We start from the raw sequence: 140,505 nt of genomic DNA on the forward strand, positions 1-140,505 counted from the left end.
CATGGTCCTGATCCTTAACATGAATTACAGCTATTTCAGAGCCTGCTGCAGCGTTCTCGGGAATCGGATTTGTGAAGGACTTGACCGTAATTGCGGGTGAATTGTCATTTACGTCAGATATTTCTACAAGAACTTTGCAGTATCCCGCCTGCCCTCCACCATCCTCCGCCTGTATCTCCAGTTCACAAGAGGTGGCCTTTTCGTGGTCAAGTTCGCCAATTACAGTTATCTCCCCACTGTTTTGATTAATGTGGAATAAACCCTTATTGTTTTCAGACACATGATTGATGTAATACGTTACAAGGCCATTTGCACCCTCGTCTTTATCAGTTGCACTAACCTTAACTACAGGGGTGCCTGGAGGTGAATTTTCAGTCACGGTAATTTTATAAAGAGGTTGTGTGAAGACAGGTGCGTTATCGTTAACATCCATGACGACAACCTGAATGACTGCACTACCAGACCGCAGAGGATTACCCCCATCAACTGCTGTCAGTGTCAGAAAGTGCTCCCCTTCTTTCTCTCGGTCTAGGGCATTTTTCAAAACAAGTTCCACATACCTTTCTTTACTGCCTTTTGATTCCAACACAAAGTATTCATTCCGCCCAAGAACATAACTATGAACCGAATTCACTCCTACATCCAAGTCTCGAGCAGCGGTTATTGGAAATCGACTCTCACTTGGAGCGTTCTCACTTATTTCTAATTTGATTAAATCCTTGGGGAAAAAAGGCGAGTTGTCATTAATGTCCAGTATTTCCAGCACGATATTATGCAACTCTAAAGGGTTCTCCAGGATGAACTCAAAATGCAAGAGACAGGGTGCGGTAGTTCCACAAAGCATTTCCCTGTCGATTCTCTCCAGGACAATAAACTCTCCGCTATCCAGGTTTACTCCACAGTACCGTTTCTCTCCGTGGTAATCAACACGGGCCTTCCGAACTCTGAGTCTCTTAAAATCCAAAGCAAGGTCACTACTTAATTTCCCGATTACATGTTTTGTCTTTGTTTCCTCTGGCACGGAATATCGAATCTCCGCAAACAAGGCCTCTAGGATTGTAAGCAAAATAATAACACAATGCAAAAGCCATATCGAACCGCAGGATGTAAATATCCACATGTTCCCGTATAGAACTAATGATATAATAAATGAATTTGTATTTTATAAGGACAGTACCGACGGGAAGTCACAAAAGTAAATGTGTATGACAAACGAGGACTAAGCGTTAGCAGTGCACGAAATGGCTGATTGGATACATTCTGTCTATAGCTAACAACGTAATGGGAGTGTTCTATGACCCAGACCATGGAGTTGGTCAGGAGCGACGCCGTGAGGCTACAGGAAAGAACACAGGCAACACAGTGTAGGCAACACATGCCTGAATTCATAGGGGTATTAAAACCTGATCTGGTCAGCCTTTAAATAACAAATAAAAGTTCGAGTGGCCGTATTCTATAGCATGACGATTTAGTAAATAAACATGTATGACTCTCTTGTGAGACTCATGATTTTGCACTAGTTATAGCTGTTAACAGCAAACAATACATTAGTTAAGACCCCACCACATTGAGGCAATTGAAGGACAGTTTCAGCACCGTGGACAGCGGCCACTATAGCGCATGTAGTTATTTACCAAATAAATACAGGGTCAGTGACATTTGTAATCTACTGCTACGAGAACAAAATAAAATAACACAGAAAACATTAACGATTAACATTAACATCAGCTATAAGCACGACATGAAGCACGAAAGAGGAAAACCATTCCTCACTAAGGCACGCTGTTCACATTTTCCTAGCTATATATTTATACCTAATTTATACATAATGCATCTTTTATAAATGGGACTGCCTCAGCGACTTACGTGCGGACTAGAACGCGGCACAGACAGCCAGCATCACACATCTGGAATGTGCAAAATACATCGAAAGATCAACTGACAACCGGCAGAACTTATACAAAATAATACAATAGAGCGTATTATTGAAAAACGTGTGATATCTGTAGCCAATCCTAGGTCCAGCATAGCTTTGAATCAAATCGCTAAATACTACTGGCTACATAAACACCAAGATACGAAATTGTAATTAGTTCAAATTAATATATTTTAAACTAATCCTAGCTTCAGAGATTAAACTCAAAGCTTCAGAGATCAAATTCTGAGATACATCAATCAGAGTACCACTATTCACAGTAAAACTAATCTAGGTTCATAACTATGGAAAGTGAGTATTTACGCGTTGGATTAATTAACGTGGGTAATAGCTGGCTGTGGTCATGCTCCGTGGCATAAGTATTTGCCCGGTTCGTGTAGTCCAATTTGCTATTCATCTAAACAGTAAGTGTTTATTTGCTTGTAAAAAATAACAACATATACACCATTATAATCAATACAAATAAACATTAATACAATAAACGTTACAATAATTTCTCGTGATGTCCAGACAGTAATTTATATCTTGTGAAATGGCTAAATAAATAAGGTCACATTAAAGATGGAAAAAGTTCAGACACCATTTATCTTTGTCTCATTATTTTACATCACAAGAACCTGGCATTTTAACAGGGGTGTGTAGACTTTTTATATCCAGTGTATCTCCAAATCGCCCACCAATTCTATATATAGTGTGAATTTTATAAACACTCCTGAATCTGAATCCAGATTGGGCCACATGTTATGGTTTAAGTATAATGTCAAAACACATGCTCTAAGTATAATGTTAAAACACATGCTCTAAGTATAATGTCAAAACACATGCTGTAAGTATAATGTCAAAACACATGCTGTAAGTATGTCAAAATGCATGGTCTAAGTATAATGTGAATTGGCATTAAAACCTTAAGAGCTTTGATAGCTGTATTGTATCAATTTTGATTTAATGTTGTTACACAAAATGTGGAAAAGTCTAAAGGATGCTCTTGAGAGACATTGTATTAGGTCTGTATCTTTGGGTATTATCGTAGGCCAGTGCTTCATACAATGAAGTAAGTAATGAATAATAGTGTCTCCTATGAACCAGGCTGGCTCAGGACTTTGCTGCCACCATGGGGTGTCAGCCAGGATGCAGTGAGGAGCTGGAAAGGATAGTACAATTCCCTTCCTAATACACAGAGCAAAGAAGAGGCAGAGGGAAGAACGCCGAGGGGTTGGGGCTTGGCCTATTGGTGCGGTCAAAGGTGGTGTGATTTTGGGTTAGGAAAATAAGAGTTCACTAGGAAGAAGGATGTAGCTTGTATAGTGAACCGTGAACACTGAAAGGTGATGAGTAGTGGTTTGGAAAAAGAGGTGTGGAGGGAGAGCAGAAGGCCTGCTGTGTTTGGAAAAAGAGGTGTATAGGGAGAGCAGAAGGCCTGCTGTTATAGGCCATTTAGGAATGACGACTACTTGTGGTCAACATCAATTTCTTTTTTATCATCAGGATTGTTCAGAACCTAAGCTTAGATCTGGGCAACAGGGTCCCCAAACTCTTACTCACAACCAGACCTATCCAGACCTATCCAAAATGTAAAATATTTGGGCACAATGGCCTTAACAAGTCAATTATTATATTACTGCCCAAACATATTGCAAAGCCACTTGGGTCACATGATCATCAATCTGAAATCTCTTTCCAGCTGACAGTCCCACCTTGCAAACACATTTACTGGTTAAGAGACAAACTAAGAGACATCTGGAAACAGACAAAGCAGTTTGTTCTCTTCAGCCAATAACCTGTTTGGTGGTGGTGTGTGGAGTCAGGTGCAAGGCACCTTTTCAAAACTGTGTTTTTTGGAGGAGCTTTGCAATTTCAATGGGGTGATCACATGACTGAAGTGTCCCTCAAAGAGCAGGTTAATAAAAGCCTACCCTTTGTAGTACTGTAGGCTAACACTTCTGTGTACAACTCTAGCCCAAATTTCCCTTGATGAACTTGGGCAACAATAAAAACCCGATAATCCAAACTCCCTCGACGGAACTTGGACAAGAGTTCAATGACAGAAAAGTTTAACTGCTTATAGTCATAACTCCAAACATTAATAATCGTTAATGGTTTGAAATATTTCGTCTGGTACACGGTTCTCTCAGCTGCACTGAATCCCTTGAACAGTAGGGAAGGGTTTGATAGCTTTGTTATTTCACTTTTGAAGTGCTGTATCTCTTGACGTCCTTTTTCAAAATAATGGTGAAGTTCTACATTGGCAGTGGGAAAAGCTTCGGCAGTCAATTACAACGACTGAAAGGGCAGGCATAACCATTTCATCTCCCACGGGAAGTTAACGCTTAATTTTCTGCATATCAATTACTTGCCAATGCCATTTTAATGACAGCACGTTTATGTGAGCAGATTTCCACACATGTATCTGCTCTCAAAACATTCAGACAAGACATTCCCAGTCCCAGATATTCCTGCTTCGATTGTAGCGTGGCGCTGTTGACCGTGGCTTGAAGAAACGTTCCGCCTGACAATGCATTCACTAAGCAGTTATTTTCGTTACTTCACTCGAAGTCTCGGCTATGATAATAGTTATCGCGTGTTTGGCCAAAGTAGTTGCATGCTGTTTAACTGAAGGGGTGTCATTTTTTGGGTTAAAGCATATTCCACTACAGTAGTAGGACACAGACAAAAAAGTATCTCCTTTCTCTGTCTCGTGTATATTATGTGCGCGCCCACACGCACATACACGGCATAGGCAACAGATCTAAAAAGAAAATCAGTAGCTCTCACAATGAACATTTCCAATTAATTGATGATTGAAGTTGCATGTGATTTAAATGTAGCTTAGTAAGCATCTAATTTCAGCTAGTGCGCATTGCAGCAGGTGAATTGACTGGAAATCGCACCAAGTCAATGACAAACTGTTTAACAAATAGTCTGACACCTTCTCAGTCTCTGATTTCAGTGTTGATGTTCATCACCCCCGTGCGTTTGCTCAATGTGTTTAACAGTAACAGTATGACTTTATCCAGAGCACTAATGGAACAATTGACAAGTACGCTACTAGAGCGTTAGGTATGTATAATGCACCCGTTGCATTTCTCCACTGTTGGACTCATGCTTGGTGCTGGCATCGTGAACGATTTCCCCAGTTTAACATCTATGATGGAAGCAGCCAGTGAATGTGTTTAGTCCCAGACTCCCTGACGTCTGACTACTCAGCCAGGCATGCCCAGGGGGAAGAGGCAAAAATAGCTGCACTGCTTTAGCTCGTACAGGCCCCCGGTAAACCCTCTACGCCGGCAAAAACACACCTCCTGCCCCCTTGCTAGCCAGCCTCCTCGTCTTGGCCCTATGATGCCCGCCCTTCGAACCTCGCTGACCTCACCGCCTGTCGTCTTTTCCTTTGTGTTTAGTGATTAGGTTTGCATCACCAACCCTGGTGCCTCATCCTCTCTATCACGCCAAGCGTAGGGGAGGACGGGCATTCTCTGTGCCCCTCTGTCTCCGAGTGTCCCATCCCTGGAAGTCCTGCCAGCTCCAACCCGACGGCGGTGCAGCTCTACAGAGGGTAGGGGAGGCGGCAGAACAGAACACTGCTTCAAAGGGGCCAGCAGAGCCCCGGTATGTGCAGCCAATGGCCTTCGGAATGAACCGGAAGCACTAAAGCGGAATAATCAGGAACACAACTGCATTCATCATCACAGGAAGGGAGATGTTGGCAGAAGCTGAATGGAGCTTTCTGTGTGTTACGATGTCTCATTCCTTGTTTCAATCAGACGAAAGTAAGACAAGAGACATAGCTTTCCCATTTGTCTAAATGAAATGAGCCGGATGTGGAACTGAATGAAGCGCCCTCCGACTAGGGCAGCCACATCAGCCTGTTCAGCTGTATAATTTATCAGAGAGCAAAGCCATCTTTCCTTAATGTGATGATGGGTTATCTAACTCAGCTTAGAGTGCATTTTGGGCCTGGGATTCTCTCTTGGATTAATCTGCAGGCATGATAAGGATTTCCCCTATCAACACTTCTGTGTCCGTGCTTAGCAGTACGATGACACTTAAAAACATTTAGATAGACATGCAACGCAGAAACAAAATGCATCTCAGAAGTAGAGATTGATTTCACCCAGATTCCACTAACTAAGGAGTTGGTGATGAGTTGCTTATTGGAATCAGTTGTGTGGTACCGGGGCAAAAGCGTTTCTGGACGAGTTATTGTCGCCCTTGGATTACATGGCGTCTTATGTAGCGTGTGGGCCAACAACACTGACTCTTGTCCAACCGTGTGCCCATAGCCAGCAAACTAGTTTCACGCCAATTAAAGTATAGTTGCAATGAAGGCCACAGACAATGTTTCCGATATTTAAGAAAGAAAATGTTTATTTGTGATTTTTAAACAAAACACATTACCAGATCTATTAAATGATAGAAAAGGAAAATCACTATAATCACTGTTACATTGATGAGCATGTGTACTAAAAAGGTTATTAACAGGTTTTGCACTGTCACAGTCGATTGCTTCGTGCCATTCAGGCACAATATGACAGAGGAAACATTCACTACACACAAGCAGAGAGTACATACAGTTTTTCATATATTTATTTTTACTTTTTTTTTATTTTCTTTGATTTTTTTCCCGTTCTTTTTTGGGGGATTTTTATTTCCAAAAGAGGTTTGGGATAGATATTAAAGGTGAATAAATGATTCAGCATCACATTAGTGTTTGTTTGATCATCATTTCATTGCTTAACACAAAGTAAAGGACAGATTTTAGAAATCTTTTAAAATCATAAGGGCAAAAAACAAAAAGTGTTTCATAGCATAACATTACAGCATTACATATACGTATGTAGACAATTATTTAAATTGAACTTCACCAGGATAAAAAAAGTGATTCCTGTATGTATGTTTAGGACTATATAGCATGAGTGTATCAGTATGTAGGTGTGTATTTTTCAGAGTGAGCATGTATACATTTTTCAGCAGAAACAATACTCATGTATCTGAGTTTGGTAAATGGTTGAAGGTAATGAAAAACATATCTGTCTATATAGAGCTATATATATATAATCTGTTTCCTCTGCTTATAACATGCAAACGGCCACTTAGTGATCTGACAGCACAGATTCACACCTGAAGGGAGAGCATTTGTAGAAAACGGAGGTGGGGGATTCAGTCCAATGCCAGCCCATAGCAGCACCCCCTCTCTCCCCTCTGATTGGTCAGATACCAGCCAAGGAGAGGACAGAGTAGGCGATGTTGTGGAAATAGCTCCCCCTATATCTTGACATCCTCACAACAAAGATCCCCTAACTCACTGCTGCTGATAATCTGATTGTAAAGAGTTTAACACGGCAACAAAAGGAATGTCTGCGGTATTGAGTTCCATCACGACAAACCCACTGTTTCAGCCACCTGTCTTCTTCCTCCCATTTCTCAGAGGGAGTCCATGTTGCTGCTAAGCTCCCTGTCTCCCCCAATTACCCTGTGTGTAACCGACGGAAGAGATACAGCAACCGTCCCCAAAACCCAACCGCCATCTTGGACGAAAGCTAGTAACCAAGGTTCAGTTATAGCTAACAGAAATGTGTGTCATAAATGCCTCTGTGTGTCATACAGGATAACACCGTTGCTGCGTTTACAGAGGAAGAAGTGGTCAGAAGAATTTCTTTGAGAGGCCTTCTGAACGCGGTGATCAGGGGACGGAAGAGGGTTGACAGCAGAGCACCAGTGCGGGCCGAGGTGGGGGGGGACTGGCGTTAAAAACAATTGAACACAGACTACTGAACATTCAATGACAGAAGCAGGAGGGATCAGTCTTGAATGGAAATGAAGCGACAAGCGTTGGTTCGTTCCTGCAGTATATTACACACCCAGAGAGGTGACTGAAATAGACCTCAGGTGGGAGGCTTCAGGAAGCCAAAGAGGTGTTTCGGTCTGTCTGGAGTGTCCAGTGTGTGTGTGTGTTTTTTTTATGTTGGGTGTGTGTGTTGCACAGACTGTGGGTTCAAGGACCCACTGACCTAATTGCTGTTCCACAGGGGGAGGCGGGGCCGGGTGTTTAGCCGCAGCCTCGCGTTGCCAACGGTGCCCACAGCGACGGGCATGAAACAGCCCATCTGCAGCATGCACTGAAAACATGTTCAGACTAATCCGGCTTTCAATCCCAGCCATTACTAATCGCAACCCAGTCTAATGTCACGCAGTTCGGTCAGTGTATTGAACAGACACATGTGCGTCACGTCTCGTTTGGTCGTGGGGGGGGGGGGGGGGGGGGGGGTACAGCCCACAAGGCCTCCGTGTTATTGGGGAGGAAAGCCTCTGTATCACTCGTTGTCAAATGGAGCTCCTCCTCTCCTCCTCCAATCAGGAGAGCAGGGGAGGCGAGGGCAGAGTAAAGACAGATGCCAACGAGGAGCCAAAGGGGCAAGGGAAGATCATCCCTTTCTAGGCCAGGCTGGGAGGCAGGCTGGGACGCAGCCTGGAAGGACCTAAAACATAAACCACAGCACTCCTGTTAATACGAATGTGTGAGGTTTCTATCACACCAAGATCGGGGCAGCAATTTCTGAAACGTACATACATGGCGGCCCTTCAAATTCAATGATTTTTGGATCGATTTGGAATAGTATTTTCTTTAAGCAAATGTGTGGCTAATAAGAGCACCTGAAATATTGTAATATTCTGGCATACAGCCAGTAGAAATAAAGGTCCGAATGGCCAACCTGGATGAGGCTACTGCTGGCCATTGTCACATTCCATGGAGACAGGCCTCCGCTAACAGAGACTGGCTGGGCAGACTTAACTATAGAAACACGTTGTAGAGAGACTCTCCGGCTTCTAAAATATACATTTGGCTTTTTGTCTTGCATCTCTTATTTGGACATTAGTTGGTCGCTCTGTTATCACATCTCAGTTATCACATCTCCTCTTTCTCCCCTACTCGTCTGCATCCTCCTTCCCCTTGTCTTTCTTGTCTTTCTTCTCCTTCTTCTTCTTTTTCTTCTTCTTGGCCTCCTCCTTCTTGCCGAAGGTGATGAAGTCGCCCTTGTCGTCCTCTCCTCCCTGGCCCTGGCGGATGGAGATGATGGCGGGAGAGCCGGGGATGATGAAGGCTTCAGGGGGGATCTCTCCGGGCTTCAGGACCTGAGGGGGCCCGTAGCCCGGGCCGGGCCCGTAACGGAAATGCCAGCTGTTACTGTCGATGCCGGCTCCAACCGGAGGCGACAGCTCGCCCCCCTCACCATCTACCAGAAAGAGAGAGGAAGACCAATTGAAGAAGGGAGGAAGACTGACAGGGATGAGCAAGTTTTACTCTTATCACCTTTATCAACATTAATGTTCATTATTACACCCCACACACATTCTGCCTAGTTCAGCCTCCTACCTCCAGCTAAAGGAGAGTTTAATACAGCTTAAACAAGCAAAAAAATCTAAAACAAATCAAAGTTAGAGACAGCAGAGAAACACTAATAAACTGACAATCAGGAAAGGAGTAGCAGGAAACAGAACTTCAAAAGCAATTGGTTCTGCTAAGAACACAAAGCAGGACTAGAAAGGCATGAACGTTAAAGACTGGGATGTTTAAACAGCCATGTGACAGGAGTAAGTGTGTAAGGAGAAGAGGGGCTATAGAAATCCAGCCCTAATCACAGTGACACAAGGAATTCTCCAAAACTGTTGGAGAGAGAACTCGCATCACATTCAAGCATGAAGCAAGGAAGAAAAAGAGGAACAGCACAAGGGGAGACACTAAAAGAGGAAGACCAAGGAGCCTGGGGGGTTCTGAATGCAATGCTAAGAGAAATCGAGACCACATCGCCGTACTCTAGCATACAGAATGTCTAATGGTAGATCTGAGGGAGACGCCACCATAACCTGCAGGCAGGAGACACAGAGGCATATGGAGGGAAAGAGCTTTGGAGTTAAAGAACAATGCCTGACAACGGGGAGGGGACGAGGGGAGAATATTAGAAAGGGAATGTGATGTTGTCTGTGCTTGGCAGACACAGTGCTCTCAGGCCCACACCAGCTTCTCCGGCACTGACCTACTTCCTGCCTGTGTTTTATTTAGAGAAAACTCAAGCCCCGAAAGGAGTTTGTGTTTATTTGTAGGTTAAGCATGGAAGGGCCTAATTAATTCAATGCATGGTCTCATAGGGACATTATAGCCTACTATTCTGGTAGGTTCCTTAAAGTGAATGAGTATATGTGCGTGTGTGCGTGCGTGCGTGATGACTGTAGCATACATAATAGAAGAGCTCTGGATAGTAAAATTCACGGAAACAAACACATACTGTATAAAGACACTCTGACTTTGGGTCCTTAAGTACTTTGGGTTCCCTGGGGTTTGATGCACGCTGCCATAACATTTACTTCCCTAAAGCTCTGTCTGTGGTGAGACTGCGTGGGCACTGATCTGTTAAGGACACATTTACAACAGGTCAACATCAGAACTGCACCGAGAATGCATCCCTTGTCTGCATACCAGGTCAGCTGAACTTGCCACTGGTTTGGAGAGGGCTACCAGAAGCACAAGTGTGGGTTGGTGGAATAATCCAATTCGTTCATCTAATGTGCACCTATTGAAAATAATGACAATCTGCACCTGGATTATATTTCAGTTTTCCTCGCTCACTTTATACTTCCTCCAGTTCCCTCTGATCCACTCGCTCTCCCTCTCTGTATCCTACACTCTCTGCCTCTGATCCACTCGCTCTCCCTCTCTGTATCCTACACTCTCTGCCTCTGATCCACTCGCTCTCCCTCTCTGTATCCTACACTCTCTCCCTTTGATTCACTCGGTCTCCCTCTCTGTATCCTACACTCTCTCCCTCTGATCCACTCGCTCTCCCTCTCTGTATCCTACACTCTCTCCCTCTGATCCACTTGGCCTCCCTCTCTGTATCCTACACTCTCTCCCTCTGATCCACTTGGTCTCCCTCTCTGTATCCTACACTCTCTCCCTTTGATTCACTCGGTCTCCCTCTCTGTATCCTACACTCTCTCCCTCTGATCCACTCGCTCTCCCTCTCTGTATCCTACACTCTCTCCCTCTGATTCACTTGGTCTCCCTCTCTGTTTTTCTTCTTCTATCTCTCCCTTTCTGTCCCCCTTTCTCAATCTCTTCAGCACGTCTAAATGACAGCGAGAGAGTTTCCCCTGATAGAACGTTACCCTGTTGATGATGTCTTCCTTAGGTCGAATTCTCCACAGGCCTCTGAGGCTCTGACATGGCTTTTCAAACACACAGTACCAGTCAAAAGTTTTGACACACATACCCACTGGACACAGTTACCCCGTTGGTGTGTCCGAAATTATGACTGGTTCTGTACATCTCCAGCCATTGTGAGGCTTATGTGGAGTCCTGCTATACCCTGATGATAGCCCCGGTCCCCCTCTGTAGACATCATGTTCCAGGGGCTGCTGGTAAGCCAGTTCCTATAGCTTACTGTGAGAAGGTTACCATGGTACCCAGATGTCTGGGGTGGTTTCTAGCCTTATTCCAGCACCCAGTGTCCTACATTCTAAATGCATTATTCCTGTTCCAATCTGGGTTAACATCGCAACACAAACATGCAACCTCATTTAAATATAATGTCAGGCAAGTTTAAAGTGTTGTATATGAACATTTCTATTGTGTGTGGGGGTTATGTTTTTTTACACTATTCTATCATGCATGGGTGTGCGTGTGTCATAATTATGCTAGTCAATTCTACTGTGTGAGTGTGCATGAAACAATTATTCTACTTTATTCTGTTGTGTGCATTCGGTCATGGTATTCTTTATAAATAAATGTACGTCCTTGAAGGCTCACTGTAGACGTGTCTTACTTTCTACCTCATTTTCATTCCTCTCTATATCTGGCTGCCCTTCCTTTTCTGTCAACACCTAACCCTCAGTCCCTCTGTACCCTCCCTTTCTCCCTCCCTCGCTCTACTCCCTCTAAACTGTCAGTCCCTGTCTTTCTCTCTCTCTCTACTCTCTGTCGTCTCGCCCCCCCCCCCACCTCTCTGTTTCTCATCCTCTAAATCTTCAGTTCAGGGTATGAATGGTTGCTGTGGAAACTGACTTCACCCACTCGCTGCCGCAGCAACCTCCCCGTTAGAAATAGTCGCCTAGCAACAAGTAACATGCCGTTCCCTAGCAACAATGCTACTGCAGGGCCCTGTCAATCCTAAACCTCTCTCTTACTGAAAACCCCCACACCTGTCTTTCATTGTTCCATCCTTCTTATTGGTTGCTTGTCCTTTACTAAGCAGCATTCTAAACAATAAGGCCATGTTGCCGGACTTCATTGAACAGCCTCTCTGCATCCAACAGCACCCTATCATTGAGGAGGTATACACTCTATTTGAGGTATAATACACTCACCTAAAGGATTATTAGGAACACCATACTAATAATGTGTTTGACCCCCTTTCGCCTTCAGAACTGCCATAATTCAACATGGCATTGATTCAACAAGGTGCTGACAGCATTCTTTAGAAATGTTGGCCCATATTGATAGGATAGCATCTTGCAGTTGATGGAGATTTGTGGGATGCACATCCAGGGCACGAAGCTCCCGTTCCACCACATCCCAAAGATGCTCTATTGGGTTGAGATCTGGTGACTGTGGGGGCCGTTTCAGTACTGTGAACTCATTGTCATGTTTAAGAAACCAATTTGAAATTATTCGAGCTTTGTGACATGGTGCATTATCCTGCTGGAAGTAGCCATCAGAGGATGGTCATAAAGGGATGGACATGGTCAGAAACAATTCTCAGGTAGGCCGTGGCATTTAAACGATGCCCAATTGGCACTAAGGGGCCTAAAGTGTGCCAAGAAAACATCCCCCACACCATTACACCACCACCACCAGCCTGCACAGTGGTAACAAGGCATGATGGATCCATGTTCTCATTCTGTTTACGCCAAATTCTGACTCTACCATCTGAATGTCTCAACAGAAATCGAGACTCATCAGACCAGGCAACATTCTTCCAGTCTTCAACTGTCCAACTTTGGTGAGCTCGTGCAAACTGTAGCCTCTTTTTCCTATTTGTAGTGGAGATGAGTGGTACCCGGTGGGGTCTTCTGCTGTTGTAGCCCATCCACCTCAAGGTTGTGCGTGTTGTGGCTTCACAAATGCTTTGCTGCATACCTCGGTTGTAACGAGTGGTTATTTCAGTCAAAGTTGCTCTTCTATCAGCTAGAATTAGTTGGCCCATTCTCCTCTGACCTCTAGCATCAACAAGGCATTTTCGCCCACAGGACTGCTGCATACTGGATGTTTTTCCCTTTTCACACCATTCTTTGTAAACCCTAGAAATGGTTGTGTGTGAAAATCCCAGTAACTGAGCAGATTGTGAAATACTCAGACCAGCCCGTCTGGCACCAACAACCATGCCATGCTCAAAATTGCTAAAATCACCTTTCTTTCCCATTCTGACATTCAGTTTGGAGTTCAGGAGATTGTCTTGACCAAGACCACACCCCTAAATGCATTGAAGCAACTGCCATGTGATTGGTTGATTAGATAGATAATTGCATTCATGAGAGATTGAACAGGTGTTCCAAATAATCCTTTAGGTGAGTGTATATATATATATAAATACACACACACACACGTACATATAAACACACACACGTATATAAACACACACACACACACACACACGTATATATACACACACACATACGTATCTATACACACACACATACGTATCTATACACACACACATACGTATATATACACACACACACATACGTATATATACACACACACACACACACGTATATATACACACACACACACGTATATATACACACACACACACGTATATATACACACATATATACGTATATATACACACACACATACGTATATATACACACACACATACGTATATATACACACACACACAGTGGGGAGAACAAGTATTTGATACACGGCCGATTTTGCAGGTCTTCCTACTTACAAAGCATGTAGAGGTCTGTAATTTTTATCATAGGTACACTTCAACTGTGAGAGACGGAATCTAAAACAAAAATCCAGAACATTACATTGTATAATTTTTTTTATAATTAATTTGCATTTTATTGCATGACATAAGTATTTGATCACCTAACAAACAGTAAGAATTCCGCCTCTCACTGACCTGTTCTTTAAGAAGCCCTCCTGTTCTCCACTCATTACCTGTATTAACTGCACCTGTTTGAACTCGTTACCTGTATAAAAGACACCTGTCCACACACTCAAATCAAACAGACTCCAACCTCTCCAAAATGGCCAAGACCAGAGAGCTGTGTAAGGACATCAGGGATAAAATTGTAGAAGGCTTGTAGAAAGACAATAGGCAAGCAGCTTAGTGAGAAGGCAACAACTGTTGGCGCAATTATTAGAAATTGGAAGAAGTTCAAGATGACGGTCAGTCTCCCTCGGTCTGGGGCTCCATACAAGATCTCATCTCATGGGGCATCAATGATCAGGGAAGGTGAGGGATCAGCCCAGAATTACACGGCAGGACCTGGTCAATGACCTGAAGAGAGCTGGGACCACAGTCTCAAAGAAAACCATTAGTAACACACTACGCTGTCATGGATTAAAATCCTGCAGTGCACGCAAGTCCCCCTGCTCAAGCCAGCGGATGTCCAGGCCCGTCTGAAGTTTGCCAGTGACCATCTGGATGATCCAGAGGAGGAATGGGAGAAGGTCATTGGTCTGATGAGACAAAAATAGAGCTTTTTGGTCTAAACTCCACTCGCTGTGTTTGGAGGAAGAAGAACGATGAGTACAACCCCAAGAACACCATCCCAACCGTGAAGCATGGAGGTGGAAACATCATTTTTGGGGATGCTTTTCTGCAAAGGGGACAGGACGACTGCACCGTATTGAGGGGAGGATGGATGGGGTCATGTATCGCAAGATCTGGGCCAACAACCTCCTTCCCTCAGTAAGAGCATTGAAGATGGGTCGTGGCTGGGTCTTCCAGCATGACAACGACCCAAAACACACAGCCAGGGCAACTAAGGAGTGGCTCCGTGAGAAGCATCTCAAGGTCCTGGAGTGGCCTAACCAGTCTCCAGACCTGAACCCTATAGAAAATCTTTGGAAGGAGCTGAAAGTCCATATTACCCAGCGACAGCCCCAAAACCTGAAGGATTTGGAGAAGGTCTTTCTGGAGGAGTGGGCCAAAATCCCTGCTGCAGTGTGTGCAAACCTGGTCAAGAACTACAGGAAACGTATGATCTCTGTAATTGCAAACAAAAGGTTTGTGTACCAAATATTAAGTTCTGCTTTTCTGATGTATCAAAAACTTATGTCATGCAATAAAATGCAAATGAATTACTTAAAAATCATACAGTGTGATATTCTGGATTTTTGTTTTAGATTCCGTCACTTACAGTTGAAGAGTACCTATGATAAAAATCACAGACTTCTACATGCTTTGTAAGTGGGAAAACCTGCAAAATTGTCAGTACATCAAATACAAATTCTCCCCACTGTGTATATATATATATATATACACACACAAGTAAATACTGCAACATGGCATCCTACAAGCCTTAAGACTGCACTCACCACCACTAATATGACGGCTGTCTCATCCCTATAGGCTCACTGCTCTGAGCACCTCCTAACTCTACAGAAGACCCTGCTCTGAGCACCTCCTAACTCTACAGGAGACCCTGCTCTGAGCACCTCCTAACTCTACAGGAGACCCTGCTCTGAGCACCTCCTAACTCTACAGGAGACACTGCTCTGAGCACCTCCTAACTCTACAGGAGACACTGCTCTGAGCACCTCCTAACTCTACAGGAGACACTGCTCTGAGCACCTCCTAACTCTACAGGAGACTGCCTGTCCTCTGCCTCCACCAAACAGTATTGGATTCTTGGCCAGACCACAGGGTGGAGGTTTTTATCTGCTCCAAAAGACTGCAGTCAGTTAGACAAAAATCAATAGCTTAATATAATCTCTCCCCCTCTGAATCCCCGAGCAGCTCACCTGCCCCTCTCTCCCCCTTTGTCAAGTCCTTTACACAGATGCAGGCATCCGCATCCACACAGATACTCCGCAGTCCGGTCCCAGGGATGACACCTTAATCACCCACCCCAGGGTCCCATACCTGTACGTGACCCCAGTCACTAGACAGCAAATCAATGAGCGCTCAGCCTGGAAGCAGAGCAGGAAGACAGCTGACAAGAACATCTAACCACAGGCCAGGTATTCGTTAAAGCCGTTAGAAGATAACCCTGGGTGCCTACCACTGATCATCCCTCGGTCTCTCTCCTTCGCTTTCTCGCTTTTTCGTTCTTTCCTTTACTCTCGTCCTCCCTTTGTATCTCCCTACCGCTTTATCTTACTCCCCATCTATCTCCACTACCAGTCAGATTCTCAAAATAGTCTTCAAAGGCTATGTTTTGGGGTTGCATCATTTCAGATACTGTAAATAGATGCATGGCTGTTAAATCTTTTACAGAATGCAGTAATCAACGTTTTTTTTTTTTACGTCCATTTGCATCTGGCGGCAAAGGCATAACAGCACACCATCACAATCACCTCTTACTGCACATTTAATTCCGGCGAACTGTGTTGGGGGTTTGTCACGAGGCCACTGCTAAACCTTTCACCCTCCTGCCTGTAGAGTTTAAACGTAGCATTATCTAGCAGGGACACGAAAAGTTTACCTGCACATTTCCCAACTGCCTTATGTTTTCTTATCTGCTGTCATTTCACATTTCTGTGCTGAGATCCTTCTTAACAGGAGCTGGCAGAAGAGAAGCTGTGTGCTTTTGATCCCCATCCACTCAGCCCAGAACAGCCATCTCACCTGCAGCGCTGGACACTGTGGGCCAGTTCTGGACCAGCATCCCCTGGGCTCCCTGCATCACTGATGATTCCTCCATATGGACCGAGCTAGAATGCCAAACACACACATGCTCATTAGACAGGACAAAGGATAATATTGATCTATCAAAATAATACACACACTTTTCTGTGCTAAAAAGTGCAGCATCGGACAAAGCAATTGACCCGCCAGGTTTTATTTTTTCCAAAAACCTGATCATCTAAGTCAGTTCTTTGTAATGGACGTGGTGAAGAGTAAAATAGAATGCAGATATTGGGGATTGAAGGATGAGTTCATTAATCAAAACGTCAAAAACTCAGATTCAACAAAGTGTATATTGGTAAAATTTGTCATTGTTTATATAATTGGCCCATTATGTAGTGACTTCTATTTGATATATATATTGAGATGTTTTCACTTTATAACATTTAGGAGTGGTTTCGGGTATAGAATAGTTGACTACCAAATTGTACACCAACTACACCATAATGTACACCATAATATTATGACCACTGACAGGTGAAGTGAATAACACTGATACTCTCGTTATCATGGCACCGGTCAGTGGGTGGGACATATTTGGCAGCAGGTGAACATTCTGTCCTCAAAGTTGATGTGTTAGAAGCTGGAAAAATGGGCAAGCGTAAGGATCTGAGCAACTTTCACAAGGGCCAAAATGTGATGGCTAGACAACTGGGTCAGAGCATCTCCAAAACTGCAGCCCTTGTGGGGTGTTCCCAGTCTGCAGTGGTCAGTACCTATCAAAAGTGGTCCAAAGCGGTGAACTGGCGACAGGGTCATGGGCGGCCAAGGCTCATTATGCTTTTATCTGTGGGGTCCGATCCAACAGACGAGCTACTGTATCTCAAATTGCTGAAAAAGTGAATGCTGGTACTGATAGAAAGGTGTCAGAACACACAGTGCATCACAGTTTGTTGCGTATGGGGCTGCTTAGCTGCCGACCAGTCAGGGTGCCCATGCTGACCCCTGTCCACTGCCGAAAGTGCATACAATGGGCATGTGAGCATCAAAACTGGACCACGGAGCAATGGAAGAAGGTGGCCTGGTCTGATGAATCACGTTTCCTTTGACATCACATGGATGGCCAGGTGCGTGTACGTTGCTTACCTGGAGAACACATGGCACCAGGATGCACTATGGGAAGAATGCAAGCCAGCGGAGGCAGTGTGATGCTTTGGGCAATGTTCTGCTAGGAGACCTTGGTTCCTGCCATTCATGTGGATGTTACTTTGACAAGTACGACCTACCCAAGCATTGTTGCAGACCATGTGCACCATTTCATGGCAATGGTATTCCCTGATGGCATTGGCCTCTTTCAGCAGGATAATGCATCCTGCCACAAAGCAAAAATTATACAAGAATGGTTTGAGGAACCCAATAACGAGTTTTAGGTGTTTACTTGGCCTGCAAATTCCCCAGATCTCAATCTAATCGAGCATCTGTGGGATGTGCTGGACAAACAGGTCCGATCCATGGAGGCCCCGCCTCGCAACTTACAGGACTTAAAGGATCTGCTGCTAACGTCTTGGTGCCAGATACCACAGCACACCTTCAGAGGTCTAGTGCAGTCAATGCCTCGAACGGGCCAGGGCTGTTACGGCAGCAAAGGTGGGACCTGCACAATATTAGGCAGGTGGTCATAATGTTATGGCTGATCGGTGTATGTCCCATTTGTAGAAGCTATGATCATAGCTGTTGTGTTTAACTTTATTGCAGTGACATTAACATAATTAGGGTTGACATCCATACAAGCATTGTACTTGGATATTTACTGTCAGCATAGCGCGAAACACATACAAATAACATCAGAAATGAATGCACATTTTGCTGGGGGGCACTGAGTACAGTTGTCAATGGAAATATCATGGATAATTACAACAGCAAAAACAATGAATTTAAGTAAGGACATGGTTGGTCTGTTAGGATTAATAAATCTTAGCGGATTTCAGAACTATCCACTTTGTGTGATCAGTGTTTTGGACTGCGTACCAAAGACAGTGTTCGACCTCTATCCCCCAAAGTCTTCAATGACCTTGTTACCGCAAATATACTCTTCCTGCCTGATATCATAATTCCGGGATACATGTTAGCATTTAAAACATCACAAACGGCTATCAGGTACACTTGTGTTCAATTCATTTTCCTAAGTAATGTCTAACTGTAGTTAGAGTTCAGGTCCCAGTTAAACAACCATCCTCAGATTATTAATCAATAAAGGCTAACTTTTCACATTCCATTTTTATGAGGTTTGTATACAATATGTCAAAAAGGGACTCCCATAGTCCAGCCATTTACCCAATAATGCTCTCCACCGATCAAAAGGAAAAATGAAAGAGACAACATTGCTTGAATTTAAAAATAACTACGCAGTCAGACGTTGATTCCAACACATAGACACAGACTTCCTCTTCCTGATCTCTAATCGCTCCTTCACTGTTGACCCCATGCTTTTAATCAGTCTTTTTTAGGAAAGTCTGGCAGCATGCTCATTTGGTGGATGTTCCCAGTGTGTCTCTTAACTTGTAGTCTGATGTTTATCTGGGAATGTGTGTGTGTGTGTTTGCGTGTTACGGAGTGAGTTACGAAACATCTAATAAGCATGCAGGGAGCTGGAGGAGGAGGGGAACAGTCGTATGGTCTACATCACACTCCTCTCCGTTTCTGCATCAATCCGTGTCAACAAATCCCGGGGAATAAAGGATTCACGGTTTGTAACAACTCTCCGTGCTACTTCACAATTCACTATCATATCTAACACACAAACCTGAGGGCATTCATGACTCACAAATATCACCCAAAGTGAGTACACCCCTCACATTTATGTAAATATTTGAGTATATATTTTCATGTGACAACACTGAGGAAATGACACTTTGCTACAATGTAAAGTAGTGAGTGTACAGCTTGTATAACAGTGTACTTTGCTGTCCCCTCAAAATAATACAACACACAGCTAAACCGCTAGCAACAAAAGTGAGTACACCCCTAAGTGATAATGTCGAAATTGGGCCCAATTAGCCATTTTCCCTCCTCTGTGTCATGTGACTCGTTAGTGTTACAAGGTCTCAGGTGTGAATGGGGAGCAGGTGTGTTAAATTTGGTGTCTTCGCTCTCACACTCCCTCATACTGGTCACTGGACGTTCTACATGACACCTCATGCCAAACAACTCAAAAAGAGTTTTTGCTCTACACAAAGATGATCTAGGCTATAAGAAGATTGCCAAGACACTGAAACTGAGCTGCAGCACAGTGGCCAAGACCATAAAGGGTTTTAACAGGACAGGTTCCACTAAGAACAGGCCTCGCCATGGTCGACCAAAGATGTTGAGTGCACATGCTCAGCATCATATCCAGAGGTTGTCTTTGGAAAATAGATGTATGGGTGCTGCCAGCATTGCTGCAGAGGTTGAAGGGGTGGGGGATCAGCCTGTCAGTGCTCAGACCATACACCGCACACTGCATCAAATTGGTCTGCATGGCTGTCGTCCCAGAAGGAAGCCTCTTCTAAAGATTACGCACAAGAAAGCTGTGTGTCATGCCTACAATCAAGCATGGTGGTGGGAGTGTCATGGTCCGGGTCTGCATGAGTGCTGCCGGCACTGGGGAGCTACAGTTCATTGAGGGAATCATGAATTCCAACATGTACTGTGACATACTGAATTAGAGCATGATCCCCTCACTTCGGAGACTGGGCCGCAGGGCAGTATTTCAACATGATAACGACCCCAAACACACCTCCAAGACGACCACTGCCTTGCTAAAGAAGCTGAGGGTGAAGGTGATGGACTGGCTAAGCATGTCTCCAGACCTAAACCCTATTGAGCATCTGTGGGGCATCCTCAAACAGAAGGTGGATAAGCGCAAGGTCTCTAACATCCACCAGCTCCATGATGTCGTCATGGAGGAGTGGAAGAGGACTGTGAAGCTCTGGTGAACTCCATGCCCAAGAGAATTAAGGCAGTGCTGGAAAATAATGGTGGCCACACAAAATATTGACACTTTGAGCCCAATTTGGACATTTTCACTTAGGGGTGTACTCACTTTTGTTGCCAGCGGTTTAGACATTAATGGCTGTGTGAGTTATTTTGAGGGGACAGCAAATGTACACTGTTATACAAGCTATACACTCACTACTTTACATTGTAGCAAGGTGTCATTTCTTCAGTGTTGTCACATGAACAGATATAATCAAATGTTTAAAATAAAAATGAGGGGTATACTCACTTTTGTGAGATACTGTAGATCCATCAGGGAGAGATAGGGCTTTGAGAACAGCTCATATGCGTCCATCGTTTGGTGATGTCGGGGGTGACAGCGTGGTGCTTGTCGAGATATAAGAGCTGAGGGGACCTAACGGAGTGTGTCTGCGTGGGGGAGGGGTGTCAGAAAGGGGCATCTGGGGCATATGTGTGGGAGGGGAGATTGAAAGGGAGGTGGAAACTAGAATGTAGATTGGTTGCTTGCAGTAAGAGGGGCAGGTGAAGTGTTTCAAGACATTGTATCTGTACAGCCATTTTAAACTCAGCTGCAGCAATGCCAAAATGGTGGAGGTGAATTATTATAGAGTCGACAACAGAGAAATCAACACTGCTAAATGGTTTAAAACCAAACTGTAGAATCCTACTCCATTGACATACTTTGGAAAAGGACCTGCACTGCGCGGATGATTGTGTAAGTCCATTATAAAGGCTAAACTGTATGCAGGGCAGAAGCCTCGTCTCTGGAGGAGAGTATTTATCCATTGTCATGGAAGTGTTGTTATTAATCTAAAATGTCCTCTGCAGTCTCTGTTCACACCTTCTCTCCTTAGCCTCCACACGCACACGCACGCACGCACGCACGCACAGACACACAGTGACGGACCAAACCCCAGGGCCTACTGACTGACACATACATCTAATTGAAAAAACAGTTAGCACCACTGGGTGTGTATGTGTTGTTGTATGTTTGTGTACATATGTGTCTGGGGTTGATAAACCTCCCAGTCAGTGCATCCGCTCGCTTGTCCTTCACGGTGCCTGCTGAAGGACAGTGTATCTGGGGGGAGTGTCTTTCAGAATGTAGATGACCTATATTCAATATGTCAGAGCAAAGAAGCAGGGTTTCAGTTTCTGGCTGTTCCTTTCTATGTGCATGTATGCTCCATTATTGAGCATAGCCCAGCTCTGAGGGGGTCCATCACCATTACCCGGGGCCATAAAATATCATATGAACTGGTCAGAGAGCTGTCTGTGGTCATAACACGTCTGATCTTCTGGTCGAAGAGCTGTCTTTTGGCATGTTGTTTTGTCTGATCTGGTAACATACCATAATTTTAATATCTGACAGTGACAATATACTGTCAGGTAACAAGTAACGGGTAATCTGGTAAATCAGTGGGACGTAAAGGACCATACCGGATAAGGGATTTCCCAGATAAAAGAGAGGGAATATCCCTGACAACACTGAGGTGGGGTGGAGTTTGGCAATCATTTTAAGGGTAGAAATCCCATGAGGGCAAAATAGTCAAGTGCTTACCTCTGCATCCCTGCCCTCAATGAAGCAGAGTACCGCCAGTCTGCATTTGGGGCTTTTGGCTGAAAGAAGTAAAAAAAAAAAAGAGAGGAGGGGAGTCAAATAGAGAAAAGTTAGTTTGATATCATGCAAGCTAGATATGGTCTCTTTAATTAATCATGGTACACATCCCTGCATCCTGCTCTGCACTTCTGGAAGACAATATGTTAACGAATCCTTACTCTAAACATCAACCTAAACGTAATCCTAACCTCAACCTAATCTCAATAACCCAACATTTATGCTTAAACTGAACCTAGCCCTAAAGCCTAACTCTAAAACTAACAGGTAATGCCTAACCATAACCCAAATTCTAACCCCAATTAAAAAGCTGACAATTATGCCAAACAAAATATCCTTCTGAAATGGGGAAAGGAAAACCTTTTTCTGATAACAACTGGGATATATTACCCCCCACCCACCCCCGCCCACACACACTATAGAAATGGTATCATTAAGAGACACTTTGATCCATTAATAGAGACCCTGTATCTCTGTATGGGAGAGGCTTTTTTGAGTTTGGGTATGGGTGTGTTTATCATATTGTGTGTCTCTCAGTCTGGTGCAGATGAAGTTGAGTGCTCCAGGCAGCCTTGGTAAATTATTGCCTCATAAGTCACACTGCAGCTGGGCATTAAGCTAATCCAATCAGAAAGGGCCTCTCTGTCACCAGGGCAACCACATTCTCCATCCCTGCTCCTGTTGAACTGAGCTTAAGGGGCTGAGGGCAGCTCAACCAGGGCAATCACACATTCCTCAAGTTCATTGATGTTCTCCATATGCTGCTTCATATAGATGTGTGTTTTCAGCCAATTTCAATAATTAAAGTGTGCAATTTAGTTTTCTATCTACAAGGTTTAAAAATAGCATGCAGTTTCATAAAGGACCTTTGAGCCCTAGCCAAGTCCAAGCCAAGACATCAGACCTGTAGGTACTGTACTGACTTAAGACATCAGACCTGTAGGTACTGTAAAGTTTCAAGACACTAGAACAGACACTCACAACAAGCACCAGCACCAAGATAACATTAGATCATTATAGTATTTAATTAGTTTTTCAATTCTGAGGGGAGTATATCCTCATCTGAGACACAGCCTATCTCAGTTAATGTAATTTGAGGGGCTGAGAAACAGTGGCTAGAGGTTAATTTTATTTCTATTTTCACTCTCATCTGAGCCACACTAACTCTGCTTATTGTGCTTCTACACCACTGACAGACAGTCTTGAAGCAATCATCACCACAACCTCACCCCCAAAACATTCTCACCAACCCCATTTTACCTCTGCACTAGGTTCACCAACCCCATTTTACCTCTGCACTAGGTTCTGGCAACACTCTGAAAACATTTTGATCCTAAACCTATGCAACCCCCAGAGCATTGTGCTGAACAGAGAGCATCAGACAGTCCGCCAGCTAGCCCATTAGAGCACACAGCCCCCATCTCTACTCATTAGAGTAAACATGACTTCACGCCAATTAAACAGGGACAGACCTTTAACGGACGTGAAAACGTGGCTAATATAACCAGAGCATCCATAGATTCAACAAGACGTGGAAGCTTAACAGAGCCATTTCTCCACTCTCCAGGAAGGTGTATTGTATTATGACACCTAGTCAGGTACTCTGATTCAAATAAGGCTTGCCTATTGATAAGTCACACTGGGGAGAAACCAATGGCCCGGGGGAACTTAATTCACACATCAAACCAGAGGTTCCTCTCAGGACAACAAATGTATCATCAGTGCTTCTCCAGTACTTATCAGTCCTGCTCTGTTGCGGTACACACATGCAGGGCTGCCAATATGTAATTTCCCGTAGCGCTCAGCCTTGACTCCTAAGAAACACTTGACATGAATGCCGACACATTTCTACGGCAGCACAGCTCTGCAGGGAGGAGGCAGGAAATGCCCCGAGTCAAGAGCCAAAGAGGCAGACTGAAGAGGACGGATGAAGTGTATACACACTGGGAGGATCTTGAATATATTGCCTGGATGACATGATGGGGCCAAACAAGGACAAAACATAATATATACACACACACACACACGAACACAGGCAGATACTGTGCAGCCATATTTAAAACGGACAGAGTCAGGTATGATGAAGTCAAATAGCCTTGGACAGAGACAGAGCCGTTGGTAGAGTTAAAATGACCTGCACTCTTTTGAATATGTGATGACACCGCCAAAGTGAGGCACAAACGCCTGATTCATCAGAAATACAAGCAGGACACCAGAAAGTCTTCATATCTGACACTAATGCAATGTGAGTGCTGAGCTAGGTGGAGGAAGTAGCTACACTGTTCAACTGTGGAAAAGAACACAGAAACTCACAGACACACTCACTGGCCCGACCTTAAGAAACACAACGACTATGGCTTTATCTCAAGACGTACCGGCACAACAAACCCACAATATGAGAACGTAGTCAAAAATGATTTCACAAAGGACCTGGCATACGGAATCAGTGAGCCTCTACAGTCCTTGACAATATGACGGAACGCGTGCTGAAACGAGCAGCCCTGGCCTGAGGAAAACCACACACCTCCGGACAGACTTGCAGCGAAGCGTCGGGCATGCTCAGTCTCCGTACGAACCCGCTACCGCCTGTGAAGAAGCGCTCAGATCCCCAGGTGCCACTGATGGGCCGTCCCGTGTTGTAGAACATGAAGGTGTCGCTGCCGGATGTGGCCGTCAGACAGGTCTTGTAGCAGTAAGTCTTGGTCAGAGAGCCGTTCCCTCGCACCTCGATGTAATGAGGCTCCACCTTCAGGTCTCTCCGGAGCACCACGTTGTTACCTGGCTGTCCTCCGCCACCGCCGCCCCCCGAACCGACTACCGCGTTGCCGCCCCTGCCGTCAGGGGCCGCCTTCTGGGACACACAGCAGGGGGAGCAGGACCCAGGCTGAGTGCAGTAGGCGTGGCAGCGGACGATGGCCAGGACCACCACGGTCACCAGGAACACGAAGGTGGTGGCGCTCAGGGCCACGATAAGGTAGAGGGTCAGGTTGGAGAACAGCAGCGGGTTGTAGGGCCGGATGACCTTCTTGGGGTCGGGGGTCACCTTGGGCGGCACCTCCATGACGGCCACGTTCACCGTGGCCGTGGAGGACAGAGGAGGCTGGCCGTGGTCCCTCACCAGCACCGTCAGGCTGAAGGACGTGGAGTTGTCCTCCAGGACCCGACGCGTGGTGCGGATCTCTCCGGTGTGTTCGTGCACTTTGAACAGGTCCAGGTCTGTGGACTGATCCAGCACATAGATCAACCAGGCGTTGGGACCCGCGTCAGCGTCGTACGCCACCACCTTGGTGACCAGGGCGCCCGCCTCCGCGTTCTTCAGCACCGTCTCGGTGGAGCGCGTGCCGTTGCCCGGGGGATTGACGATCTCGGGCACGTGGTCGTTCTGGTCCATGATGTAGATGTAGACGGTGGCGACCCGGCTGAGGGGCGGGATGCCCCCGTCCTGAGCTTTGACCTGGAAGTGGAACTCCCTGAGTGACTCGTAGTCGAAGGCGCGCAGGGCGTAGGCCTCACCCGTGTCGGCCTTCACCGAGACGTAGGAGGTGACGGGGATCCCGTGGTTGTTGTCGTTCAGGACGGTGTAAGTGATGCGCGCGTTCTCGTTGACGTCCGCGTCCTGGGCCTTGACCGTGCACATGGACGCCCCGGGGGCGTTGTTCTCCGGCACGTACACCGTGTAGGAGGTCTGCTCGAATCGCGGCGGGTTGTCATTCACATCAGCCACGTCCACCTGGATGGTCTTCTGGGAGGAGAGGGGAGGGGCGCCGCCGTCAGTGGCACTGAGGGTGACGTTGTAGGCCGCAGTGGTCTCGCGGTCCAGGAAGGCGGAGGTGACCAGGGTGTAGTAGTTTCGGAAGGACTTGATCTTAAAGGGGAGGCCCGGGGGTATCTCCAGGCTCACCTGCTTGTTGTTCCCAGAGTCCCGGTCTGTGACGCTGACCAAGGCCACCACGGTGTCAGCCCGGGCGTCCTCCCTCACTGGGCTGGAGAGAGAGGACAGCACTATCTCTGGGACATTGTCATTCACATCAACCACCTCCACCACCACTTTACAGTGGGCCGCCACGGCACCGGGACCTCTATCCATGGCCTGAATATACATCTCGTAGGAGGTGGTTTCTTCATAGTCTACATTGCTTCTCACTCGGATCTCTCCTGTGTTGCTGTCCATGCTGAACATCTGTCTGACTCTCTCCGGAGTGTAGCTGCTGAAAGAATAGTAGACTTCCCCATTGGTACCCTCATCAAGGTCTGTGGCGTTTAATTTGATCACCAGCGTGTCTTTTGGTGAGTTTTCTAATAATTTGACTTTGTAAACTGAGCTGTCAAATAAAGGTATATTGTCATTAGTGTCCAGGACTCTAACATTTATTTGAGCTGAACCGGTTTTTGCTGGGGTTCCGCCGTCTGCAGCAGTTAGAATAAATTTGTGGTAAGGCGCCAGCTCACGGTCAAGGGGCTTCTTGAGCACGAGTTCAATATGCTTGCTGTTGAGGGAGGGTTTGTTGGAATCCAGCGCGAAGTGTTCGTTTGGGCTGAGACGATATAGACGAACGGAATTCGATCCCACGTCGGGATCCAGTGCATTCTCAATAGGGAAGCGAGACCCTGGTAAAACCGATTCTGTAATTTCCAGTTGATACTCGTCTCTAGGGAAATGCGGCGCGTTGTCATTTGTATCCCCAATCTCCACCTCGACATTGTGCACCTCGGATGGATTTTCAACAAGCACCTCTAAATTTATAAGACAGGTGCTGCTCAAGTCACACAGCGTCTCTCTGTCGATTCTTTCATTGACAAATAATTTCCCATTTTTGGGATTGACATCCACATAGCGTTTTCCAGTAGAGGAGGTTACCTTTATCTTTCGATTGGAGAGCATTCGGATATCCAATCCCAAGTCCTGCACAAGATCACCTATCTCCGCTCCATTTTCTAATTCCTCGGGAATAGAGTACCGTAATTGTCCAAGTGAAAGGCCACAAAATAATAAAAATACAACAAAAGAAAGAGGCACATTGTTTCCTATACAGTAACATATCCCTGTTACAGCCATTGCAAGCTCATGGGATCCGCAGACGGATTAAATACAGCTTTCCGTCTTTTTAACTTGCAGTACCTTGCCTCCCACCACCGCATTAAAATAGGCTAATTGGTTCCCCGTTAGATGCAGGAGAAGCGGCACATCCATTGCATTATTTCTTTAAATGGATACTTCTTCAATGCATTCATGTTTCCTTTGTCCGTGATGCCTTTTTTTCCTTTTCTCTGCGCGCGGCTGACGGGTGTGTTTCCCTGCCACTGGTACTGCGTAGGGGGAGGGGCCGTATGCTCAAAAACGTCTGGCTAGATTTTAGCAGCTTCTTTCCACATCATATGCAAACGGAACCGACGTGTCTTTTTCGTAATAAAATGGAGCAGCTATTACAACGTAACAACGGAGTACGCATAGCATCGATGCTGAAACATCGAATAAAGCGAGTGGGACAGCGAAAGGGAGAACAAGAGAGAGAGAAAGAGAGAGGAGGAGCACGAGAGAGAAAGACACCAAGTGTGATATAGTTAAGAGACTGAGCGCAAGAGTTGGGATCATGGGATATCAATTTCCAGACCTTATCTTTCTTCATTATTCAAGTTATGTTCTATTTGTATGATTTGCTTTTGAAACTTCACTGTATGAATATAATATTCTGTCAATTATGCTTATTTGAATTTGAGCCTGAATGACATTTAGCCAGACAGAAAAGTGGAGGACACAGAACCATGAGTGGGATCCAATTCAGTGGATAAAAGGCTGATGGCTCTACTCCCCTTCAGGTTGACACAACATCACGATGACCTTTGAACCCCAGACAGTGGTACATTCTCTTTAGAGTGTGACCTGACTGTCAAGGCTGACAAGACACCCAAGTTCAGACATACCCTCCATTCCCCTGAGAATCCTTGTTTCCTCTATGACCAGTGCACTTCTGAAAATGTGCTGGATTCCAGCTGAGGCACCCCCATTTGAGAGAGCAAACACAGACAAACACAAAAACTACACAGCAGAACAGCACCCTGAGCAAGGGAGAATGAGGACCCAGAATCTGCTACTGACACCACAGCAACAGAATTAAAAGAAACATCTCGTCTGAACTCCTCCCTGTCTCCCTGCCCTCACCCTCATCTCCCCTAATGTTCTCATAATTAATGGGAAATTACAGCCGACTGCAGCTGAAGAGTGTTAATGCAGAAACAGAATGACTAGATGTGACAGGGGTGAGCCCAGAAACAGAATGACTAGATGTGACAGGGGTGAGCCCAGAAACAGAATGACTAGATGTGACAGGGGTGAGCCCAGAAACAGAATGACTAGATGTGACAGGGGTGAGCCCAGAAACAGAATGACTAGATGTGACAGGGGTGAGCCCAGAAACAGAATGACTAGATGTGACAGGGGTGAGCCCGGAAACAGAATGACTAGATGTGACAGGGGTGAGCCCAGAAACAGAATGACTAGATGTGACAGGGGTGAGCCCGGAAACAGAATGACTAGATGTGACAGGGGTGAGCCCAGAAACAGAATGACTAGATATGACAGTGGGTGCCCTCTAGTGCCCATGACTCACTGCAGTATTGTAGAAGGTCTCAACCTTGCACAAATTGGATAGCGCCTGCTGATATCTGCCCAGTCCATCCCAACACCTCAAAAAGCCAACAGAGACTTTCAGATTCTAAATTTGTCTTATAACATATGTACATCAATGCAAGTGATTGATATTAGATTACAACATTAACAGTGTTCACCTATGGATTCAGATCAGTGTCTGGTCTCAGAACAATAACCTGAAAAGTATCCTGGTCATCTAAAATTAGTTGAAACATTCCCTGGCAGGCTCAGAAGATGTGGAAGCAGATTAATCTAGCTTTGAATTTCCCAAATCTGCATCCTGTGCATTATCTCAAAGCGTCATCCCGTGCATTATCACCAAGCACCATTCCGTGCATTATCACCAAACATCATCCCGTGCATTATCTCCAAGCATCATTCGTACATGAGGTGGCCACAAAAACTGCATGGCCTGAGTCTGGGACTGTGTACTAATGTAAGCGTGTCTGTACGTGTGTGTAGCTAATCCACAGTGTCATAGTTTACTCCATGCGAGTCACTGAGCCCCAGGCGAGGAATTTTAACCCTAAACTCCTCCATATGAACTCTGCCCCAGTACCAGAGCTCCGGCTGTGGCCTGATGACCTCACTTCCCTTCTCTGGGCACTCGGTTGTAATGAGAGGGCTCTGGGCGATGAGTGATGATTTCCAAGATCCTCCTCATCAGTTCCAGCCAGTGTATTCTCTGTCTGCTCTGATACACCGATCCGAATGGGTCGAGCATCGCCAGCCAGTCTTACAAGCTGACATTGTCACTGGGACTAATAATATGGCATTGAGCATGGGAAGGTGTAACAATCATGCGGGGTCAGCAATAAGAAACCCCTTCCCTACACACATATACAGCTCTGGGAAAAATTAGGCCTCTTAGTGCCAATTGGGCATCGTTTAAATGCCACGGCCTACCTGAGCATTGTTTCTGACCATGTCCATCCCTTTATGACCACCATGTACCCATCCTCTGATGGCTACTTCCAGCAGGATAATGCACCAAGTCACAAAGCTCGAATCATTTCAAATTGGTTTCCTGAACATGACAATGAGTTCACTGTACTGAAATGGCCCCCACAGTCACCAGATCTCAACCCAATAGAGCATCTTTGGGATGTGGTGGAACGGTAGCTTCGTGCCCTGGATGTGTATCCCACAAATCTCCATCAACTGCAAGATGCTATCCTATCAATATGGGCCAACATTTCTAAAGAATGCTTTCAGCACCTTGTTGAATCAATGCCACGTAGAATTAAGGCAGTTCTGAAGGCGAAAGGGGGTCAAACACAGTATTAGCATGGTGTTCCTAAAAATCCTTTAGGTGAGTATATATATATATACACACACACACATGCATACATCCATACAGTATCTCACAAAAGTGAGTACACCCCTCACATTTATGCAAATATTTGATTATATCTGTTCATGTGACAACACTGAGGAAATGACACTTTGCTACAATGTAAAGTAGTGAGTGAACAGCTTGTATAACAGTGTACATTTGCTGTCCCCTCAAAATAACACAACACACAGCTATTAATGTCTAAACCACTGGCAAGAAAAGTGAGTACACCCCTAAGTGAAAATGTCCAAATGGGGCCCAATTAGCCATTTTCCCTGTGACTCGTTAGTGTTACAAGGTCTCAGGTGTGAATGGGGAGCAGGTGTGTTAAATTTGGTGTTATCGCTCTCACACTCCCTCATACTGGTCACTGGAAGTTCATCTTGGCACTTCATGGCAAAGAACTCTCTGAGGATCTTAATTTTGTTTTTTTGCTCTACATAAAGATGGCCTAGGCTATAAGAAGATTGGAAGACCCTGAAACTGAGCAGCAGCATGGTGGCCAAGACCATACAGCGGTTTAACAGGACAGGTTCTACTCAGAACAGGCCTTGCCATGGTCGCCCAAAGAAGTTGAGTGCACATGCTCAGCGTCATATCCAGTGGTTTTCTTTGGGATGTAGACATATGAGTGCTGCCAGCATTGATGCAGAGGTTGAAGGGGTGGGGGGTCAGCCTGTCAGTGCTCAGACCATACGCCGCACACTGCATCACATTGGTCTACAGAGCAAAACCTTATTGAGCATCTGTGGGGCATCCTCAAACAGAGGGTGGAGGAGCGCAATGTCTCTAACATCCACCAGCTCCGTGATGTCCTCATGAGTGGAAGAGGATTTGAGTGGCAACCTGTGAAGCTCTGGTGAACTCCATGCTCAAGAGGGTTAAGGCAGTGCTGGAAAATAATGGTGCCCACAGAAAATATTGACACTTTGGGCCCAATTTGGACATTTTCACTTAGGGGTGTACTCAGTTTTGTTGCCAGCGGTTTAAACATAAATGGCTGTGTGTTGTGTTATTTTGAGGGGACAGCAAATTTACACTGTTATACAACTGTTCACTCATTACTTTACATTGTAGCAAAGTGTCATTTCTTCAATGTTGTCACATGAACAGATATAATCAAATGTTTACAAAAATGTGAGGTGTGTACTCACTTTTGTGAGATCCTGTATACTGCAGCATCTGTTGCCAACAGTTACAGTTACAGAATGTCTTGCTATCAGCAGTTACTGTTATGTCATGTTGTCAACAGTTACGTTTATGTCATATTCTTAACATTTAATGCCATGATTGATTGAATAATCTGATCTTGATTTTGTGAGTTAACAATCACTAAGGTAGCACAGTTCAAACTTAATCCAAACAGCAACTGCAGAATTAGTGATTCATGGAGTGAGAAAAAGCCAAGAACATGAACCATGTGAAGCACTGAAGATTTCTATTAGATACAGGTCCGGGCTACGAGTAGACAAATGTCAGCCTTTCATAGAAAGCCAAAAAAGTCCTATTCTTCTATGTTCAGTGATGCCCATTCACAGGCAGAGGGCGTCAGAGAACTACATTATCTAGCAGATTCAAACAGCTCAGCTTAGCTTGGTCTGCCACCTGCAGCCAGTACTTAACAAAAACATGCCAGCCAAATAACACAGACTGCCTGAAACATTACATTCTCAGAGCCTAGACCTCAAAGCTGTATGTCCATGCACATGAAAGAGCAGACTCCATTAAACACAAGTCGTATACTTCCTGATGATTCACTCATCACTTATTAATGACACACATCACATACTTCAGTGGTATATTACAGGTAAAGGGATCTTGCAGTGTGTCTTTGTACGTGTTCTCTCTCTCTCACCCTCTCTCTCTCTGGTTCCTCCTCTTCCTCCCTCCCTGTACAATATATCTCTTCTCGTCACATGCGTTCATGTCAGTGCTGATCTGTAATGATGGTTTGTTGTTGGCTCAGGCCCATGACCTTTGAATGTGAGCAGACCAAGTGATGTGTGTGGAAGAAGGACAGTCGTATTACAGTAGATGACCACAGACTACAGTATTATTATTACGGTAGATGACCACAGACTACAGTATTATTATTACGGTAGATGACCACAGACTACAGTATTATTATTACTGTAGATGACCACAGACTACAGTATTATTATTACGGTAGATGACCACAGACTACATTATTATTATTACGGTAGATGACCACAAGACTACCATCAGATGTGCCATGAAATTGACATTTAGAATGGGCATGCTGCATCTTCCTGCGCAAGCCAAATAGCATAAGATATTGTGGGAGCTATTTTGTACGATGAAGTAGAATGTAATAGTGAAGTGAAGACTGCAACTGTGTGTGTGTGCACGTATGTGTGTCACACTGACGAGGCCAGCAGCTGCTCCCCCTCCCGCTCCCCAGTCCCTGCCCAACAATACAGGATGAGAGGTATGACTGATAGACCAGACGACATTCGCGAATCATCTGTCCAACCAATAACCAGGGAACACAACACAAAGACACGCCGACCACAGAGAGGAGAGGGGAGGAATGAGGCAGGGAGGAGAAGGAGAAGCACACATTGAGATGTGTCTGTGTGTGTCAGGCCACACCTTTTCCCCCATCCACTGCCTTCGCTCTGGCTTCACTGGTGCAGTGGAGAAATACAGGGTGGAATAATACTGGCAGGAATCCTGCACAGCCCGCAGGACAACGTGTGTGTGTGTGTGTCTGTGTCTGAATGGGAGTGTGACTCTGCATATTAATTGACACACCCTCCTTATTGCTGTTCTCAGCGTAAACCAAACACAGATGCTCCTGAATATTTCAGTCTATTAATATCAATCTACAATTGTGCCTGCATTCCCCTGGGCGTTGGGAGCAGGTTTGCTGAAGGCAAAAACACAAGGAGAAGACCTCCCCTCCCAGCCCTCTTCTCTCCATCGTCTCTCTGCCTGATGCAGCACGACTTACTACAGTAAAATTAGTAACAATATCAGTCACACAGTAATACTGTGCAGAAGACCTAAACACAATGTATCTTGCAATCTCCATTTCACATACAATAGGACGGGATCAAATGTAGAAATTGACATCACTTCACATAGATCCCTCATTAAGAGATGCATCATCTCAGTGTGCAACACTTTATATGTAGGGTAAACCAGTAAAAACAGCCAAGAAATGCTCCCAATAGGTCTTAATAGTAATCCATAAACCCACCAACAAGAGGTGGGCTGGAAGTGAGTAATCTCATATTCTCAGGGAGGCCATGATTAACCATGAGAACAAAGAGACTGAATCTGCTCAACTGGTTCATCCTGACTCCTGACGCACTTACAAAGAGTTAGAGGAAATATGGAAATCGTATTAGGGATTAGTGTAGCTCTCTGTTCAGGATAGCAGGCTGTAATACAACAGGACACTGTGACATTTGTGAAAACCTCAAAGACAAAAGCCAGAACCAAGAAAAGTCTGTGTTATTAGGAGACCAGAGAGAGTGAGGGGGAGATATAAAGGGAATCGGGGGGAGAGGGGGAGATAGAGAAAAGGGGATAGAAGAAGAGAGACAAAGTGGGAGAGAGATGGGGAACCGAGAGAGAAAGGGGGAGAGAGAGGGGAACCGAGAGAGAAAGGGGGAGAGAAATATAGGGATCTGGGGAGAGAAGGAGGGGGCCAAAGGGGGAGAAATAGAGGGAGTCAGGAAGAGAGGGAGAGAATAGGGGATAGATAAAGGGAACTGAAGAGAGGGAGAGTGAGTGGGGGAGAGACAGAGCAAAGCACTGGCCCAGGCACATCTCTCTGGGGATTGAGCCTGCAGTATCGCCCTCAGTGCAGCAGGGACAGTGAATCCTAGTGCCTTTCACACATAATGCAGGTGGGATTGGTTCAGCGTACCCAGCTGCAGGCCCAGAAGCCTCTAATCCATGTATCTGCCTCGGCCAGATGGACCTGGCGGAACCAAGCCTGCCCCACTTACAGCTGGACTCATCCACGTCCTCTGTTAAGGACGCACGACTGACCCCCAGGGATGGCGTTTATGCAATTGTCACCTACTCTCAGCGACAACAATGAAACTAAGGCAGAGGAGCTGAGAGGGACAGTGACACAGTTTAGGCCAACTGCTCTTGCTAGCATACACTGGTGAAACTACGGGCCTGAAAACTGAACATCAGTGTGTGTGTGTGTGTGTGTGTGTGTGTGTGTGTGTGTGTGAATAAATAAGTTATAAATAAGTTGAGTAACACAGGTGTGGAATCTGAGCATTAACAATTACAATATGAATGTACGTTTCATTGGAAGTGAATGTGCCTGGATAATGAGAACAACAGAAACATCTCTGTTTAAGAGTTTTCTTAATTTCCACCCTAATGTTGAGTTGTTGTGTAGATAATAATAAGCACATTTTTACTAAATGCTAAAATATTAGATGGGTTGGACACTACATCGAAATCTTTGGTTAACAAAAGATGCTGGCTAAATTGATAGGATAGTCTGAGGACCATAAACATTTGTCCTTTTTAATGGCTCACCATAAATGGGTGGAGCACAGAGCTTCAGGATGGGCGGCAGATCCACTGGGATGGCCTCTAGCAACCTTTCCCATTACATCAGAGTAGCCTATTACTAAGGGTTATATTTGAGTGTTCAGACTGGTCTCTTCTGTGGTAATTTTACCAACACAAGCAAATTCAGTTTTGGGATAAACAAAGATTAAGTGAAAGCTGAATATATTTTCCTCTCATTAGCTTAAAGGTTGAAATTTATGATATTGAAACCAACTGAAGTGAGGGTAGAGACCTAAAGTCATCCCCCATTGTTGATGATAGAACAATTCCCTAACATTTTGGAGATTAATCAAGACACTGTTTGTGTTTGCCATGAGGTAGTTTGGCCGTTGCCTGTAAAAATGCTAAATTTGTATGCTGTAGCTATGCTAATACAATTGCCCTGGTAGTTGCAACAGGTAAACCACTGCACATGGGCTGGGGTTTTTCACTCCTACAATTTAGTTGTGCAGCTTATCCCCTAGGGAGCCAAACAATTTAGTTAGGCATGTGCCAGGAAACTACAGGATATTACAAAATGCATAATAGCCAATTTCACAGACCTGTGTGATGGTACTGTGGTAAAGTCAAATTTGAGAGCTGTTTAGCTATGTTGTAAAATTAGTTAATAGGTTATATGGTTTATAATTCCTTCACACAAGCGACCGTGTTGCACATTGATGTCTTTGATGGTGTTAGTGAATGGAACCATACCCAGTGGATGAAAGTCAGATGGACTGTTGAACCACACTAATCATTGTTTTGTAGTTATACTTTCAACAGATCAGGACATCACAACCCCTTTTCTGATGATACATCACGTCACTGACTGGACACAGACAACTGAGTGTGTGAGTACCAGCAAAATGTTCAAGAAGGATTTCTACAACTACACTGGGTGAATCTGTTCCAAATCTTCCTGACCACTCATATGGCAGAACGATGACAGGGTCAGAACACTTGGCTTCACACTCCATTTTTAGATGAATCATCGACAGTGAGATGAGAAGAGAATCCACCTGAGAGTCCTGAAGGACTACACATACTACAGGTCAGAGTACCATGGGCCAGTTGACTGGAAAGGTCACATGGTCCCAACACAGTGGAAGACACTGTTGTGGTGTTTATCTGAATTAGTGAAATGTTGGAGACTCACTACTCCACTACACACCTACACTGACTTGTTAGGACAACCAGGCAATTTGCTGGGTCCACATCACACTGACTGCAATAACTGGTATTGGAACTTTCATCACTGATGCAAGACAAAGAAAACTGAAGACAAGATCTAAAGGACACTTCTTTCCTTACAATCTAAGATTTTCCTAAATTAACTAATATGGTGATTTCATATGTATGAAGGTTTGTTTCTCGCAAGACAGGTGGGAAACACTGTACGATGACAATCCCAGTATTGGACTTTGGCGTATTTTGTGATGATGCTTAATGATCTACATTATGACAGCTATCAGGGTATGTTTGAATTGTGAATTGTTCCCTATTATTGGTGGCTCCTGTCAAAGGTAGATGTTTTCCCTATTTTAAAAGTAGAATCTGTCACAGGTACAACAGGATATGCATAAGTATTTTGGTATGATATTGTCGCATGGATCATGATACGGACAAGGGGGGGTTTGATTGTTCAATGGACTTAGGGGGACATGTTTTAATCATGATGTCATGTTGAGTCTGATTTTCTGCTGAACACCATTAACACTGATAATAACCTGTTGATGTCAATGTTTCTTGACCTTTATAATCTGAGGTGGGGACAGGATTGATGACTGTCAAACATTGAGTTATGTGTCGGAGTGTGGTGTGTCAATTGTCTTGTTTACAATCATTTTCATTTGAGGAAAAATAAGACCCGATTGGTCAGATACTCTTTTTGTTGCTTCATCTTAGTCATTTGTAACATAAGTGTGTGGGCCTTTTCTTTTCATTAGGAATTTAATTGTACTTGTAATGTTTTATTAAACATGTAATGTTTTTCTTTAAATGTTTGATAGGGGGGACTGTAGAATCTGAGCATTAACAATTATAATATCTATGTACGTTTCATTGTAAGTGGATGTGCCTAGATGATGAGAACAACAGAAACCTCTCTGTTTAGATTATCTCTCTCTGTAGGTTGTGCTCTAATGGCCATAGGAATGTTTACATTGACCATTTGGCATGGGGGTTACTGTCCTGGAAACCTGATCTTTGCAATGTAGAAACGTCCTTAATGTATAGGCTAGCTGGCAACTAACATTACAGTGAGAAGATAATGGAACATTCACTGAATGACATCCGAGCTGCAAACTTGGGCGAACCTCTCCCTCGATTCAATACATGTTCTACATTATTTGACCACTATACGAAACCGCCGATTTCTAACACAGGTATCAGTTGGTATCCTTCAACCCTACTCCACAGTTCACAGACTTATATGACTGACTGACTCGCTGACTTTTCAGTTAAACTCTACCAAAGGCACACCTGGTAGTAGCAATAAAACAAGTGAGAAGAATCACTAGCATTATGAGCATCAGTAGTCTACTGTCCTTAGATCATAATCAGCCTGTTAAAACACTGAGACACTGAAACACAACATAGCCTATTGGAGATGATTGGTAATGTGAGGTTTAGATTTTTTCCCAAATTAGCTGGAAGTGAATTAAAGTTCACCAAATTGAAGTTGTCCAACATGTTTTCTTCAATATTATCTTAAAGCCAATAAACATCTGAAAGTGAAAAGGCTGCTCTTTTAGTTGCTGGTTTGAGACAACAGTTGAAGAGGAGAGTGCAGAATACTGACGTGTTGAAATAGAACTACTCTAGTTGCATTGTTCACGTCAGTAAATATGTCGCTGTCCGACTCCGTGGTTCTGAAATAGACCTATTCTGCTCCAATAAATATATAACTATCCAATCGGTGTTTGTGGAATAGGCCTGTATTTCTGTACATTTGTTGCTGTCTACCTCGTTTGTAATATATATACCCCAGCCAGCAAATACGTCATTGCCGACAGGGTGTTGAAAAAAAGGTTAATGTAGTCAATAGGCTGCTGTCTACCCCAGACGTGTTGAAATTAGGCCTCATTTACACCAGTAAATATGTCGCTGTCCGCCTCAGGGGTGTTGAAATAGCCCTAATCTGCAGTAACCTACGTAAGCACATTGTCAATAGTAATCATCCACGCATTTTGATAAAACCCAAAGCAATGAGTGTACTAACACAAACGACTCTAACAGAAAAATAACTTTTTGTAAATTGTGAAAAAGCTCCTTACCTTCTCACTACTGGGAAGAGTCCGTGTCCTTTGAAAAGTATTTCCTCCATTAATACTGATCAGATCACCATCAGCAGGTGGATACGGCGTGGGGAACACTACTACGTCACTCTTCATTGTGTCAGAGCTAAAACACACGTCATACTGCTGAGTAGATTTGGAGTAAGACCAACTCCCGTCAGGATGAGTTGTGATCATTGGGGCGCTGTACCTGCTGAAACTGCCGTCTGTCTTGTGACATTTTACAACTATTAAAATGATGAGGCTCAGTAGAAATATCACTGCTACTGAAACAATGGCGATGAGAAGATACAGATTTAAATCTGAGAAACTCTCCTCCTTTACAGGCAGTTGTTTGAAAGTTGTCTGCATGTCTCCTGTACTTTCAACAACCACAACATCAATAGACACAGTGGCAGACAGGGAAGGTTCTCCATTATCAGACACCAGAATGACCAACGGGTGAGTTTTTAGGTCATTGTCACTCATGCGTCTCTTAGTCCTTAATTCTCCATTACTGGTTCCAATTTTGAACAGATGTGTCCCCTTTGGTTCAGAGATGTGATAAGAAAGCAGCGCATTATAACCAGAGTCGGCGTCTACAGCCCTGATCTTGGCCACAAAGTAGCCCGCTTCAGCAGAATAGGGAATGTTCTCAGAATGAACGGAGCCTGGGTCAGAATAGGGCGGCAGAATCACAGGACTGTTGTCATTCTCATCCAGGATAAAAACGTTGACAGTGACGTTGCTGCTTAGAGGAGGAACACCAGAGTCCGTGGCCTGAACATGTAACTCAAACGCTTTCAACTCCTCATAGTTAAAATACTTCAAGCTGTAAAGTTCACCTGTTAAAGACTTAATATTGACAAAACGAGAACCTGAAGCTCCTTTTGATTTGCTGTCCAAGACAGAATAGGACAACCGGGCGTTTTCGTTGGAGTCTGGATCATTTGCGGACACAGTGTATATGATCGTCCCAACGGGTTCATTTTCCTTTACATACACATTGAGGCTTCGGTCTGTGAAATTGGGCGAATTATCATTAACATCCGAAATATAAACCGTGGTAACGCTTGTGCTAGACAGGGGAGGCGTCCCTTCATCTGTAGCTATAATAGTAACAATGTATTTTGATGCAGTCTCTCTGTCTAAAGCCCCATTGAGAACAACAGAATAGTGGTTGCGATAAGAAATTTGGAGTTTAAAGGGTGATTCGCCCATTAACCTACAGTTCACTTTACCGTTGTTTCCGCTATCTTTATCTACGACAGAGACAAGAGCGATGGCAGTGCCAGTTTTAACGTCTTCACTCACGGTTGGTAACAATGACGTGACACTTACTTCTGGACTGTTGTCATTAACGTCAACTACTTCAACTAACACTTTACAATGAGCGCCCATTGGCGATTGTCCTTTGTCCTGGGCCTCAGCCCTTATCTCATAAAATGCCGTTTCTTCAAAATCTATAACTCCTGTAACAGTTATATCCCCGGAAACAGGATTAATCGAAAATGTATTTAGATTTTTTTCCTGACCATGTCGGCTAAGAAAATACAAAACCTCGCCATTCGGACCTTCGTCAAAGTCAGTCGCATTCAGAGTCAAAATCTTAGTTCCTGAAGCTGCGTTTTCATACACACGCACTTTGTAAAGTGGGCTGCTGAAAACCGGACTGTTATCATTGGTATCCAGTACATTAACCACAACCTCCAACGTCCCGGATCGAGCAGGTTTTCCGCCATCGATGGCAGTGACTACTAGTTTAACAGCAGCCTGTTTTTCTCGGTCTAAAGCTTTCTGTAGTACTAACTCAGCAGATACACTGTGTTCTCCCCCACCCAATATATCCAGAGTGAAGTATTCATTAGGACTCAGTTTATAGGTTTTCACTCCATTTGTTCCAACATCTGGATCCAAAGCACTCACCACCAAGAATCTTGCACCATGAGACACCGATTCAGATAAATTAAAGATTTGAGTTTTCACAGGGAAAGTAGGCGGATTATCATTGACGTCCATAACATTAATATCCACCCGGTGCAGGGTTAAAGGATGGTTAACAATGGCCTCTAGTTGTAAAGAGCACAACCGAGCAACCGGACAAAGCTCCTCTCGGTCGATTCTCTCGCTTACATATAATACACCCGTTTTTAGATTTACACTGAAGAAATTCTTCTTTGATGCAGAAACGAGCTGAAACATTCGCGTCTCCATATCTGGAACATTCATATTCAAATCCTTAGCCAAATTACCGACGAAAGTACCCTGATTTACCTCCTCTTGAATAGAATATACAAGCTGCTCTGAGGACGCTCCTGTGCTGAAACATATGAGTAGAAAGTAAAAATTACCACACGAGTAAAACGAAAATGGAAATGAAGCCATTGTCCCCTAAATCACACGAGAAAGCAAAACGGCAGTCACTCAATATATATTCCTTTGGACGCAAAATACAGCAGCTTCACAAATGTTTGAGGAAAGAATATCCAACTCCAACGATCGAATATCGGATTTCTTCTAAGAGAGGAGGCCTCTCTGCTGGTCAAATGTGTGGATTGTGTTAAAGGAAGAGTACACGGAGTAAATTGATTTTATCCGGTATTCATGGTCTGTAGTGACACCGTGTGGATTATATTTCTAATAGGCAAAATAATGTAGCCCGGATTTATGCTGCCTAAGAAAGACTATTGCCGTAAACATAAGAAGCATTATGCATTCTAAATATTTGTAAAAATATGTAAATGTTGTTGGGACTACAAGCGTAGAATAGGCTACCGCTGACAAAGAAAAATGCATTGAAACTCTCAGAACCGCTTATATGTCGCGATTTGCATTCATGGCTGAAGAAGGATTCATGCGAAAAGCTTCAGTTCTTTGTTTCATGTTCTTTAATTTACTTTTCTTTCCCATCATCAAAATTAAAACCAAGCAAGGAGCAAAAATAAAACAGCAGACAGGATCAACTAAAGCAGGCTAACACAGTGAATTCATTTACAAAATAAATACAGGAAGACGCAAACAGGCTTGGCGCCTCGTAACCTCGGCCCACAAACACAACAGAAAACGATGCTTCCACAAGGACTAATGAAGGGAACAGACATATGAAGGGAAGTTCTGAATGGGAACAGGTGCAACCACTCAGGACTAATACAAACAGGTGTGACTATTAATGAACAGGACACAAGCTCTATTCAAGACACAACACAGACAAACTAGGAAACCGAAGGCGGGACCAGGAACATGGTGGCTATAGGTGAACCAAAACAAACAGGCAGGACTAGGAAACCGAAGGCGGGACCAGGAACATGGTGGCTATGGGTGAACCAAAACAAACAGGCATGACTAGGAACAAGAACCTCACATTATAGAGCATAGGTCGTCAACCCTCTCCCGGGGACCCCCCAGCCATTCCATCTATTTGATGTATCCCAGAGATAGCACACCAGAATCAACTTTTTAACTAATTAACAAGCCCTCAACTGTTGAATCAGGTGAGCTATTTCGGGTCAAAAACGAAACTCTGAGATGGCTGGGGGTTGTTATAGTGCAAAGTCGCTGACACAATGTGCCGCTCAGAGTATCTATAGTAACCATACAACAACCAACCAAATATCGTAACATGAAAAATAAAATCAGATTTATTCAGTAAATTTAACTTCCCGTTGGTTACATTTCGTTACCTGAAGGTCCAAACTAAATGTATTCCATATTATTAAAGTTACCAGGAAACACGATTTTGCTCTACAGAAATCGGTTAAGTAAAAACATCGATAGAATTTATTAAAACGTCTAGAACATGCTTTCATTTAATAAAACAACAGCTTACCTTCTCACTACTGGGAAGAGTATGCGTCCTTTGTAAAGAATCTCCTCCATTAATACTGATCAGATCACCATCAGCAGGTGGATACGGCGTGGGGAACACTACTACGTCACTCTTCATTGTGTCAGAGCTAAAACACACGTCATACTGCTGAGTAGATTTGGAGTAAGACCAACTCCCGTCAGGATGCGTGGTGATCATTGGCGCACTGTACCTGCTGAAACTGCCGTCTGTCCTGTGACATTTTACAACTATTAAACTGATGAGGCTCAGTAGAAATATCACTGCTACTGAAACAATGGCGATGAGAAGATACAGATTTAAATCTGAGAAACTCTCCTCCTTTACAGGCAGTTGTCTGAAAGTTGTCTGCATGTCTCCTGTACTTTCAACAACCACAACATCAATAGACACAGTGGCAGACAGGGTAGGTTCTCCATTATCAGACACCAGAATGACCAACGGGTGAGTTTTTAAGTCATTGTCACTCATTCGTCTCTTAGTCCTTAATTCTCCGTTGCTGGTTCCAATTCTGAATAGACTGGTCCCCTTTGGTTCAGAGATGTGATAAGAAAGCAGCGCATTATAACCAGAGTCAGCATCCACAGCCCTGATCTTGGCCACAAAGTAGCCCGCTTCAGCAGAATAGGGAATGTTCTCAGAATGAACGGAGCCTGGGTCAGAATAGGGCGGCAGAATCACAGGACTGTTGTCATTCTCATCCAGGATAAAAACGTTGACAGTGACGTTGCTGCTCAGTGGAGGAACACCAGAGTCTGTGGCCTGAACTTGGAACTGAAATGTTTTCATCTCCTCGTAGTTGAATGACTGCAAGCTGAACAATTCACCAGTTAGAGAATTTAAGTTAAGAAATGTGGAAAAACGTGTGTTTTTCTTGCTTTCTGATAGTGTATACGTCACTTGCGAGTTTTCATTGACATCCGGATCATTCGCAGTAACGCTGCCAACACGATTCCCCACGGGACTATTCTCCTTTATATTTAAGTTTTTAATGGGTTCCGCAAACTTTGGGGCGTTGTCATTAACATCAGAAATGTGTACAGTTATTACACTGGTACTGGAGAGTGGTGGGTTGCCTTCATCAATAGCCGTAATAGTTACATTGTAAAGAGAGGAGCTTTCTCTGTCGAGAGGCCCATCTACAACTAAAGAGTAATAGTTCTCTTGTGAAGGTTGTAATTTAAACGGAACTTCTCCGATAATATCCGACTTCATTAATCCATTTCCACCACCATCTTTGTCGCGCAAATGTATCGAAGCAACAACGCTTCCTTTCTTAGCATCCTCTCTAACTGAACCAGGAAGCGATGTTACTATTATCTCCGGTGCGTTATCATTTACGTCAAGTATTTCAATAAGTACTTTAGAAAGGGCACTCCTTGGTGGAATGCCCTTATCACTCGCTTGTACCCGAACATCAAAGGCAGGGTTCACCTCGTGATCTAATCTGTCTTTAGTTGTTATTTCACCAGTGTGCTTGTTCATTGCAAAATGACGGTACATTTCACCTTTACCAGTAAACGAATATTCAATCTCTCCATTCACCCCTTCATCTAAATCTGTTGCATTTAATGTGATAATTAAAGTTCCAGGTGCAACATTTTCTATCACTTGTACTTTGTATAAAAGCTTGCTAAAAATTGGAGTATTATCATTCACGTCTATGACATCAACCACCAACTGTAATGTCCCAGACCTTGGGGGTTTTCCTCCATCAACAGCAGCCAGTACAAGCTTTATGACAGCTTGTTTTTCTCGATCTAAAGCTTTATTTAGTACTAACTCAGCAGACACTCCCTGTGCTCCATTGCTTTCTACATCCAGAGAAAAATGTTCATTGGGACTCAATGTATAGGTCTTAACAGAGTTACTGCCAATATCCGCGTCACATGCTAACGCGAGAGAAAATCTGTCGCCTGGAAAAGCAGATTCAAATATTTTGATTACGTGCGTGGGCTCTAGAAATATTGGCGCATTGTCGTTTATATCTAAAACATTTACTTCAATACGATGAATATGCATAGGATTTTTTAGAATCACCTCTAACTCTATGGTGCATTTTACGGAGTTGGGGCAGATGGCCTCTCTATCAAATCTTTCATTAACAAAAAGGACACCAGTTTTTGCGTCGATATCAAAATACCTCCTTTCCGATCCAGTTACAATATGAACCTCTCTCGATTCCAGTTCCATCAGGTTGAGCATGAGGTCTTTGGCTATATTTCCAACAAATGTGCCTTTATCCACCTCTTCTGAGACGGAATATACAAACTGCCCGAAACACAATCTCACTGAACAAAGCAGCAGAAGATATTGCATCCAAACAAGTCGTCTGCGATGATTAAGATCCATGACTGCGCAAGGTAAAACTGATCACAATAATGCTGTCCCAACGAAAAATATTACCATCTGGATAATACTAATCCAGATAAGCAACTGTGGACTTCATCTTAGATACAACTTGACCATTCACTCACCGAAATAATCAGTGGTTAATACCCGATTCACTTCTGCCCTATTCAAAGGAGTCCAGCCTCCAAACACCAATACATAACTTTCGTGGTCAACAGCGACATCCTGTGATATCAGTATGTATATAGCACATCGTAACTGTTAAATAACTGTGGAATCGCTCCTAAGACAGTTTTCAATTCGGCTTGGTTATATGTAATTGCACACAGGGATGTAATCGACAGGCAGGGACAGTCATGGACAAAAAAATTGTCCTAGACCATGACCCATCAAACTTTTCTGTGGTTAGCTTAGCTACTGTGTGTAGTGGAGAGGCAAGGGGCAGCCATGGCTGTGAGACCCTGCCATGGGAAGAAAGACACAATAGGTCAGTGCCGGAGGGAGTCAGTTTTGGAAATTTGTGCTGGGAAATGTCTGCTGTCCTCTACGCAGTGAAATGACATGGGGAAGGGCCAGAAAATACCCACACGTTTTATATCAGGCACTCAGCCCACTTTTTGAAGGTCCAACAGGAATTCTCCAGCTGGTCCAGGTGGCAGTCTGACATTGTTAACAAGTGACTTCTGCAAATGCATAATTACAAAACAGTACCTGACAGACTCTGTGTACACTAGAGGGGTTTTCTCCTTATTCCATCTGCTTAGACAGCCTCAATATCAGATAGGCCAGACAGCCAGCTGTTAGCCAGAGTTTCATTAAGACACAGACTGACTGTGCCTCAATATAGGTTGAAAAAATCTAAATATTCTGGTATTTGCCCTAGAAATGAACAATACATGTAATAATACTTAAGATCTTAAAATGGGACTACTTAATGATAGACCATATGTTAAGAAATTACAGTGAATTAATAAGTGTTTATAAACTTGATTTGATTGACCTATGTGAAACTAAGCCGTTACATTTCGTTAAGATTTCTGTAGAAGTCTAATTTTTATCATAGGCACTCTTCAACTGTGAGTGACAGAATAAAAAAAACAAATCCAGAAAATCACATTGTATGATTTTTAAGTAATTAATTTGCATTTTATTGTATGACTTAAGTATTTGGTACATCATAAAAGAAGAACTTCTTGTGAAGCCACTCCTTAGTTGCCCTGGCTGTATGTTTCGGGTCGTTGTCATGCTGGAAGACCCAGCCACGACCCATCTTCAATGCTCTTACTGAGGGAAGGATCTCACGATACATGGCCCCATCCATCCTCCCCTCAATACGGTGCAGTCATCCTGTCCCCTTTGCAGAAAAGCATCCCCAAAGAATGATGTTTCCACCTCCATGCTTCACGGTTGGGATGGTGTTCTTGGAGTTGTACTCATCCTTCTTCTTCCTCCAAACACGGCGAGTGGAGTTTAGATCAAAAAGCTCTATTTTTGTCTCATCAGACCACATGACCTTCTCCTATTCCTCCTCTGGATCATCCAGATGGTCACTGGCAAACTTCAGACGAGCCTGGACATGCGCTGGCTTGAGCTGGGGGACATTGCTTTGCAGGATTTTAATTAATGACGGCATAGTGTGTTACTAATGGTTTTCTTTGAGACTGTGGTCCCAGCTCTCTTCAGGTCAGGAGTGGAGAACAGGAAGGCTTCTAAAAGAAAAACTAACTGGTCTGTGAGAGCAGGAGTTCTTACTGGTTGGTAGATGGTTGGTAGAATACTTATGTCATGCAATAAAATGCTAATTAATTATTTAAAAATCATACAATGTGATTTTCTTTGTAAGTAGGAAAACCTGCAAAATCAGCAGTGTATGAAATACTTGTTCTCCCCACTGTATGCCCCCCACAAGCTAATGTCAAAGCTGCAGTCAGCAAACTGAACAATGAAGTCAATTGGCATGAATCCTCTCACCTGGTTCCATACTTTGTCACAGGAGATTTAAATCAAGCAAAATTAAAACTCCAAACAGATTCTCAACATTAGCAAAAAAAACAAAAGTGATAGTTGACTTTAGGAAGCAGAGTAGGGAACATGCTCCAATCCACATCATTGGTAGAGAGAATCTACAGTTAAAGTGCCATTTGCATAGCTGAGGACTTGCCACTGATTGTCACTGCAACCCAGTGGCAGTCACAACCATTAGTCAAGGTAGGCTGTCACTAATGGCCCCAGAAGGCCTAGTGCCCTAATGAAAATTCAAACATTTTTAAATATACCGTGTTCACAGACAAAGGTTTTTGGAAGTGTTCCAGAGCCCATGCAGTGATGTCCACTACAGAAATGCCTGATTTTAATGCAGTGCTGCCTGTGGACCCGAAGATCACGGCCATTCAATAATGGTTTTTGGCCTTGTCCTTTATATACAGAGATCTCTCCAGATTATCTAAAACGTTTAATGATATTATGGACCGTATATGATGAGATCCCCCCACATGCAATTTTATGTAGAGAAACATTATCCTTAAATTGTTGCTCTATTTGCCTGCACAGTCTTTCACAGAGTCGTGAACCCCTCCTCAACTTTAATTCTGAAAGACTTATCCTTTCTGGGTAACTTTTTTTATACCCAATCATGTTACTCATTTGTTGTCAATTAACCTAATTAGTTGTGAGATGTTCCTCAAGGTTTCTTTTTTAGCATTACACAACTTTTCCAGTCTTTTGTTGCCTCTGTCCCAACTTTTTTGAAACGTGCTGCTGGCATCAAATTTAAAGTGGGCATATATTTTTCAAGAATCAATAGAATGTCTCAGTTTCAACATTTCCTAAGTTGTCTTTTTACCAAGACATCATTGCATTCTGTTTTTCTTTACATTTTACATAGCATCCCAACTTTTTTGGGTGTATTGTACATTGTTTTGATATTTATTTTTTGTCTTAAGATCTGATCGTGTTAACCAAAATTATACTCAAATTTAATAATGCCTTCTAATATGTTATGTATGTTAGAGACCGAACCCCTGTTTCTTACTCAAATGGCCTATCCCATAATGTTTCTTACAACAACAGCCCGAAAGACGTTAAGTATCTTACTCAGTTAGCCTGAGCCTGCTACACTTCACAAGAGAAGGACAGCAAAGTTGAAAAAAAGATGAAACGCTTGTATGTTAGCAGGGGAAGAAAAAAGTATGAGTGTCCAATACAGTAGTAGCTTAGCGGCTGCGGCTACTACTGAATAGGATGACAGTCACATTAGAAAGCCCTAGCCTGACCTGGACCATCACAAACGGACACCAGACAGGGGTTAAGAAAACAGTCATTTTTCTAACATCACACATTTTGATTGTAATAACGCCAAAGTTGATTATTATGGTGAAGGCAATAAGCGACAGTGCCACTGATCACAAATTAGCGATGTTGATGTTTACCCTCCCCTGGTTCCCCAAAAAAGCTCTGACAGTGTAGGGACACATGTGGCCCGCCCAGCTGACAGATAATGAAATGTGCAGTACAGTGAGAAAAGAAAGGTATATGAATGCACTTAACTGATCATGATTAAGAAACTGTGCTTCACTGTAGTCATAGATTAAAAGGCAGTGTGTACCCTTCAGATAATTAATTTAAACTAATCGATTTACTCCACTGAAAGGGGCAGCAATGCAAGTGTTTTTGGAAGTGGCAGTTCCATTCAACAATAAAGAAATAAGACATTTTCAAAATGTTGTCGGGAGGGCTTTGATAGCTAAACAATAGGTGATGTTGAAGCCCAGGGCCCCAAATCACTAAAACTGCCACTGCTGCAACCACTGTTGCCAAAAGGGCGCCACAGCAAACCTACTATGTGGGTCCCCTCGAAATCCTATTCTTACAACATTAAGAGCATCACAGCCTGGTATAGGAACTGCTCCGAAGTCATACATCGACTGGTGACCCAACGTATCAGTGGGACCATGTTCCCAACTGACCAGGACATCTATCCAAAATGATGCCAGGCAAAAGACTGCAGTATTAACAACAACCCTTTGCATCCCACTCGTGTGCTTTCCATTTGCCCACCTTTGGTCAGAAAGTGACTGTATCAAGGCATAGGATCTCAATATAGGGTCTCATGTGCAAGTCATCAGGACGCAGCACTCTTCACCTGTTTGACCATCTACTCTGATTCTGCTCAACTGGGCACTCAAACACACATACATACTTTACTAATTAGCCTTAGGACCATGCCTCAGTAGTTTATGGCTGGATAACTCCTAGCTGTACAACTCCTAGTTGTTCATGTCTGATGTGCACTTGATCATGTTCCTGATGAAATTGGAACCTGAAAACTCTTGCTGTCACTGCCCACATCTCATCTGGCCATGGTCACTGTGTATGTTAGAAAACAGGGTAATGTAATTTGAAGTGTTACTTACCATCTCACTATTTGGTAGCGTTTTAGTCCTTTGTAAAGTATCTCCTCCATTAATACTGATCAGATCACCATCAGTAGGTGGATACGGCGTGGGGAACACTACTACGTCACTCTTCATTGTGTCAGAGCTAAAACACACGTCATACTGCTGAGTAGATTTGGAGTAAGACCAACTCCCGTCAGGATGCGTGGTGATCATTGGGGCGCTGTACCTGCTGAAACTGCCGTCTGTCTTGTGACATTTTACAACTATTAAAATGATGAGGCTCAGTAGAAATATCACTGCTACTGAAACAATGGCGATGAGAAGATACAGATTTAAATCTGAGAAACTCTCCTCCTTTACAGGCAGTTGTTTGAAAGTTGTCTGCATGTCTCCTGTACTTTCAACAACCACAACATCAATAGACACAGTGGCAGACAGGGAAGGTTCTCCATTATCAGAAACCAGAATGACCAACGGGTGAGTTTTTAAGTCATTGTCACTCATTCGTCTCTTAGTCCTTAATTCTCCGTTGCTGGTTCCAATTCTGAATAGACCGGTCCCCTTTGGTTCAGAGATGTGATAAGAAAGCAGCGCATTATAACCAGAATCAGCGTCTACAGCCCTGATCTTGGCCACAAAGTAGCCCGCTTCAGCAGAATAGGGAATGTTCTCAGAATGAACGGAGCCTGGGTCAGAATAGGGCGGCAGAATCACAGGACTGTTGTCATTCTCATCCAGGATAAAAACGTTGACAGTGACGTTGCTGCTCAGTGGAGGAACACCAGAGTCTGTGGCCTGAACTTGGAACTGAAATGTTTTCATCTCCTCGTAGTTGAATGACTGCAAGCTGAACAATTCGCCAGTTAGAGAATTTAAGTTAAGAAATGTGGAAAAACGTGTGTTTTTCTTGCTTTCTGATAGTGTATACGTCACTCGCGAGTTTTCACTGACATCCGGATCATTCGCAGTAACGCTGCCAACACGATTCCCCACGGGACTATTCTCCTTTATATTTAAGTTTTTAATGGGTTCCGGAAACTTTGGGGCGTTGTCATTAACATCAGAAATGTGTACAGTTATTACACTGGTACTGGAGAGTGGTGGGTTGCCTTCATCAATGGCTTTAATAGTAACATTATAAACAGAGACGGTCTCCCTGTCCAGAGGCCCATCTACAACTAAAGAGTAATAGTTTTTATATGACGACTGTAATTTAAATGGAACATCTCGAAAAATATATGCTCTGACGACGCCATTTTTCCCACTGTCTTCATCTCGGATATTCACTGAAGCCACTGCAGTGCCTTTCCCGGCATCTTCTTTAACCGCACTGATCAGCGACGTCACTTCTATTACCGGTGTGTTATCATTGACGTCAAGTATTTCAATTAGCACTTTACAGTGAGCAGTCATTGGTGGAATGCCCTTGTCTTTTGCCTGAACACGGATTTCAAACGCAGAGTTCTCTTCATGATCTAAACCACCATGTACAGTAATTTCACCAGTGTGCTGGTCGATTTTGAACAAATCCACTGCGCCTTTGCCTGTAAATGAGTATTCAATCTCACCGTTTATACCTTCGTCTATGTCTGTTGCATTCAAGGTGATCATTTTCGTTCCAGATGCAACATCTTCTGATACAAGCACTTTATAGAGAGATGAGGAGAAAATTGGAGTATTATCATTCACGTCTATCACGTTGATTATTACTTGCAATGTCCCGGATCTGGGAGGTTTTCCTCCATCAACAGAAGTCAGTAGAAGCTTAATTACAGCCTGTTTCTCTCGGTCTAATGATTTTTGTAGTACCAACTCTGCAGAAACACTCTGCTCTCCACCGCTATGCATATCCAGAGAAAAGTGTTCATTTTGGCTCAGCTTGTAGGTTTTCACAGAGTTACTGCCAACATCTGCATCGCTGGCGAGTGGTAAGGGACATCTGTAACCTGTAAAAACCGATTCAGTCATATTGATAACATGAATGACTTCAGAAAATGATGGTGGATTGTCATTTATGTCCAGAATGTTTACTTCAATACGATGGATATGCATAGGGTTATTCAATATTGCCTCGATATCAATTGAACATTTTAGTGAGTTGGGGCAGAGAGCCTCTCGGTCAATTCGCTCGTTGACAAAAATATTACCAGTCTTCGAATTGACATCGAAATACTTCCCTTTAGATCCGGCTACAATGTGAATGTCTCTGGATTCCAGGTCACGCAAATTTACGTTGAAGTCTTTCGCGATATTTCCAACAAATGTACCTTTGTCCACTTCCTCTGAGACGGAATATACCAATTGTCCTGAACACGCTCCCAACGAACAAAGCAGCAGAAAATATGGTCTCCAAACTCGTCTTCTATGGTCACAACCGTCCATCGCTGCACAAGTAAGCGCTTATCACAATAATACTCAAAGGGGATACATTAACATTATACTGGCACTGCAAATGTGTGCCAGTACAACCACCGAATCGCGTCTGTTAAAACACACCACTGGCTTTAACTCGAGCCTTTCCAACAATTTTCCAACCTTATCCCTCTAATAATTGTTACGGTCAACAGCGTCATCCAGTGTAATCTAAATGTCACAGCATATCCTATATCTGTAATAACGTTATTCAGTGGGTTAAATAAAGCACCGTTATTCTTAACAAACTAAATGTAGCTTAGTCAAAGTTTTATTACCAAACTATGCATGACAGTAAAGAGTCTAAAGTAAGAGGAAATTAAACAGGTATTTTGTTAGTTTTAAAAGTCTTTACTTAAAAAAACACACACAAAACTCACCCACACACACAAACACACGCATATCTCAAAATTTTAATAATGTGAAAAAGTTCATTTTTTCCATAATTCAAATCAAAAAGTGACGCCTTCATATATTCTTGATTCATTAGGCCTTCACATAAAGTGAAATATGTCAAGCCTTTTTCTGTTACAACCTTGATGATTACAGCTCACAGCTCAAGGAAATAAAAAATCCAGTTTCTCAAAATGTTAGAATAAAAAGATTACAATACAGAAATTTTGACCTGAGAAGAGCACTAATCAGCAAATTAACTCTCTGAGCCTTTAATCTCTCTGTCTTGTTCAGTACACACAACCACAATCATGGGGAAGACTGCTAAGTTGTCCAGAAGACACTCACTGAAACCCTCCATGAGGAGGATAAGCCACAGAAGGTCATTGCTGAAAGGGCTGGCTGTTCACAAAGTGCTGTATATCAAAGCATGTTTATGGGCAGTTGACTGGAAGGGAATAGTGTGGTAGGAAAAGGTGCAAAAGCAATGGGGATGGCCACTGCCTTGAGAGGATTGTCAAGCAAAACTGATTCAAGAGCTTGGGGGAGCTTCACAAGGAGTGGACTGAGGCTTGAGTTAGTGCAACAAGAGACACCACGCACAGACATGTCCAGGAAATGGGCTACAAGTGTTGCATTCCTAGTGTCAAGCCACTCCTGAACCAGAGACAACGTCAGAAGTGTCTTACCTGGGCAAAGGATAAAAAGAACTGGGCTGTTGCTCAGTGATCCAGAGTCCTCTCTTCAGATGAAAGTAAATGTTGCATTTCATTTGGAAATCAAGGTCCCAGAGTCCGGAGGAAGAGAGGCACAGAATCCAAGTTGCTTGAAGTTTCCATGGTCAGTGATGGTGTTGGTCCACTGTGTTTTATCAAGTCCAGACTCAATGCAGCCGTCTACTAGGAGATTTCAGAGCACTTCATGCTTCCATCTGCTGACAAGCCTTATGGAGATGCAGATTTATTTTTCTAGTAGGACTTGACACCTGCCCCCAGTGCCAAAATGACTGATAACTTGTTTGCTGCCCATGGTATTACTGTGCTTAATTGGCCAGCCTGACATGAACCCCATTGAGAATCTACACTCACCTAAAGGATTATTAGGAACACCTGTTCAATTTCTCATTAATGCAATTATCTAATCAACCAATCCCATGGCAGTTGCTTCAATGCATTTAGGGGTGTGGTCCTGGTCAAGACAATCTCCTGAACTCCAAATTGAATGTCAGAATGGGAAAGAAATGTGATTTAAGCAATTTTGAGCGTGGCATGGTTGTTGGTGCCAGACGGGCCGGTCTGAGTATTTTACAATCTGCTCAATTACTGGGATTTTCACACACAACCATTTCTAAGGTTTACAAAGAATGGTGTGAAAAGGGAAAAACATCCAGTATGCAGCAATCCTGTGGGCGAAAATGTCTTGTTGATGCTAGAGATCAGAGGAGAATGGGCCGACTGATTCAAGCTGATTGAAGAGCAACTTTGACTGAAATAACCACTCGTTACAACCGAGGTATGCAGCAAAGCATTTGTGAAGCCACAACACGCACAACCTTGAAGCGGATGGGCTACAACAGCAGAAGACCCCACCGGGTACCAATCATCTCCACTACAAATAGGAAAAAGAGGCTACAATTTGCACGAGCTCACCAAAATTGGACAGTTGAAGACTGGAAGAATGATGCCTGGTCTGATGAGTCTCGATTTCTGATGAGGCATTCAGATGGTAGAGTCAGAATTTGGTGTAAACAGGATGAGAACATGGACCCATCATGCCTTGTTACCACTGTGCAGGCTGGTGGTGGTGGTGTAATGGTGTGGGGGATGTTTTCTTGGCACACTTTAGGCCCCTTAGTGCCAATTGGGCATCGTTTAAATGCCATGGCCTACCTGAGCATTGTTTCTGACCATGTCCATCCCTTTATGACCACCATGTACCCATCCTCTGATGGCTACTTCCAGCAGGATAATGCACCATGTCACAAAGCTTGAATCATTTCAAATTGGTTTCTTGAACATGACAATGAGTTCACTGTACTGAAATGGCCCCCACAGTCACCAGAACTCAACCAAATAGAGGATCTTTGGGATGTGGTGGAACGGGAGCTTCGTGCCCTGGATGTGCATCCCACAAATCTCCATCAACTGCAAGATGCTATCCTATCAATATGGGCCAACATTTCTAAAGAATGCTTTCAGCACCTTGTTGAATCAATGCCACGTAGCATTAAGGCAGTTCTGAAGGCAAAAGGGGGTCAAACACAGTATTAGTATGGTGTTTCTAATAATCCTTTAGGTTAGTGTAAGTATTGTTAAGAGGACAATGAGATACACCAGACTCAACAACACAAATCAAAGCAACCAGGGCTTCCATAACACATCAGCAGTGCCACAGGCTGATTGCCTCTATGCCACGCCGCATTGATGAGGTAATTTGTGCAAAAGGAGCCCCAACCAAGTATTGAGTGCATAAATTAACATATTTAGGAAACCTTTGCAGGTGTTTTGAGTTATTTAGCTGATTGGAGCTCTTCTCAGGTTGACATTTCTGTATTATGTTATTATATCATATATTTTATATTTTTTATTTTATTTATTATTATATATTTTATTCTAATATTTTAAGATACTGGATATTTGATTTCCATAAGCTGTAAGCCGTAATCATCAAGATTTAAACAAAAAAGGCTTCTAATGTTTCACTGTGTGTAATGAATCTAATATATATATATATATATATATATATATATATATATATATATATATATATATATAATATAAAGGTGTCAGTTTTTTATTTGAATTACGGCAAAATAAAATAAAAACTTTACCACAATATTTTTTTTAGATACACCTGTATATATGCCAATTCACAAGAATATGAGAATAGAGAACAACCATGCTGCATAAAATGTGTTCCTAAAAAGGCAAGAGCCTTATGTCGCTGTCCATGGTGCTACAAGGATATGCTACATAGACAGTAAAAGCTGGAATGTACATAACCTGAAACGTAGCCACACAAATGCAGTTGTCTCGTGAATGTAAAGGGGATTGTACTTAAGAAACAGCTTACCTTCTCACTACTGGGAAGAGTCCTTGTCCTTTGAAAAGTATCTCCTCCATTAATACTGATCAGATCATCATCAGCAGGTGGATACGGCGTGGGGAATACTACTACGTCACTCTTCATTGTGTCAGAGCTAAAACACACGTCATACTGCTGAGTAGATTTGGAGTAAGACCAACTCCCGTCAGGATGCGTGGTGATCATTGGGGCGCTGTACCTGCTGAAACTGCCGTCTGTCCTGTGACATTTTACAACTATTAAACTGACGAGGCTCAGTAGAAATATCACTGCAACTGAAACAATGGCGATGAGAAGATAAAGATTTAAATCTGAGAAACTCTCCTCCTTTACAGGCAGTTGTTTGAAAGTTGTCTGCATGTCTCCTGTACTTTCAACAACCACAACATCAATAGACACAGTGGCAGACAGGGAAGGTTCTCCATTATCAGACACCAGAATGACCAACGGGTGAGTTTTTAAGTCATTGTCACTCATGCGTCTCTTAGTCCTTAATTCTCCGTTGCTGGTTCCAATTCTGAATAGACTGGTCCCTTTTGGTTCAGAGATGTGATAAGAAAGCAGAGCATTATAACCAGAGTCGGCATCCACGGCTCTGATCTTGGCCACAAAGTAGCCCGCTTCAGCAGAATAGGGAATGTTCTCAGAATGAACGGAGCCTGGGTCAGAATAGGGCGGCAGAATCACAGGACTGTTGTCATTCTCATCCAGGATAAAAACGTTGGCCGTGACGTTGCTTCTCAGTGGAGGAACACCAGAGTCTGTGGCCTGAACTTGGAACTGAAATCTTTTCACTTCTTCATAGTTAAGAGACTGTAAACTAAATATCTCACCAGTTACTGAGTTGATGTTGACTAAATTGTTGGGGGATATATTATCCCGTTTACTTTCCAATATAGAATATGATACATGCGCGTTTTCTTTTTCATCTGGATCATTGGCACTCACACTAAGTATCCTTCCTCCTACTGGACTATTCTCCGTTAAATACACATTAATAATAGGCTCTGGGAAACCGGGTGCGTTGTCATTCACATCAGAAATGTGTACAGTGAAAACACTGGTGCTGGAGAGAGGTGGCGTTCCCTCGTCGGTAGCAATAATAGTGATATTGTACTGAGAGTATTTCTCTCTGTCCAGTGACCCGTCTACAACTAAAGAATAGTGATTTTTATAAGACAGCTGTAATTTAAATGGAATAGTAGAGTCAGTGTGACAATTCACTATTCCATTTTTCCCTCCGTCTTCATCTGAGAGCATTACTAAAGCAACAGCAGCCCCAGACTTGGCATCCTCTTTCACTGTACTCATGAGTGATGTTATTGCTATCTCTGGAGCATTGTCATTTACATCGACTACTTCCACCAACACTTTACAGTGAGTTGTTTTGGGTGGTTGGCCTTGATCTGCTGCCTGGACTCGCAACTCAATCCCAACGTTTTCTTCAAAATCAACAGTACCTCTCACTGATATATCTCCGGTATGGGAATCAATTGCAAATATACTAGACCCTTTGGCATTTTTGTTCCCAACAAAAGAGTAGAGAATGTCACTATTCACACCCTCGTCTGAATCCGTTGCAGTGAGAGATATGACTTTGGTTCCAATTGGAACATTCTCTGCAACTTTCACTTTGTAAAGAAGTTGGCTAAAAACGGGAGTATTGTCATTAGTATCGAATATGTGTACTATGATCTGTAAAGTCCCGGACCGTGGAGGATTTCCTCCATCAACAGCTGTCAATACCATTTTTATTGAAGCCTGTTTCTCTCGGTCTAATGGTTTCTGTAACACTAACTCAGCAGAAACACTCTGCTCTCCACCACTCTGTACATCCAGAGAGAAATGTTCATTTGGACTCAGCTTGTATGTTTTCACAGCGTTACTGCCCACATCCGCATCCTCAGCTACTGGCAGAAGAAATCGCTCTCCTGCAGCGGCGTTTTCGTAAATATTTAAAGTCACAGAGTTTTCCAAGAAACACGGTGAATTGTCATTCGTGTCCAATATCTCAATTTCAACCCGAAATACATTTAGAGGATTGTGCGCAATGGCCTGCACACTCAAAAAACACTTCACATTCGACTCACAAAGCTCCTCGCGGTCGATTCTCTCATTCACGAATAAAACACCAGTTCTTGGATTTACAGCAAAATACTTCTGGTTGGCGCCAGATACAATCTGAAACATACGTGACTCCAGTTCCTGAACACTGAGATTGAGATCCTTAGCTATTTTTCCAACAGCCGTTCCCTTGTTTACCTCCTCGGAGACAGAATAGACAATCTGCCCGGAAGATAAATCCCAGAAACAAAGAAGCAGCTGGACCAGAATTAGACTGTATCCATAATGCACGCAAAAGCCCATTGCTGTCGACGAACTTGTGTGTAGTTTATGATAGATTAATAGTATTGCAAAACACGGATTTATCACTACAATCATATATAACGGCTTAGAGTACGTACAGGCGTATTTCGAGTGCGTTCTTGTCTCACCAACCCCCTGGTCTGTTCCTTCAGAAATTTGACCAAGGAAGGAGGAGCCCCAGGCAAAATAATACAATCACGGTCTATGGCGACATCAAGTGGTATAATTGTGCTATTATAATAATGTATACGTGTAATTAGTCGTTCAAGATGTTGAGAAGGTGTGAACCACAGGTGGTGGGTGGGATCTTAGTTGGGGAAGACGACTCAAATAGCTGGAACGGAATGAATGTGTCAAGGTAAAACAGCGATATACGTTTTTCATGGTTTTAAATAAGGTTAGACACTTAAATATATTTGCAAACTTGGAATTACTTTTGTGGTTGGAAAAACGATTTGCACACATGTAAAACATATTTGCAAATTTGAATTACTTTTGTATACAAATGCGCATATCTGTAACTAACTTGATATTTGGAATCATGCAACTCATTAATAACTCTTGCCAATGTAAAATACTGACGCTCTGAGTTTCGTCACAAAAATGTCGCTAGAAAAGTGACAAAATGATTTTTTGTTTGTAAATCGGTCTGCGGCAGTACGTTTCACAGCGTTTACAAGCGGATATACCCATGAGGAAGCTGATTTGCACCGCATAGCTTTTCTGACCAATGAACTGAGTCCGTCTCGTTTTCACCTTCTAACTAATCTGAGTAGATTCTGGAACACCAGTGTTTGAACTCCGTAGTAATGCTTTGCAGAGGAGGAAAAACTGGTCTCGGCATGGTCGGCTTCTCCTACCCGTTCGTACCTCAGTTGTTGATATTATACCAAACCTTTTATCCAGTTTGTTCAACGTGACAATGCATTTGAAAAGTACGAAAAACTGTTTTGAATGAAAACAATATATAAATTATAGGAATAATAACGGGCTAAATTACTACAAAGGAAAAATAATTAGCTAGGAATTGACAAGTTACCTACTGAAACTGTACCCTGTTCTTTGGAGCAGAAATTCCTATAGAGGGATCAAATTAAGTCTTAACATTTTGCCAAACAGTGGTGACAGCCCAAGCAGTTTAAACAAATGTGTTGAACAAATGCAAACTCATTAAACGATAAACAAAAACACATGTTATGATGTGAACAATATTAAACTAGTCTAATACAGTATTAATCATGTAAAGTATTAATCATGTATTAATCAAGTGAATTTCTATGATGCCCTTGGTAAATACATAGGATCCATTTCAAAGGCAAAACGGTAGTAGCCATGTAAGTTCCTTGCTTGTTGCGAGACACATTTTAATGATTTAACTAGCAGACTCCAGTAAAACTTTGTGAATTGATTTAGCTAGGTGGAAAAATAATCTAAACGTTTGTGATCCTATCAAAACTGATTTAGGCTACGAGAAGCCGACTGGGCTTAGTCTCGAGTTCACTGGTCAGAAAAAGCTATGGCCTGCCAATCAGAGTCCTCATGGGTATCTCCGCAACGCTGTGAAACGCACTACTGCAAACTGTGATTTACAAATAGAAATCCTTTTGTCACAGTTCAGCGACATTTTAGTGACAAAACTCTAAGCGTCCCTATTTTACATTGGCAAGTGTTATTAATGAGTTGCATGATTCCAAATATCAAGTTAGTTACAATTATGCACATATTTATACCACTACAAAAGTAATTAAAGTGTGCAACCATTTCTACAACTAAACAACATAAGTCGCTGTTTTACCTTCATATGAATGGATTAGTGTAAAACAAATCACACACATGGTTTTCATGTGTTCGATAACACCTCATTAATTCCATAACACAGATTTTTTTGGTCCACCCTCCTTCCATTAGCCTCATCTAGTGTGCACAAACAAATATAGAAATCGATCCAACAAACAACACATTCTTCATAAAGTTTTCACCTTGCTTATTTTACCCAATCAGGGGAAGATTTCTGTTATGTATTCGTAATCTGGCAAAGTGTGAAGAGCCATTACAACACGACTAAACATCATAATGAGTGGCGTGAAAAGACGTGTGTTGCTTAACCTGTTGTTCCTCCAATATATAGTGATTTTAGAAATTTACAGTTTTGCATATTCATTTGACAGAAGGAAATATGAAAAAACTTTGCATTTATTCTACCAATATAACATACTAAAGCAGCGTACGTCGTTGTCCATGATGCTGACAGGTGATGCTAAATACTAACTATCCATATTGACTAAACAATGAAAACAGTGTTGGGCACAGGCATTTTTGTAGCAATCGTTCCTTCGACGATATAAAAAAAACTTCACAAGTCTCCCTCCCAATACATAAAAGCCGGATGTGAACTTTTCCAAAGGGCAGTAGCCCAAAACAAATGGACATTTACATGTTTTATTCATAAGCGGAAATCCAGGGGTGTATATGACACCCCCATCCTGGGAAAAACAATGATTTGACCCCAGATATATAAATGTAAACATAACAATGTAATTTCAATAATAGTAATATGAGGCAATGAAAGCACAGGTCCTGATTATAGACACTTCATAGCGCATTTAAGTTTCAAAATATTGGCTATAGCCCCAGATGTTTTATGAATAGCCCCAGATCCCAAACTGACCAAACAAAAAATAATTGCCCCTGATGTATTCATCTATAATTCCCATTGCACATTATGACAATGTAGACGTGTAGGCCCCTGGCATGTACATCAGAATTTTCCACATGTACATGTGCTGGTCATAAAATTAGAATATCATCAAAAGGTTGATTTATTTCAGTAATTCCATATAAAAAGTGAAACTTGTATAATGTATACATTCATTCCACACAGACTGATATATTTCAAGTGTTTATTTCTTTTATTTTGATAATTATGACTGACAACTAATGAAAAACCCAAATTCAGTATCTCAGAAAATTTTAATATTGTGAAAAGGTTAAATTTTGAAGACACCTGGTGCCACACTCTAATCAGCTAATTAACCCAAAACACTTGCAAAGGCCTTTAAATGGTCTCTCAGTCTAGTTCTGTAGACAACACAATCATGGGGAAGACTGCTGACTTGACAGCTGTCCAAAAGACGACCATTGACACCTTGCACAAGGAAGGCAAGACACAAAAGGTCATAGCTAAAGAGGCTGGCTGTTCACAGAGCCCTGTGTCCAAGCATATTAATAGAGAGGCGAAGTGAAGGAAAAGATGTGTGTTCGGTTCTTTAAAAATCTCCCCACCGAACGGGGCATCAGGAGAGGACACGTTGTTATGACTCGTTGTGGTTTTTTATTTAAACTGATAGATTTTCCACAAACAGCTAATTGGTCCACAAATATCAGGTTATAAACCTGTAGAAATACAAAGGCTATAGTATAAACAACAACATTAGCCACATACATAATATACCAAATTCTGAACATACTAATATGAATAGAATATACATTTCAATATAGTCAGTATTATAAATATTATAATATACTTAGTGTTTAAAAATGACTAAACACAGCACATTTCTCTAAACACAGAAATATACATCAATGTAAAACACATCAAATGTACAGCAATGTCAATGTTACATATTGAACTAATAGCCCAAAACCACAAAGGTGTATATTGGTCTAAAGTGAATACAGTGAGTGTAGTTGCTGTGCATAGCAATCCATTACCAAAGTAAAGCGATTGACTACATTACCCATTCAGCACCGCAACCAGGAAGTAACTCGTGTGACAGTAAAACGCTCCAATTTCAAACATTTACTAGAATATAGTCACGGATATATCGAGCTGACAGCGTTGAACATCAGACCGCAAATAAGGTTTTATCAGCGTGACCAACGTAACAGTTATCAAGCATACAAGCCGCACATACATAACCGCAGCACAGTAGTAGCGCAACAGACAAACAAACCTAAAACGTAGCTCAATGTAGAGAAACAACAGCTTACCGGTGGCGCATCTCTCCTGACGAGACATGTCAAAACCAATGCTCGCTCCCGCTTATAGCCCGTGCTTATTCAGTACTGGAGTTGAAACGCGGATTTTACTGGTCCACGTTTCAACTCTTGACTGGCCCGTGCTCTAATCAGGTAAGTGAACCTCCCACCTAGTTACCTGCGTTACATTGCTGTTGAACACCTGTGACGTAGTAAACGCTACAATGTGGTAGAAAAAAGTGTACAAGCAATAGGGATAACCGCACCCTGGAGAGGATTGTGAAACAAAACCCATTAAAAAATGTGGGGGAGATTCACAAAGAGTGGACTGCAGCTGGACTCAGTGGTTCAAGAACTAACACGCGCAGACGTATGCAAGACATGGGTTTCAGCTGTCGCATTCCTTGTGTCAAGCCACTCTTTAACAAGACACAGTGTAAGAAGCGTCTCGCCTGGGCTAAAGACAAAAAGGACTGGACTGCTGCTGAGTTATGTTCTCTGATTAAAGTAAATTTAGCATTTCCTTTGGAAATCAAGGTCCCAGAGTCAGGAGGAAGAGAGGAGAGGCACAGAATCCACGTTGCTTGAAGTCCAGTGTAAAGTTTCCACAGTCAGTGATGGTTTGGGGTGCCATGTCATCTGCTGGTGTTGGTCCATTGCTGCAGTAATTCAGGCAAAAGGAGCCCCAACTAAGTATTGAGTGCTGTACATGCTCATACTTTTCATGTTCATACTTTTCAGTTGGCCAACATTTCTAAAAATCATTTTTTTGTATTGGTCTTAAGTAATATTCAAATTTTTCTGAGATACTGAATTTTATGACCAGCACCTGTACATTCAAAACCTTGTACTTTCTGTCCCGGGCAAGGCAAGGCAGGGGGATTGGCCTAAGTCCTGAATGTACTGTGATCCTAGCTACGCCTCTCAGTTCAAACAAAGGATATCTTAGACATGTATTTTCTTCTACTATTCAATACAACAAAAAACATTTATAACCAGCCTTCATTTTCTCTGCACTGAATTACAGGTCACCCGTTATGTTAGTTAGCGGTTAGCTGATGTTTGCTAGCAAGCTACAGTAACATCAACCAGCTTTTGTATGGCGTCACATCAGTTTCAAAACTCATGTGCACGCAAGTCGAGTCGAGAGAACAGAAACACAAGTTGCGCGTGTGGAGGACCAAACTCGCGTGCATGTCGGTGCCACTTTGAGAAGAAAAAGTTCAGTCATGAAAGCAGAAAATTACGTTGAGAGAGCAGAAACACAAGCCGCGCAACCGAAGGACCAGTCGCGTAAGAGTATAAACATTGAGAGCACAGACATCGTGGTGTGGAATTTCTCTGCAACTTCTCAAAATTCACCTGCGCCCTTTCGAAACCCCCTGTTCTACAGTTTCTTTTTAGTGAACGATGGGAGCCTAAATATACAGTGGATATAAAAAGTATACACACACCTGTTAAAATGCCAGGTTTTTGTGATGTATAAAAATTTTACAAAGATAAATCATGTCAGAACCTTTTACACTTTTAATGTGACCAGTAATGTGAACAATTAATTTGAAAATCCTCAAGGGGGAAAAATTAAAAATAAAAACCTTACAATAACCTGGTTACATAAGTGTGCACACTCTCTTATAACTGGGATGTGGCTGTGTACAGAATTAACCAATCACATTCAAACTCATGGTAAATAGAAGTCATTACACACCTGCCATCATTTAAAGTGACTCTGATTAATCACAAATAAAGTTCAGCTGATCTAGTAGGATTTTCCTGACATTTACTTAGTTGCCTCTCAGAGCAATAGCCATGGTTCCAAAGCATCAGAGGGATCTCATTGTTGAAATATATCAGTCAGGAGAAGGGTATAAAATAATTTCCAAAGCATTAAATATACCATGGAACACAGTGAAGACAGTCATCATCAAGTGGAGAAAATATGGCACAACAGAGACATTACCAAGAACTGGACGTCCCTCCAAAATTGATGAAAAGACGAGAAGAAAACTGGTCAGGGAGGCTTCCAAGAGGCCTACACCAACAAAGGAACTGCAGGAATTTCTGCCAAGTACTAGCTGTGTGCTACATGTGACAACAATCTCCCGTATTCTTCATATGAATGGGCAGTAGGGTGGCAAGACGGAAGCCTTTTCTTACAAAGAAAAACATTCAAGCCCGGCTGAAGTTTGCAAAATCAAACATCAACTCTCCCAAAAGCATGTGGGAAAATGTGTCATGTTCTGATGAAACCAAGGTTGAACTTTTTGACCATAATTCCAAAAGGTATGTTTGGCGCAAAAACAACACTGCACATCACCCAAAGAACACCATATCCACAGTGAAGCATGGTGGTGGCAGCATCATGCTTTGGGGCTGTTTTATTTCAGCTGGAACTGGGGCCTTAGTCAGGGTGGAGGGAATTATGAACAGTTCCAAATACCAGGCAATTTTGGTACAGAACCTTCAGGTGCCCGTTAGAAAGCTGAAAATGAAGTTCACCTCTCAGCATGACAACGACGCAAAGCACACATCCACATCCACAAAATCATGGCTTCACCAGAAGAAGATTAACGTTTGGGAATGGCCCAGCCAGAGCCCAGACCTGAATCCAATTGAACATCGGTGGGGTGATCTGAAGAGGACTGTGCACAGGAGATGTCCTCACAATCTGACAGATTTGGAGCGCTTTTGCAAAGAAAAGTGGGCAAATATTGCCATGTCAAGATGTGCCATGCTATTAGACTCTTACCCAAAAAGACTGAGTGCAGTAATAAAATCAAAAGGTGCTTCAACAAAGTATTCGTTTAAGGGTGTGCACACTTATGAAACCAAGTTATTGTGTTTTTTTAATTTTTTATTTCAGTTTCTTTTGCAATTGAATTGTTCACAGTATTGGTCACATTACAGGTGGAAAAAGTTCAGATATGATTTATCTTTGTCTCATTCTTTTACATCACAAGAACCTGGCATTTTAACAGGGATGTGTAGACTTTTTATATCCACCGTATATACAGCTCTGGAAAAAATTAAGAGACCACTGCAAAATAATCAGTTTCTCTGGTTTTACTATTCATAGGTATGAGTTTGAGTAAAATGAACAGTTTTATTCTAGAAACTACTGACGATGTTAATCCCAAATTCCAAATAGAAATATTGTAATTTAGAGTATTTATTTGTAGAAAAGAATGCAAAAAACCCCCCAAATACTCATGTTTTAACTTAGGAAGAGTTCATAAATCAATATTTGTTGGAATAACCCTGATTTTCAGTCACAGCTTTCATGTGCCTTGACATGCTCTCCACCAGTCTGTCACATTACTGTTGGGTGATTTTCTGCCACTCCTGGCACAACAATTAAAGTAGCTCGGCTTTGTTTGATGGCTTGTGACCATCCATCTTCCTCATGATAAAATTCCAGAGGATTTCAATGGGGTTCAGGTCTGGAGATTGGTCTTGATCTGGTGGTCCTCCATCCACACCTTGATTGATCCACACCTGGCTGTGTGGCATGGAGCATTGTCCTGCTGGAAAAAACAATTCTCAGAGTTGGGAAACATTGTCAGAGCAGAAGGAAGCAGGTGTTCTTCCAAGATAACATTGTACTTGGCTTGATTCATGCGTCCTTCACAAAGACAAATCTGCCCTATTCCAGCCATGTTGAAGCATCCCCAGATCATCACCAATCCTTCACCACATTTCACAGTGGGTGCGAGATACTAGCGTGTAACCATTAGACGACCAGGTGTTGGGCAAAGCTGAAAATTTGACTACTCCATCCCTCTACGGTCCAATCCTTATGGTCTTTTGCAAACTTCAGCCTGGCTCTTCTTTGTTTCTCATAATGAAAGGCTTGTTTCTAGCTTTGCACAACTTCAGCCCTGCCCCTAGGAACCTGTTTTGAACCATCCTCGCCGTGCACTTCACCCCAGCTGCTGTTTGCCATTCTATTCAACTCTTTTGTCATGGTGAATAGCTATTGTTTTTAGTTAATTACCTTTGAGGTACTACTTGCACAGTTTTTGCTATCCATTTGGTCCTATTGCAAGAGGATTGTGATGACCACTTCAGAGGTTTTTACACATTTCCTTGTTAAATTTGATTCAGGTAATTACCTAACCAGTACCTCATTATTTAACAGACACAGGAATGGAATGGCTGCAATACATGTGGAGATGCTGGTTTAAGAAAAAATAGGAGTGGTCTCTTAATTTTACTCAGAGCTGTATATATAGCCTATATAAAAAAAATGTGCCCTGGCACTGGTGAAAAGACTCTTTATCGAGGATGCCAAAAGGAGTGACACTCCTAAAATCTATCATATTTTTACTTTTTGTTCTCCAAAAAACGAGAAATTCAGTATGCAATATTTGCAAAGCAACACTATCAATTTGTTTTTGTGCCACCCACAATCTCCACAGGCACGTAAAAACGAAACATCCAACAGTCCTGTTGCCACAACTGAAAGTTGCTTTTAGTGTGTTACCTGATGCTAACGATGCCTGTACCACACCTGGAAGTTGCTGTTAGTGTGTTACCTGATGCTAGCGATGCCTCTACCACAGCTGAAAGTTGCTGTGAGTGTGTTACCTGATGCTAACAATGCCTCTACCACAGCTGAAAGTTGCTGTTAATGTGTTACCTGATGCTAACTATGGCTCTACCACAGCTGAAAGTTGCTGTTTGTGTGTTACCTGATGTTAACGATGGCTCTACCACACTGAAAGTTGCTGTTAGTGTGTTACCTGATGCTAACGATGCCTCTACCACAGCTGAGTCAGGGACCACTGCTACAACCTCTGCAACTACATCCAGTGCTGCAAGTGCCTACAGTTACCAGACAAAAATCCCCAAACCTGCCACCCAGACCTCCCTAGGCCAGTACATGCCAAAGGCCATTACCCCATCAAAGATGCTAAATGAAGAACTGGCTAAAATGGTTTCCAGGGATTTCCAACCAGATATCAATGTTGAGGACAAGGGATTCAGAAAAGACTGTCATGTTCTAAATCCAGCTTATGTTCTTTCAAGCAGGACAAACCTATCTAACACAATAGTTGCTCATCTGTATGAGGAATTACAGGCAGCAATAAAGAAAAGAGTTGAAAAGGCATCAGCAGTGTGCTACAGACTGCTGGACATCTAGAACAATGTGTAGTTTCATGTCTGTAACATGCCATTTTGTAGAGGACTACAAGATGGCGTCCTAACTTCTTGATTGTTTTGAATTCAATGACCGGCGCACTGCTGATAACCTAGCTGAGGAACTAGTCAGAATTGCAACAGAATGGAAGGTCATGGAGAAAGTGATGAGTTGTGTTAGTGACAATGCAAGCAACATAACCGCTGCAAACAAGAAAATACCGTGGGCACTCCATCCATGTCTGGCACATACCATTAACCTGGTAGTTAAAGATGATCTGGCAGAAATTAAACCAACTGTGGACAAAGTGAAGGCAACAGAAGAGTTTTTCCACAGAAGCACAGCAGCTGCAGAGAAACTGGAGGCAACACAACACCAAATGTGGATGCCAGAGCTGCGGCCAAAGCAAGATTGCCCCACCAGGTGGAATTCAACCTATTACATGTTGAAATGATTTCTTGAATCTAAAGGTGCAGTCATTTCCACCCCGGCTTTAGTAAATTCATCACTTGACCATCTGACCCCAAAAGAATGGGATGTTGTACAGGAAGCATGCCAGGTTTTACAACAATTTGAAGAGGTCACTGTTGAAGTTAGCGCAGAAAGGTACAATATACTAATATACAAATTATACAATGGTAATTCCTTGGTTTATTAAAAATGTGATAGTAATATGTACTGTGTCATAGTACATAAATAAACTCCAAATAAAAGGGGTGAGTGATACATTAGATTTATTATATTCTTATATTTGTGTCCTTGTTAAGGCAGTTTCTTTAATATTAAATTGTGAGGTTCCAAAGTATATAGGTGGAATACTTGTAAAAGCAACATATTTCAGGTTTTTATTGTGCTTAAAAATCTGGTCCAGAATAAAGTGGCATAGTAGGATGTTATCTGATAACGCGTACTTCTCTCCCTTGCAGACCCTCGTCAAGGGTCTGCAGCGAGTCATTGCCAACTTCCAGAAAACCACAACAACCACTGAACAAATAACAAAAAATGTGAACTCTCTCTGTGCATCGATGGCACACAGGTTCCACAGGATGGAAAACAACCACGTCCTATCAGCAGCACTGGACCCCGGATTCAAAAAGCAAGACTTTGTTGAGGATAGAGCTGCTGATGAGGCCTTACAGCGCATTGCTGTAGCAGCAGGGACAGTCAACCTCAGCAACCAGCAGGGAGAGTCAACCTCAGCGACCAGAAGAGAGAGTCAACCTCAGCGACCTGCAGGGAGAGTCACCCTCAGCGACCAGCAGGGAGAGTCAACCTCAGCGACCAGCAGGGAGAGTCAACCTCAGCGACCAGCAGGGAGAGTCAACCTCAGCAACCAGCAGGGAGAGTCAACCTCAGCGACCAGCAGGAAGAGTCAACCTCAGCAACCAGCAGGGAGAGTCAACCTCAGCAACCAGCAAGGAGAGTCAACCTCAGCAACCAGCAGGGAGAGTCAACCTCAGCAACCAGCAAGGAGAGTCAACCTCAGCAACCAGCAGGGAGAGTCAACCTCAGCAACCAGCAAGGAGAGTCAACCTCAGCAACCAGCAGGGAGAGTCAACCTCAGCAACCAGCAAGGAGAGTCAACCTCAGCAACCAGCAGGGAGAGTCAACCTCAGCAACCAGCAAGGAGAGTCAACCTCAGCAACCAGCAGTCAGATGCAGATCAGAGAGCAGCGGCCACAGTGGATCCACAGGAGAGGTCTACAATTTGGAGCATGTTTGATGAAACGGTAGGAGGAGGTGTTGCAAGAAGAAATCCTTCTGCAGATGCTATCATGGAGGTGAGGTCTTATCTGGAGGAGCCCCAGCTTCAGAGATGTGCAGACCACCTTGGGTGGTGGGAATGTCTGGCTTTGGTTTACCTCAGGCTATCCAGAGTCATGACCCAGAGATTGTGTACTGTGGCAACATCAGTTCCATCTGAGAGAGTGTTTTCCAAAACAGGACAAATTATAACAGAAAGGAGGAACAGATTCAGCCCTTCAATAGTGAGACAACTTGTTTTTTTGAACGTTATTCTTCCCTGAAGAAGGATCGGCTTATCCAACAACTCTGTGACACACTGGATAAGAATAGGCTAGCTGAACATTTGAGACATGTTTATTGTTTGGCCAATGATTAGAACAAATGGCATGTAATATTACTTAGTGCATTTTTCCTTTAACATTTTACATTATTAGTTAATGTATGTTACAATGTTTTGATATTGTATTCTATTGTGGGCTGTTCTACTGTTCTTTTAATATTAAAAATGTTTCAACACAATGAAGATTAATTGCATTGTTAACAAGATTTTGCGCTTATTTTTTTATGCACGGAACCTACTAGGATTAAAATGCATACCTTTCAGTGAAAGATAAATTAACAAATAAAACTGTTACTTTCCGCAGCTTTACTAATGCCAGCACGTGTTATTATGGCCGTTAGATAATTTGGGCTGCTTAGAAAAATATACATAATCATATTTATAACTCCGGCAGGGCTGCCCTTTGTCACCGGTTCTGTTCGTAATTTTTATGGACAGAATTTCTAGGCGCAGCCAGGGGCCGGAGGGTGTCAGGTTTGGGGACCACACAATTTAGTCTCTGCTCTTTGCAGATTATGTTGTCGTGTTGGCCCCTTCTAACCAGGACCTTCAGCATGCGCTGGGACGGTTTGCAGCCGAGTGTGAAGCGGTGGGGATGAAAATCAGTACCTCCAAATCCGAGGCCATGGTCCTCAGTCGGAAAAGGGTGGCTTGCCCACTTCAGGTTGGTGGAGAGTGCCTGCCTCAAGTGGAGGAGTTTAAGTATCTAGGGGTCTTGTTCACGAGTGAGGGAAGGATGGAACGGGAGATTGACAGACGGATTGGTGCAGCTTCTGCAGTAATGCAGTCGATGTATCGGTCTGTTGTGGTGAAGAAAGAGCTGAGCCGCTAGGCGAAGCTCTCGATTTACCAGTCAATCTACGTTCCTACTCTCACCTATGGTCATGAGCTTTGGGTCATGACCGAAAGGACAAGATCCCGGATACAGGCGGCCGAAATGAGCTTTCTCCGCAGGGTGGCCGGGCGATCCCTTAGAGATAGGGTGAGAAGCTCGGTCACCCGGGAGGAGCTCAGAGTAGAGCCGCTGCTCCTCCACATCGAGAGGGGTCAGCTGAGGTGGCTTGGGCATCTTTTTCGGATGCCTCCGGAACGCCTTCCTGGGAAGGTGTTCCGGTCCCGTCCCACCGGGAGGAGACCCCGGGGAAGACCTAGGACACGCTGGAGGGACTATGTCTCCCGGCTGGCCTGGGAACGCCTCGGTGTCCCCCCGGAAGAGCTAGAGGAAGTGTCTGGGGAGAGGGAAGTCTGGGCATCCCTGCTTAGACTGCTGCCCCCGCGACCCGGCCCCGGATAAGCGGAAGAAGATGCTGATATTTATAATAAAGGTTTTTTTTTTTTTAAATGCTGCAGGAAGAGCCGTTTTGAGAGCCAAAATGAACCATCTGTTTTAAGTGAACTGGTCCAAGTGAGCCGGATCACTAAAAAGCCTCTCCACAGGGGGTACTTGAAAACACTAATGACACCATAGGCTTACTAGTGAAATTAACATGAGGGGGTACTCCAAGCAGTGAAAAATATTTTTGTGGGTACAGTAACTGAAAAAGGTTGGGAGCCACTGCACTAATGGCCAATGATAGCTCGGTCACGTTGTATAGGTACCCGGATTTTAAATTAGCCAATCAAAGGCACTGTAACAAAAAGAAAACGTGATTAAGCAATAAGTCTACCAATCATATTTGAGGTAAAGTACTGTTTAGTGAGTGCAAACATTTGTCAAGTGAGAGAAGAGGGGGGTGAATTTTGAGATGTCCAGGAGAAATTCCACTTAACGAAATCTGTGCTCTCACAATGTTTATAGCCTACTCCTGCGTGACTGGTCCTTCGCTCATGTGGCTCATTTTATTCTTCTCGAAGTGGCAAGTGCGTATGAGTTTTGAGACTGATATGACGCCATAACAGCGTTAGTGTCTTCTGAAAGGCACTCAATACACGTAGCTAACGTAGGCTAAATGTGTTTTATGTTGGTAAGGTTCACACACAATAGCTGAATTTGCAGAGCTACAGTAGCAAGCAAACCGATGGTGCAGACTAAATCAGTATTGCAGCTCTATTTTTGGTTTACCCCTCAAAAATTGCTCTTGAGAAAATGTTATGTAATTGTATCCTCCAAACTTGATATCAGATTTTCGCCCCTGGTTTTATGAGTCCCCGCACATGTCCAATGACGATTAACCGCTACTCTGGAATGAAATATAAAATGCATATTTCATGATCTTTCATTACATGGTAAATGCAAATGTATAACAGACCATAATCAAGTTGTTTTAAAACGAGGTAACTGAGGTAATAATGAACAAAATCCCAATATTCCCGTCATAGCAGGAAAGCTTTATAACTATCCCGCAAACGCGCAAACGCAACTAGGACAAGTATAGGATATTTGACACGGACGAATGCTTACAAATATATTGAACGAAAATAAAATGACATTATTAAATGTGTAGATGATTGCTCAAACAGTCAAGTAATGTAATGACGAAATGCAAGCAACTACTGCATGGTAATCATGGAATGTATATCTAACAAAAATGCATTCTAACTTGAAAGCAAACATGTATTACATAACAGGTCTGAGTCTGTCAAAAACGAGAAACAAATATCATATTCATTCTCGAAAACATTGGAGCAGCATTGGGACTGACACTTTGAAGCGGCAAATATGTCGGTGTCCATGTTGCTGTCTGATGATGCTAAACCTATTAATTGAGAGCTGGACCTAACTAATGTCGTACCAAAACAATATCAGTAACTAATAAAGCATTTACTTCGTGTAATAGATTAGATTTTCTACTTATTTAATACAATGTATAAACGTGTACAAAACGTTTTTATAATAGAAATACTCAATGAAATATAGTGAAAAGTTCAACATACCTTCTCAGTGTTGGGCAGAGTTTGTGTCCTTTGTAAAGTATCTCCTCCATTAATACTGATCAGATCACCATCAGCAGGTGGATACGGCGTGGGGAATACTACTACGTCACTCTTCATTGTGTCAGAGCTAAAACACACGTCATACTGCTGAGTAGATTTGGAGTAAGACCAACTCCCGTCAGGATGCGTGGTGATCATTGGGGCGCTGTACCTGCTGAAACTGCCGTCTGGCCTGTGACATTTTACAACTATTAAACTGATGAGGCTCAGTAGAAATATCACTGCTACTGAAACAATGGCGATGAGAAGATACAGATTTAAATCTGAGAAACTCTCCTCCTTTACGGGCAGTTGTCTGAAAGTTGTCTGAATGTCTCCTGTACTTTCAACAACCACAACATCAATAGAAACAGTCGCAGACAGGGAAGGTTCTCCATTATCAGACACCAGAATGACCAACGGGTGAGTTTTTAAGTCATTGTCACTCAATCGTCTCTTGGTTCTTAATTCACCGTTGCTGGTTCCAATTCTGAATAGACTGGTCCCCTTTGGTTCAGAGATGTGATAAGAAAGCAGCGCATTATAACCAGAGTCGGCGTCTACAGCCCTGATCTTGGCCACAAAGTAGCCCGCTTCAGCAGAATAGGGAATGTTCTCAGAATGAACGGAGCCTGGGTCAGAATAGGGCGGCAGAATCACAGGACTGTTGTCATTCTCATCCAGGATAAAAACGTTGACAGTGACGTTGCTGCTTAGAGGAGGAACACCAGAGTCTGTGGCCTGAACTTGGAACTGAAATGTTTTCATCTCCTCGTAGTTAAGAGACTGTAAACTAAATATCTCACCAGTTACCGAGTTGATGTTGACTAAATTGTTGGGTAATATATTATCACGTTTACTTTCCAATATAGAATATGATACATGCGCGTTGTCTTTTTCATCTGGATCATTGGCACTCACACTAAGTATCCTTCCTCCTACTGGACTATTCTCCGTTAAATACACATTAATAATAGGCTCTGGGAAACCGGGTGCGTTGTCATTCACATCAGAAATGTGTACAGTGAAAACACTGGTGCTGGAGAGAGGTGGCGTTCCCTCGTCGGTAGCAATAATAGTGATATTGTACTGAGAGTATTTCTCTCTGTCCAGTGACCCGTCTACAACTAAAGAATAGTGATTTTTATAAGACAGCTGTAATTTAAATGGAATAGTAGAGTCAGTGTGACAATTCACTATTCCATTTTTCCCTCCGTCTTTATCTGAGAGTATTACTAAAGCAACAGCAGCCCCAGACTTGGCATCCTCTTTCACTGTACTCATGAGTGATGTTATTGCTATCTCTGGAACATTGTCATTTACATCGACTACTTCCACCAACACTTTACAGTGAGTTGTTTTGGGAGGTTGGCCTTGATCTGCTGCCTGGACTCGCAACTCAATCCCAACGTTTTCTTCAAAATCAACAGTACCTCTCACTGATATATCTCCGGTATGGGAATCAATTGCAAATATACTAGACCCTTTGGCATTTTTGAGGCCAACAAAAGAGTAAAGAATGTCACTATTGATACCCTCGTCCAGATCTGATGCCGTTAGAGATATGACTTTGGTTCCAATCGGAACATTCTCTGCAACTTGGACCTTGTACAGAGTTTTGCTGAAAAGGGGATTGTTGTCATTAATATCCAATACATGTACTATGATCTGTAAATTCCCGTATCGTGAAGGTTTTCCACCATCAACAGCTGTCAGAACCAGTTTTATCACAGCCTGTTTCTCTCGGTCTAATGCTTTCTGTAAAATTAACTCAGCAGAAACACTCTGCTCTCCACCACTCTGTACATCCAGAGAGAAATGTTCATTTGGACTCAGCTTGTATGTTTTCACAGCGTTACTGCCCACATCCGCATCCTCAGCTACTGGAAGAAGAAATCGCTCTCCTGCAACGGCATTCTCGGAAATATTTAATATCAGAGTCTTTTCCATGAAACACGGTGCATTATCATTTGTGTCCAAAATCTCTATTTCAATGCTAAATACATTTAGAGGATTGTGCGCAATGGCCTGCACACTCAAAAAACACTTCACATTTGACTCACAAAGCTCCTCGCGGTCGATTCTCTCATTCACGAATAAAACACCAGTTTTGGGATTTACAGCAACATACTTCTGGTAGGCGCCAGATACAATCTGAAACATACGTGACTCCAGTTCCTGAACATTGAGATTCAGATTTTTGGCTAAATTCCCAACAACGGTTCCCGGGTTAACCTCCTCTGAGACAGAATAGACAATCTGCCCGGAACATAAATCCCAGAAACAAAGAAGCAGCAAAACCTGAATCCAACAATATCCACAATAATCGGTAATGGCCATTGCTGTCCACGGACCTGTCCTGTTGGTAACAGATTTATAATATTTCAGTATCTAAAATAGAACCATATGAACAGGCCATTCTCGAGTGTGTTCTGGTTTCACCAAATCATCTTAATTTACAAACGAGTGTAGGAAGGAGGAGCCCCAATCAAAGTAAAATAATCACGGTCTATAGCGACACCAAGTGTTCTAATTGAGCTATTAAAATACCGACGGGTATTAGTAATTCAAGATGTTGAGAGAATCTACAAAACAAATGAACCACACATTCTTCCTAAATGTATCATCTTACTTATAGCCTTAGTTTGGCAAAGTGCGAGGCACTATTACATTACGACTAAACATCATAATAAGTACTATGCACAGACGTTTGTTCCTTTACCAGTTGTTTCTTCAAAAAATAGCAAAATCACACATGATCAACAGTTTTGCGTAATTATATCATAGAAGGCAATATGAACTAAAGTTAGCATGTGTTCAAACCAGAAAACATGGATGCAGGAATACGACTATGACCAAGCAAAACAGCCGAACTGTATGTCCTAGACCTAGACCACGGTGCTGTCTGGAATCGCTGAATACCGACTTACCATATAAGAGTAAGTAATTAAATAACTAGCATTTAAATGTGTTTTTGTCACTAGTATTTGTTCTTTCTGTGTTAAAATGGTGCGTGCTATTCTGGATTATTGGCGCGTCACCACGTTGCGCGTTTGTTGGATATAGCCTAGTTTATTCAGCAGATTGTTTGTGTGCTTTACTGAGTTTCTACAACTAATTCAAATGTTTATCCGCAAAAACTGCATATAAATAATGCTCTAACCAGAAGACATGTGAGTAGAGCTGAAGGGCAGGACGTTATTAGAAGCGGGTAGGTGAGTCGGCGCTCGTGTCTAGAGACGACAGCTTAAAAGTAATTTTCCGATATCCAACGTATGCGCCACATGACGAATCGGAAAGGATCCAAATAGCACTCACTATAACAAACTAAATATTTCGACATAAAAAATTGGAACTATGTAGATGTCATAAGGACCAAACATGGTGGTGGAGGAAGGCCACAACCTGCTCCAGGAGGAAGGAAAGTAGAACTGTAAGTGGGTATCTTCATAGAGCTGGTGTTCCAGTGACGATAATGTATTTAGAATAGAATATATTATAGAAACTGAAATTTAAAACATTACTATTCAGTAGAAAATACTTTAAACAGAAACATGACATTTTGATCAAGCTAGGGTGTACCATGATCACATGAGTATTCCCTTCCAATACGCAAAATCCAAACGTGAACTTCACCAAAGTGCACTACCCCAAAAACCTTGCCAAACGGACATTAAAATGTTCTAAACCCCTCCTCCGGAACTACCGATGTCCAATAAGAATTAACCATAAACATGGAATTAAATATAAAAGGCACATTCTATGATCCTTCATTACATGATACATACTAAATTAAACACACCATGACCGATAACATTTAACAATAAACCTGGAAATAAATATAAAAGGCATATTCCATGATAATTCTTTACATAGTACATACTCGTGTAAACAGACCATTGCCAATGCCCTTTACACGGAACACAGCTGAATTACTGATGGAAAACCGTCCCAATAGTCAAATCCAGGCCTTCCGTCTTGCAAATATGTTCAACCGCGCAAAAGCAAACGTAACTCTGACTGGTAAATGGGGTGTTGAACATAGACCAAGAAGCTCAAGTGGAACCAAAAAAAGTTTTTTTAATGTATTTTTTATACCATTATTAAACATCTAGATGTTGGTTAAAGAGTAAAAAAATGAATGAAGAGGTTGTTGCGACATGCTAGCAACTGTTGCTGTATAAACATGGAATCTAGATTAACAAATACACATTTGAACTGGAAAGCAACAGTAAACAATTAATGGGAAAAATATACCTCAAATGACAGAAGTCATTTGTATTATCAGATGGACATGTCCAAATAAATCATGAATTTATCATCGAAAAAGTGATAAATGGGAGCAAGAATGAGACTATCATTATCGGAAGGAGTCGTATGTCGTTGCCTATGGTGCTGAAAGGAGACCCTAAGAGCCCCATTAATTTAGAGCTAGAACTAACCAATAACGTAAATAACTTCAGTAACTATTTACTTTGTAAAATAAATGTATATGTAAGACAATCTATTCAATGTGGACACACGTTGTAATAAGACAACAACTCAATAAAAGTTCCCGTTACCTTGTCAGTGTTGGGCAGAGTCCGTAACCTGCCCAACACGTAACCACGGTTCACAAGTTACTTAAATATGTACGTTATTCCTGCGATGCTAAGTTGAAAATCAAATTAATTGTACCTTACCTTCTCACTATTTGGAAGAGTTCGTGTCTTTTCAAAAGTATCTCCTCCATTAATACTGATCAGATCACCATCAGCAGGTGGGTACGGCGTGGGGAACACTACTACGTCACTCTTCATTGTGTCAGAGCTAAAACACACGTCATACTGCTGAGTAGATTTGGAGTAAGACCAACTCCCGTCAGGATGCGTGGTGATCATTGGGGCGCTGTACCTGCTGAAACTGCCGTCTGGTCTGTGACATTTTACAACTATTAAAATGATGAGGCTCAGTAGAAATATCCCAGCTACTGAAACAATGGCGATGAGAAGATACAGATTTAAATCTGAGAAACTCTCCTCCTTTACAGGCACCTGTCTGAAAGTTGTCTGAATGTCTCCTGTACTTTCAACGACCACAACATCAATAGACACAGTGGCAGACAGGGAAGGTTCTCCATTATCAGACACCAGAATGACCAACGGGTGAGTTTTTAAGTCATTGTCACTCATTCGTCTCTTAGTCCTTAATTCTCCGTTGCTGGTTCCAATTCTGAATAGATTTGTCCCCTTCGGTTCAGAGATGTGATAAGAAAGCAGTGCATTATAACCAGAGTCGGCATCCACAGCTCTGATTTTGGCCACAAAGTAGCCCGCTTCAGCAGAATAGGGAATGTTCTCAGAATGAACGGAGCCTGGGTCAGAATAGGGCGGCAGAATCACAGGACTGTTGTCATTCTCATCCAGGATAAAAACGTTGACAGTGACGTTGCTGCTCAGTGGAGGAACACCAGAGTCTGTGGCCTGAACTTGGAACTGGAATGTTTTCATCTCCTCGTAGTTAAGAGACTGTAAACTAAATATCTCACCAGTTACCGAGTTGATGTTGACTAAATTGTTGGGTAAGATATTATCACGTTTACTTTCCAATATAGAATATGATACATGCGCGTTGTCTTTTTCATCTGGATCATTGGCACTCACACTAAGTATCCTTCCTCCTACTGGACTATTCTCCGTTAAATACACATTAATAATAGGCTCTGGGAAACCGGGTGCGTTGTCATTCACATCAGAAATGTGTACAGTGAAAACACTGGTGCTGGAGAGAGGTGGCGTTCCCTCGTCGGTAGCAATAATAGTGATATTGTACTGAGAGTATTTCTCTCTGTCCAGTGACCCGTCTACAACTAAAGAATAGTGATTTTTATAAGACAGCTGTAATTTAAATGGAATAGTAGAGTCAGTGTGACAATTCACTATTCCATTTTTCCCTCCGTCTTTATCTGAGAGCATTACTAAAGCAACAGCAGCCCCAGACTTGGCATCCTCTTTCACTGTACTCATGAGTGATGTTATTGCTATCTCTGGAGCATTGTCATTTACATCGACTACTTCCACCAACACTTTACAGTGAGTTGTTTTGGGTGGTTGGCCTTGATCTGCTGCCTGGACTCGCAACTCAATCCCAACGTTTTCTTCAAAATCAACAGTACCTCTCACTGATATATCTCCGGTATGGGAATCAATTGCAAATATACTAGACCCTTTGGCATTTTTGTTCCCAACAAAAGAGTAGAGAATGTCACTATTCACACCCTCGTCTGAATCCGTTGCAGTGAGAGATATGACTTTGGTTCCAATTGGAACATTCTCTGCAACTTTCACTTTGTAAAGAGGTTGGCTAAAAACGGGAGTATTGTCATTAGTATCGAATATGTGTACTATGATCTGTAAAGTCCCGGATCGTGGAGGACTTCCTCCATCAACTGCAGTAAATACCATCTTTATCATAGCTTCTTTCTCACGGTCTAAAGCTTTTTTCAACAATAACTCAGCAGCAACACTTTGCTCGCCACCCCTCTGTAGATCTAAAGAAAAATGTTCATTTGGACTCAGCTTGTAGGTTTTCACAGCGTTACTGCCCACATCCGCATCCTCAGCTACTGGGAGTAGAAATCGCTCTCCTACAGCAGAGGTTTCTGAAATGTTTAATATCAGAGATTTTTCCAAAAAACATGGTGCATTGTCATTTTTGTCCAAAATTTCAATTTCAACCCGAAATACATTTAGAGGATTGTGCGCAATGGCCTGCACATTCAAAAAACATTTCACATTTGACTCACAAAGCTCCTCCCGGTCGATTCTGTCGTTCACGAATAAAACACCAGTTCTTGGATTTACAGCAAAATACTTCTCGTTGGCACCTGACACTATTTGAAACATACGGGACTCCAGTTCCTGAATATTGAGATTGAAATCCTTGGCTATATTCCCAACAACGGTTCCCTTGTTCACCTCCTCTGAGACAGAATAGACAATCTGACCGGAACATAAATCCCAGAAACAAAGAAGCAGCAGAACCTGAATCCAACAATATCCACAATAAAACGTAAAGCCCATCGCTATCCACGGATCTTTATCCAGTTTGTTGTAGATTCATAATATTTTCAACACGCGATTATAGCTATGACATTAATCTTTCTATTAGTCAATAATAACGTACGAACAGGCCATTCTCGAGTGTGTTCTCGTCTCACCAACTCGCTGAACAGTACAAACGAGGGGAGGAAGGAGGAGCCCTAATCAAAATAATATAATCACGGTCCATAGCGACACCAAGTGTTCTTATTATGGTGTTAAAATAATACAGACCGGTATTAGTAATTGTAGTTGTTAAGAGAGTCTACAAAACAAATAAAACAAATAAAAACAACAAAATACATTTTTTCAAATTTTTTCATCTTGCTTTCAGCAGTTTCTATATTCATATGATAGAGCGCAATATGAAACAAAACGTTGTATGAATTGTAACCAGAAAACATAGGAGCAGGAAGTAGACTGACACTAACCACAGCTGCCCTGTGTCGTTGTCCATGGTGCTGAATGGAGACGCTAAAAACCAAGTAACTATATTAACTAATTATGAAAATAAATGGCCTTCAAAGGCAGTTTGGAAGTACACTTTTTTCCTTCTACAAAAACATCCACACGAAAATATTCCATTTCAACAAGGAAAAGAGGGTCCTGACAATTATAAGGACGAAACATGATGTCGGGGGAAGGCATGTAGAAGTGTAAGTATTTGCATAAAGCATCATGTTTCAGTGGACGATAGATGATTCAAAATATAGTTAAAATACAAACTGACATATAAAACGTCAATATTCAGTGTAAAGTCATTTCAACATATACATGTCTCTTAGATCAAGCTGGGGTGTTCCATGATTACAGGAGCTTTCCCTCCCAATACGTAAAAACCGAATGTTAACTCTACCTAAGAGCACTACCCCAAACATACCCAAACCGGCATACAAAATAATATGCCGCTCTTCAGGACAATGCAGTTAAAAGACATGTTCCATTACAAGGTGCATACTAAATTAAGAGAGTGATTTATCAAGTCCTTTTAAACGAAACATAATATAATTTATACTGAAACCATTCCCAATAGTCTCGTCTTAGATTGAAGGGCTTATAACTGTGGATACGTGCTTGACTTCGCATACCCAAATGCCAAACGGAAAGGCAGAGGACATTTGATATGGACCAACGAGTTCCCAAGTCTAACCAAGAAAGACCTTTAATATAATGTTGATTCCAACAGTAAAATTGTGGAATGAGGAAATTCTAGCAAAAATTGCGGGATAGTTTTGGAATATAGATTCAAAGAAAATACATTTGAACTTAAAGGCAACGGTAAATATATGGGCCATTCATGGTGCTAGTAGTTCTAAAACGGCTGAAGTCGGTGCGCAAAATCGGATAGACATGTCCATGGTGCTTTTTGGTACACAACAGGTTCACATATGTATATGATGAAGGACAATTAAATTATTTTGCATCAATTTCCTCCCGAGAACATGGCAGCAAGAATAACTCTGACACTATCCCAAGCAGCCGTGGGTCGCTGTCCATGGTGCTGTCTGATGATGTAAAATGCCATTCATTTAGAACTGGACCATATCAGTTCCGTAGCAAAAAGTCTCTGTAATAATATTTGTTTTTCTAGTCTGTGCAATATAATATCAACTAATTCAATAGAATGTATACAAAGTGCACACAAGTTGTAATGATTGAACACCTCAATGACAAAATAAGAAATAATAAAATGTTCCCCTTACCTTGTTAGTGTTGGGCAGAGTTTGTGTCCTTTGTAAAGTATCCCCTCCATTAATACTGATCAGATCACCATCAGCGGGTGGATACGGCGTGGGGAACACTACTACGTCACTCTTCATTGTGTCAGAGCTAAAACACACGTCATACTGCTGAGTAGATTTGGAGTAAGACCAACTCCCGTCAGGATGCGTGGTGATCATTGGAGCGCTGTACCTGCTGAAACTGCCGTCTGTCCTGTGACATTTTACAACTATTAAACTGATGAGGCTCAGTAGAAATATCACTGCTACTGAAACAATGGCGATGAGAAGATACAGATTTAAATCTGAGAAACTCTCTTCCTTTACGGGCAGTTGTTTGAAAGTTGTCTGCATGTCTCCTGTACTTTCAACGACCACAACATCAATAGACACAGTGGCAGACAGGGAGGGTTCTCCATTATCAGACACCAGAATGACCAACGGGTGAGTTTTTAAGTCATTGTCACTCATATGTCTCTTTGTCCTTAACTCTCCGTTGCTCGTTCCAATTCTGAATAGATTGGTTCCCTTCGGTTCAGAGATGTGATAAGAAAGCAGCGCATTATAACCAGAATCAGCGTCTACAGCCCTGATCTTGGCCACAAAGTAGCCCGCTTCAGCAGAATAGGGAATGTTCTCAGAATGAACGGAGCCTGGGTCAGAATAGGGCGGCAGAATCACAGGACCGTTGTCATTCTCATCCAGGATAAAAACGTTGACAGTGACGTTGCTGCTCAGTGGAGGAACACCAGAGTCTGTGGCCTGAACATGGAACTGAAATGTTTTCATCTCCTCGTAGTTAAGAGACTGTAAACTAAATATCTCACCAGTTACCGAGTTGATGTTGACTAAATTGTTGGGTAATATATTATCACGTTTACTTTCCAATATAGAATACAATACATGCGCGTTCTCTATTTCATCTGGATCATTGGCACTCACACTAACTATCCTTCCTCCTACTGGACTATTCTCCGTTAAATACACATTAATAATAGGCTCTGGGAAACCGGGTGCGTTGTCATTCACATCAGAAATGTGTACAGTGAAAACACTGGTGCTGGAGAGAGGTGGCGCCCCCTCATCGGTAGCAATAATAGTGATATTGTAATGAGAAAATATCTCTCTATCAAGAACTCCATCCACAACTAACGAGTAATAGTTTTTGTACGATGATTCTAGTTTAAATGGGACCGATTTAGTTATGTTACAATGTACCACTCCGTTTTTACCTCCGTCTTTATCAGTGACAGTAATCAAAGCAACAGCAGTACCAGTTTTACTGTCCTCTTTAACTGCCTCCATCAGTGAAGTTACTGATATTTCAGGAACATTGTCATTTATATCAACAATTACAACTAACACTTTACATTGTGTACTTCTTGAAGGCTGACCTTTATCTTTTGCTTGGATACGTAACTCAACAGCGCCAGTTTCCTCATAATCAAGAGGACCTTTTACGCTTAAAGTCCCGGTATCGGAATCAATTGAGAATATATCTGTTACTTTGCTATTTCCATGTTTGATGATAGAATACATAATTTGGCTATTCAGACCATCGTCTAAATCCGTTGCAGACAGAGTGATTAATGTTGTTCCGATAGATATATTTTCTTTAACTTCTATTTTGTATAGGGCTTTAGTGAATATCGGGGTATTGTCATTAATATCCATGATATTCACTACTATCTGTAATATCCCGGATTTGGGAGGATTTCCTCCATCGATGGCAGTGACTACTAGTTTGATAACAGACCGTTTCTCCCGGTCTAATGGTTTCTGTAACAATAACTCAGCAGAAACACTCTGCTCTCCACCGCTCTGTACATCCAGAGAGAAGTGTTCATTAGCACTCAGCTTGTAGGTTTTCACTGAATTGTTGTCAACATCAGGGTCACTGGCCATTGGAAGGGGGAATCTCTCTCCTGGAGTTACGTTTTCGGTAATATTTAAAACGTGTTCTTTCAGTGGGAACGATGGTGGATTGTCATTAATGTCTGCAATTATTATTTCAACACGGTAAAGTCTCACAGGGTTGTGTGCAATAGCTTCCAAATACATGGAGCATTTTTGAGAATTGAGGCACAGTTCCTCGCGATCTATTCTGTCATTTACAAACAGGGCACCAGTATTTAAATTTACATCAAAATACTTCTTGTTAGATCCTGATACAATCTGAAACATACGTGACTCCAGTTCCTGAACATTAAGATTAAGATCCTTGACTATATTCCCAACAATGGTTCCCTTGTTCGTTTCCTCGAAGACAGAATAGACAATCTGACCGAAAGATACATTCCAGAAACAAAGAAGAAGCAGAATCCGAATCCAGTTATATCGATGAATAGAGAGGCCCATCGTTGTCCACGGGTCATCAGTAAGCGCGAAAAAACGGGAAAATGTATACGTTAAATGGAACAACTCTCCTATCTCACGTAAAACCTTCTTTTACAAATACTTTTGCATGAAATTCTGACTAAGCCCCTCCTGCAATGGATTCCTGTCATCAATATGATTATTTTTTTAAAGTTGACTATCCACGGTCTACAGCGACACCTTGTGTTTACCTGGAATAATTGCGTCTTGATGCATTTCAAATGTGATGAAGAGTTTGATAAACCCACCAGGGTACATCTACAAAAACTACTGAAATTCAAGTTATTTTTCAGGGCGGTTCCAGAACACACAAAACAGTAGGCTATGTGAGTTCCTAGACAGGCTGCTATTATCGGTGACACAGTGACAGAGTAACTGAACTTGACAATAGGAGGGTTTTTGCTTGATCATGATACATGGTCGTATGTGACAAACGTGACCCGGCAAACGAAGCGAATCAGAAGGGGCAACGTTTCTCAGCAACCGTACAACAAAATGATATTCATGAGCTAATATATTTAGACAACCATGATTACACTCTCCACAGCACAACAATCCCAAGGAAATGTCTGTTGCCAGGTGGCTGTCCACTAACGTCCTACTGCAATGCATTTTCTTCTGAGGTATTCTAGCTAGGTCTGCTTTGTGAAGGAAGACAAGTTTGTTTCATCAATGAGGAGAGGCCAACTGTTCAGTTTAACAATGACCACGAAGGGTACAAAAACATTCAATTACAAAGAACTACAACATTATCATAGGCCTAAAGGTGTTTTGCTTGACATTAGCATGGACTATTTTGAAGGTAAACTTGTATTCATGCCACTTAACTGGATGTATAAAAAAAAACATTACTACATGACTATGAGGATCCAACTTCGAGTACTTCTGTACTAGACATAGCTATTGTAGCTGCCCATTGCAAGCGGCTGGGTGGGGTTGGCAGTTGGAGGTAGTAATTGCATAGCTAACTATAATTACAGATCGAGAAAAAAAGACAAAAAAGATAGGCTGCACTGTGCAGCCTTAACTAGAAGGGTTATGGGAGAAATGTCAAGTTGATAATGTGTTATTCAACTGCGAACTAAAGTTACAGTCAGTAGCCACAGTAGCCTATGACAACAGCTGAACTTGGTGCCTTGCAGCTCATCCCAACATCTGACTCAAAAATGAATTACTATAATGCAAATAATTTAGCTTTGTCGATATTAGATATTATTAACACTACTTCACATTAACTGTCAGATAGTTTAGCTCAATAGCCAAGGACACCATGGAGTGGTTTGCCTTTAGCCTATTGATGTGGCATTTCACCCATTGACATCGTATTTAAAGTCCTTTGCAGCAAACCCTGCAATCAATTAATTTCAGTCCTGGTCTTTTCTTTAGCCCAACATTTGTTAACGGAAGCGACGCTGTGCATGAATGCAAGTTCTCATATTTACACCGGCCTTTCTGCCATGGATAGGATTAAAATGCATAGGAATTGAATAGACAGAACGACAAATCTTTACTTAAATTCGGACTGTTCCATTAAAGTGTATTACATCCTTGCCTATGAGAAATACCAGTTCATAAAAACAACCTCCCTCAGTGCTCGAAAAAGTTTCATGAGCTGTTTACTAAAACATCTTAGTAGAACATGTGTTTTACCTTGTCAGTGTTAGGGAGGGTCCGAGTTCTTTGAAAAGTATCTCCTCCGTTAATACTGATCAGATCACCATCAGCAGGTGGATACGGCGTGGGGAACACTACTACGTCACTCTTCATTGTGTCAGAGCTAAAACACACGTCATACTGCTGAGTAGATTTGGAGTAAGACCAACTCCCGTCAGGATGCGTGGTGATCATTGGCGCGCTGTACCTGCTGAAACTGCCGTCTGTTCTGTGACATTTTACAATTATTAAACTGACGAGGCTCAGTAGAAATATCACTGCTACTGAAACAATGGCGATGAGAAGATACAGATTTAAATCTGAGAAACTCTCCTCCTTTACAGGCAGTTGTTTGAAAGTTGTCTGCATGTCTCCTGTACTTTCAACAACCACAACATCAATAGACACAGTGGCAGACAGGGAAGGTTCTCCATTATCAGAAACCAGAATGACCAACGGGTGAGTTTTTAAGTCATTGTCACTCATTCGTCTCTTAGTCCTTAATTCTCCGTTGCTGGTTCCAATTTTGAATAGATTGGTCCCCTTTGGCTCAGAGATGTGATAAGAAAGCAGCGCATTATAGCCAGCGTCCGTATCCACAGCCCTGATCTTGGCCACAAAGTAGCCCAGTTCAGCAGAATAGGGAATGTTCTCAGAATGAACGGAGCCTGGGTCAGAATATGGCGGCAGAATCACAGGACTGTTGTCATTCTCATCCAGGATAAAAACGTTGACAGTGACGTTGCTGCTCAGTGGAGGAACACCAGAGTCTGTGGCCTGAACTTGGAACTGGAATGTTTTCATCTCCTCGTAGTTGAAAGACTGCAAGCTAAATATCTCACCAGTAAGGGAGTTTATGTTCATCACGGTAGACACGTGTTTTCCGTTATTTTCTTGCAAAAGAGAATACGACATCTGAGCATTTTCTTTCATGTCTGGATCATGCGCAGTCACTGTAGCAATAAGCCCTCCAACTTCACTATTTTCCTTTATATAGAAGTACATTGCTGGATCGGAAAATCGCGGAGCGTTGTCATTGACATCAGCGATATTAACAACAATTACATTTGAACTGGAAAGTGGTGGAATGCCTTCATCTGAGGCTATTACTGTCACGTTGTACTGGGAAGCAGACTCTCGATCTAAAGATCCGTCGATCACTAACGAATAAAAGTTCTTGTAGGTATACAGCAATTTGAATGGAACAGAGCCTACTATTTCACATTGTACTTTTCCATGTATACCCCCGTCCTTATCAGATACTGTAATTAGAGCAACTGCTGTACCTGATTTTGCATCCTCTCTGACCGAATTCACCAGGGAAGTTACTGAGATTTCTGGAGCATTGTCATTGACATCAATCACTTCTATCAGGACTTTGCAGTGCGTCGCGCGAGGACTTGCACTTCTGTCTTTTGCTTGTACGTGCAGCTCAAATGCAGCGTTTTCTTCATGATCAATGTTTCCTTTAACTGTGATGTCACCAGTGACTGGGTTAATTTGAAAGAAATCCAATGCTTTTTCCTTACCGTGCCTCAGCAACGAATATACAATTTCCCCATTTACTCCTGAATCAGCGTCAGTTGCGTTCAGTTTAATAACAGGCGTGCCAAAAGCTACGTTCTCAAAAATATTCACTTTGAATAATGATTTGATGAAGGCTGGACTATTATCATTCACATCTATTACATTTACTAATATCTGTAATGTCCCGGTTCTTGGAGATTTCCCTCCATCAAAAGCAGTTAGCATAAGTTTGATTACAGCCTGTTTCTCTCGGTCTAAAGCTTTCTGTAAAACTAACTCAACAGATACAGTCTGATCTCCACCGCTCTGTGCCAGAGAGAAATGTTCATTAGGGCTCAGCTTGTAGGTTTTTACCGAATTACTGCCCATATCAGCATCATCAGCCCTTGGAAGGGGATATTTTTCACCTTGAAATGTGGATTCGCTTATATTCAAGGTATGAACATTCATCGGGAATGAAGGGGAGTTATCATTGATATCTAAGACATTTATTACTAAACGATACATGTTGAGAGGATTGTGTGCAATGGCTTCCAGGTTTAAAGAGCATTTCGGATGGCTCATACAAAGCTCCTCTCGATCGATTCTTTCCTTCACAAACAGAGCGCCGGTGTTTAGATTTACATCAAAGTACTTTGAGTTGGATCCGGATACAATCTGGAACATACGAGACTCCAATTCCTCAATATTTAGATTGAGATCCTTGGCGATATTCCCAACAACTGTTCCCTGGTACACCTCCTCTGTAAAAGAATATACAATCTGACCGGATGATGCATCCCAGAAAGAAAGAATAAGCAGAATCCGAAACCAAATACATCCATGGATTAAGATGTCCATTGTTATCACTGTTGTTGCACTTTTGGTGTGCAAGTTGCAGTATTCATTAATAATAATATAAAGAAAAATAATCTATATGGCAAAGCGTATCAGTTCCTCTACCGGCCCAGGCAAAACGCTCCTTCACGAATACAAGTATAGCCTACAATTCTGACGAAGCCCTTCTCAGAATGGATGCTAGACTCCGAAGCCGTAGCATGAAAAAGCATTTGCCTAGGTTTAATTTCCACGGTCTACAGCGACACCATGTGTTTACACATCAATATGAAACTGGTCAAAAGACAAAATGCAACAGAATTCCACGTGTCTTGATGCAAGTGAAAATAACGTTGTTTTCGTTAGTCTATAATTTGGCTTGAAATTGTCTACAATAGCCTTACATTAAATGTATTTTTCTTACCCGTATCCTATAGTACAAAATAATAAGTAAAGATCCGTTTGACCATAGTCAACGTGCTGCACACATGTTACTCACTCACTGTCCGACTGCCCTCGAACCAGTGATCCTGTCATCTCAAATACACGTGACCGTCTTCCTTGTAGTTTGAGCTATCCGAAAAAACGAATTTGTCATTACACATCCCAATTATTTCAAAGCAGCAGTAGAGTGAGCTTACAATACATTATTTTCTCCATTGCATACGATAGGCAGCTCTGGTCAATACTAACTTAAACAGACGTATAAACAAATAACCTGACCGTTCACTAGTAGGCTACCAATAATGCCGTGTAAAATCGTCTTGGTATTACATTTATGCAGGGTGGATAAGCCATAACCACGTGAGTCTACCTAAATTCGCACGTATCTAGGTATTTTTCCCCCCAGAAATTATGTATACATTTCTCTAATAACGCCTAACCCATGGTCTGAAAGCCTGAGACTTGACAGTCCCCAACCCACCAGAATTAGAAGGCCTCCGCAGACCAATATGATTCAAGAAACCAACGAAAGATACGCTGAGACTAATAGAGAGATGCCGGAAAATTGACAATTTCATAACCGTCCCACGACTCCACAAACCTACCCCCATAAAGCAAACACCCATTGATGGAGAAGCGATTCCCTTTGGTCCTTTATGAACCCGAAAATCATACATTTGTGTTGTGGACCCGGAAAACAATCTCAGTTAAACTCAGTGTGCGCGTGATGCTTCATTCACTATTTAATGAGATGGGCCTAAAGGTACGTGTAATGCAGATACTTATTAAAGGGTACTGGAAAGTCAAAAAAGGATAGTAAGAATCTAAATTAAGTTAATTTATTGAGGGGAACCGTTTCTCTCATGTCCTTGCTGTCCCTTTCTTTTGGTGCTGAAAACAGAAGGACGCAAAAGTATTCCGGTTTTAATGAGTTCCGAAGGCGTTCAACCATTTTCTAATTGCGTCTCACATCTTACCTTATCCGTTGTAGGAAAAGTCTGTGTCCGTTGAAAAGTATCTCCTCCATTAATACTGATCAGATCACCATCCGCAGGTGGATACGGCGTGGGGAACACTACTACGTCACTCTTCATTGTGTCAGAGCTAAAACACACGTCATACTGCTGAGTAGATTTGGAGTAAGACCAACTCCCGTCAGGATGCGTGGTGATCATTGGCGCGCTGTACCTGCTGAAACTGCCGTCTGGTCTGTGACATTTTACAATTATTAAACTGATGAGGCTCAGTAGAAATATCACTGCTACTGAAACAATGGCGATGAGAAGATACAGATTTAAATCTGAGAAACTTTCCTCCTTTACGGGCAGTTGTTTGAAAGTTGTCTGCATGTCTCCTGTACTTTCAACAACCACAACATCAATAGACACAGTGGCAGACAGGGAAGGTTCTCCATTATCAGAAACCAGAATGACCAACGGGTGAGTTTTTAAGTCATTGTCACTCATGCGTCTCTTAGTCCTTAATTCTCCGTTACTCGTTCCAATTTTGAATAGACTGGTCCCCTTTGGTTCAGAGATGTGATAAGAAAGCAGCGCATTATAACCAGAGTCGGCGTCTACAGCCCTGATCTTGGCCACAAAGTAGCCCGCTTCAGCAGAATAGGGAATGTTCTCAGAATGAACGGAACCTGGGTCAGAATAGGGCGGCAGAATCACAGGACTGTTGTCATTCTCATCCAGGATAAAAACGTTGACAGTGACGTTGCTGCTCAGTGGAGGAACACCAGAGTCTGTGGCCCGCACTTGGAACTGGAAATGTTTAACTTCTTCATAGTTAAATGAGTTTAAGCTGAATATTTCACCAGTTAAAGAATTTAAGTTTACAAATGTTGCCAAACGTGCGTCTCTTTTATTTTCAGATAGTACATACGTCACTTGAGAGTTTCCATTGATATCTGGGTCATGTGCTGTAACGCTGCCAACAAGATTCCCCACGGGAATATTCTCTTTTATATTAAAGTTAATTATGTGTTCCGGAAACTTTGGGGCGTTGTCATTAACATCAGAAACGTGCACAGTTATAACACAGGTGCTGGAGAGAGGTGGGTTGCCTTCATCAATGGCTTTAATAGTAACATTATAAACAGATACGGTCTCCCTGTCCAGATGCCCATCTACAACTAAGGAATAGTAGTTTTTATATGACGACTGTAATTTAAAAGGAACATCTCCAATAATGTATGACTTTATCAATCCATTTTTACCCCCGTCTTTGTCTCGCATGTTCATCGAAGCCACTGCAGTTCCTTTCTCAGCGTCCTCTTTGACTGCACTGGTCAGAGATGTCACTTCTATCACGGGTGCGTTATCATTCATATCAATAATTTCAATTAAGACTTTTGAATGGGCACTCCTTGGAGGAATGCCCTTGTCTTTTGCCTGAACACGGACTTCAAACGCAGGGTTCTCCTCGTGATCTAAACCTGCTCGAGTGGTTATTTCACCAGTGTGCTTGTTGACTTCGAAGAGCCTATGATGATCTCTTTCTCCGCTGCCAATGAATGAGTATTCAATCTCACCGTTTAAACCTTCGTCCATGTCTGTTGCGTTTATGATCATAACCAAAGTTCCAAGTGCAGCATTTTCCGACACTTGCACTTTATACAGAGATTTGCTAAAAATAGGGTTGTTGTCATTCACATCCATCACATTAATTATTATCTGTAAAGTTCCAGTTCGAGGAGGTTTTCCGCCATCAACAGCCGTTAGTAGCAACCTGACGGAATGCTGTTTCTCCCTGTCTAAAGCTTTCAGTAAAACTAACTCGGCATATACACTCTGTTCTCCACCGTTCTGTACATCCAAAGAGAAGTGCTCACTAGGACTGAGCTTGTAGGTGTTCACCGAGTTACTGCCAATGTCTGCATCAATGGCAAGTGGTAACGGAAATCGTTCACCCATAAAGGCAGATTCTGTCATGTTAACCACGTGAATACGCTCTTGAAATGATGGCGAGTTGTCATTTGTGTCCATAATGTTGACTTCAATACGATGGATTCGCATGGGATTGTTTAAAATCGCCTCTACGTCTATAGAGCATTTAACTGAGTTGGGGCAGAGGGCCTCTCTGTCTATTCTTTCATTCACAAAAAGAACACCAGTCTTCATATCGATATCAAAATACCTTATTTTAGATCCGGTTACAATCTGAATATCTCTCGATTCCAGTTCTCTCACGTTGAGATTAAGGTCTTTAGCGATATTTCCAACAATTGTGCCCTTATCCACCTCCTCTAAGACAGAATATACGAATTGTCCGAAGCACGGTTTCCAAGAACAAAGCAGCATTAAACAGTGTATCCAAACAAGACGTCTGTAGTCAAGGAAGCCCATCGTAAAAAATCCACGCATATCAAAATGCGCACAATGATATTGTTAATTCAAAGCGAAATGATCATAATGCAGCATCAATATTGTTGTTAGCAGGCAAATTTGGACACACTACCGTGTTCTTCCCATAAAAACACCCCACTGGTATCTAGTCGATGTCATTTTTACATTCACTGGAGGAGGAGTCCAGTAATTCCAGCTGACTTAATAACTTTCATGGTCAACAGCGACATCCTGTTTTCAGCATGTTAACAGCGTAACAAAACCTTTTGTAGCCTATTTCAACCCCATCGTTAACTACAACTTTACATTGTATAGCACGTAGCCTATATATGTTACTGTATCAATGTGTTAATACTTCTTAATTGATACTCTTGTATCATTTTAAGTACTAGTTCCCAGGTGTTAGTTAATGCCTTTGTAGTGTAAGTAGAGCATGCGTGCATAACCGTTGCAAGTGGTAGTGGCGTTACGTAGGCAAGTATTGCACCACGCGCAATAGGGGATTTCTAGCTCAGTGGCGCGGAGGTTGTGAAGGGTTAGATTTTGTTATACTGGCTGTATAATTAATGTGTGACATAGATTAAACCAGTAAACCTTTTTTGCATAATATATATATATATATATATATATATATATATATATATATATATATATATATATATATATATATATATATATATATATATATATATATATATATGAGTAGCCTCTTGCATGTCTATACACTGTGTAGCATTTCTAATTGTACTGATATGGTTTATACTTTATAGAACCACTAGTAATTCAATGTCACAAACAAGTCCACAAACTTTCATTTACGATGAAGTATAAGAAGAGTGTGCTTAATGTGTGGTGGACAAGAAGAGGAGGAATAAAAGCCTTTAACAGTGAACTATCCGTCTCGTTCTTACCAGACACCCTGTAGGGGATCAGCAAACATTCCGAACCAGCTACAGTGAATAGCGGGTGAGGGCATTCTCAGCCAACCGCTGAGAATTGGTAATCATGAACATTTCAAGCGAGATCAAAAAAGCGAGGCAATGTTATCTCGACTAAAAATTGTTAGCGTGATCAAGTCATTTGTAAGCTACTTTATTATAACGTAGCAGGCAAACTTACTCATTCACTGACGATTGCAAAAATGCACGCTTCTTGAAGTAATTTGAAGCGCTCATGAGCACCGCCTCTTTTTCATTTCAATGGGATGTTCGCCAGAACCAATCACATTTCTTTCTGCCATCAGAACCTGATTGAGTAAGTAAAACTCACGTCGTTTTCCAGGGGGAAGAGTTTAGCTATATGACAGCCATAACTGAACATCTATTGTTGCAACCCAACCCTGCACTTAGATAACTTTTTATGATTTTCTGAAAGATGAGACTTCATTATGACCAAGTTGCCTACATTCTGTATAGACTTGTTAGCATATGAAAATATGCAACAGATAAATTACGGTAATACATGTCTACTAGGTATCACAAATAATCTAACAGAAATCATTCAGTCACGTATTAAAGTTGTTGCGATACCCGCCTGTGGCATTCTGGAATTTTCCATCGTAGAGAATTTCCATAAAGTATTGTGCAAACGTCTTAGGTAACTGCAATATGAAAGCTATTCATTTGGGTAGTAATTGTTTATATGTGATATATGTATACAAATATATAAAATGCAATCATTCATATAACATAATGCTATGAGAAGCCGCCTAGATCAAAATTAAAAACTTCACATGCACATACATATGGGGAGAACAAGTATTTGATACGCTGCCGATTTGCAGGTTTTCCCACTTACAAAGCATGTAGAGGTCTGTCATTTTTATCATAGGTACTCTTTAACTGGGAGTGACGGAATCTAAAACAAAAATCCAGAAAATCACATTGGATGATTTTTAAGTAATAAATGTGCATTTTATTGCATGACATGAGTATTTGATCACTTACCAACCAGTAATAATTCCGTCTCTCACAGCACAATGGGCAAGCAGCTTGGTGAGAAGGCAACAACTGTCGCAATTATTAGAAAACGTTAGAAGTCCTGTCTCCGAAAAGCAGAACTTAATATTTGGTACAGAAACCTATGTTTGCAATTACAGAGATCATACATTTCCTGTAGTTCTTGACCAGGTTTTGGCCCACTCCTCCATACAGACCCTCTCCAGATATTTCAGGTTTTGGGGCTGTCGTTGGGCAATACAGACTTTCAGCTCCCTCCAAAGATTTTCTATAGGGTTCAGGTCTGGAGACTGGCTAGGCCACTCGAGGACCTTGGGATGCTTCTTATGGAGCCACTCCTTAGTTGCCCTGGCTGTGTGTTTCAGGTCGTTGTCATGCTGGAAGACCCAGCCACGACCCATCTTCAATTCTCTTACTGAGGGAAGGAGGTTGTTGGCCAAGATCTCGCGATACATGGCCCCATCCATCCTCCCCTCAATACGGTGCAGTGGTCCTGTCCCCTTTGCAGAAAAGCATTCACGGTGCTTCACGGTTGGGATGGTGTTCTTGGGGATGTACTCAACCTTCTTATTCTATATTTTTATAATTATATCTCATCAGACCACATGACCATGTCCCATTCCTCCTCTGGATGATCCAGATGGTCATTGGTAAACTTCAGATGGGCCTGGACATGCGCTGGCTTAAGCAGGGGGAACTTGCGTGCGCTGCAATATTTTAATCCATGACGGCGTAGTGTGTTACTAATGGTTTTCTTTGAGACTGTTGTCCCAGCTCTCTTCAGGTCATTGACCAGGTCCTGCCATGTAGTTCTGGGATGATCCCTCACCTTCCTCATGATCATTGATGACCCACAAGGTGAGATCTTGCATGGAGCCCCAGACCAAGGGAGAATGACCCGGAGGAGGGAGCACAACACCCCGATACACGTAAAGCACCCTAGGACTTGACAGAATGGGTATGGGGTCGTGGGTGCGAGTATGGACGACAGAGACAGGACTTCTAACGTGTTCTAATAATTGCGACAGTTGTTGCCTTCTCACCAAGCTGCTTGCCCATTGTGCTGTGAGAGCCGGAATTATTACTGGTTGGTAGGTGATCAAATACTTATGTCATGCAATAAAATGCAAATTAATTATTTAAAAATCATCCAATGTAATCTTCTGGATTTCTGTTTTAGATTCCGTCTCTCACAGGTGAAGTGTACCTATGATAAAAATGACAGACCTCTATATGCTTTGTAAGTAGGAAAACCTTCAAAATCGGCAGTGTATCAAATACGTGTTCTCCCCACTGTATGTACACTCACCTAAAGGATTATTAGGAACACCATACTAATACTGTGTTTGACCCCCTTTCGCCTTCAGAACTGCCTTAATTCTACATGGCATTGATTCAACAAGGTGCTGAAAGCATTCTTTAGAAATGTTAGCCCATATTGATTGGATAGCATCTTGCAGTTGATGGAGATTTGTGGGATCCCGTTCCACCACATCCCAAAGATGCTCTATTGGGTTGAGATCTGGTGACTGAGGGGACCATTTCAGTACAGTGAAACCAATTTGAAATGATTCGAGCTTTGTGACATGGTGCATTATCCTGCTGGAAGTAGCCATCAGAGGATGGGTACATGGTGGTCATAAAGGGATGGACATGGTCAGAGACAATGCTCAGGTAGGCCGTGGCATTTAAACGATGCCCAATTGGTACTAAGGGGCCTAAAGTGTGCCAAGAAAACATCCCCCACACCATTACACCACCACCACCAGCCTGCACAGCGGTAACAAGGCATGATGGATCCATGTTCTGATTCTGTTTACGCCAAATTCTGACTCTACCATCTGAATGTCTCAACAGAAATCGAGACTCATTAGACCAGGCAACATTCTTCCAGTCTTCAACTGTCCAATTTTGGTGAGCTCGAGCAAATTGTAGCCTCTTCTTCCTATTTGTAGTGGAGATGAGTGGTACCCGGTGGGGTATTCTGCTGTTGTAGCCCATCCACCTCAAGGTTGTGCGTGTTGTGGCTTCACAAATGCTTTGCTGCATACCTCGGTTGTAACGAGTGGTTATTTCAGTCAAAGTTGCTCTTCTATCAGCTTGAATCAGTCGGCCCATTCTCCTCTGACCTCTAGCATCAACAAGGCATTTTCGCCCACAGGACTGCCGCATACTGGATGTTTTTCCCTTTTCACACCATTCTTTGTAAACCCTAGAAATGGTTGTGTGTGAAAATCCCAGTAACTGAGCAGATTGTGAAATACTCAGACCGGCCCGTCTGGCACCAACAACCATGCCACGCTCAAAATTGCTTAAATCACCTTTCTTTCCCATTCTGACATTCAGTTTGGAGTTCAGGAGATTGTCTTGACCAGGACCACACCCCTAAATGCATTGAAGCAACTGCCATGTGATTGGTTGATTAGATAATTGCATTAATGAGAAATTGAACAGGTGTTCCTAATAATCCTTTAGGTGAGTGTATGTGCAAGTGTTTAGTACCAGTATATATGAATGTGCAAGTGAAGTATTCCATATTGGCATAGGCGGCTTCTCATATAATGCACTGATGCCGCCATATAAATGTATTATTTTATCCATGAAAAACAGTTAATACCATAGTTGGTTTAGTTCTACTTTCAGGTGCCTAAGACTTGCACAGTATTGTATTGCACGTGAAAGACAAGACAGTTACTTGTACAACCCCATTTCCAAAAATGTTGGGATAATTTGTAAATGCAAATAACAACAGAATGCAATGATGTGCAAATCATGTATTCCTATATTTAATTGAAAATATTACAGCAACAACATATCAAATGTTGAAACTAAGAAATTGTATTGGTTTTAGACAACTAAATGCCCATTTCGATTTTGATGCCCGGAACATGTTTAAAAAAAGTTGGGACAGGGACATGTTTACCATTATATTGCATCACCTCTTCTTTTAACAATACTCTCTGTATTGAGGAGACCAATTGCTTTAGTTTTGAAAGTGAAATGTATTCCCATTCTTGCTTGATGTAGGATTTCTGCTGCTCAACAGTTCGGGGTCTCCTTTGTCGTACTTTTCGTTTCATAATGCGCCAAATGTTTTCAGTGGGTGACAGGTCTGGACTAATGCACCCCCATACCATCACGGATGCTGGTATTTGAATTGTGCATGGACAAGAAACCTTCCCTCTCCTCTTTAGTCCGGCTTCCACTATTCCCAAAAATAATTTCAAATTAGATTTTTCTGACCCGAGGATAGTTTTGCACTTTGCCTCAGTCCATCTTAAATGAGCTGGGGTACAGGGAAGGTTTCTGACTTTGTTGACTTTTGTTGTAATATATTTTTTTTGTTGTTGTACTATATTCCATTGAATGTAGGGTTTAAATGATTTGCACATCTGTTTATGTTACATTTAATGCAGCTTCCCAACTTTTTTTGAAACCGGGTGTAAATTAAACACTAATAATAATGGGCTACAGATGCAAAGAGAAACATATTCATTTTGAAAGTTTCTCCTTACCTTGTCAGTGTTGGGCAGAGTTTGTGTCCTTTGAAAAGTATCTCCTCCATTAATACTGATCAGATCACCATCAGCAGGTGGATACGGCGTGGGGTATACTACTAAGTCACTCTTCATTGTGTCAGAGCTAAAACACACGTCATACTGCTGAGTAGATTTGGAGTAAGACCAACTCCCGTCAGGATGCGTGGTGATCATTGGGGCGCTGTACCTGCTGAAACTGCCGTCTGTCCTGTGACATTTTACAACTATTAAAATTATGAGGCTCAGTAGAAATATCCCAGCTACTGAAACAATGGCGATGAGAAGATACAGATTTAAATCTGAGAAACTCTCCTCCTTTACAGGCACCTGTCTGAAAGTTGTCTGAATGTCTCCTGTACTTTCAACGACCACAACATCAATAGACACAGTGGCAGACAGGGAAGGTTCTCCATTATCAGACACCAGAATGACCAACGGGTGAGTTTTTAAGTCATTGTCACTCATTCGTCTCTTAGTCCTTAATTCTCCGTTGCTGGTTCCAATTCTGAATAGATTGGTTCCCTTCGGTTCAGAGATGTGATAAGAAAGCAGCGCATTATAACCAGAGTCCGTATCCACAGCCCGGATCTTGGCCACAAAGTAGCCCGCTTCAGCAGAATAGGGAATGTTCTCAGAATGAACGGAGCCTGGGTCAGAATAGGGCGGCAGAATCACAGGACTGTTGTCATTCTCATCCAGGATAAAAACGTTGACAGTGACGTTGCTGCTCAGTGGAGGAACACCAGAGTCTGTGGCCTGAACTTGGAACTGGAATGTTTTTATCTCCTCGTAGTTGAAAGACTGTAAACTAAATATCTCCCCAGTTACCGAGTTGATGTTGACTAAATTGCTGGGTAATATATTATCACGTTTACTTTCCAATATAGAATATGATACATGCGCGTTGTCTTTCTCATCTGGATCATTGGCACTCACACTAACTATCCTTCCTCCTACTGGACTATTCTCCGTTAAATACACATTAATAATAGGCTCTGGGAAACCCGGCGCGTTGTCATTCACATCAGAAATGTGTACAGTGAAAACACTGGTGCTGGAGAGAGGTGGCGTCCCCTCGTCGGTAGCAATAATTGTGATATTGTACTGAGAATATTTCTCTCTGTCAAGAACTCCATCCACAACTAACGAGTAATAATTCTTGTATGAGGATTCTAATTTAAACGGGACTGGTTTTGAGATAAGACAATGTACCACTCCGTTTTTACCTCCGTCTTTATCAGTGACAGTAATCAAAGCAACAGCAGTACCAGTTTTACTGTCCTCTTTAACTGCCTCCATCAGTGAAGTCACTGATATTTCAGGAACATTGTCATTTGCATCAATAATTTCCACTAACACTTTACATTGTGTACTTTTGGGAGGTTGGCCTTTATCTTTTGCTTGGATACGTAACTCAACAGCGCCAGTTTCCTCATAATCAAGAGGACCTTTTACGCTTAAAACCCCAGTATCAGAATCAATTGAGAATATATCTGTTACTTTGCTAATTCCGTGTTTTATGATAGAATATACAATTTCTCTATTCAGACCCTCGTCTATATCCGTTGCAGACATAGTGATTAACTTTGTTCCGGACGATACGTTCTCTTTAACCTTTACTTTGTAGAGTGGTTTGCTAAAAACAGGGGTGTTGTCATTGATATCCATAACATTGACTACTACCTGTAAAGTCCCAGATCTGGGAGGCTTTCCTTCATCAAAAGCGGTCAGTAGCAGACGGATCACAGCCTGTTTTTCTCGGTCTAACGCTTTCTGTAACACTAACTCTGCCGATAAACTCTGCTCTCCACCATTCGGTACATCTAGAGAGAAGTAATCATTTGGACTCAGCTTGTAGGTTTTAACTGAATTATTGTCAAAATCGGGATCACTTGCCATAGGTAGAGAAAATCTCTCTCCAGGAGTTGCAACTTCAGATATATTTGCAATGTGCTCTTTTACTGGAAATGATGGAGAATTATCATTTATGTCTACCACAATAATTTCACTCTGGTAAAGGCTAACAGGGTTGTGTGCAATGGCCTCCAAATATATGGAACATTTCTGAGAATTGAGGCACAACTCCTCACGATCAATTCTGTCATTCACAAACAGAACACCCGTTTTTAAATTTACCTCGAAATACTTATTTTTAGATCCAGACATAATCTGAAACAAACGTGACTCCAATTCCTTAACATTGAGATTGAGATCCTTGGCTATATTCCCAACAACGGTTCCCTTATTCACCTCCTCTGTAACAGAATATACAATCTGACTGGAAGATAAATCCTTGAAACAAAGAAGAAGCAGAATCCAAATACATCCATGGATGGAGAGGCCCATTGTTATCCACTGTTGATGTGTAACTTGCGATATTCATTAATGAAGAAATCAGGAAAAATATTATAGCCAAAAAGAGAAATGTGATCAAAACCTTGTCCGCACCATGCAAAACGCACCTTTGCGAATTCAAGTATACTATTTAGACACAGCCCTTCCCACAATGGATGCCATACTCCGAAGGAGGCGTTACGGAATACAGTACAGTACAGTACAGCGTCACTTTTATTTTCCACGGTCTACAGCGACACCATGCGCTTATTGATGCATACTATACATTTTAGTCGTATAACAATGGTACCTTATTTAGCAGACGCTTTTATCCAGAGCGACTTACAGTAGTATTGCATATGATTCCGTAAAAGGAATCGAACAAACAGTCTTGGCGTTGCAAGCGCTATGACGTACCACCAAGCTACACCGGACAGTCCAAATGCACCATGTCGAAATACGTTTAAAGGGTGATATTGTTTTCATTAGCCAATAACATGGAATGTAAACATTTGGGAAAAAATTATGTTTTTAATAGCCCTATCCTACATTACAAAATAAAAAGCCAACCCTGTTTGCCTATCGTCAATGTGTTGCTACCAGCTTGCTCCTTCTACTGTCCAACTGCACCAGAGGGTTCGAACCAGTTCGACCCTATGATCCTAAATAGATGTAACTACCCTATTTGACAATTGAATATTAATAAATGAATTACTAATAGCATAACTCGTTCGGCGGTAAATCAAGCTAGCTCTGAAGTATGAAAGAAGAGTGAATCGCTGTCCAAAGCAGTGGTGCTGAAATGACAAGGATTCCAAACCCGGCCACCTCATCAGCTCTTAAAACTCAAACGTGTTCAAAGAACTGTTAAAATAAATATAGATTCTCACCTTGTCAGTGCTGGGAAGAGTCCTTGTCCCTTGTAAAGTATCTCCTCCATTAATACTGATCAGATCACCATCAGCAGGTGGATACGGCGTGGGGAACACTACTACTTCACTCTTCATTGTGTCAGAGCTAAAACACACGTCATACTGCTGAGTAGATTTGGAGTAAGACCAACTCCCGTCAGGATGCGTGGTGATCATTGGGGCGCTGTACCTGCTGAAACTGCCGTCTGGCCTGTGACATTTTACAACTATTAAACTGATGAGGCTCAGTAGAAATATCACTGCTACTGAAACAATGGCGATGAGAAGATACAGATTTAAATCTGAGAAACTCTCCTCCTTTACAGGCAGTTGTTTGAAAGTTGTCTGCATGTCTCCTGTACTTTCAACAACCACAACATCAATAGACACAGTGGCAGACAGGGAAGGTTCTCCATTATCAGAAACCAGAATGACCAACGGGTGAGTTTTTAAGTCATTGTCACTCATGCGTCTCTTAGTCCTTAATTCTCCGTTACTCGTTCCAATTTTGAATAGATTAGTCCCCTTCGGTTCAGAGATGTGATAAGAAAGCAGCGCATTATAACCAGAGTCTGCGTCTACAGCCCTGATCTTGGCCACAAAGTAGCCCGCTTCAGCAGAATAGGGAATGTTCTCAGAATGAACGGAGCCTGGGTCAGAATATGGTGGCAGAATCACAGGACTGTTGTCATTCTCATCCAGGATAAAAACGTTGACAGTGACGTTGCTGCTCAGTGGAGGAACACCAGAGTCTGTGGCCTGAACTTGGAACTGAATCTTTTTCACCCCCTCGTAATTAAAAGAATGCATGCTATATATCTCACCAGTTAAAGAGTTTATGTTTATCATCGTAGGAAGTGTGTTACTAGTTTCCAGCATTGAATACGCAATTTGAGCGTTATCATTCACATCATGATCACTTGCAGTCAAACGCACAATTAAAGCTCCAGCTGGAATGTTCTCTTTTACAAAAACGTTTATTATCGGTTCCGAAAAACGAGGCGGGTTGTCGTTTACATCAGAAACGGTTATTTTAATAACAGTAGTACTGGAAAGAGGTGGGGTGCCCTCATCTTTAGCACTGATAGTGACATTATATTGGGAGACACTTTCTCTGTCCAGTTGTCTGTCCACTGCTACAGAATAATAGTTATTATAAGTAGAAATTAGTTTAAAGGGGACATCTCCAACTAAGGTACACACCACGTGTCCATTTTTACCCCCATCTTTATCTAATGCATTTATGGACGCGATTACTGTGCCAACAAAGGAGTCCTCTTTCACAGTGGCCATGACGGATGTTACTACTATTTCTGGGGCATTGTCATTCACGTCAATAACTTCAACTAGGACTTTACACTGCGTGCTTCGAGGGGGGAGGCCTCTGTCCTTAGCCTGTACACGTATCTCAAATGCTGCATTTTCTTCGTAATCAATTGTGCCTTTAGAGGTGATGACTCCTGAACGTGGATCAATAGAAAACATTTCAGTGTGTTTTGCATCTTCCTTTGCCGGTAAGGAATAAACTATTTCTCCGTTTAAACCCTCATCCAAATCAGTCGCACTTACAATAACAATAGTTGCTCCATTTGGGGCATTTTCGGGAATCGGAACTTTGTATAGTTGTTTGCTGAAAGCTGGGGAATTGTCATTTACATCAACAACGTTGACAATAATCTGTAATGTCCCGGATCTAGGAGGTTTCCCTCCATCAAAAGCAGTCAGCACAAGTTTTATAACAGGCTGTTTTTCTCGGTCTAAAGCTTTCTGTAACACTAACTCAGCAGAAACACTCTGCTCTCCACTACCCTGTACATCTAAAGAGAAATGTTCATTAGGACTCAGCTTGTATGTTTTCACTGAGTTAATTCCTATATCCAGGTCCTCGGCATCCGGCAGAGAAAATCTCTCAAGTGAAGAGGCATATTCAGTTATATTGAGAACATGCACGGGCCTTCGGAATGAAGGGGGATGGTCGTTTATGTCTAAAACGTTGACATCAAAGCGACTTAAATGCATTGGATGTTTCAAAATTGCTTCAACATTTACAAAACATTTCACAGAATTCTGACACAGCATCTCCCTGTCGATTCGGTCATTGACAAACAGAAAACCTGTCTTCCTGTTTACTTCAAAATACCTCTTATTCGACCCTGTTACAACTTCAATTCCCCTTCTTTCCAGTTCTTTCACATTTAGATTGAGGTCCTTGGCAATATTTCCAACAACGGTGCCTTTGTCCACCTCTTCTGACACCGAGTAGACGATCTGTCCTGGACACAATTCCCATGAACAAAGCATTAGAAGACATTGTATCCAATCTCGCATTCTACCGTCACGCCTGCCCATCGCTGCTCAATTCCTTGACATCCAAATCCAGAAAAATCACAATTTGATGAAAATGAAAACTAGGTATTCCTTCAAATTTAAAATTATGCCAGCGGGTTTTTTAACAAAGACTGAACTGCTATACCAGTCTACATCCACTCGTCTTGTAGTTTAAGATAGGAGGAGCCCGGACTTTCTAAACCAGATGCCTTTTTATCGTGGTCAACAGCGACTCCCAGCTTCGAAATTGAAAACAGTCAACCCATTGGGTCAAAATCAGGGCCAGACAGTGAAATGCAACTCAATGGTACGTGCTGAACTACTACAACATCATCTAATTATCATATTACTCCGTTTAGGAGCATGAGATCAGTTATGTCCTGAAGTTCTGGTCTATGACTATTTATATGTCACTCTACCCTTCGTTTTGTTAAGGATCAATTTGCTTGTGTAACCCAATCAATTTGCACGCAGACCGACATTCATCCAAACACCATTACCTTCTTTTTACCTCTATAATAGCCTAAATATTGGCAAATGTTGTGTGGGTGCAATTAAGAGATGCACGGTCTTTCCGGTCAACGTTCTAATTACATTTTCATGATGGTGGAGTTAATTTGCTCTTTTTTCATTATGGTGGAGTTAATTTGCTGTTTTTACTGCATCTAAAGTTACATTTGTTACACCCTGAATATACTAGGCTACTATGACGTTTTAAAATGTTTTAAAGTAATTTAGAATTTGTTAATTTTCAAAGTTCAGTCATCAATATATTACAGCATATTCTAATGCTGTCCAGGAAATGTTGAATAGGTTTACGGTATTCTAGGAAAGGGCGTCGCTTTATGCCTACAATGTACATCTAACTTTAGTCTTTAAGTAGTTTCTATCGGAAACCTGAAAATGCCTGTGTAGCGACGTTCCCCATCCAACCTGACAGAGCTGGAGAGGATGTTCAGAGGAAAAATAATAAATGTAATATATTTTAGAATAAAGCTGTAACGACATTTGGGAAAAGTGTAGGGTTCAGAATAATATAGGAATGCATTGAATGTCACAGCCAGTACTGTAAGCCAGCACCTGGTAAGAAGCAGCAAAAATGAGGACAAAATACTAATAAAAACAATTTTAACTTAGATGAAATAAAATTTCAAAAACAGAGTTGAGAATATGTTATTCCAGACACCCAACCGCATAGCAGATCAAATCATTATTTTAATGTAGGAATTTGCAATAAAGGACTAATGTCCAATGATTTCGGGGTTTCGTTAGTAAAGATGTCGTCTTACCTTGTCTGAGTTGGGAAGCGTCTGTGTCCCTTGTAAAGTATCTCCTCCATTAATGCTGATCAGATCACAATCAGCAGGTGGATACGACGTGGGGTATACTACTACGTCACTCTTCATTGTGTCAGAGCTAAAACACACGTCATACTGCTGAGTAGATTTGGAGTAAGACCAACTCCCGTCAGGATGCGTGGTGATCATTGGGGCGCTGTACCTGCTGAAACTGCCGTCTGTCCTGTGACATTTTACAACTATTAAAATGATGAGGCTCAGTAGAAATATCACTGCTACTGAAACAATGGCGATGAGAAGATACAGATTTAAATCTGTGAAACTCTCCTCCTTTACGGGCAGTTGTTTGAAAGTTGTCTGCATGTCTCCTGTACTTTCAACAACCACAACATCAATAGACACAGTGGCAGACAGGGAAGGTTCTCCATTATCAGAAACCAGAATGACCAACGGGTGAGTTTTTAAGTCATTGTCACTCATTCGTCTCTTAGTCCTTAATTCTCCGTTGCTGGTTCCAATTTTGAATAGACTGGTCCCCTTTGGTTCAGAGATGTGATAAGAAAGCAGCGCATTATAACCAGAGTCGGCGTCTACAGCCCTGATCTTGGTCACAAAGTAGCCCGCTTCAGCAGAATAGGGAATGTTCTCAGAATGAACGGAGCCTGGGTCAGAATAGGGCGGCAGAATCACAGGACTGTTGTCATTCTCATCCAGGATAAAAACGTTGACAGTGACGTTGCTGCTCAGTGGAGGAACACCAGAGTCTGTGGCCTGAACATGGAACTGGAACTTTTTCACTTCTTCATAGTTAAAAGACTGAGTGCTGTATATTTCTCCTGTGGCAGAATTCACATTGACTTGTGCCTGCGAAGCTGTCCACTTGTTTTTGGGGTCTAGTAAAAAATATGTAACTAGACCGTTTGCTTCTAAATCTGGATCAACCGCTGTTACAATACATAGCAGAGAACCAGCCGGACTATTTTCTTTCAAGAACACGTTAACAATGGGTTCTGGAAAGCGTGGCGCATTGTCATTAACATCAGACACGTGAACTGTAATAACACTTGTACTGGACAAAGGAGGGTTCCCTTCGTCTCTGGCCACGATGGTGACATTAAACTGCGACTTGATCTCCCTGTCCAGTATTTCTCCAAGGACTAGGGAATAGAATTTACTATTGGATGATTCCAATAGAAACGGTGAGCTACCAGCAATGGAACAACGTACAAGGCCATTTTTGCCCCCATCCTTGTCAATAACGGTAATAAGCGCAATTACCATGCCCTTCCTAGCGTCCTCCCTTACACTCTCCAAAAGGGAGGAGAGTTTGATGTCCGGGGCATTATCGTTTACATCAACTATCTCTACTAACACTTTGCAATGTGATGCCAGAGGCGTGCTTCCTAAATCCCGGGCCTCCACACGTAAATCGTAAGCACTGCTCTCCTCATAATCTAACGGCGCCGCCACGGTAATTTCCCCAGTACTTTGGTTGATTGCAAATTTATCGTAGCCTCCCCGTTGACCCTGTTTGCTGAACAAATACATGATGTCACCGTTCAATCCGTCGTCTAGGTCTGTTGCATTAACCCGTATTATAGTTGTACCAATTGTCACTGTTTCTAAGACCTTTGTCTTATACAGGGCCTTGGAAAACACTGGAGCGTTGTCGTTGGCATCGAGCACGTTGACGATTATCTCCGTAGTACCAGATCTGGGAGGCTTTCCTCCATCAACAGCCGTCAGTATCAGCTTAGTCAAGACCTGTTTCTCTCGGTCTAGCGCTTTTTGTAGCACTAATTCCGCTGACGGACCTCGATCTGCTTCAGTATGTATTTCCAGATGAAAAAAGGGATTTGCAGAGAGTTTATATGAGTCAATTGAGTTGCTCCCTACGTCATTATCCTCAGCTGTGGGAAGAGGAAATTTGGCTCCTGGTGAGGTTTGCTCTGAAATACGAAATATCTGTGTTTTCTCAGGAAAATGTGGTGCATTGTCGTTTACATCAAGTATATTTACTTCAACGTTGAACATTTGTAAAGGATGATTAACGATAACTTCCAAGCTTTCCGTACAAACAACAATGTTGGGACAAAGCTTCTCTCGGTCTATGGCTTCACTAACGATGAGCGCTCCATTATTCAAATTTACCTTAAAATGTTTTATAGATGATCCAGATTCAATCTGAATCCGGCGTGTCTCCAATTCAGTCACTTTAAGACTTAAATCCTTAGCCAAATTCCCAACAAATGTTCCCGGTTGAACCTCCTCGGAAATGGAATAGGTAATTTGCCCTGAAACACAAAACCGAGAACAAACAAACATCCAAAAGATATTCACAATCCAAAACCATTTATGGATTTCGAATACAGCCATTGTTCCGCAGTCCCTTCAAGAATGTAATCCATATAATGTGACCGAGAACAAAGCGTATCTAAGCAACACAATGAAAAAATTTACTATTTTAAAGATTGGGAAACAGCTAACACACATGTCCGCCTGCCACTTCAAAATCAGTTAACTGAGTGTCGGCGATTAATTGACGTTATTCTACGGTTTCTGGGACCAAGGTGGAGTTCAGTAATAACGTAATGTTCTGCTGGTAGACACTGACACCGTGTGGAGAATAACATAACCGACTTTAAAGGGCATATGCACGGAAGCTTGTACGTCGCCATAGACTAGAAAGGGGAGACGATGCTTCATTTTTTTGCATAACAAATCATTGTAAGTCCACATTAAATTTGAAATGAGTAGTTATAATTTAAAAACGTGTGTACTGAAAGTGTCCTGGGCGTAAAACATACATCGACAATTCACTTGAAACATTTCAGTATAACGTCGGACCCAGATAAACGAATATGCTGGCGATATACACCACGAAGTCAGTAGATGAGAAAGGGGACTTTATGTACGGAGAATGACACAATACAATCCGCCCATTGTGTTGTAAAATAAGAAACAACACGAACACAGAACAAAACATTATTTCAGAATCATGGGCAGCTCCCCTCTCCTACACTGTCGACGGAGTGTTCTGTCCAACGGCTTTTCTGCAACACACGGTGATGATAAAGCCAGGAGCGGCACTCCGAGGCCAGATAAGAAATTATTCTTCCGCGGAAAAAGAGAGCATAATTCTACAGAGAGCATAATCCCCCCCTAAACAAACAACTCAACAAGCAGCAATACATGCATGGAATGTTAATGCTGTTGTCATGCACACAGACACCGGCAAAACACAAGCACAGGAATACAGAGGAGAGAGAAATGGTGGGCGAGAGAGGGGAACGTATTGATGGAAGGAGAGGTGGAGGGAGAAAGTAGCGAGGAAGAGAGCTCTACCAGAGAAGGAGATAGAGAAGGAAAGAGCTGTGTCAGAGGGAGAGATAAATGGAGAGAACTGTGTCAGAGGGAGAGATAAATGGAGAGAACTGTGTCAGAGGGAGAGATAAATGGAGAGAACTGTGTCAGAGGGAGAGATAAATGGAGAGAACTGTGTCAGAGGGAGAGATAAATGGAGAGAACTGTGTCAGAGAAGGCACCTTTCAAATAAAACTGAGATGTAAAGTTGTAGGGCCACATAACAGATGACACAAAATGTGTATAGACACTTCACGTGGAAAACTATGAACTTGAGAAGTATACTTAGCATTTGATAGCTGCCTCTAGAGGTTCAACACTTCATCAGAGCAGTACAGTACAACTGAGCTGATACACCAAAAAAAGGGGGGCAAAGATATACAGTGTAAAACCACATGAGCAGTATACATTATATAGAAAATCTTTTACAAGAAGCTGTCTTTTAGCTAAGAAACCTTTTTTTGGAAAGACAACAAGCCGAAGAGACTGCAGTATGTGAAAGACAATGAAGCATGGAGCAACAACCTGTGTCTGGAATCTAATGGAACACAAGTCCTGATATGAAATTCGTAAGACACCAGTTTGTCAGAATAAGAATTGGCTTGTTTAAGAAACACAATATGTTTTTTATTACTTTTAATTGTATTCATGTTCCTTTGTGTTTATTTCAATGTTATATACAGTCAACTCCAGATATATTGGCACACCTCAAGAAAGTGAGCAAAAACGTTAATATAATATGGGTAATACATATTATGATTCTTATTTTCCTCAAATGTTTGGAGAGTTTCCTGACTATTCTTTTAATAAAAACCATTCCTGCAAAAAGTTGTTTTATCTTATGAAAAGTTTATTCTGTCAAAAACATATGTAGTAAAATGATTGGCACTCTTGAATGATACTATGAATAAAACCAAAGAATTTTGCATCTTTGGGGATTGTTCTTTCTTGATATTGTTGTCCATGACCATTTAATGGGGTATAAATATGAGGTAACACACAGGCAAAATCCTTTTGTCATCTATCAACATGGGTAAAAACAAAGAGCTCTCAACTCAGATGAGAAAAACAATTGTTGAACTACATAGATTGGGGAATGGCTACAAAAAAAATGGTATTCAGTTCAAATGACCAGCAAGCACAATCAGGAATAATAAAGACATTTGAAAAGCATGGAACTGTTGAAAATTTGACAGGAATGGGACACATGCAGCCAGAGGTCCAGGGTCTGTTGTTAAGGTCAGTGGAATAATGAATTCCATTCAATACCAGAACATTTCAGCACAAAATCTGGTTGCCTCTGCCAGTAGGCTGAAACTGGGCCGTGGTTGGGTCTTCCAACAAGACATTGACCAGAAGCACACCTCATAATCGACAAAGAAATGGTTGCAGCGACACAAAATCCAGGTTTTGCAATGGCCCTCTCAGTCTCCTAACTTGAACCCAATTGAAAATCTGTGGTCTCAATTGAAGAGGGCAATTCACAAGTGAAAACTGCAGAATCTCAATAAATTGGAAATATTCTGCATAGTAGAGTGGTCCAAGATCCCTCCACAAGTGTTCTCCAACCTTGTTAAACACTACAGAAAGAGTCTGAGTACTGTCATTCTCGCCAGGGGAAGCTCCACCAAATACTGACAATCGGGGTGCCAATATGAAAATAAAAGCATGAGGCTTACCCATTTGTTTAAGCTCAAAATATCACTCATTGCATTTATGGTTATTTTTATGTATTAATTTTAGCACATTTTTATGACAGGTGCCAATAATTCTGGAGTTCACTGTACAGTGCTGCTTGAAAGTATGTGAAACCCTTGTGTAATTATAGCGTTTCAGTGTTCATGACATCCTTCTTTAATCAGAACCAGTATTTTTTTATCTGACATAACAGGTTTATGGGCACCAATTCCATGTTTGCCTAAGACGAAATCATGAGTGTAGTAGAAAAACTAAATTAGAAAGCAATTAATGCAGGTGCAACAATAAGTGAATAAGTTAAATCCTAAAGTAGGTAAGTAGAATCAGGTAGGTAATAATTGGGTACCAAATGAACTAATCAAAGGAAAGAGAACTCTTTAGGAAAGAGTTTGGGTGTGGCTCTGATGAATAGAGACAAGATATCTGGTCAGTTTTGTGTTACCCCTACAGGTGAATGCAAGAGAGATCTCAGAGGACATCAGGAAATGTATAGTGAGAGCATATCAGTGGAAGGGTATACAACCATTTCAAAAATATTTGAGCTCTATCAGTCCAATATGAGGCAAATCATTTACAAATGGAGAGCAATAAACATGACAGCAAATCTGCAAAGAAGTGAATGCCTTACCAAAATATCCCCAAGAGATACAATTAAAAAAATACCGGTATATCAAGTAAATGCCACCCCAAATATAACATCTGGAGATTTGCGGACCTCCTTTGCTGCATCTCAGGTTTCTGTGCATGCTTCAACAATAAGAACACTGAATTGAAATGGTATTCATGGGACAGTTGTTAGGAAAAAGTCTCTGCTGTCAAAAAAGAACCAAACTGCTCAGCACTGCATGTCAGAGACCTGACAAACTTCATTCCATTTGCTGGGTTCTAAGAAGGACCTGCAAAAATGAGACAAAAATATGTTATAGACTTATTTATGACTATAGAAGACATTTACTAGTTATTGCTGGTAATGGAGGCACCACAAGCAAAGGAATGAGGGGGTACACATATTTTTGAACACTTTAAATTGTTTGCGTACTATATTTGACATTTATTTATTACGAATTGGGGTTTAGATAATGACTTGTAGGTGTTTGAAAAATATACACAGTACCAGCCAACAGTTTGGATATCCCTACTCATTCAATGATTTTTGCACACTCTTGGCATTCTCTCAACCAGGAGGCTACTTTGAAGGATCTACAACATGAAAGGTATTTTGATCTGCTAACTCTGTGGTTACTATATGATTCCAAATGTGTTCTCTCAGTTTTAATGTCCTCACTATTATTCTACAAACATAGGGAAGATGAAGAAATGCCCTTGATTTGTTCTTCATATATTTTACAAATAAACACTTACAGCTTGGATAAATGGTCTAATGGCCTAAGGCTTTCACATTACAACAAATAAAAAATACTAATCTCTAGTCTAATCTAGTCATCATTGTCCTGTGTACAAAATATAATATTATAATATAACTATGTATTCTTGAGTAGCTAGAATACTAAATACTAAAATACAAAAAATATATATTTAATTTTTTTCCTTTGTAGAATTATCCAACTTGGTTTAAAACTGTACTGTATACTTGACCAACCTAAAATTTGAGATATTAACTCTGTTCATGGACATTTTTAGGGTAGGGTAGATTAAGATGTGTCTGAACATATTTCATCATAATGTTCCATGTACTCTGCTCCTCAAGGTGTTAACACTCAATATCCCAGTTGCTTCTCCTGATTGAATAGGTGGAATCAAATTGTACCAGGCTTTAGCTGGTTGTATGTATGACTGGGTGTGTGTCACGTTCTGGCACAACAGGCTTGCCATGTCAGTTAGATCCAACGCTCTCACCGGCCTCCTCTCTCTCTCTCTCTCTCTCTCCCCCCTATTCTCTCCATTGCTATATTGAAATAAAGTACACATGAAGCACTCTGGACAGCTCCAATACAAGTCAAGCAGCCATGGATGAGAAAGAAGAAATTAGCTATGGTGAATAAAACAATAAAAATGCACCCAATACATTATAAAATGAGAAACAAAACAGACACAATAGGAAGTGGTATTTCAGGACCACGGACAGCTCCCCACCACGACACTGTCGTGGAGTGTCCAGACCCATGGTTGTTCTGCGTTACTTAATGGTGAATCCAAGGTGTGTCACTCAGAGGTGAAGAAACTGAACAATGTCTATTCTGTGTTTAATATGTAATACATCCATTCAGATATGTATCCTATGTATCATAGAAAACCTGTGACATAGTTTATGTACCTTATATGATGCAATTTCCATACAATTTGTTGCAGCTGTTGCATTTACACACGTCTGTATGTTTCTGTGTCCTAGTCCAAATGTAATACATTAGTGGTTTAGGCTTGGTAAACGGTTTAAGCAGACAGTACCCAGGAAGGGATGGATTAGAATGTGTCCACTGATAACATAGTGGCCTAAGTGGTGGTAAAACATCCCCCAAAAAACATTGAGGGTTATAAAATAGTTATATTCTTGCTGTTGCTCTGCCTCTCTGCCCTTGCAAATCTCAAATCTGCTATTTTTGATACTTGTAATGCAATTGTATGCTCTCTTTGCTTACTATATTCATAGGTTCCATACATTTGTTGACTCCTTGGAATCATCAGTAAAATGGGTCCAAATCCAGTCCCACCAGGGGCCAGATAAGAAGTGACTCTTCTGTGGATCCAGCACACAGTTCTACAGAGAGCATAATCCCCCCTAAACAAACAACTAAACAAGTAACAATACATGCATGGAATGTTAATACTGTTGTTACGCACACAGACACAGGCATTACACAAGCACGGGAACGCGTGCACACACACACACACACACAGGACAGAAAGAGATGGAAGGATGAAGCAAGGGATCAATGGAAGAAGAGATGGAAGGAGATGAAGAAACTGAAGGAGAGAGATGAAATGAGAAGGAGGTGGCACTGTCAACAGGATAGAGAAGGAAAGAGAAAGGAATGATTGACAAGAGAACTGTTAGAGAATTCAAATAGTGGACAACATTCACATATAACCCAGAGCTGTGAATTCATAGGGGCGCACAACAATGCCAGACATCGATTAGCAGACTCACCAGCAATACAACCAAATCAATAATCAGTGGTGATCTATGAACACAGAGCTGTATGGTACTGCAACATGTACACCACTGAACGAAGGCTTTCTCCTCCGGCATATGGAGAGGCAGACTGTGGATCCACAGCTCCCCTCTGTGGCTCAACTCTGGCAACAGTAGAGGATTAACTTGTTATAATGCACCATATAACATGACAAACAGGTTAAATCAAATACAGTTTCAAGCATAGTTTAAATTGTAACGCACTTTACAAAAAAGAAACACTCAAATTGATTGATAGAAAGAAAAAAGGCCTGGCTAAAAAGGTAGGTGTAAAAGTGATTAAAAAAACTCAGTGGTTTCTGTCTGACTTACCTCACAGGGCAGGCTGTTCCACAACAGAGAAAGGTCTACTGTCACCTTGGTTCTTCATCTGGGTTTTGTAAGCAGACCAGACGCTTGGGAGTAGAGTGCCCTCTCTGGATGGTACAGAACCCCAAGACTGCCAGATAAGAAGCAAGATCTTAAAAGCATAGAGATCCTGCACAAATCTTAAAGGTTGCACTAGGCAAGTTTGTATGCCACCTATTGGCAATGAGTTGAATATTGATTCTATAACTCCATTAGGATCTGATGCTCATTCAGGCATGGGGGTGAAGAAGGCTGGCGGCCCCTGCCCATCTGCCCTGCCATTGACAAAATGCCCTCCTGTCTGGATGTTTTTTATTAAGAATATAATTTTTTTTTAACATTAAAAATAGGCACACATGAAAAACAAAACACCCCTGTCCTTCCAAATGGTTTTGCCTAACTTGAAACTTACCACATGTCCAGTGTCTAATGCGCTGCCCACTCGCTCATAATTCAACGCCTTGGCTAGGTAAGTCTATTGCTGCTACATGACATTATATAGATTATCAGCATATGAGCAGCCTGCTAGCTAACATACAACGTATACTGAGTTACTGGTGAGTGCGTGAACCAATACTTTCTTCTGCTGTGTTCACCCACCCTGTCTAACAAAGTCTAAAGTTAATTCTCCTAACAACTGAAATAGATATACATATATTTGTTTAAATAACTGGCTACATAGCTAGTTAACCTAAGCTGTAGTGGTGCTTGCTTGGAATGTGTTGCTCAGCAGCGATAGTGCATTTCTACAGCAGCTACATTGACTTAAATCTGTAACATTACTAGGCACAGCTGGCTCACATCCTCTTGGTGGGCAGACACATTTGTATTCAGAAATGAATATACCATCAGCTAATTTATTTATCAGCCCAGGAGGTCTGTTCATCCTTTCTACAGTCACATTAGAAGACAGAAGGTAGGCTAATATACTGATTCAGGCTGCTGTTCATAATATGGCATATATATTTGCAAGTGTAATCATGAATAAAATTAAATAAAAACTATATGGATGCCATTGGATTCAAGTTCAGTACCTGACATGTTTTTCTGCATAAACAGTTTGCCCAAGGTAAAGGTGCTGTGGAATTTCTTTTAGGCCAAGGAGAGAAACAAAGGCCCGGGGCATTTCAACATTTTTATATAAACAAATACTTGTATTTACAACTATGTAACACCATCCAGTCCTTCTTAACTTGGGATAGGTGGGATTTATAACTGTGTGCACAGTACGTACATAACACATGTATGATGTCTGACTGACTCCTAGTGGCTGATGAGAGACATGACCTCTCTCTTCCTCTCTCTCTCCTGTCTTTCTCCATTCTCCTCTCTCTTTCCCCACTCTCAAGCTCATCATCCCTCTCTCCTCTCTTCCTCCTCTCACTCTACAGATTCCTCTCTCTCCCTTCCTCTTAATCTTTGTCTCTGTTGGTTCACGTATGGCAGCAGAACACATTGTCTCCATAGCAATAGGTAGAATATGATTTGTGTTGCTACACCTATCAATGGTGAAAAATACTTCTGATAAAGGAATGAGGTGTGTCTGTGTTTAGGTGTGTGTAAGTGCATGTATGTAGGTGTGTGTGTGTGTGTGTGTGTGTGTGTGTGTAAGTGCATGTTTGTACAGTGGGGAGAACAAGTATTTGATAACCTGCAAAATCGGCAGTGTTTCCCACTTACTAAGCATGTAGAGGTCTGTAATTTTATCATAGGTACTCTTCAAATGTGAGTGACGGAATCTAAAACAAAAATCCAGGAAATCACATTGTATGATTTTTAAGTAATTAATTTGCATTTTATTGCATGACATAAGTATTTGATACATCAGAAAAGCAGAACTTAATATTTGGTACAGAAACCTTTGTTTGCAATTACAGAGATCATTTGTTTCCTGTAGTTCTTGACCAGGTTTGCACACACTGCAGCAGGGATTTTGGCCCACTCCTCCATACAGACCTTCTCCAGATCCTTCAGGTTTTGGGGATGTCGCTGGGCAATACGGACTTTCAGCTCCCTCCAAATATTTTCTATAGGGTTCAGGTCTGTAGACTGGCTAGGCCACTCCAGGACCTTGAGATGCTTCTTACGGAGCCACTCCTTAGTTGCCCTGGCTGTGTGTTTCGGGTCGTTGTCATGCTAGAGGACCCAGCCACGACCCATTTTCAATGCTCTTACTGAGGGAAGGAGGTTGTTGGCCAAGATCTCGCGATACATGGCCCCATCCATCCTCCCCTCAATACGGTGCAGTCGTCCTGTCCCCTTTGCAGAAAAGCATCCCCAAAGAATGATGTTGCCATCTCCATGCTTCACGGTTGGGATGGTGTTCTTGGGGTTGTACTCATCCTTCTTCTTCCTCCAAACACGGCGAGTGGAGTTTAGATCAAAAAGCTCTATTTTCTTCTCATCAGACCACATGACCTTCTCCCATTCCTCATCTGGATCATCCAGATGGTCATTGGCAAACTTCAGACGGGCCTGGACATGCGCTGGCTTGAGCAGGGGGACCTTGCGTGCGCTGCAGGATTTTAATCCATAATGGCATAGTGTGTTACTAATGGTTTTCTTTGAGACTGTGATCCCAGCTCTCTTCAGGTCATTGACCAGGTCCTGCTGTGTAGTTCTGGGCTGATCCCTCACCTTCTTCATGATCATTGATGCCCCACGAGGTGAGATCTTGCATGGAGACCCAGACCGAAGGAGATTGACCGTCATCTTGAACTTTTTAATAATTGCACCAACAGTTGTTGCCTTCTCACCAAGCTGCTTGCCTATTGTCCTGTAGCCCATCCCATTCTTGTGCAGGTCTACAATTGTGGTCTCTCTGGTCTTGGCCATTTTGGAGAGGTTGGAGTCTGTTTGATTGAGTGTGTGGACAGGTGTCTTTTATACAGGTAACGAGTTCAAACAGGTGCAGTTAATACAGGTAATGAGTGGAGAACAGGAGGGCTTCTTAAAGAAAAGCTAACAGGTCTGTGAGAGCCAGAATTCTTACTGGTTGGTAGGTGATCAAATACTTATGTCATGCAATAAAATGCAAATTAATTATTTAAAAATCATCCAATGTGATTTTCTGGATTTTTGTTTTATATCCGTCTCTCACAGTTGACGAGTGCCTATGATAAAAATTACAAACTTCTACATGCTTTGTAAGTAGGAAAACCTGCAAAATCGACACTGTATCAAATACTCGTTCTCCCCACTGTAGGTGTGTGTGTATGTATGTAGGTGGGTGTGTGTGAAGGTGTGTGTGTAAGGGCATGTATGTAGGTGTGTGTGTGCGCGTGTGCGTGTATGTGCATGTATGTTGGTGTGTGTGTGAAGGTGTGTGTCTAAGTGCATGTATTTAGGTGTGTGTGTGAAGGTGTGTGTGTAAGGGCATGTATGTAGGTGCGTGTGCGTGTATGTGCATGTATGTTGGTGTGTGTGTGTGTGTGTGAAGGTGTGTGTCTAAGTGTATGTATGTAGGTGTGTGTGTGTGTGTGTGTGTGTGTGTGTGTGTAAGGGCATGTATGTAGGTGTGTGTATGTGCATGTATGTAGGTGTGTTTGTGTGTGTGTGTATGTGCATGTATGTAGGTGTGTGTGTGTAAGGGCGTGTGTGTAGGGGCATCTATGTAGGTGTGTGTGTGTGTGAAGGTGTGTGTGTAAGGGCATGTATGTAGGTGTGTGTGTGTGTATATGTGCATGTATGTAGGTGGGTGTGTGTTTGTGTGTGTATGTGCATGTATTTAGGTGTGTGTGTGTGTGTGTGTGAAGGTGTGTGTGTAAGTGCATGTATGTAGTTGTGTGTGTGTGTAGGTGTGTGTGTAAGGGCATGTATGTAGGTGTGTGTATATGTGCATGTATGTAGGTGGGTGGGTGTTTGTGTGTGTGTGTATGTGCATGTATTTAGGTATGTGTGTGTAAGTGCATGTATGTAAGTGTGTGTATGTGCATGTATGTAGGTGGGTGTGTGTGTGAAGGTGTGTGTGTGTATGTGCATGTATGTAGGTGTGTGTGTGTGTGAGTATGTGCATGTATGTAGGTGTGTAAGGGCATGTATGTAGGTGTGTGTGTGAAGGTGTGTGTCTAAGTGCATGTATGTAGGTGTGTGTGTGTGTGTGTATGTGCATGTATGTAGGTGGGTGTGTGTGTGTATGTGCATGTATGTAGGTGTGTGTGTGTGAGTATGTGCATGTATGTAGGTGTGTGTGTGAAGGTGCGTGTCTAAGTGAATGTATGTAGGTGTGTGTGTGTGTGTATGTGCATGTATGTAGGTGGGTGTGTGTGTGAAGGATAAACACATACGTGCTTGGGGGAACGTCAGCATAGGTGGTGTGTATGCGAGTGCCTGTGCATATGTATGAGAAACACAACTGACAATAGTGGTGAACAGTGGGAGGGAACGACTCAGAGAGGGAGACTCAGAGAGCAAAGGTTTGTGGGGGTTGGTGCTGCAAATAGAAGGTGCTGACTGTTGTAACTGGAGCAGGGGCTTGAATATGATTATTGAATGAGAGTGTCACACTACAGCCAGTATGAGTAAAGGAAGTTTCCTTGACCCCTACAGCTAAGCAAAGACGAAATGTATGATTCTGAAACATATTATTCCAAGATGATCGCAGGGCGTACGTACTGAATCCAGGCAGAATTAGAGAGGGACAGAACCAGCCGAAAGGGAAGAGAGACTGGGAGAGAGAAAATAAAAAGCTGGGTGTTCAAGATAATCTCCCCTCCTCCGTAATCACAGGAAGCTGGTGTGGTTGTCATGGCAACTGTTTCCTAGGTGCCGGTAGTTCCCGGCAACCAGCCCACTCCCATCAATCATTTGCAGCAGACTGCGGGGTGGAGGATCTACCTCAGTGCTGTCATCATGGAGATCATCTGTTCACGGTTCACTGTGCGCTGTGGGCAGTCGTTAAGATAAGAAAATCACCAGGAGAGAGGTGTTTTTCTGCCTCCCGCCTCCTTCATCTTAACCTCTCCCTCAGTGTAATACTCAATCTCCTTGATTTAGCACGGAGTGAGAAACTGGGTCATCCTCATTGTCCGATGATATAAGTACCGTATCGACAGTGATAGCTCCAATTCTGGGAAGACATTGACTAATGGAAGCATAAATCTTAAAGCTTTATTCACATCCGCTACAAGCAGGACATTTATGCAACAGAAACAACATCCAAACTGATTTTGAATACAAAATGTCAGCAGAGCCATTCTCTCCCACACACCTTTTAACTCTCATCAGCCAAACAAGGTTTTGGGTTGTGTCCCACCTCACTCACCATTACATACAAAGCCCTCCTGGAAGGCAGGCAGATACAGTAAACTGGAAAACCAAAAACGAACAATTTAAATGAAATAGGCAGTGTTGCTATTCTATAGAGAGAGACACACCTGCATGATACTGAAAACAAGCAGCACTAATACTCTCATGTCCCATCAAGTGTAGAGACACAGTATATATAAAAAGAATGCATTATTTTTTTTTTTAAAACAACACAAAGTACAAAGTAGTTATGCTTATACATGTTTAAAACCTTCCACTGGTTTTTACAGAACATCTGTCAAAGTAGAGCTTGAGGTCACAGGTTTCAGAACCAGCTATCCCAGCCACAGGCTGCTTAAAAGATTCCCTCCAAATGCCCAGGGTCAAAGGTCATCCAGCTGGCATCTTATCTCTGGCAATAATCATGACTTGAATCAGGATTAAGCACCATTATCTAACGCACCTTGGGTCACATGTACTGGTGGAATGCGTGAGACCCAGAAAGATCCCATGCGGACTGCATTTAGTTTGATGTTCCCTGCAACACGAATACAGAACAAACTCGCCTTCATAGCAGGCTTAGGCCTCCTCCCTACAGGCAGAGGGGACACACACACACACACACACACACACACACACACGGACACACAGGTACCATCGTCAGTGAGGGGAATGGAAGAGATTAGAAACTTTGAACTTGAGTTGAGCTGCAGTGTTCTCCCATGTTACCACTGTGTATTATAGAGATATACATACAGTAGTGTTCAGGTTGAGTATTTCATGTCCAAGAGATTGGATGAATCTTGAGTGTAGGGTCATTCACCAGTGTCTAAAGAACAGTATGGTATCAGCACCGTCTCAAAGTGCCTCTCTTTCTGGGGCCTTTCCCTCCATGTTGGGAAGCTGCACAGAGCTGTCAGTGCCAGCTTCTCCTTTTTAATTGACACACTACCTAATCTTAACTTCTGGAAGAGCTCCTTTTTATGTCATAACACTTTGATACATCAAAAATGTTATGTTGGCTACAATTTGAGCAGTGGAGCACCATTCAAATGTCCTAAAATAATGTAGAAGGTCTCTCTGTACACTGTAAACCATGTGAATGATGTATTGCGTGACAATATCATACAACAGGTTACACAATGCATAAGTCAAATAAATGAAGCGTTAAGAATTGTTAGATCAAAAATATCCATTAAAAGTCATAAAACATTGTAAAATGTCAAAACACGATCAAAGTATTGTATTGCACCGTGCCAAACATACAATACATTTGAATATACAACAATAAGCTTCCTCTTTTTAATTTAATGTAGTAACATTTCTCATTAAAATACATGATTTGTCCTTCTAAGCCTCCTGTCATACACTGATTTCTCCTGTAGCTGATTCTCTGGGGCTTGGCCACAGTGCAGGGACACTGGGAATGTGGGATGGGGTAATCAGAACCTGGCAGAGGCCTCTGCAAGTAAGTTGGACATACAGAATGCTAAGTTGTTTAAAAGTGAACCTCTTCAGTGCAACGGGTATTCTAGGTTGACCCTCGTATATTGCTACGTATTGTTCAGGCAGGAACTAAACACTGGTGTTTCTGTCCTGAGTTTTCCCTCTGAGATAATTCTCCTGCTTAACGTGGACTGTGGTGTGTGCTTTATCTCGTTATGGTGAGCAGGACATATTTCTCATCAAAATGAACTAAATATAGAGCAACTGTCAAATGTGCTCATGAATATTTGAACCGTGAGCATATATTAACTCTGCCTGCAAAGTAAAGTGAAGCAACATGAAATACTTCTTCTCGTCTACCTGGCTTATTAGATGACAGGTACTAACTCTTGATGTGTTTTAGAAATACCAAATCAACATGCACATTCCATACCATGTCTTAGGAAATCAATAATGCTGTACTATATGTTGTTGTTCAAAGTCATTAAGAAAATTCAACACATTCAAAACAATGGCAAGACCTGGGAAGCCAAATGGTATTAGTGTTATCACAAAAAAAAAAGTTCTTACCTATGCACAATACAGATTCACAGATGATCAAAGATAGTTATTTCTCTGGAGAACTGGGTTATGGAAGGCATTGGCAACATTCATATCTGATACTGTACTGTTCATTTATTTTTTATTGTGACCTCTCGCGCTCACACATCCCAATAATGTATTATGACATCACCATCAGGAACCCTCACAAGGACACCATAGAACATCCCATCTGAATCATGTGTTTCCTGGAGGGGTTTGGTAGGATTGCATAAAGACATCAGTTGAAATGTACCTCTGAAAGACCAAATGTTTGAAGTTCCTTTCCTCTTTATGATATGTTCTAAATACAAGTACCTGTTGATGTAGCCATGCAGATTCATGCTTGATGGTTAGATGATAAAGGTAGTCTACAGTTGCTGAGGTGTATTTGGGCAGAGGGTTTGAGGAGCTGCCCCTGGAGGTAACTTTTTCATCCCATTATTTGAAGGACGGGTGTTTGTGTCACTTGTATCTTGTTCGATCGATCTGCAGCCACATAGACCCCCAGATTGAGGACATCACGGCAAGTCACTGCTAGCCCTGGAATCCTGTCAGGAGATGGAAAACACAGTTAGCCAACAGGAGCTACATAGAGAGGGATCAGTATGACTGCAAGTCTATAGGGAGTCACAACCCATGTTAAGGTAGTTTAACTGGGGCCTGACTGGTTGCTGCCACCATCAGTCAAACATGGTCGCATATTAGATATTAAGTTGCTAACTTTTTGGGCCATAAACAATGTTCATGCCTCTGGATTATGCAGGGAGGTGTGCATAGTGAGTTTAATCAAATTAGCAATATGGGCTACTTGTCCAATCACACTCGTTCACCCTCACAGAAATAAGACATCAGGGCAAATTACAGAATAGACATGTCATGTGCATCTAGGCCAGATTACAAAGCAAGCAAGTAAAATTTAAATAAAATAAATTATAGTAATTGGGAAACATAAAGGGAAACATGCACATCACAGTATGGGGGAGGGGGCAGGCTGGATGTGAACTAGTTCAAGTGCTGTTTTTCTAGGGGGGTGGGTTCCTTGTACTGGGCCAGGGATAGAAAGTGGCTGCTGGGCTGGGCTAAACTATGCCAGTATGTGGGAGACAGAGGGACAGGAAGCCGAGGTGCAGAACCAGGACAATGCATACCTTAATCCTCCCTCTCTTTATCTGTGCTAGTGTTGCCCAACACACCACATCCACCGCTGTCATTACTGCTTTGACCTGGCAGCCACTTTGGGCCTAATCTCAGCTGTCAGTGAGTGATTGGTTTCCTGCTTTAGAGAGATTTCCCAATCTAATATTCATGGCTCACAGATGCATCACAATGAAGGTCAATGGGAAGGAGAGAGTGCAGTGTTTCAGGGGAGGGCACAGAAGAAGAATAGAGAAGAGAGAGAGAGACTAGGAATGAATCCTCCTCTCTCTATGTCCTCTCTTATCAATGTCTGTCTGCTCTTAGCTGACATTTTAGGATCCATGGACCGTTTAAAAAAAGGACACTTGAGATAAAAGTGACATTAAGAGCGTGTGTCATCAGAGCAGAACAGAATTGCATCAAAAGACAGACCAAGAAACAGAATTCTAGTTTGAGCTACACCAACCACAGTGTTCCTAAAACATGTAACCAGCAACCAGCATACCTCCAGCTGAAGAATGGACTTCCTTTCATTTTGAGTACTTAAGAATGGAAAAAGAGACAGGTTCAATGGTCAGAGTCCAAAACACAGACACACACATTTAAACACACACACACACACACACACACACACACACACACACACACACACACACACACACACACATTTCATCACACACACACACACACATTAAAACACACGCTCTAGTGAGCTAAAATTTAAATGGCAATTTGGTTCATTCAGACAAGGTCCATCTTTTTTGGGCTTACATCCTTGGGGGAAAAAAATGCACAAAGACGGACACGAATGTCATTAGAACAAACACAAAGTCATATATGTTTATTTTGCACTGACTTTACCATGATCCATTCTTCTCCTATGAGGTAGTAACACAAATCCAAGTCTAAATAGACCTTAGAGAGTAGTAGTGCCTCAGACAAAGGCAGACATCCATTCTTAGAAATCCATTTTTTTTATATTAAAATTGCATGGCCTGCAAGCAAAGAATAAAAGGAAGTGGCAGTAACATGAATAGAGAATTAGCATTGTTCGGTGATTTAACCAAGCAAATGGACCATCCCCAGTATTTGCAGTGAATGACTGCAGGGTAAATTAAAAGCAAATACATCGTCCGTTAATGTCTGCACAACTCTTACACAGTAATAACCCACCTGTTTTCATTCCCCACGGGACAAAGGACAGAAGGAAAAGCTTAAGGAACTGTGTTTCCAGACATCTACGATACATGACCTGGAATGACTTTGTGAAACAGTTTTCCTTCCAAAACATTGCAATGAAGTAGTACTTTTAAAAGCAGATTTTCGGTGTTGGAATAGTGCATTTATACACCAACAACAGAATGGTTTGGGTGTCTCCCAGTCATAGGAGGATATACGTTAGTAGACTGGTGATTGGCCTGCCCATCCTCCTCAGGGGCCTGACATCATAATGTACTCTATATACTGAGTTCAACCACTGGCCAGAGACTGACAGTGGACTTGTTGGTTCTGCTTAGCCCAGGACACTGAATTAAGATAGAATTATTGACACTAGCCATACTGGTTAGACAGCCTAGTGCTATTGGTCATGTCTTCACATTACTTAATGAACACTAGATTGAAAGGCCTGCCTTTTTAGGACATAGGCTGGGTTTATTTTTGGAATGGTTGTTGAAACAGCCAGAGGGGTTTGTATTTCTGCATTTTAATCTCAGATATATGCGGAGATGCGGACAACATTATCAGGTTGATTAAATCAGAGCAGCGTGTGAAAAATGTGAAGGGAGGTAGATTGATCAGCAGATAAGAAAAGGTAGTGGGGGATGAGCTGCTACAAGGCTACTGTACATACAGGGAGATTGAGCAGTAGATAAGAAAAAGTAGTGGGGGATGAGCTGCTACAAGGCTAATGTACGCACAGGGTGATTGAGCAGTAGATAAGAAAAGGTAGGGGGGGATGAGCTGCTACAAGGCTAATGTACGCACAGGGAGATTGAGCAGTAGATAAGAAAAGGTAGGGGGGGATGAGCTGCTACAAGGCTAATGTACGCACAGGGAGATTGAGCAGTAGATAAGAAAAGGTAGGGGGGGATGAGCTGCTACAAGGTTACTGTATATACAGAGCATTTAGAGAATACATACGTGTGCAGTCACACATGCACAGAAAATTCCAGACATTTAGTGAATAATCATTCTCTAAAGATCCAAAAAAAGACCACACTGCAGCCAGTCTGTACTTTAAATGGTCTTTCTGAGATTCAAGTTTGTATACAAGAGGTCTGCTTTTCGACATGTTGTTTTTCTCCAATTCAGGCTTTCTTCACAAAGATGAGAATAGGAAGAGTTAACAACATTGTTTGCATAGGAGTAAACAGAATATAAACGTTGGAAAGTGTGATGTACACCAGACAGGTATTCTAAAACTAAAACCTATAGACATCCCTTAAACTCCTTAGAAACAAGGGTTTATTTAACAAACCAACCGCCAGCGTCCTTTAAGGGGAGTTGTTCCAGACAGTACTGTACTACTGTCTGTTGATTAGGATGAATCAATTAACTTGTCACTAAACACAGCAGGCAGAGAACTTTCCTAGGACCCAAAGGGCTCTACACGCTCTTCCTGTCCGGGGTATGACATTGGAAAACATGTCAGTCAGCCTGCAAGATCCACAGTGGAAGGTCATCCAGTAGAAACATGCACATGTCTAGGCTGTATGTTACGAATGTCATTTTTTAATGTATTATTATTAGGCCCTGTTTCTACATTGTTCTAATGCCCCCATTGTTCATGCAGTCAGTGACAGCATGATAGGCTCAATAAAGAAAGGCCACTGATTTTATAAATCTATACCTGGTTGATATTTGATTACTTGAAGAAAGGTAGATGGTGTTAAGGTGGTATAAGAAGAAAAACTGCTCCTGGCCTCCATCTCAGAGGTTGGCATACCTGTAAAGTGGAAGCTCTGGAGTCGCTGGTCTCTGTCGGCCCTGTGCTTCTGGGTATGCTTGACACAAAGTAGCCTGTTCCCTTGGGTATTACAGGCTGTCTGACCACCACCTTGCCTTTTCTGGTCTCTGCTAGAAACAGACTGTACCAGTAGGCATCACTGGAGATGAGGGTGGAATCGGCTATAGTGGAGCTCCTCTGGCTGATCACGCTGTTTCTGCTAATCACACTGTTCCTGTTCAGACTATTCAAATTCATATTCAAAGCAGGAGGCATCTTATTCGGCTTGGGTGTCTGACACTTCAGCACAATGACCACCAATATAGTGATCAACAGGAGAAAAGACACTGAGCCCAGGCCGATGACCAAATACAGATTCAAGTCTGTGAAAAAGTCATATTCCAAAGGCACCTCAGTTGTCTCCGAGAACGGCGCCACCATGCGTTCTATCGTTGATATCTTTATGGTGACGGTGGCAGAAAGTGCAGGGTCCCCATTGTCTTTGGCGACAACAACCAGTCTCTGTTGGCGGGGGTCTCTGTAGCTGAACATTCTCGAGGTCCGGATCTCCCCATTGTACTGGTCTAGGCTGAACAGGGAGGAGTCACTGACCTGCAGAAGCTGATAGGTGACCCGCGAGTTCTGTAAAGAGTCAGCGTCAATGGCAATCACCTTGACAACCAGGAACCCTTTATCAATGGACCTGGGGATCACCTCCTCAATGACCGAACCCTGTGCTCGCCAAGGTGACACTATGAGTGGAGTGTTGTCATTCTGGTCAAGGATTATGATGTGAACTGTCACATTGCTGCTGAGCGGAGGAATCCCTGAATCTCTGGCCTCTATGTGGAAAAGGAACTCCTTCTCCCTTTCAAAGTCAAAGGTCTTCAGGGCGTAAAGGTTGCCGTTTTCTGGATTAATGGAAAAAAGCATGGACATTGAAGTGTTGAGGATTTCCTTCTCCATAATGAAATAAACCAGATACTGGTTCTCGTGGAGGTCAGGGTCAAACGCACTGAGTGATGTTAACAGTGCACCAGGAACGTTGTTTTCCAAAACATGGATTGTGTAGAATGACTGGGGGAATATTGGTGAATTATCGTTGACATCCAATATCTCCAGGGTAATTGTCTCATTGTCAGATAAGCAAGGTGTTCCCTTGTCTGTGACTATGAAAGTGATGTCATATCTTGGGATTTTCTCACGGTCCAGTGGTTCTGACACAAGCAGAGCAATGTAATCTGTTGAAGACTTGTTGAGAACAAAGGGTAGTGATGCTTGTTTGTTTAAAGTTAGTTCAACTTCACCATTGACCCCAGAGTCCCGGTCGCTTATACTAATCACTGCTAGTAATGTCCCTATGGCAACATCTTCTTTTACAGTGCTTTTAAAAGATTTTATGGTAACCTCTGGATGGTTGTCATTCAGATCAGTAATAAAAATCATTATTTTACAATCCCCAGATAACGAATTAGATCCTTGGTCTCTTGCCTGAATATATATATCGAAACTGTGACTCTCCTCAAAATCAATCACATCCTTCACCCTTACTTCACCTGTATTCGAATTTAGAGAGAACTTTTCTTGAGTCTTCTCAGATGTATATAACGTGTATGAATATATAATATCTGCGTTGGTGCCCTCGTCCAAGTCCGTGGCGTTCAACGTCATTACTAGGGTTCCAATAGGGGAGTTCTCAGTTACATTAATAGCATATACCGGCTGGTTAAAAAGGGGGGCGTTGTCATTGATATCCAGAACTCTAACGATGATACTGGCAGTGCCAGAGCGCGCAGGGACACCGCCGTCTACAGCAGTGAGTATTAAATTATGAAGAGCTTGTTCCTCCCGGTCTAAATTTCTATTGAGAACCAAATCAACATATTTAGAGCCATCGCTTCCCGTCTGTATGTCAATTGTAAAAGACTTGCTTGTGCTCAAATAGTAAGTCTTAATAGAATTCGCACCAACATCTGCATCCACAGCATTTGTCAAAGAGAATCTCTCTCCTGGAGCGGTAGATTCGGAAATGTCCAAATGCATGGTCTCCCTACGAAATACAGGCGCATTGTCATTTATGTCCATGATTTCAAGCTCAATGTTAAAAATACGAATGGGATTTTCAAATATGACATCCATTTTAAGAAAACAAGACGTTGTCTTGCTCGAGCATATGTATTCCCTGTCTATTTTTTCTAGTATGAACAGCTCCCCCGTTTCTTTGTTAATGTCCAGATATTTCTTACTATGGATGATGTCAAGCTTTGCCTTGCGTGTTACCAGAGCGCGAACGTCGAGTCCCAAATCTGTTGCAAGGTTTGCAACCACGGAACCTTCCTGCATTTCCTCCGGAATAGAGTAGCGGCTGATGGACAAAGCAAGTCCCCACATCGCGCTGAATACAAAGAGAACCGTGACGCACATTCTCGATACAGTTGCACTGGATACCGCCATTATTGCAAAAGAAAATGTGATAAAATATGACAATACTTGCAATCCGTTGAAGCCGAGTACCTTTGCACCTACGAGCTATTGCATATGTGAGAAACACCCGGTAGCCTTCTGCACTAGGGAATTCATACGGAGTCTCCACGCGGTACAACTGGGGTGCGTTGCTCTCCCAGTCGCGATGACGCCAGCTGTGTAGTCGTCATTGGGATTTATAAAGGGAAAGTGAAATAGCGTGTGCTATGTGAAATAGTTTTGATTTTATATAAATAAAATTGAATGTTTGCATATTTACGGACATGTTTTTTTTTAAAGGTTGTTTCAATAAGCCAGGTGAACCAAAAAAATGTGTGAAGTCCTAATGGATGCCTGATTAAAAAGTTGAGGCATACATTTATAGTTACTTTTGTTTCAATAAGAACAAACGAATGTCTTTGTTTTTTTTTTCTCTTTGGTTACGTGTCCCTGGATTTTGCTTTCGATTTCTTGGGAGTTTTTCACACACATTTCACGGTAGGCGGGTTTAAGAGAGGGAATGCATCTGCATTGGTCAACCAGATTGGGCAACAATCAGCAGCTCCAGTTCGTTTACACTGTAGGCTTGTTACATTAAGTGGACATGCTATTGTGTATTGAACTTAATTTGGGTTTCTGCGAGAAAGAAATATACACCCAATCGTGCTTTCTGATACAAATTGTTAGTTGTTTATTTGTTACTCTATGCATACTATGAAGTTGCTTTATCAAATTCCATATATAAGACGTGTTGATTGTATTCACTGAATAATCATCTCGTGCACCTTTGTTAGATATCTAGCAGGCTAAGATGAAGCTGGCTAGAAAGCTGATACGTACAAATGACAGCGTGTTATAATTTAGCTAGTTAACTGTGGAACAGAACTAACACAAAATCATAATGTAAACTTAGCTACGCAGTATGGCCAGTATGTGTTAATTTAAGTTATACCATATTAAGAGGCACAGCAGACAACATTCGCAAATTAAATCTGGTAAAACAGCTTACAAAACATGGGCATATATTGAGTCTTGAAATAACAGTGCTTTATTAGTTGATTATTATTTTAAAAGGGTACAATGGAAGTGGAAACCTAAAACAGAGGGTCAATGTAAAACTAATACTGTTTCTCTGTTCACATGAACAGTATGCCGCAATTTGTAGTCCTTTTGAGTAGTTGACTTGTCACAACACAGGGACAGATGTCCATTTGCTGTCCATCAAAACGAGTCCACACTTTGACAGGGTGATGAATCAGGACACAACTCATAATCCTAAACCAAAGCATTCATACAATCCCTCTCCAAGGTGTCACACTGCTATATTATGGTGCTGGGGGATATGAGGAATGCACTTTCTAACATTTCTCAGTCTCCTCCAGTTTTACATTTTAGGAGATGAAGTCCTGGTCCACACATGCGGAGTACCTGGTTTGGGGGGCCCGTTGCTGTCCCTGTCCTTGTCCACCTGGTCATACTTTTGACCTAGTCTATAATCAAATAAACTCTGGATTTAGCCCAGAGAAATTTCTTAATTATTCCAATTGGACTCTTAATATCTCACCCGGCACAGCAAGAAGAGGACTGGTCACCCCTCTGAGCCTGGGTCCTCTCTAGGTTTCTTCCTAAAATTCGGCCTTAGGGAGTTTTTCCTAGCCACTGAAATTCAACACTACTGTTGTTTGCTCCTTGGGGTTTAAGGCCGGGTGTCTCTGTAAAGCACTTTGTGACAACTGCTGTTGTAAAAAGGGCTTTATAAAAATATTTGATTTAATTGATTGATTGAGGTAGTAATACAGACCATTTGAAAAAGGGGACTCAGGGCAACACATTTGTTTTTTTTGTTCATTTTGTAGCAAATCTAGCCCTTGCTTCTACACATACGAGAGCATCTTCACCTGACTCATGGAGGGCAGCTTGTCCAGCAGCATCTCAAATACAGGAAGGTATCTGATGGAGAATTTGATGGGGTTGCCTGCACATAGCAATGGCATTCTTTAGCTGTCTCACTCACGTCTGATTGTCTTCTGAGAGTTTGAATACCAAATAGATGCACAATGTTTGGTATTGAGCAAATCATTTTTAAAAAGTGCTGTTCTTCCCCTCCCAAAATAAGTACAGTTATTTCAGTCCACACTGTAGATCACCAACCCCCTTAAAGAAAATGGCGTCATTGGGGAAGGATCTGAATAAATATAAATGTAATAGATGTTAACTCTACCATGCTGCTTGTATATCACTTTTGACTTTAACTACTGAGCTAGAGAACACACAACCAGTTTGGCCATTTCTTCTCCAAGGTGTGTTCCTGCATCCTCCTAATGTATAAAAAGGGATGTGTTTAAGCAGTGACATGAGGGACTTCGTATTATGTTGCTAAATTAAGTGTACAAGTACAGTTTGTTTTGGAAAAAGGGTTAAGAATTGGGACACAACTAACACATTAATATGATTTAAGATTGTGCTGCCTATGATAAACTAAACACAATCCACAATAATTCTGGCACCTCCACTTCCTACCTATCCAAGTAATTGTATGCTTAACTAATAGGGAATATCTAGGCCACTTATCACTGTAGCATCTGTTATAGATAAACTCAGTGAGGTTTGAGATATGTGGTATGTGAACATTGCTGTCTGTCACCACTCTCCTCCACTCCAGCCACCTGTTTAGGTCATCTGGACCACCTAAACAGACAGACAATAGAACCCTAAATAGCAAGTCATTTAACTGTTCCAACTGTTACAAGGCACAAAACAATTTACCATAGCTTTTTCCTGGTGCCCTCCTTGTTATAAAAGTAGCTACGTGCCATTGGGCTGGTTGGCTAACTACAAACTATTGAACCTTTTCTTATCTGAAAAGAAAAAATACTCACATAATAACAATTAGTAGGCAAATATATCCGGGCTAGGTTGTTTAGTCAACATACTGTTGCGCTTATTTCACGTACGTCCACTCAAACATAGCTCCATGCACGATAGCCTGTCAACCTATTAATGTAGCAAGGCTACAATGTAAACGGATTTAATCTGTTGATGTTGCCCAGTCTGGTTGACCAATGGAGATGCATTTCCTCTCTTAAACCCGCTCACCGTGAAATTTGTGTCAAAAACCCGCAACCGCAAAAAAATAAAAGAAATAAAAAACGAGAGCAAAATCCGGGGTAACGTAACCAAAGATAGAAAAAAACTGCAGCCAAAAACATATTTGTTTTCACCCGATCGCGTTATCAAGAAAAAAATATTCCCTCTCAAAGAATTATAATGCATTAATTTTCAATTAATTTGTTTTTGCATTTCAAAAGATTTTATTTGCAATATATATATATATATTTTAGTTGATGGTTTAATTTAAATATTAATTATTTTGTTTGCAACTCCAAATACATTCGCCTAGGCAGGCTGAAATTATGTTTTGCTGAGTGAAGTTCTATCATATCGTCAATTTGCTTGTAACAACTAGCCTAAATAATTCGCAGTTTCAGCACCACATCAGATGAACAGCGCAATACAGCACGCTTTCAAACAATTTTGCTTGAGTATACATCTCTATGACAATGTGGAAGTATATTCAATTAAAAAATGTGTCCAATAATATAGACCACAATTAATGAAAGCGTGGTAAAGGACCGAGACCTTAATCAGTACGCGTACCATCTTAAAAGCTTTTTTCAAGCTGTGGTTATTAGCACCTCAAAGGCTTTTTTCCTCCCTTTAGACATACCACAACCTCATGCAGCATGGGAAGCACGAAATGTGTCGCAATAATCGTAATGGGATGTGATGTCAGAACATGCTGGTCCAGAGCAAGCCTAAATTCAGAACCAAATGCAATGGACAGCAACACACTGCACCTGTCTCTCCAGCAGCACAATAACGTTCGATAAGTGTTGAGGAACAGCGGCACAGTAGGCCAGTGTTCAATATTACACCAAGTCACCTCGAGATGTGGGTTCAAATTAACCCCAAAATATAAAAAATCTGCATCTTTGAGTTTATATCCACGTCGCTATAGGATGATATAAGGGCCCATCTAAAAGGTCTGATTACTTGCAGCATTTCAATTAGTCTTCATACCTGTGATCGTCTGCACTTCAGATCCAGAACTCGGTCTATCCTCGGCACAGGCTCGGCGCCAGGACGAAGTGACTAAAGGGGCACAAAATAATGACGATTTTTCCGTAGAGTATTTAAAGCTTAAACTGGGGAGCAGAAAATTCAACTGAGGGGGCTAAGCCCCCTCTTGCCCCATCGTGGCGCATCACTCTCCAGGAAAAGCGAAAAGCTCGGGAATAAAACAATAACGCTCTGTGAAAGCAAGAGCCACGGACAGATATATTTTTCTTTTAATAATAACAAGAACAACATAATGTCAACGTCACAGCTATTCTCCACGTAAATTCAGCACCACATTCCCTGGACATGGCCACATCCAAAAAGTACGAATGTCTACATCTATGGCCACATCTGGCCAAATCTATAGAAATATCCAGAGTATATTTCTGTGGCAACAACCACAGATCCCAGAGCCCATCGTGAATCGATATGTCCTGTCCCCGGCCTAACCTAAATAACGAAATAAGCAATAAGCTAATCTCAGATTGTACAGGCCTAAAGTGGAAATGTTTAAGAAGCCAGACGGATAAAACATAAAGGTAGAAAGTACAACAACAATATGGCATACATACACTTGCACACAAAGTACAACGCATAATCTGCACAATGCAAACTTGCAAGGTAAATGGAGACATTTGCTGTAATACCTTCTGGCAACAGATCCTCAGATCATTTGCACCACCACAAGTGCAATATATTTCCAATGTATCTCATCATCATCACCATCAACTAGGATTGAACATGATTAACCGATGTCATTATGACATAGACATTGCTGTTTTGGGACTACATACTATGATGTAATTCTGTCAGTTATGTGTTCGATGGAACATGGATTCAAACAGACTAAACATAACTACAATATTCTCGTTTGCATTATGCACAGTGGGTTATAACGCACACGATATCAATAGCCAATTAACATCCACAAGAGAACGGTATCGAATTGTATTGTTCAGTTCCATTCAATTCACTTAAAATAGTCATTGTTTAGCAGGCTGTCCTCTAGTCTAAACTCGGGTCATAGCTAGAGATGAACCTCTTCTTCTTTCCGAACGTGGAGAAGGAATTGTAGACATCCAGTTCCCCTCTGGGGGCAGGCTTCACGGGGCAGTAGCCCGACGGGGTCCCTGGGATGTAAACATTGTGCTGGTAGTCAGGAGGCGGCTGTGCAGGTGGAGGTTGTGTGTACCTCGGAGTCCATGAGCGGTTTGGCATACCTCCTTCACTTTCAACACTTCCCCCTCCTCTTAGCCCTCCGACGTGAGAGGACGCCTTATAGTCTGCTAAAACAAAGTGTTGGTTAGGGTGACTTCTGCAGTGCAACGGGTCATCTGGTGCGATTTGTCATCTCTGCCTATACAGCTTGAACGTATATGGCTTTTGATATCAGGCATGGGATATGTTGCGACGTGGTCCACGTACCATTCATATGGCTCCCCCAGGTGTAGTACTGAGGAGCGACAGGGCTGGAGAAGCCCTCAGGGTTCGGCTTGGGTCTTCGTGGTAGTGTCCTTTCCATGTTCACCGAGCTGTAGCTGGGGTAGGAAGAAATGAATAAGGAACCAGAAGTACTCCTTGGCCTAAGCTTGTGTGTGTGGTGGGTGCGAGCTTGTCAGCTTGCCTATGTATGTTTCCGTGTGTGCTCATTTACACCGGGATTTTCCTTCACCTTTTCTGCACTGAATTTCGTTGGTTTTTCGTCAGTGTCCAGTCCTTGTTCGCCTGCTTGAGCTGCAGGAGGAAGAAGGGCGTTAGCATTACAACAGTTAGCACTAAAACAGAAATGATAGACCAATCGGTCACTTATAATTGCCACAAATACATTTGCCGTCATGTAATATCATGGTTTTATCTGTAATTTCAAATGGAGAATACATGAGAAATGTAATAGAAAAACAGCAAGTACAGTTTATGGGTGAATTAACGGACTACAGACTGCCGTGCCCATGGATGCCACTACTGCCCTCAGGTGGACCAACGGAACATCCCCGGGGAGAGGAAGATTCTCAATGACTGTCATAGGAGTAATTGGACATATTCAAATTGAAAACCTATGCATATTATATTCCTTGGACTTTCATTCAGTTCTAGTCTGGCGCCTTCCTTCTTTTTTCTACTCGGGATGAGTGCCACCCTGTGAACGTCGTGCTCTATTACCCAGCTAGGCCTTGCAGCGTCAGCTTATTCGTAAACAGACACGTTCATGTTGGATTGCTGATGCAATCAGAATAACAATACAATTGTTTGTTTTGCTTATTAAACAGAATCTTTCACATGACAACTCAATTTAGAGTCAGGGTTATAATTATTGTCTCCCTTCATAATGTTCAGCAAAAAATAGTGTATATAAACAACACAAACAATGCATGCGCAGCTATTTTACAGAAGTATATTATTTAATATTAGAATTACTCAGAGCAAATGTCGTGCTGTAAATAATTATACTTTTTTTTATCTATCAAATGGTATAAGCATTGTTTTATAGTACTTCAGCACCTTGTGAGGAAACGATAGTGAGTATTTTTTAAGGAGATTGGAGAACACATTAGAAAGGTTTAGACCATTGCATACGTTTCAGGTCATTGATATAAATCAGTAGGAACTTACCGACTGACCTCTTCAGTTCAAGGTTATCAATGGGATTCAAGACCAAAGACACACATGGTCATTGTAAAATATTGATTTTTGTGGTCAATTAACAATTTCTTTATGGATTTTGATGTATGCTCTGGGTTACTGTTTTGCTGTGAACTGTAATTGCAGCCAATTGTTTGCCTCCTAGCAGAGGCAGGCGGTTCTGGACAAAAATGTGTCTGTAGGCTATTTGATAAAGTTCTGGATGCCATAATGACAATGATTAAACATTGACATTTTCCTCTGAAGTTTGCTCACTCGGCTAAAATATTTGGTAACAACAGTTCATTATAGAATTTTCACCTGTAATTTAAAAGTATGACTTTAAAACCATTTATTTTACCATTAAGTGTTTGCAATGGGCATTACATGTGCGTAATTTCCCGGTTTATTAAACGTTAGTCCTTAGTTAAGTTTTTGTTGCTGTCTAACAACCATGGCAATGATATGAATGATAAATATCAAATCTGCCTGACTACATTTCATGTAGCTTTTACCTCGTTCGGAGTAGTTGCTCCGTTGTTCACTATTAGCTTACGGTGATCCTGTGCGCCCCAACCCGACGTGGGGTAGTCTGCGCCCTTGGCATTATTCTTCTGTGGAGTGGCAGTGATCGGGCTGCATGGCTTTAGGAACATGAAATCGCTCTTGGATGATTCCGGGGTCAGACACATCTTGTAGCAGTATGGCTGGGAAAGGGGGCCGTTCCCATTTGCCTCAACGCTTGTGGATCCTTTTGTACCTGTAGTAATCTGTACGTTCAAGTTGGACTTCTTAAACACATCGGCGGTAGACTCCTCTGACCGAAACCCGCAGCATCCACTCAGTGAGAAGTTATATCCCCGAACGGAACGTCGATCTCTGTATCTCTTTATAGTAGCCAGGACAATAATTGCCACCAGAAACGTGAACGAAATAGCGCCCAGAGACACTATTAAGAACAGCGTGAGGTTCGAACGGTACCGGGGGCTCAGTGCGAGGTCACCGAAATCAGGCAGCGATTCTGGCACGCTGTCAACAACTGACAGGATGATGGAAACTGTGGCCGAAAGGGGTGGCTGACCGTTGTCCTTGACCAGAATGACCAGCCTTTGCCTTATGGGGTCCTTTTCAACTAATCTGCGAATCGTTCTGATTTCGCCCGTGTACAGGGCGACGCTAAACAGGCTTGGGTCAGTTGCCTGGAGGACCTGGTAGAACAGACGCGAGTTCTGACCTGCGTCTCCGTCCACCGCGGCGACTTTCGCCACGAGATATCCAGCATCAACTGACCTGGGCACCACTTCAGTTGCCGCTGTCCCGTTTTGGGGTTCAGGTGCTACTATCACCGGTGCATTGTCATTTTGGTCCAAAATAAACACATTCACGGTAACATTGGTGCTCATGGGTGGGAAACCGGCATCTTGTGCTTGGACTACAATCTGAAAGTTTCGTAGCTGCTCGTGGTCAAAAGAACGCAGTGCGTAAATATTCCCGTTGTCTGAGTTTATGGAGACATAGGTGGAGACGGGCATCCCTTGTATATCACCTTCCAGAATAGAGTAAGAAAGATATGCATTTTGGTCCGAATCTGGATCCAGAGCTGTAACCGAGCAAATTGAGGCTCCTGGTGCGTTATTCTCTGTCAAATAGACGGTATATGATGGTTGTTTGAATCGGGGCGCGTTATCATTCATGTCTGATACTTGAACTAAAATTGTTTTCCTTGTGAACAAGGGAGGCGCGCCCATATCTCTAGCAGTGAGAGTGATGTTGTACTCTGGCACGGTCTCCCTGTCTAAGTAATCACTGGTAACCAACGTGTAATAGTTCTTAAAAGAGGAGTGGAGTTGGAATGGGACATGATGTGGAATTTCACAGTCAACATTACCATTTTCACCTGAATCCTTGTCCATGACGCTTATGACCGCAATTACTGTCCCCGGGGGTGCGTCCTCTTGGACAGGTGTGGACACTGATGTCAAAATCACCTCTGGAAGGTTATCATTCACATCTAATATATTCACCAGTACTTTACAGTGCACAGCCACTGCCGATGGGCCCTTATCCTTGGCTTGCACATATATCTCGTGCATCCTTGACTTTTCATAATCTACGACTCCTTTCACTTTAATCTCACCAGTGCGCGAATCTACACTGAAAAGCTCTCGCACTTTAAGTGGAGCATGCCCGCTGAATGAGTATGTGATATCGGCGTTAGGACCCTCATCCAAATCCGATGCGTTTAATTTAATCACAACGGTGCCCTTCGGTGCGTTTTCCACAAGCCTCACTCTGTAGAAAGACTGGTCGAACACCGGCGCATTGTCATTTGCATCCAGTACTGTTATATTGATCTGTGCTGTCCCGGACCTCTCTGGCGAGCCTCCATCCACAGCCGTCAGTACCATTTGATGAGTGTACTGCTGCTCTCTGTCCAAGGGGCTCTCCAGGACCAACTCTGCAAACTTACTGCCATCACTACGTGTCTGGATGTCCAGGACGAAATGTTCGTTTACACTCAGTAGATAGGAGCGGAGAGAGTTGCTGCCCACGTCCAAGTCCTGCGCGCTCTCTAGAGGGAAGCGGGACCCGAGTATTGCGGACTCCGACACATCCAAATTAAACTCGCTCCATGGAAAACTGGGAGAGTTATCATTCACATCTAAAATCTCTACCTCAACTCGATACAGTTCCAAAGGGTTTTCGATTACCACTTGCAAATGGAACGAGCAAGATAGACTCAGTTCACACAGTTCCTCTCTATCGATTCTTTCGTTTACAAATAAAATACCATTTTCTAAATTTACCTCCAAGTACTGTTTTTTTGCGCCTGAAACTATTCTGAACCTACGTGCTGAGAGTCTCTCCACGTCTAAACCCAAGTCCTCGGCTATATTTCCAACGAATGCTCCGTGTTCGAGTTCCTCGGGGATTGAGTAACGAATTTGTGCCCAAACTAAATCCAGGAGACCTATGATGAGAGCTAGGCATGTCACCTGCCATGTCCCGGTAAGCCACCTCTTTGCGCCTCGGAGGTCCATCTGAGCGACGCACCTACACGAACAAAAATGCGCACTCCATTGCAGAAACGCACTCCATTATCTCAATGGGTTTATTTAAAAAAAATGATTTTTTAAATCTACTGTATTCTATCCAGAATCCTTTTAATATTTTAATGTTTCATTCTAATTGAAAAAATAACAATTGAAAAGATGTCTTATAGCCTCCACAACTTGAAGTGAAGCCGCTGTGTTCGCCCCAGCCGAGTGTCTTTGAATGTGTGTGTGTTTGAGTGTGCCAGGAAGAGAAGAAACGAGAGAGGGAGGGGTGTGGGGATGAGGTTGCTGTCTCTGATTAGCATTGTGATGCTGTGTGTGTATGGGTGCTTGTGTGTGTGTGTGATAGTGTTTAAGTGTGCGTGTGTGCGTGCGTGTTTATTGACTCAATCTCAGTATTCCGATAGGGAGAAGCAAAACCTGCACTGATTCCAGTTTGAGTTCCACAGCATAATCTTTCTCTCGAATCACATGCAGACAATATCATTGAGCACAGTTTACTGGACATAGGGTAAAGATGATCTAGGGTTAGTCTTATTACACTAATTTATCTCTCCTGAAGGTTATATCACAATTTGCCTGGATCGGTCATGGGACATTTAGCGTTTGAGTTGAGTGACATGAATTTGAGCCACATTTTCTGCAAGTGGACCTACTGCTGTACCTGCATTGCAAATGCATATATTGAAAGAAGAAAGTGATAAGAACAAATCAGATATACAGCATAGGTCTTACAATGTATAGGCAAATATTAAAACAAAAATGCATTGTTCCATTCTAAAAAGAAAATTAAACATCATTAAAATAAAAACAAACATCTTGGCCTGTAATCTAAAAAAGAAAACAAAAACAGTAGTTAGCAAGCTTTTCTGCAGGTGTTTGGCTATGCAAGTAATGCAAGTAAAGCAAATGCTTTTATCATGTAGTCCATGGACCAATGGTGGCCCGCAAGAATCCTACAAGTGGTCTTAGATTAGATTTAAATTTCATCATTTAACGAAATATCAGATGTAAGTATTCATTGTTTTATTACAAACAACCGTACATACATTATGATAATGCACACTGTTGCAGGATAATAGGGCGTATCTATTACTTTCAGTGAAAAAAATGGAACAAAACATTTCAGCTGCAAGTTATTTGATGTTTAATAATGCTGCACCTGTGCACATGTTGGTCTCCAAGGGATTTGGATAACGATCTGGTGGTCCCCGGAGTAGAAGGGTTGCAACTGCTGGAGAGCAGGATGTAACGGAGCTCAGTGTCTGCTCACCAGGGAGAGGTCACCCACTCATCACTCTGTCATACCACCCGCCTGCTCTGAAAACTCTCTCCAATCCCCTTGTTTTAAATAAGCTGAAAACACAATCTGTCTGCCGAAATGAAACCACAGCAGATGGCAAAGTTTTCCATGGGCTTGTGCTCTTTTTAATTAATGAAGTGGGGATTAGAGGGCAGTTATCCGGGATCATTAGCGAACAGAGGAATTAAGATGTTTTGTGAGAACAAATCCTGGGGCTATCGGGTGGGATGCACAGCAGTTTCCTCTAGCGCAGCTGCTTTGACCTGCTTTCCGCATGCCCTTAAGTGCATGCTTAATGTCATGCACCCACAGTAGAACCATAACTCAACTGCTAAGTGGCCATCGGTATCGCGACAAACACATTTACGGATAATAAAAAAAGAGAATGCGTAGGGATTACCACACACTCATGCGCTCTCTCCCTCTCACACACCCACAATATTTTAAAATAAAGTAGGCTATCAATCCATCCGGTCTTGGTCTCAGTGTAAAATCTGGGAAGCTGCAGATGTGGTAAATACAGTCAACTGTATTTAATGAGTGTTTAGCATCAGTGTTAGCTAATCTTTTATTTTTCAAATCCCTCAGTAAACCTTTTGGCAGCCCAAAGTGAGTAGGGGGACCCCATGCCGAGAACATATAATAAACTACAAAAAACTGAAGAGAGGGCATTTTATGTTTTTAAGTACATTTTATCTATATCTACACTTTGACATGGGATACAGAGATATTTGTAATTTAAAATTGTCCAACGCATTTCCTGCAATTCCATTTCTTTTGCCATAGAGGAGAGAGAATATTAATGTGCAGTTTTATAGGTGATTTACTGTAATTTTGCAATGAGGAGAAGATTGTCAGTTTAAAGCAAATTACCATCATTTTAAAAAATTTCGGCTTCACTTGTGCAATGTTAAAATGACGTGGGTGAAAATGATCAAAATGAACAGTATGTTTCTCAGTATGTGCCCACTCTTCAGCCATCATTACTAGTTTAGGTATCTGGATAGCATGTCAACGAAACAAAATGCAAGCTAACATGTCAGTTTGAAAGACATAACAGAAAAACTGCTGAAGCACAGTCACTTTTCTAAATTGCACCTGGTATATTCCACTACTAAATCTTAATAGTAAGCTGATACCTGACAGATTTACAAACACAAACATTTTTGATAAATTCTGTCAATAATTCTTCCAACATTTTACAGGCTGGTGGTCTGTGTAATTGCCGGAGCTCTTGATTGGTACAGCTGTAAAGCTCCTGACTTGTAGGAGAGCTGTGTCATTGTGACCAGGGTTCTTTTACTGTTATCCTCATTCTGACAGCGCCTGGGTTAAAGCACCATTCTGGGTTGGTTGTGTGAATGTCAGACACCGCTGCCCTGCATCTTTGAGCTCTGACTGGAGAATTTACTCTCCTCTGGTCGTATATATTCCAGCGAATACTTCCTGGTTAGACAACCATGCTATATAAAGCACATCACAGGATTCATTTTGACCTTTGACTCTCCCAAACCCACCGTGGAATGCTTCCATAAAGCAAGTCTACAATCACAAAGTGATTACAAAGTGATCACAAAATCTATGTTGCCAAATTGGGGAAGGGAGAGAAACCACAAGGGGAACAATAGACTCTGTGCCATCTGGTGTGTTAAGGTAAAAAAGCAGTCTACCTCTTATGCCAGTAGTATGAAAGATGAGGAAGTGTATTTCTATTTTAATGCCAGTATAGACCAGTAGAGGGAGACAAAGACTTAAGATTAGCATCATTATTCTAAGTCAAGAGGCAGTTCTTTCTGTCTCTAAAGGTGCAGAGACGGAACAGGGTGCCACAGACAGGGAATGTGAAGAATGCCAGTGGGATGTGGGCACTACCCCTCACTCTCTCTCTCTAACACACATGACAAATATGTGCCCATATATTTATGGGATGAGGCATACAAGGTCTGCCAGCAATTCTCTTATTGAGAATATATAGACATTTCTCTCATTGAGATAACCGTGGATGAACAGAAGGATTGACTGGAAAGTCCTTATCTTCTCAATGGGACATATTCCCTCATTACACGGTGTTGTGTCAAGTGACAATGGCTAATGGGAAGAAGAGATCATTTAGAGGGGCCTTGGTAAGAAAAGGGGTTAGGGCAGAAGGCAGAAGTAGTGGGGAAGAGAAAAACCAAAGTGAAAGATTACAGAAGAGAGAGTAAGAAAAGAAGAGGGAATTCGAGAGAAATAGTGGGAGAAAGACAGAAATGAAGAAAGATTGAGATAGGTACAGAGAGGTGGAGACACAGAAAAAGTTTTTAAAAAAATAGAAAAAGACTGAGATGGAGAGAGGGAAAAATAAAGATGGAAAAAGAGAGAAATCAAGGGATAGAGACGGAGAGAATGAGAGGTGGAGAAGAGGCTGGGACAGCCCCAGCACCTGCTCCTCAGCTGTATAAACCGGAGGATGCCCAAAGCATCAGGAAAGATACGCCATATAAATAGGAAAGTCTAGCGTGTTCGTCTCACCCCTGATCCAGTGGATCAGAACATGAGTAAAAGATGGTCTAAAGTCACTTTCGGTGAGAACCATGAACACAACATTGTGTGTGGACAGACACACTGTTATAATACATAATGTATGGACAGACACACTGTAATAATACATAATGTATGGACAGACACACTGTAATAATACATATTGTATGGACAGACACACTGTAATTATACATATTGTATGGAAAGACACTCTAACAGTACATATTGTATGGACAGACACACTGTGATAATACACATTGTATGGCCAGACACACTGAATTAATACATAGTGTATGGACAGGCACACTGTAATTATACATAGTGTATGGACAGACACACTGTAATAATACATATTGTATGGACAGACACACTGTAATAATACATATTGTATGGACAGACACACTGTAATTATACATATTGTATGGAAAGACACTAACAGTACATATTGTATGGACAGACACACTGTGATAATACACATTGTATGGCCAGACACACTGAAATAATACATAGTGTATGGACAGTCACACTGTAAGAATACATATTGTATGGACAGTCACACTGTAAGAATACATAATGTATGAAAAGACACACTGTAATAATACATAGTGTATGGACAGGCACACTGTAATTATACATATTTTATGGACACACTGTAAGAATACATAGTTTATGGACATACACACTTTAACAGTACATATTGTATGGACAGACACACTGTAACAGTATATATTGTATGGACAGACACACTGTAACAGCACAAATTGTATGAACAGACACACTGTAACAGTATATATTGTATGGACAGACACACTGTAACAGTACATATTGTATGAACAGACACACTGTAAAAATATATTCTGTGTAGACAGACATGTAATAATGATATATGCCACTTAGCAGATGCTTTTTATCTAAAGCAACTTGTACAGGCCTGCATGCCTACTTGTTACGTGCGGTCCCAGGGAATCAAACCCACTATCTGGACATTGCGCGTGCCAGGACTTACCAACTAAGCTATTGAGGATCACAGAAACCCGGCAATGGAAGAATAATAATTTGCTAGGATATAATTTAAGGATTACTTGATCTGCAGTTCCACTATGTCCGTCAGAGCAGCAGCCCTGACGCCTACGTCAGTCTAACCTTGCTGCTTGTCAGCATTTAAAGTTCTTCATCTCATGTTGATATGCTGTCCTGCTCCTCCAGTGGAAGTACCATAACGCCTGCTGTTCTGTTAGACCCCTCACATGTTCACAGAATCTAACCATGTTCAGCGCCAGAGTTTTCAAGGCCAGATCATAATCGGTCTCCTACATTGAATGCACCCCCCCCCTCCTTCAAGCTTCACCTCCAGGAGCTTATATTTGTTGAGTGAAAACTGTGAATAACGTTGTTCATTTTTAGTTATTACTGCTGAACAACACATGCCCATAGGTGGAAAAAATACAAATATTTGACAATCTGTGCTCATTGAGCGAGTCTCAAAGTCCTGCTTTTAAACCCATCAAGTTGCCTGTCCAAAGTGTGAGTGTTTTTTCCAGCCTCAGCATTAGTTTGTTTTTTGAATCAAATGTTTTCCCACCGTAACCAGGCTTACAGGTCACCTGTCTGTCAACATGGCACTATCATATATTTTCCATGGGAATAAATGGAAAAGGTCTCTAACAGTTATTCCACATGGGACTAAATCACTGCATACTTTAAAAGCCTCGTGTCGTCTTTTCTAGGCCCATATTGTATTCGTTCTTCTTTAATCTACTCTGCCCTGCCAACTCATCTCTTCTTTTCCTTTCTTGTTCTATTTTGAGCTAATTTCTGGTAAGAATATCTTCCCTACTCTGAGGAACTAGACGTTACCGTAGACACAAATTAAATGGCTTTCATATTGTGAAAATATCTGGGGGGAAAGAACGATGGTAAGTGGGTCTGTCTGTCTGCGTGTGTGTGTGTGTGTGTTGGTTGGTGGGGGTTTACAGAGCCTTCCTGGAGAGGGATCGGTGCTTACCCAGGTGGGTTATGAACAACAGTGCTGAGTACTGAC

General features: G+C 42.1%; 3 protein-coding genes across 19 annotated transcripts; all 3 read right to left on the bottom strand.

Annotated features, from left to right (window-relative positions):
* Positions 1-6,274: 6,274 nt before the first annotated feature.
* LOC105024623 (protocadherin alpha-C2) lies at positions 6,275-104,963 on the bottom strand. 14 transcript variants are annotated; one of them, XM_034293321.1, is made up of 4 exons: positions 102,457-104,963; positions 22,298-22,356; positions 16,741-16,826; positions 6,275-9,168 (listed from the first exon to the last, which is right to left on the bottom strand). In XM_034293321.1, the coding sequence occupies exons 1-4, from the start codon at positions 104,839-104,841 to the stop codon at positions 8,861-8,863; spliced, it is 2,838 nt and encodes a 945-aa protein (XP_034149212.1). In that variant the 5' UTR covers positions 104,842-104,963; the 3' UTR covers positions 6,275-8,860. The 14 variants fall into 14 exon arrangements, with proteins under 14 accessions (XP_034149212.1, XP_034149213.1, XP_028976979.2 ...); XM_034293322.1 differs by lacking the exon at positions 102,457-104,963 and adding an exon at positions 98,819-101,306; XM_029121146.2 differs by lacking the exon at positions 102,457-104,963 and adding an exon at positions 95,571-98,047.
* Positions 104,964-116,114: 11,151 nt separating this feature from the next.
* Positions 116,115-125,135, bottom strand: LOC105029252 (protocadherin alpha-C2). Of its 4 annotated transcripts, none has more exons than XR_829466.5 (3): positions 122,385-125,135; positions 118,616-118,848; positions 116,115-118,506 (listed from the first exon to the last, which is right to left on the bottom strand). XR_829466.5 is itself a non-coding variant. In XM_010902512.5 (3 exons), exons 1-2 carry the CDS (start codon positions 124,836-124,838, stop codon positions 119,968-119,970), a joined length of 2,466 nt encoding a protein of 821 aa, XP_010900814.1. In that variant the 5' UTR covers positions 124,839-125,135; the 3' UTR covers positions 116,115-118,848; positions 119,943-119,967. The 4 variants fall into 4 exon arrangements, 2 of the variants coding, with proteins under 2 accessions (XP_010900814.1, XP_010900813.1); XM_010902512.5 differs by adding an exon at positions 119,943-119,979 and having other exon boundaries at positions 116,115-118,848; XR_004575906.1 differs by lacking the exon at positions 122,385-125,135 and adding an exon at positions 119,904-119,958 and having other exon boundaries at positions 116,115-118,848.
* A 4,026-nt stretch (positions 125,136-129,161) lies between these two features.
* Positions 129,162-134,872, bottom strand: LOC105029254 (protocadherin-10). The gene is made up of 4 exons (XM_010902515.3): positions 132,101-134,872; positions 130,639-130,700; positions 130,392-130,504; positions 129,162-130,249 (listed from the first exon to the last, which is right to left on the bottom strand). Exons 1-4 carry the CDS (start codon positions 134,624-134,626, stop codon positions 129,972-129,974), a joined length of 2,979 nt encoding a protein of 992 aa, XP_010900817.1. The 5' UTR covers positions 134,627-134,872; the 3' UTR covers positions 129,162-129,971.
* Positions 134,873-140,505: the final 5,633 nt, after the last annotated feature.

This window comes from Esox lucius, chromosome 7 (genome assembly GCF_011004845.1).
Source record: "Esox lucius isolate fEsoLuc1 chromosome 7, fEsoLuc1.pri, whole genome shotgun sequence".
Lineage (NCBI taxonomy): Eukaryota > Metazoa > Chordata > Actinopteri > Esociformes > Esocidae > Esox > Esox lucius.

Bases quoted from the DNA above. Each gene is read 5' to 3' on its own strand.
- LOC105024623 (XM_010902514.5), bottom strand. From the start codon at position 27,410: ATGGCTGTAACAGGGATATGTTACTGTATAGGAAACAATGTGCCTCTT. The intron at 16,827-22,297 runs GTAAGCACTTGA...TTGGCATTCTAG, and splicing joins TTGAGGGCAGGGATGCAGAG to CTCGGTCCATATGGAGGAAT. The intron at 9,169-16,740 runs GTGAGATGGCTG...TCTTTCTGGTAG, and splicing joins CACAGTGTCCAGCGCTGCAG to ATGGTGAGGGGGGCGAGCTG.
- LOC105029252 (XM_010902511.5), bottom strand. From the start codon at position 124,838: ATGGCGGTATCCAGTGCAACTGTATCGAGAATGTGCGTCACGGTTCTC. The intron at 118,849-122,384 runs GTATGCCAACCT...ATCTCCTGACAG, and splicing joins CCAGAGCTTCCACTTTACAG to GATTCCAGGGCTAGCAGTGA.
- LOC105029254 (XM_010902515.3), bottom strand. From the start codon at position 134,626: ATGGACCTCCGAGGCGCAAAGAGGTGGCTTACCGGGACATGGCAGGTG. The intron at 130,505-130,638 runs GTGAAGGAAAAT...TTCCTACCCCAG, and splicing joins CGAAATTCAGTGCAGAAAAG to CTACAGCTCGGTGAACATGG. The intron at 130,250-130,391 runs GTACGTGGACCA...TTGTTTTAGCAG, and splicing joins CTGGGGGAGCCATATGAATG to ACTATAAGGCGTCCTCTCAC.